Source organism: Mauremys reevesii, linkage group 1, assembly GCF_016161935.1.
Source record: "Mauremys reevesii isolate NIE-2019 linkage group 1, ASM1616193v1, whole genome shotgun sequence".
Taxonomy (NCBI): domain Eukaryota; kingdom Metazoa; phylum Chordata; order Testudines; family Geoemydidae; genus Mauremys; species Mauremys reevesii.
Genome location: NC_052623.1, coordinates 99,251,667 through 99,395,494, shown reverse-complemented (window position 1 = coordinate 99,395,494; position 143,828 = coordinate 99,251,667). Strand labels below are relative to the sequence as shown.

The 143,828-nt window shown below is 42.6% G+C and overlaps 2 protein-coding genes and 1 non-coding gene across 3 annotated transcripts; 2 read left to right on the top strand and 1 right to left on the bottom strand.

Moving 5' to 3' along the window:
• Positions 1–35,701: 35,701 nt before the first annotated feature.
• Positions 35,702–66,296, bottom strand: GPR180 (G protein-coupled receptor 180). The gene is made up of 9 exons (XM_039516514.1): positions 66,147–66,296; positions 61,209–61,367; positions 55,790–55,990; positions 48,696–48,876; positions 47,661–47,710; positions 41,401–41,558; positions 39,894–40,085; positions 39,461–39,538; positions 35,702–37,259 (listed from the first exon to the last, which is right to left on the bottom strand). Exons 1-9 carry the CDS (start codon positions 66,286–66,288, stop codon positions 37,101–37,103), a joined length of 1,320 nt encoding a protein of 439 aa, XP_039372448.1. The 5' UTR covers positions 66,289–66,296; the 3' UTR covers positions 35,702–37,100.
• Positions 66,297–66,748: 452 nt separating this feature from the next.
• On the top strand, positions 66,749–99,470 carry TGDS (TDP-glucose 4,6-dehydratase). The gene is made up of 12 exons (XM_039519976.1): positions 66,749–66,894; positions 71,188–71,254; positions 72,798–72,866; positions 77,668–77,758; positions 83,887–84,029; positions 86,998–87,096; positions 90,703–90,762; positions 92,669–92,712; positions 93,081–93,246; positions 94,293–94,351; positions 97,688–97,785; positions 98,269–99,470. The coding sequence occupies exons 1-12, from the start codon at positions 66,806–66,808 to the stop codon at positions 98,367–98,369; spliced, it is 1,086 nt and encodes a 361-aa protein (XP_039375910.1). The 5' UTR covers positions 66,749–66,805; the 3' UTR covers positions 98,370–99,470.
• A 12,707-nt stretch (positions 99,471–112,177) lies between these two features.
• Positions 112,178–112,250, top strand: TRNAF-GAA. Its single transcript has one exon. It is a non-coding gene; the product is annotated as a tRNA-Phe (tRNA).
• The last annotated feature ends 31,578 nt before the right edge of the window (positions 112,251–143,828 follow it).

The following is a 143,828-nucleotide window of genomic DNA, read 5'->3' as shown; positions in this document are numbered from 1 at the left end:
GAGCTGAGATTTCCTCCCAGCCTGGCCGGGGGCGCTGGGCAGTTCTGGCGTGTCCAGCCATGCACAGCCCGCGTTCACACTGCGGGGAACGACATCCCACCTGCTCTGGGAACGAAGCGGGGCTCGCGCTACTTAAACCACCCCCTTTCTTTTCCCAACTGATGGGGGAGGTTGCAATGTCGCACTGGAAATAGGAAGTTGGCTTAGTCTCTTGTCCGTTCTCCGCGCTGCTACTATAGCCCCCCTGCAAAGCTTTCAATTAGCTTTTCCAGGACGGTCGGATCATTTGAATATTGTAGGTAGGTGCGGGGCTTTGACTCACTCTGCCTCCTCCCTATTACAGCAGCACGCCCTGGTGCCATGTGAATACTTCCTTTCTGCCACAAGTTAGGCTTGGCTGCCTACCTCAGGACAGGGAAGGCAACCAGTGTGCTAGGTCAGCCCTCACCACTGCCAGAGGTATGAAAAGGCAGATTCGCCCTCCCTGCGTGCCGGCCCACAGACACTCGCCAGCTCTTGTTCAGGCTTGCAAAAACGTGCCTGGCCCAATCCGCAAACTGCGGGACTGCGGGGTGGGACTTGTTCTCCGTGTGAAAGCGGGGCGCACGCAGAGCAGCCTGTACTGTATTGCTAGGTAGTCCGCCCTGCTGTTGTGCGACACAACTCACCCCGGAGCGAAACGTGGCACGCGTGTGCTTGTGTGACACAACCCAGGTGGAGACAAAAATTATCCATCCCATTGTTTCTATGGACAGATAAACGTGTCTATGCGAAATGCCTCTGCGGACACGCCGAGATGGAGCTCCCGCTGCTGGGACCCTTTTGATTACAATCCTTACAGAATCGCTCCCGTTCCTGGAGGGGTTTCTTGTCGCTCTTGAGTCCTGTCTCCACCTCTAAACCAGGAGATGAAAGTCTGTTGCGGATCACAATATATCTTCTGTGCCTGACACGATACAAGAGCAATGCGTCTAAAGCTAACAAACGAGGCGATACCTGTAGTACACTCGAAGGAGTCAAGGCAGGGTTTTGTTTATACTTCAGAGTACTGAAAACGATCCTTTTTCAGTGTGCAGAGAAGGGGCTGCTTTGAGGAACATTTGACCCGACAAAGGGAAAGCACGGCTGGCCATCCTTTTCCTCCACCAGGAAAATCCTCCTCCACCTCCTCAAATCCTCTATTGTCCCATTCAAAAGCGGGGCTGCAGCCTCTTTTCAGAAGCTCCCTGTTTTCTTTTCCCCTCCCGTTCATCAAATTTATACAAGGGGCGGGGGAAGAGCGAGAGAGGGAACGAAACGCAGACCGTCATGTTATGCGATTGTTTCTATTTTCCTCGAGTGGAGGTTTCCACCTGCTCGCAGAAGCTTTGGGCGCCAGCGATAACAAGATAAAAGGGACGGAGCTGGTGTCTGGCTGCTGATTGGGTAACATGGCAGCAGACTGTTAAAGATGATCAAATAGCTTTGGATCAGTAAAACACCACCACCACCACCACAAACACTCATATCAATGTTATCCATGCACAGCAGAAGAAAAATAAATCAATGCAGAAAAGAATCCAGAGAAGAGAAGACTATGAGCCCAGATTGTTCAACTTTTCATACATTTCACGACTAATGCCAAAAACCGGTAGTGATTCCCGATCAAATTATTCCCCGGGAAATGCTTCGACACCTTCTTTTATTAAGATTTCTTTACCTGCCAGAAATGAAATATGAGCTATTTCAGATATAAAGTAGGGGAGGGCCAAGTCAAACTATTTCATCTTTTTTGGGGGTGGGGGGAGAGCTCAAGAAAAGGGAAGAGCAGGAGAAGGGGTGTGTGTGTGTGTGGGGTGGGGTGAGATGGAGCCAAGGCAATTACAAGTTATCTAACCAGGTTACTTACAATGTGAAATCATAACCCTGGCCTTAAATTATTGGCCTTTTCCTAAAAGATCCCTGTGACATTGGACTTTTAGCTACAAGCATTTGAATCCCGTCCTTTCCCTTAGAAGCTGAAGCTGACTCTGGTACATCTGTTAAGAGGCATTTTCTATTCAGCAGATTCAGAGGTCAAATTAGCAACTACTTCTTTGTTTAGGCGCAACTGTCCGTGTTTGTCCAGGGTGACACAATTATCCTAATAACTGGACTTTGAAATACGTGTGTGCTGTTTAGGACAATCCTCCTACAAACCTCAAAGTGTACATTCTTGACAAATGGTGGCCAGTAAAGGTGATCGCACGTATACTGGCAGCATAAAGGAGCCATTCCTTTCATTAGAAAATTGGACATTTGGCTATTTTTGGAATAGAGAAAAGCCTAAGTTTCCAGCAAGAAGCGTGTCAATGAACAGTGTATTAAAAGTGTTTAAATATCCCAAATTGCCACATACTCGGTAGTGATGCAACATTATGAACAAGTAAGGAGTAAGAAGCATCAAATGTATACACATTTTAAAGGAGGAGAATCGGCTTTAACAGAAATCGATTAACATTGCAGAGACATCCAGGCCATTCTATAGACAAGGGACAGAGCATTTTAAGCAGAGGCCTATCTAAACTTTAAGGCTAAAGTTATGTTTAATTCGTTAGTCAATAATCTAAGTAACACAAGTCAGCTCTTTTATAGCTGCTAATAAAATTGCTCTTGTTAGACAAAGATTTGACCAGCAGCTTGATAAGTTTATGCAGGGGATGATATGATCGGACTGCCTACAATGTTACCAAGCTGATCTGCCACAGCTAGAAGCAAATTTTTCCAATGGCCGGTGATGGGACACTAGATGGGGAGGGCTCTGATTTACTACAGATAATTCTTTCCCAGGTATCTGGCTCATGGGTCTTGACCATATGCTTAGGGTTCAACTGATCACCATATTTAGGGTTGGGAATGAATTTTCCCCTTAGTCAAATTGGCAGAGACTCTTGCCTTCCTCTGAAGCAAGGGACATGGGTGACCTGCAAGTCTAAACTAGTGTAAATGGTGGATTCTCTGTAACTTGAAGTCTTTAAATCATGATGTGAGGACTTCAGTAACTGAGCCAGAGGTTAGGGGTCTTTTACAGGAGTGGGTGGTCGGACTAGGTGATCATGATGGTCCCTTCTGACCTTAGTTTATGAGTAGCAAACAACATGTAGCAAATTCTGCTTAGAATTTCTTGTTTAGCCTTTTGTTCCTCATTGATGGGGTGTAGTACACTATCTAATAACACGAATAAGCCTGTATATTTACTTATTTAAACTGAAGAGCTTAAAAAATAGTCCACATACATTTTCCTGAATCTATTGACCCTTTATTGACTGTCTCAGGAGAATTCTCAGTGTTTCGTATTAACTGGGCTTGGTCTTGCCCCCACTGAAGTCAGTGAAAGCTCCCATTAACTTCAGAAACTTTTAAAGGCAGACTGTTCTTATGAGATTTCCAGCTCAGTTTTATGGACTCCAGATGTTTAGAGGTAGGGCCTATGGGTCTGATCCAAACCGCATTGATATGAGCAGGAATCCTTCTATTGACTTCAAGGGGTCCTAATTCTGCAATTCTTAGCCAGTGAAGTCAAAGGGAGTTTTGAGTGCTCAAGGAGTGCAGTACTGGGTCTGTCTGAAGTTTGAAACACACAAACTTTGTGGTGTTTATCCAAATCTTCCAACCTTTGGAGCCTTGTCCTTCACTCATCACAATATCTTCCAAAAAAACCCAACCAGTCCGGGATCAAATGTAATAAATATATATTACATAGCCTTTTCATTACCACACCATTTTAGTCACTGTGATTAGTATATTGTGAAGAATAAAGAATATGTGTGTGAAATTGCAGAGTACACACAGCTCATCTATCCCATGTATGACCCGAATATTCAACATGTGGCTAGATAATATTTGTTCTTGGTTCTCATAAGCCACATGTAGTTTAGCAATCCAAAATATATAGTCTGATAATATAGAATAGCTGACCAAAACATTCTGTATAAGCAATTTTCATTCTCGCTCGTCTTCTCAAATCAAGGACATCACTACTCTTTTATTCAAAATCTCACGTTAGTATATTCACTTTAATGTATTTTTTTTTAAATTGTAATGGTATTATCTTCTGAAACAGACTAAAACTTTAATGTTAAAGGAATTGCAACAAGATTATATGGGTCACAGATGAAAATATTGGGTGAAATCCTGGCCCCATTAAATCAATGACTAAACTCCTATTGACTTCAGTGGGACAAGGATTTCACCCACTGCCTATATGTAGCATTACAATAAATTAATTAGTTTATGGGCTCCAAATCTACAGGGAGTGTCATAAATCCTTTTGAAAACATGATATCTCTGAATGCTTGATATTGTGTCTGGATCTCTCTCAGTTATGTGAAAGAAATTTAAAAACAAATGTAACCATTCAGCTTCCTATTGTTTACAGAACTAAAAGGTTGAAAGAGCATTTGATGATGCAAAAAATAGTATTTATTTAGGCCTAATAAATTAGCTTTTCCAGATGAGAGAAAAATGACACTGAGTAGTCTACACACTTTGTGTCAACCAGTGCAACCTTCAGGGATAAGTCATCACAAAAGTAAAAAAAAGTGTAGTGTTCTCACACTGTCGAAGGGGAAGTACAAAAATACTTGTATTTACTTGTACAGCGCAAGCTTTTAAAAAGTGAGCCTGACTGCTAAATTTGGCTCTACTCTCTGCAATGATGGGACCATGGATTTGCTTATTGGAAACGTTAGTCTTAAAACACTCATGACCACAAAGATTAAAAACATATTTAAAGTTTTTCACCCTTTTCCTAATTTTTCTTTTTTTATTGATCTTAAATTTTAAAAATCATTTTTATGAAAAATGAATAAAGTATGCTCAATGACGCCCGAGTGAGCAGAAACAAGTATTTCACTTTCAGCATCAGCCCTTGTTTTACAAGTTTTTGGGGGCAGGGACCATCTTCTGATTATGTGTTTGCCCAGTGACTAGCACAGCGGTGTCTAGATCCCTGACACCTAAGCACTGCCTCAATGCAAATAATAAATTCGTGTCTGAGGATGAATTTGTCCTCAGCAGGAAAAAAAAAAGCCACTGTTTTTTAAAAATAGCTTTTAAAATTCCTGGTGGTAGCTGCCTTTCTGTAGACTTACAGTCTATTTTTTTAAAAAGTCATCTATTAAAAATGACTTACTTATGACCAACTACAAAGTGCTAAACACAGATTAGGTCACATCGTCCTGCCTTAGCAAAGGAATATACCTATACCACTCTACTGACAAATGTCATAGATACAGAGACTCTGACATATATATAGTCGCTGAAAATTTGTGAGAACTGATGGTAGCTGGCGGTTCCTATTAGAAGCAGAAATGATACAGATGTATGCTTTTGTCTCCTCCACAATAAAACCCCCACCCTATGTGACACTGCACCCCATATTATTCACAGTGATATTATTATATGAATATGGCATAATTATGATGTATTTTATGCACGATAAGTCATGTGAGGTGTCATTGGAAAAGTTATGATTTGCTAAATATGATTATCCTATTTGTATGCATATATCCTTTTTGTATGGGGAGTTATGAATATTGACTATATATCTGTATTTCAAATGTAGTTACAGCTGGGTAACGCCCACTAGACAAGATGTTTTCAGTCTAGGTAGTGGGTGGGGAAGGGCCAATTCAGGGCAATGGGCCATTAGGAAAAAACAATAGGCCTTAGGAGAAGCTTATGTCCACCTGGTGACGAGCCTTCCTGTAAACGCTACAGACAGCCTCCCAGTAATGGCTGCTATGACTCTACAAGGTCATGTGATGAGACCACATGTCTCTAGACCCCATCTTGGGATGTCAGTATTTTTCCACCGACCAGTCTGGGGACCAAGGGTATGTCTAACTTGCAGAGTTTTTGCGCTGTAAGTTTCACCGGTGATAGGGAACCAGTGACAGTAAAGCGCTGGTTTGTGTACTCACTTAATTCCTCAGGCGTCTGAGCGTGTTTACATTAGCAGCACTTCCATCGCAGCTGAGCGCAGTGCTCTAGGGCAGCTATCCCACAGTGCAGCTCTTTCCAGTTTGATGATAGATCTTGTGGGAACGTGGGGGTGTGTGTGATTGCGGGGCATCCTGGGTCCCTGCGCAGCCTCCTCTCCCCAGACACTGATAAGCTCCACTAGCTCAGCATTGCACCATGCAGAGGACTGTTTGCTCCCTGGAGGAGGCATTGTCTCCTGGCCAGATAAGTGAGCACTTGCCAAGAAAACAGGAAGAGGAGTTTTAAAGTGCCGGGGGCTTTATGGGGGGAGGGGTGGATGTCTGTTTACCTGGCAACAGAGCAGCAGAGCTGCTGGCTAGAGTGGTCACCGAGGCATTGTGGGATATCCTCTGGACTAAAAGCTGTGTAAACAGGACAAACGTGTCTTCACTTGCACATCACCACAAAAGCATCACTGGTAAGAGCTGTACGCCTCTCGTGGAGGTGGTTTTCTTTTTGCAAAAAGTCATTGGCAAGTGTAGACGCTCCCATGGTTTTTGCACAAAAAGGGGATTTTTTTCTGCTTTAAATGGCAAGTGTAGACATGGCCCAAGCTTTGAAACAAAAGGTTCCTGCCATATGAAAAAGCTATACAAGGCAGGGAGTGACATCATCTGGTGATTTCACTCCCCACACAAGAAGACTCCTGGGAACACCTGAGGAAAAAGACTGAACTAGGGGAAGTGCTGGACTGAGGCTAAAGGGATTTCTAGCCTGTGAATGAGATACCTGGGGATTCCAAGCTATAAAGCAAGTGCAGCTTGTCCCTTAAGAATCTTCAGCCTGCTTGTATCATCTCTTAGGGTGAGAATCTGCTAATTCATATCCAATCTATTTAGTAGATTAAGCTAAGTTTGAGTTTATTTGCTAGGTAATCTGCTTTGATGTTTGCTAGCCCTTATAATCACTTAAAATCTATCTTTTGTAGTTAATAAACTTGTTTTTGCTTTATCTAAACCAGTGAGTTGGAGTGATGTGTATGAGAACCATAACTCCCATAACTGCAAAGGCTGTTGCATAGTCCTCTCCATATTGAGTGAGGGGGCAAATTTGATGATCTTACGCTGTACAATTCCCCGTACAGCGCAAGCTGGTATAATTTTGGGTTTGTACTCTAGAGGGGGTGCGTGCCTGGGGAGCTGGGAGTTGCCTTAACTGTAACTTTCCTATGCAGGGACTGGTCAGAGACCTGCATGTAACTGCAGCTGGATGTGGCCCTACCTGTATGAAGGCTGGTGAAAGTACAGGCTGGATGGCTTTTCAGCGTGTCATAGCAATACAGTGTGAGAGGGAGCCCAGGCTGGTGGGTCAGGGGGCTCAGTGGGTTCTGGGAGGAACCTGTCAAAGTAGCTGGCGGTTCCTACTGGAAGCAGAAATGATACAGATGTATGCTTTACTCTCCCCCACAATAAACCCCCCACCCTTGACTGCAAAATCTGTTCCAACCAATCTCTCACTCCTGTTGATCTCTTCATTCATTACACACGCACACACACACTATCGCTGGTCTCTGGAGTTCTGTTCTTTCAGTCCATCCCAGACTCTGTTTCAATCTGGCTTCCACCCTCAACACTTCACTGAAACTATTCTCAGTAAATTTTCTAATGACATCTTCCTGGCCATATCTCAGGGTCTGGACTTCACCCCCATCCTCATAGCTGCCTTTGACACCATCAGCTATGCTTTTTGAAATCGTGTTCTCCCTTGGCTTTTGTGATCCTGTCCTTTTCAGGCTCTCTTCCATTTATCTTGCAGTTACTCATTCAGTGGGTCCTCCCCGTACCCTTGCTCCTTTTAATAAAGTCCAGAGACCTCCCCCTCCTTTCTCTTTTTACATCCTATCACCAGGTGATCATGTTCAAAAACATGGCTTCACCTATCATCTCTATGCTGAAACCCACAGACCCTATCTCTGTGCTTCAGACTCCTTTTCTCTGGACTAAAACCTTGGCCTGTCTTTCTGACATTGCCTTGTGCATGTCCAGAGCTCAATTTAAGATCAACATGGCCACAACTGAACTCTTAATCTTTTCGCAAAGCTTTTCCATGCTTTAACTATCGCTGGAGATAACACTATCTATCTCCCAGCCACTCACTCAAGCCTGTAATCTAAGTATCATCCCTTTCTCTACACCTACATTTCCAGCCTGTGTCTATAACTCATTGCTTCTTCCTACTCAGCATCTCTAAGATCTGGCCTTTCCTCTCTTGCCACCTGACCAAAACTGTATTCCAACCCCTTATCATATTGCTTTGATTACCGCAAAGTCCTTTCTGGCCTTGACAAATGTAATCTTTCCCTCCTCCAGTCCAGTCATACCAATGCTGCTAAATCACTTCCTTGAATCATCCCTTATTATGTCACCTTCTTCTTTGCATTCCACCACTGACTCCCTTTTCTCCACCACAACAAACACAAGATACATGGCTTTGCTTTTAAGACACTTCACATCTTAGCCCCATCCTATGTATCAACTGTAACGTGCTTTTGATCCATTAACTTCTGCCTTTGCTGTGCCAGTGACGACCGCCTTCAGTGCCCATCGATCAGTTTTCCCTCAAGCCCCTCATGCTTTCTCCTGTGCTGTCACTTATGTATGGCGGGAGCTCTCTGTAAAGCCAGTAGTTCATTTGTAATGCTAGTAATACATTGTTCTCCTTCAAAGCCCTCCTTAAAACTCACCTCTGCCATGATGCCTACAAAACACTCAACAGTGGCTAGGTGGATGCTTTTCTTGACTGCTCCTTATGATAATAAACGTGCTGATTTTACTCTTACCTCATCATATTTGTCTGCTGTATCCTCCTACTGTCTTGCATCATAGACTAGGACTGTAAACTCTCTGGGATGGCAAATGTTTTTTTATTCCATGTGTGTCCAGTTCCTAGTACAATGGGACATTGAACCCTGATTGGCACTACTGCATTATGAGAATGATGATGACGATGACATAATGGAGCATATGTGAAGGCTTCAGGAGGCCTGCTCCACTGCCAAGAAAAGCAGCTGCCTCAGAATTTGAGACCCTGAGCCTCCCTCCCCTCCCAGGAAAAGTAGGCATTTGAGACACCAATGCAAGAGTGCTTTCCCCATTTTGAAACATTAAGCCCCTCACAAAATCTTACTCATAGACTCATAGACTTTAAGGTCAGAAGGGATATCTTCTGTTTCCACTTTGTGGCTTGAAGGTCTCACCCACAAAGAATAACTGCCTTGCTTTGTGCCACCAGGGCTCCCATTGCAAAGGGGAGCTCTCCCGATACGCAGTGTTAAAGCTCCCAAGCTAACCCTCTCCCTGACTAGTAGACATTAAACCCTCCAATAAATGGCAGCTTCCCCAAATCTGAGAAAACAGGAGCCTTCTTATAAAAAAAATGAAGGCCTTGCATTTTTAGACCAAAGCCTCACCCACAAAGAGCAGCTCCCCCTTTTTTCAGAAACAAAGCCACCTCACCAAAGAGTGCCCCCTTGAAACTTCAAAGCACTCCCCCGAAGGAGCAGCATGCCCGTCTGAGCCACATGTGCTCCCCTAAGCTCATACTTCCTCCATCTGCCTTCCCCTGTGCTTTCCCTCTCATCTGGAAGGTCATCACAGAGCAGCTCTTGGGGTCCTCCACTGACGGACAGGCCTTTTCCCTCTCTCAGGATGCCAGGCCTCCTTTGGTATTGAAAACAAACATTTAAGAAAAAAAAAACTTATTGTACCTAAGCGCACAGTTTTAATTCTGTCTCTTAACTGCAAAACTGATGGTGTAAACAAGTTAAGAAAATGGCATGACTTTTATTCTGCTTAATTTTGAAAAAATGGCCTGCTTTCCTGGAATGGCTGGGAGAACACCAAGGGCTTGCCCACCTTAAGGGCACCTTATCACACCATTTGATACCATCAGTGTAGGGTCTTGTACCAGTGCTGCATAAGGCTGGCCCTGGGACAAGCCCTAAGATGCACCAGTGTAAGTGCTGCCGTGACCTGCAGCAGTGTGACTATAGTAAGGCTTGGCACCATTGCAAACAATATCAGTGTAGTTACATTGGTGTGAAGGTCTTGAATATAAACAGAGCTCAAGCTAGAAGGGAGTGCTTAGTTCCAGAATATACAAATAACAGTAGCTAAAATAATACCAATATCTCTGCTCCTGGTAGTGTAGAGCAGTGCCATCAACACCTACAAAAGGCTGAAGCATCTTCTAATAGTGAGTTAAATGAATGCGCTCCTATATCTTTGTCATTAAACGCCTATACCCAAAGTAAATCAACATCATTCTGACTGACAGCTTGTCACCATTCCAAGTTGTCAGTACCTTAGGCCATGTCTACATTACACTGTATGGCCTACACATACTCCATATGGCCCCACCTGCCTAACTCTAGAGAGGAATGAAAAGCAGATAGAAATACTCTCTCTTTGTTGTATCATGACCGCTTCTATTCAAATAAATTAATGAAAAGTTGACAGCTGTGTCCTTATAAGTTGGGGATGGGGGATCACTGTAATAGGAAATTTATTTACACATTTACCCAAGGTTCCTTCCCCTGCATCACACTCATCCATGCTTGACTGCAGGGACTGGCTGGACTCTGGTGGAGTCAAAAACAGGTCTTGTCTCACAGCACAGCTGGATCCCTGGTTTCCTGTTCCCCATACTCCACCTCCTCTTCCTCATCTACCTTCTTCTCCTCACTGTTCATGGCAGGGGCCTGTGTCTCAGGCTCTGTGGTGATATCCATGGTGTTATGCGGTTGTGGTGGGCAGGGGCGGCTCTAGGAATTTGGCCGCCGCAAGCAAGGCGGAATGCCGCAGGGGGCGCGCTGCCGGTCTCCGGTCCCGTGGCTCCGGGGGACCTCTTGCAGACGTGCCTGCGGAGGGTGCGCTGGTCCCGCGGCTCCGGTGGAGCATCCACAGGCACGCCTGCGGGAGGTCCACCCGAGCTGCGGGACCAGCAAACCCTCCACAGTCATGCCTGCGGGAGGTCCACCTGAGCTGCGGTACCAGCGGACCCTCCGCAGTCATGCCTGCGGCAGGTCCACCTGTCCCGCGGCTCCAGTGGACCTCCCGCAAGCTTGACTGTGGAAGGTCCGCTGGAGCCGCCTGCCGGCAAAATGTCGCCCCAAGCGCACGCTTGGTGTGCTGGGGTCTGGAGCCGGCCCTGGTGGTGGGGTCTCTGCCAAGTATGGCTCGCTGCGCTTCGTAAAAGCAGCAGGTCTACGGCTTGACACCAGATCAATTGTTGGCCACAATTCCTTGCCTTTCCCACAGCTGTGCTGCTAATTCCCGTCACACCTCTTCTACTGCAATCTGTCTGTAGATGTCAACGTTTCTGTGGCTGATCCATAGCTGTGCCTGCACAGCCTCTTCTCCCTACTGGCCCAGGAGATCCAATAGCTCCTGTCTACTCCAGGCAGGAGCATGTCTGGAGTGTGTAGCCAGCAGGGTCTGCTGGGCAGTTGCACGGAACAATGGAGAGCACATAAAGGTGTGCTCACCAAGCTGGAGAACCGGTCCAAGTCATTTCAAAAATTCATGGGGGCTTTAAAAGGTGGGGGAGAGGCTGCCGGTATGTGTGACCCCTGGGCAGTGGAGTTAACAATTGTGATCAGAGGGGTCAGTGTTGGGCATTGTAGGACAGCTGTTAGGGTCAACATTGGTAATGTAGTGTTTGCACTCGTGGTGCTGGAACACCATTGCACAGAGACCATGGTTCAACGCAGTTCAGTCAGATAGTGTTACTGTCTTGGCGTAATGAGGCACTTACATCAGTGGGAGACAGATTTAAGTGTAGACACGTGCACAGCAAAGTCGACACAAGGAGGCTTTCATCCACCTAATTTTGTAGTGTTGATCAGGCTTTAAACCTCAACATAAAATATGCATTTTTATTAAAAAAAAAAGGACTGAACAAGATAGAAAGTATGACATAGGCATGTATAAACCAAATATTGTATTGCATTGACCTTTTCATTTTACTTGCTTTCCATCATTGATCACAGTTTGCTCATATCTTGTTTATTCTGAGTGATATGCCCATTTTGTAATAGCAAATTTCTAACTAATAAATACTGAAAAAAAACCTTTAGACTTTGAAACATAAATGCTGGACACCAATCCTGAAGCAGTTACTCAGCTCTCACTCAGGCAATACCCACTGGAGTCAAGAAACACACATATACTATATATGTATGTATTTCACAGCTGTTATAATTAAGGCTACAATTATGTCACGGAGGTCATGGACGTCATAGAATCCATGACTTCCATTGACCTCCGTGACATTTTATGCCCTGGGGCTGGAGCTCCCAGCCAGCCCCACCCTTGCAGCTCCCAGCACCCAAGCTGGTGGGGACACCCCGCAGCTGCCCATCCGCAGCAGGGGGCTGATGGAACTGCAGCTGCCCAGCCGCGGCAGGGGGCTGATGGAACTGCAGCTGCCCAGCCGCGGCAGGTAGATGGGGGGACTCCCTGCATCTGCCCAGCCACAGCTGCAGCCGTGGCCAGCTGTCCGGGGCAAGGGGACCTTGCAGCAGCCCAGTCCCAGGGGCAGGGTGACCTTGAAGCTCCCATGCACCACATCAGTGGGGGACTCGGGAGCCCCAGCAGCAGTGGGTGCTGATCCCACCTACCCTTTGTCAGGGATATTTTTAGTGAAAGTCGAGGACAGGTCACGAGCTGACATGAATTTTTGTTCATTTCTCGTGACCTGTCCTTGACTTTTACTAAAAATATCCATGACAAAAAACTTAGTCTTAGTTATAATATATATTTATTATTTTGCTCTGTGTGTGTGTGTATACAGACCCTCCGTGTATACACACACACACACACACACACACACACACACACACACACACACACACACACACATATATATAGGCTGTCAATTAATTGCAGTTAACTTGCGATTAATATTTTTAATTATGATTAACTTAAAAAAAATTAACAGGAGTACTTGTGGCACCTTAGAGTCTAACCAGGGGCGGCTCCAGGCACCAGCACGCCAAGCGCGTGCTTGGGGCGGCAAGCCAATGGGGGTGCTCTGCTGGTCGCTGCGAGGGCGGCAGGCAGGCTGCCTTCAGCGGTTTGCCTGCGGAGGGTCTGCTAGCATGCCTGCGGGAGGTCCGCCAAAGCCATGGGACCAGCAGACCCTCCGCAGGCAAGCCGCTGAAGGCAGCTCACCTGCCATGCTTGGGGCGGCAAAATGCCTACAGCTGCCTCTGAGACTAACAAATTTATTTGAGCATAAGCTTTCGTGGGCTACAGCCCACTTCATCGGATGCATGCAGTGGAAAATACAGTAGGAAGATGTGTGTGTATATATATATATATATATATATATCACACACACACACACACACAGAACATGAAACAGTGGGTGTTACCATACACACTCCAACGAGAGTGATCAGTTAAGGTGAGCTATTACCAGCAGGAGAGAAAATTTTTTTTGTAGTGGTAATCAAAATGGCCCATTTCCAGCAGTTGACAAGAAGTTGTGAGGAACAGTATGTGTGTGTGTGTGTGATGGGGGATGAGGGGGGAATAAACATGGGGAAATAGTTTTACTTTGTGTAATGGCCCATCCACTCCCAGTCTTTATTTAAGCCTAATTTAATGCTGTCTATTTTGCAAATTAATTCCAATTCAGCAGTCTCTCGTTGGAGTCTGTTTTTGAAGGTTTTTTGTTGTAATATTGCGACTTTTAGGTCTGTAATCGAGTGGCCAGGGAAGTGTTCTCCGACTGGTTTTTGAATGTTATAGTTCTTGACATCTCATTTGTGTCTATTTATTCTTTTACGTAGAGACTGTCCAGTTTGCCCAATGTACATGGCAGAGGGGCATTGCTGGCTGTAGCCCATGAAAGCTTATGCTCAAATAAGTTAGCTAGTCTCTAAGGTGCCACAAGTACTCCTGTTCTTTTTGCGGATACAGAATAACATGACTGCTACTCTGAAACCTGTCAAAAAAATTAATCACACTTATAAATATAGAATACCAATTGAAATTTATTAAATATTTTTGGATGTTTTTCTACATTTTCAATTACAACACAGAATACAAAGTGCACAGTGCTCATTTTATATTATTTTTTATTGTACTTATTGTATTTTTATTATTTATATTGTATTTTTATTTATTTATGTATCGTAAAAATGATAAACAAAAGAAATAGTATTTTTCAAATCACCTTATACAAGTTCGTTTTAAGAACACTTTCACAGCAGATTTGACAAAACGCAATGAAGATACCGATGTGAGATTTCTAAAAATAGCTACAGCATTCGACCCAAGCTTTACGAATCAGAAGTGCGATCCAAAATCTGAGAGGGACGAGATGTAGAACATGCTTTTAGAAGTCTTAGAGCAACACTCCGATGCAGAAACTACAGAACCTGAACCACCAGAAAAGAAAACCAACCTTCTGCTGGTGGCATCTGACTCAGATGATGAAAATGAACATGCATCGGTCCACACTGCTTTGGATTGTTATCGAGCAGAGCCCTTCAGCAGCATGGATGCATGTCTCCTGGAATGGTGGTTGAAGCATGAAGAGACATATGAATCTTTAGCGCATCTGGCATGTAAATATCTTGTGATGCCAACTACAACAGTGCCATGCAAACGCCTGTTCTCACTTTCAAGACATTGTAAACAAGAAGCGGGCAGCATTATCTCCTGTAAATTGTTACTGAGTTTGTTTGTCTGAGTGACTGGCTGAAGTAGGACTGAGTGGACTTGTAGGGTCTAAAGTTTTACATTGAAAAATAAAACAATGCCGTTATTTTTTGTACATAATTCTACATTTGTAAGTTCAATTTTCTTGCACTACAGTACTTGTATGAGGTGAATTGTGCAAATATTTGTAATACAAATAAATATAAAGTGAGCACTATACACTTTGTGTTCTGTGTTGTAATTTAAATCAATATATTTGAAAATGTAAAAAATATTTAAATAAATGGTATTCCATTATTGTTTAACACCATTAATCACGATTAATTTTTTTATCCATGCAATTAATCATGATTTTTTAAAAAATAGCTTGACAGCCCATATTTTTATTTATATATATATATATAGGCTGTCAAGCGATTTTAAAAAAAGTCATGATTAATTATATATATATATAAATAATCAAAATATTGTATTATTAAGATTTGGTGAATCACCTTGATAATATTACTTGTTTATTGTACTTTTCTCCTACTGGTTTGTTTTTTACCCCACCCCTTCCACCTGAGGCCCTGCCCCCCACAGTCTAGAGCTCCCAAACCCACCCCACCATAACAGGAGGAGCCCTGAGTGACCCCTCCCCCTTCCCGAGACCAGAGGAGCCCCAGCTTGCCCAGTGGCTTAGGGGTATCTTCATTAGCCAGCCACACTTCCTCTTCTCTGGCTCTCTTTTCCTCTATCCAGCCTGACCAAAGTGAGCCCTTTTATAATATCAGAGGGGCCTTAATTAGAGTCAGGTGTTCACATTAGCTTAACGGCCTCACCTGACTCTTTGCAAGTTAATTAGAGTCAGGTGTTCACCTTAGCCTAATGGCCTCACCTGATTCTTTGCAGGCTAATTAGAGTCATGTGTCCACCCTAGCCTGGAGCAGCCCCCGTGCTGGTCAGTCAGGGAACAGAAAACTGCTTATCCAGTGGCCAGTATATCTGCCTTCAACTACTCTGTTAGGGAGAGGAGGTTGGCCGACGGGGTTTCCTGCGACTGTGGGGCCTATTTCCGCTCCTCCGTCCGTTCACGCATCCGGGCGGAGTTCCTCTGGGCGGCGTCCACTGGCTCCCTTGACGCCTTCGAGGAGCAGTGGGCGTTGTCCGGGGTTCTCTGCTCGGTGTCCCCATCAGGTTCCCTTCGTTTAGCCCTGTGACCTCACTCCCGATCCTGTTTTTTTTTCATTTGTTGTCCCACGTATTTAGTTAGTATCCCAGACCTGTGGATCCTCCCCTTAGGCTGGGGGGAGGTCCTTTAGCAGTGGGCGGGCTTCGCCTGCCCACTTCCTGGATACTAATAGGACTACTCTGTTAGGGAGAGGAGGTTGGCCGACGGGGTTTCCTGCGACTGTGGGACCTATTTCCACTCCTCCGTCCGTTCATACATCCAGGCAGAGTTCCTCTGGGTGGCGTTTGCTGGCTTCCCTGACTCCTTCGAGGAGCAGTGGGCACAGTCTGGGGTTCTCTGCTCGGTGTCCCCATCAGGTTCTCTTCGTTTAGCCCTTTGACCTCACTCTCATTCCTGTTATCTCATTAGTTGTCCCCCACAATGATTTAGTATCCCAGACCTGTGGATCCTCCCCTTAGGCTGGGGGGAGGTCCTTTAGCAGTGGGTGGGCAGAGCCTACCCACTTCCTGGATACCAACAGGACTACTCTGCTGTACCCAACTGGCCTGGACCTATCACAATACATATAGTGCATAATCAGCAATAACCCAAATTTAGGTGAATAAATGTAACAACACAGTTTAGATATTAGCATCCAAGTAAGAACACCCAATGTAAGAAAAGGTCAGTTTCACAGGCCCTGACTCCAAATTGCACTGTAGTTACTTGTGGCCCAGTCCAACTCCCACTAAAGTCCATGGAAAGCTTCTGATTGACTTAAAGAGGAATAGTGTCTAGCCCTTTTACCTCTGAGAAATGAGTGCTAATTGGATAAGAAGAGCTGTAAACGGTGTGAGTGGGGAATACTGCTTTGCATTTTAGACTCACTTCACACAGGTGTAAACATATGTACAATGTGCAGGGCAGTGGAGAATCAGGCCCTTTTTTCTATTGTTAATTTGATTTTGAGAGGCTCTGATTCCCTGCTGTGTGTAAAGCTGGAGAAACACAATGGTTGCGATTATTTCAGATTGGAAAACCTTTTGGGCGGAGAACATGTGTTATTCTCGGTTTATACTGTGTATGGCATAGAATAGAGTGATTTTTAATCATTGTTCCTCTTGCATCCCAGTCCTGATACATCACTGCATATTCTGTATTATCGCTTCCAGGTCTGACACTGTTTCTGACTCCAGACCTGTGCATTTTAAGATGAGAATTCAAATAGACAAGGAAGAGAATTAAGAGATTATCACACATCAGATGGTAGATAACTTGGAATTATGCTTAAACGCTATAGTATCTCCATTTAAACACAATATCAAAAGGTATATTTCAATGTGGTTTGAAATGTGATTTGAAAAAATGACCCTAATCTCATGAAAGACTGTCCTGACACATGTATTTCACTAGCTTGTCCTTTTTTCCCCTCTGAGGAATTAAAGTAGATATGCTAAAATACTGCCTAGCACAGACTCCCCTACAGAAAGTGTTAAACTGTAACTGGCGATGGGAAGGGCTGATAAGGCTGTACAATATATGCCACTGACTTAGTGTGTGGCTGCTATTTTGACATGTCTGATGCTGGAATAAGGAGGACTGCCTGTAACCAAACCTGCCAGTGAGGAAGTTACATGGTTAGAGAGGTTTGGAATGTAATGAACATCCTTATCATCATTGGTATCTTTACAACTGCTTAGATGACTTTTTAATTGTAGCTTAATGCATTTAATTATGACAACTCTTCTCCATTCTCAAGTATGATGTATTAATATTACAGATCATTAACATTGCTAAATTACTCTAATGACACTGAGTCCTCCATGTCCCAGTTAGACAGAGACTCGCTCTCTCGTTTGGCTCTTTTGTTATTTGCCTCATAGGAAATTCATGCACGATTCTTGAGTCTTTAAAGCATGTAGAAAGGCTGCTTCGGCTGCACCCTCCTTATTAAATTATTGATAGAGAAAATCCCCCATGTAAAGCTTCCCCATCTTGAGACTGCATGGCAGCTAATATTGTCTTTCTAATATCCACTTCATCAATATAAAAGTTAGAAAGCCACAGTCTTGAGCAGTTTTTTTTTAAATATATGATTAGAGCAGATTGTATTTAACATCTGCAAAATACTCATGCTTGCAAGGTATGAGAAATGTGAGATGTTCCATTCTGTTTGCAATGGTTAGACCGTTTTAATCTCTTAACTTCAATATATGTCCTCTAGCAGGCTATCCTTGGATTTCATTTTTAGATCCTTAAGGCTGCATATATCTGTCAAACAGACATAATGAATTTAAAGTGCTAATGCCTAGAAGACCAGAAAAAACATTGAAATATATCCTTGGTTGATTAAATTACCACCTCTAGCTACTTTACCTCCTTATGTCCAAACAGATTTCCTTTTTTACTTACCCAGTACCGGATCTGGAAGATGTGGAAGATGTAATTTCATGGTAAAAAACATGCACAAGTCTTTAGACAAGTACATATTCTTTAAACAGCTTTTCAAATATGTGCCTGTATGATAGGACTTGCAACTGACTGGAGACACTTTCAATTACACCCAACCTGCAGGTTAACCTTAGGGTGTAGCAAGTGACTTTTGTGTAGCATTCTCAAAATATAATTAGTGTTAAAATCTCTGGCATTAAATTAAAGTGTTTTTTTTTTAGGATAGCTCCACATTAAAATTTGTAGCTGCACAGCCTTTAAGAAGGGAACCTGGATGTAAGCAACATAGGTAACCTTGGTGCTTTGAGTATTCTGAGCTATTTGTTGATCTTTGGACATGCCTATGGACAAGGAGACAATCCAAGGTGTCCAGTCAGTGCTGTGCGCTTCAGGGAAATGGTGTCCTGTGGTCCTAGAGTGGCCCTTGTTGACCTGTCCCGCCTTGACCTTTGTCTTTTCCATATGCAAATGAGTGCTATAGGATAGAAAGCGGGATACAAAAGTGTATCAGAAATAGGGTCACGCTGAGTGTTTTGGGATCGGAAGGCAATGGCAGGACTTAGAAGACACACATGCCAATGTGCAAAGACAGAGGCACAGTCAATCAATCAAAGAGACAAAGAAGCAGCAGATGTTGCTGTCACACTGGAAGGATTGTCCCATGTCAAGTGGCTCCTTGAAAACTGGAGATCAAACTAAAATTTAATGTGGATGGTCCACCAGTGGAGCCCACTTAGTACCTTTCAATTACCAAAGGAAGTTCCCAGCCGTTCAAACCTAAGGCAAAGCTGGAGGACTGTTAGCTGGGTGTAAGTGCCAGGCCGCTTGGTTTTTGGGAGGCTAAAACTAAAGAATGCAATGAATTTGAAAAGAAAAGACAAGTATCAGAAGAAGCAGGAGCAGGGACCGAATGAAGGAGAGCAGATTTGTAGTGCTTTGAAATGAAACGTTATAATCCCCCCAACAATCCTGTTGACTGTGAGCTATAGCACTAGGAGTACAACACAGGGGGAAAAAAGATACATTGTTGGATAAACAGCTTCTTATAGGTAAAAACTGAATGGCCCAAATAGATGAATAAGTCAACACAATGGGGAGGGGGAGGAGGGTTGATTCAGTGGCAGTATAAGAAAAAGGTAAAAGTGAACAGAAGAGAGAAAAGGGGAGAAAAGAAAAAAAATTTAAATGAGTGAGACAAAAAAGCAAAGAGAAAAAGAAAAGAGAACAAGAGGGGGAAAGAAGTAATATTTTCCTTGATAAAAATGCACAAAAGGGAAGATGAACTTTGTTCTTTTTCTCTTTCTACTCTCCTCTCTCTTTCTGCTTTTCGCCTCGCAGCACGCCAGCCTAAGCTGAGAGCTGTAATGTCATTAAATTGCAAATGCTTTTTCATTTCCGACACACACTGTTTACTTATCTGGCAAAAACATATGTTGGAAGGAATCCGTTAAATTCTGCCCATTGCCTTGGGTAAAAGTGCAATGGAAACGGACCCACTGAGCTTCTTCTTTCTTCTTCTTTTAGCACTTCCCTTATCTACAAGACTGCTTCGCAGAAAACTGGCTAGTTCAATGAAAAATGAAGATACAGCAGGAGATTAGAGAAGAACACTGCGCAAAAAATTCCTGGAGAGAGGGTCACTCCATTGCAAATGATTTCACTCCTCTAGATCTGCATAAATTACTATTTTTAAGGCATCTCCAAAGTCTGTATATTTTTCTCACTCTGTCAAACATTTAATTTCACGCCCCGTGTTCTGAATATGCTAAAATGCATATCTCTGATGCACCTTTAAGCCAGAAAAACGAATGCAAAATTGAAGATAAAATGATGTGATTTGCACTACAAGCCTATTACTTGAGGTATTTACATATAGTTTACCTCTGCAGTTCTGAGAATGATTTATTAAAAAAAAATCTGGATTAAGCTCATATAAATATGTATAAATCTTTGTTTAGAAAATAGATTTTGCAGCTGTTGTGTCAAAAAGTTCTTTAAGATTCTGTGAAGAATTTTCCTTTTAGCATGCTTAAAAAATAAAAATAAAAAGGGGCAGTATTTGACATTCTGCTTTGGCAGGAAAAAAACCCACCACACACATTCTGTCATCTAGGATTTTTCTAGACTCGTTTTATTTTATACTTCTCTTCCTAAAACTAACCACTTATTCATTTCATTTGCTGTGATGCCAAATAAAGTGGGCACTGGATTTTCCTAAACTCCACTGAAATAGTGGTTCAGATTTTATTAAAACAAATTTGTGTCTATGGGGAGAAGGAGAATGCCAGTCGATATGGCAAACAGTGAATTTATCCTGGTTAAAGTCCCCACCAAAGTGTTCAGGCTGCATTGACACTAGTGCCCAATGTTTGGAGAAAGATGTAGGAAGTCAGACATTTGGATTGTTTTAGGAATTCTTTTACATCCTAGGAGCGGCTCATTCAAACAGCGCAGTAAGTAATATTATTTCTCTTAAAAAAAACCCCAAATACGCCTAAAACTGCATCTGTCAGAACAATAACATGTCACAGCTTTGGCCTCTTCCTGCAACTCCTCCCCACTATAATAATCCTTGCAAAGAAAATGCTCAGATCTCTCCCCTCCCCCAGTTTATTTTAAGGATGTGGTTGAAGATTTCAAAGTTGACTAAATAAGAGCGGAGAATGAACTCTGCCCATGTGCTGGAGTCTAAATGTTAAGATCAGGACAACGCTTCTAGGTTGCGCCTGTAGTGGTATTGTGAGAACAACTGTCTCTGAAAGCAGGTACGGGGGAACAGCTATTACTTCAAAGGCTACATTAATCCGTTTGCAATTAAAACACCTGTGTACAAGCATTGGATTGCTTTTGGGAGAGATAGGAGTTTGCTTACAAAGATTGAATTAGAGTTCCAGCATGATGCTTCTGCTTAGAGTTGTCTAATGACCATTTTAAATAATGAAACTTGGAGTAATTTTCAAGAGCTGTCATATATTTTTTTCCTTCCTCGTGCAAAATAGCTTAACAATCCCCCCTAGTGGTATTTCCACTGCTGTTCAAGAACACACATTTCTGGTTGCAAGTATAGTATTGCAAACAGAAACATATGTGGGGACTATGTAGTTACACACACACACACACACACACACACACACACACACACACACACAAATCTATATACACAAATGCATGTATATACTCCGAGGGGCTGACATCCATAGGACATTTTTCAGAGCCATGTAATAAATGAATTAATCATGCACTTTTTGATAGCCTCACCTGCACTCTGCCCATTCATTCATCTCCTTTTCCCCTACTTATTTGAACATTCCAGACCCCTGAGCCACTTCAGATAGACATCATCAGTCTCTTCTCAGAAATGTTTCCTCCTCATTCCCCCCTACCCCATTCCCCACAAATTACATCTGCTCAAAGCTGAGGGATAGCAAAATGCAGCTCAGTCCTGAGTCCACAGCTTTTCCTTACATAAAAATATCAGATTCCCAGAGCCCCACTGAGATGGACAGAGCACATAATCTAGCCATAGACACCTAACTTAATGGACTCTAAATGGTGACACGGGTACAAAAAAAATATATTTTAGGTAATTTGTGGTCGTTTTTATGGCTCCTTCTGAGCCCTCTACAACTATACTTGTAGCTAAGGTACCTATAAACTATTCTATATAAACCAAACCCCTTAAACATTGCTAAAATAGCATTTTTGTAATGTACGAGGCATGTACAAAATACATGGTGGAGAGGTGGGATACAAAAGTTTTATATGGACTTGGCTGGCCATGCCTTTGTCACTTGTGAATAAAATTACAGTATTAGATTACAAACCCAGGATTACATTGACAGATGCAATTCACAGATTATAAAGCCAAAAGGCACCATTGTGATCACCCAGTCTGCCCTCCTGTATAGCACAGGCCATAGAACTTCCCCAAAATAATTCCCAGAGAAGATCTTTTTTAAAAAAAACATTCAATCTTGATTTAACAATGGTCAGTGATGGAGAATCCATCATGACCTTTGGTAAATTGTTCCAAAGGTTAATTATGCTCATTGTCAAAAAGTTACACTTCATTTCCAGTTTGAATTTGTCTAGCTTCAACTTTCAGCCATTGGATCCTGTTATATCTTTCTCTGCTAGACTGAAGAGTCCATTATCAAATATTTGATCTCCATGTTAGTACTTAAACACCGTAATCAAGTCCTCTCAACTTTTTCTTTGTTAAACTAAAGAGATTGAGCTCCTTGAGTCTATTACTATAAGGCAGGTTTTCTAATCCTTTCATCATTCTCTGAACCCTCTCCAATTTTTTATCATTCTTGAATTGTGGACACCAGAACATGATACAGTAGTCCAGCAATGGGCACATCGGTGTCTCTAGAGGTCAAATAACTTCTCTACTTCTACTTAAGATCCTGCCTCTTTATGCATCCCAAGATGCATTAGCTCTTTTAGCCACAGCTTTACATTGGAACCTCACTTCCATATTATCCACCATGACTCCTAAATCTTTTTCAGAGTCACTGCTTCCCAGAATAGAGTCCTCCATTCTGTAACTGTGGCCTACATTCTTTGTTCCTAGATGGATATACTTACATTTAATATTAAAACACATACTGTTTGCTTTCATTCAGTTTACTAAGCAATCCAGATCACTCTCAATGAGTGACTTGTCCTCTTCATTAGTTACCACTCTCCTATTTTTGATGTCATTAGCAATCTTTAGCAGTGACAGTTTTACATTTTCTGCCAGGTCATTGATAAAAATGTTAAACAGCAGGATCCCACTGGAAACATACCCGCTCAATGAAAATTCTCCATTTATTGTTACATTTTGAGACTATCAGTTAGCCAGTTTTCTGATCCATGTAATGCATTGCAGGTTAATTTGATATCATTCTAGTTTTTTAATCCAAATGTCATGTGGTACCAAGTCAAATGCCTTACAGAAATCGAAGTATATTACATCAACACTGTTACCTTTATCTACAATCTTGTAATCTCATAAAAAACAAAAAAGAAAGAGACATCAACTTAGTTCCATAGGATCTGTTTTCCATAAAATCATGCTGATTTTCATTAATTGCAATTCCACCTTTAATTCTTTATTAATCAAGTACCATATCAGTTGCTCCACTACCTAGCCTGGGATTGATGTCTGGTTGACAGTCCTATAATTACCTGGATCATCCCATTTACCATTTTTAAAAACTGGCACAACATTAGCTTTCTTCCAGTTTTGAGGAACTTCCCCACTGCTCCAAGATTTATTGAAAATCAATATTAATGATCTAGTGAGCTTCTCAGCCAGCTCTTTTAAAACTTGTGGATGCAATTTATCTGATTTAAAAGTATCTGTCTATAGTAGCTTCTGTTTAACATTCTCCAGAGAAGTTAGTGGGTTGGAAAGAATTATCACCATATGATGAGACTATATCATCTGTTTTTGCTCCAAATACTGAACAGAATTATTTTTGAACATGTCTACATTTCTGCATTATTATTGATAATTCTACCATTTGCATCTAGTACTGGACCAATAGCATTGTCAGGATGCTTTTTGGTCCTAATGTATTTTAAAAACTCCTATTTATTGTCCTTAATTTAAAGACGCTAAGGCCAGAAGGGACCATCATGATCATCAGGTCTAGCCTCCTGCACATTTTCGGGCCACAGAACCTCACTCATCCATTCCTGTAGTAGGCCCATAACCTCTGGCTGAGGTACTGAAGTCCTCTGCTGGCCATAGATTTCTCCTTGTGTCCCTTTGTTCCCTTATCAATTTTATACAATTCCTAAATACTGATTTATATTTATTACTATCAAATTCCCCTTTCTTCCATTTGTTAAATATTATTTTTTTATTTTGCATAGGTGCCTTCACTTTCTCTCTAAACCAGGTCAGTTTTTAAATCATCAAGGCCTATTTCCTCAATTGTGGGATTGTGGCTTTTTAGGCATCTAGTAAAGTGGTGTTAAATGATTCTCAGATATAATTCACATTTTTTCTGATTAAATTCTTCTTCCCAGCTGATTTGGCTCATAATTGTTTCCAGCTTTGTGAAGTTGGCCCTATTAAGGCCCCAAGTACATATATTACTTCTCGACTTTGTTCTGCTTATCATTATTATAAATGTGATCAAGTCATGATCTCTTGTACCTCAGCTACCATTAATTTTTACTTCTATGATCAGTTCCTCTTTATCTGGTAGGACAAAGTCTAATAAATAATTCCCCCATAGTGACTGCAACACTTTGAGGAAGGAAACTGTTATCTATCATATTTAAAATTGCAATGATATTTTAGTACTGGCAGCATGAGACCTCTAGAATATGTCACTCAAATTGAAGTCCCCCCCGCCCCACGTCCATCTCAAAATCATATGGATAATACTTTTGTAGCACATTGTCCATCAAGCTGAGGAGGAATCTCCTTATCTTGAACCCAAGTTATGATTAGATATTGCAGTACTCTTCCAATAGTGAGTTCTTTTACATAGCAGGTACCCAAAAAGTGCACTGCATTGACTAGTTTTCCTTTGGTGCAAGTATAAGTCCATATACTGCTCTTGCTGTGCCAGCTCGACTTCTATTGACATGGATTTGATGCATGTAGGAAATGAGAATGGTGGCCTTCCTTGTTGTCTGTGTTTTTGTTTGTGGATTGTGCCTTAGCCAAAGAGGACCAGAATTACTCGTCCTTCATATGTTTTTCCTTAAGGATTTAGATCCAATTTTGGAATTTAAATTACCACTGATATTTCATGAAATAATTTAAGCATTGAAGCCTTCCCAGATCCATAGCCAATAGGAAAATATCTGCCTCTATGTTTTTAATCACTGGCATCAAGCAAAATTAGAGATCCAGATGCAAAATTTCGTACTCAGATGACATGTAGAATTGCAGCATTCCCTGGTGGATTTGGAGTCCATGGAACTGATGAATGGGTTCACCTTCACATCTGAAATTCATACTTTTCATTATTCCTAACTTTTTCACAATACAACATGTAAATTGAAAATAAATACAATAAATATTGTTTGGACTGATATTTTGAGCTCAGAACAGTGCTTGGCTATGAGAAATTGAAACAAATGTTCAATATATAAGACAAGCTTAGTGACAGAAAATCTCTTGCATCTCAAACAGGTTACCTCCTAACATGTTAATTACATTGAAAATTCCCTCATTTATGTAAAACTATAATCATATGTATTTAGTGTCTCCTCTGCTGTTGGATGAAAGAAACATTGTCTCATGCACATAGATTCCAGATAGATTGAGTGACCATGTCATTCATCTAGTAGCAACGTAACAAACTGCGACAGAGAGGATCAGGGATCAGGTCCCTGGCTCATCCCTTGATCCGCAGATGGGCAGGAACTGAGAACACAATGAAGTCAGGACACCTCGTCCCTGTGAGAGAAGAGCACCTTCTCCCACTCCCTGATGACTTTCTAGAGGAAGTCACGACAATGGGGAGACTTGGAGCCTGGGATTGTGCTTTTTGTTTCCAAGGGGGCAAAGGGCAAAGAAAAAGGGGATTAAGACAGGCACTTCTGAAGAGAATGATCTTTACGCATAATGTGGTTCATACTGGCCTTTATGTTTCCTTGTACCACATTTCTTTCACAGAAACATATATGTGCTGTCCATCCGATATGTGATAACATAGTTACCTGTAATAAATACCGAGAGTGAAATTCTCCCCTGTGCAGAGTTCTAGCACAAAGCTTATGCATCATCTAAGTCCTTCTTAAACTCTATTTTGAGGGCTTAAGTGGGATTTACATGATGCAAAAGGGTGAATTTAATTCCATCTGAGTAGCATTATCGGAAGCATAATCATTATTCCGCTGAAACTCCAGTCTCAAGTGTTAATCCTAAAGAACATTCTTCTACGGGGAAGTCTGGTCAAGAAGTTACCTGGTGTTTTACTAATTCCGAACATAGACATTTAGTCATTTCGAACATCTATCCAGCACACTCTTTTCTTCAGGAGGTTAGAAGCAGCAGTCAACAGGGAGGGACTGGAGCCATGCTGGCTGTGAAGAGGCGCAGGAAAGTAATGTGGATGGCCCTGGCTTATAGAGGAATGCTATCTTAGATATTTCTAAGCACCTATCATTTTGGTATATTGGGGAATACATGTGTTTGGGAGCCTAACTCCTTACTAATTCCTTGGTGGGACAAATCCACCTTTCCAAACAAAGACATTCCAGCCTAAACTCCATTAGTTCAGACTTGCAGTTTCCTATTGTCTCTATGGAAATACTCTATTTAGGGACAACTGTGCCCTGACTTTCAGCTGTGACTGAATTTCCTACATTTTATAAGTTAGACTCAGTCCCTCTGTATTACTTTAATGCAGTTTTATCTGACTGGGCCTTTGTTAGCTCCTGCAGTCTATCGCATAAATACATATTTGAGCTTCGTGCGTGACGTTAGTGTATGTGTCATATGTACTGTAGAAAGCCTTCCATGGGTGTTACTGAAAAGTGGTAATAGCACATGTGCATCAGCCATTTTTCAAAGTAGAATCTATCTGTTCATTTTTATTTTCAGAATACCAAAAGCAGTAAAATCAAGTAATTGACTAATCACTTGCCAAATTTTGTTTTTTAATCTAATCTATTTTGTGCTACACAAGAGCCAAAATGCAAATTAAATTGGTACACTTCCAAATGATTTTTTTCCTTTTAAAGACAATTTAAGGTACTCATATAACTTGGAAAAACATTTTAAAGCCGTTTGCTCTTGTATGCTCTAAACTTTGAATAGCAAGTTTCAGCTTGAAGGAAATTTTCATGGTTGATAGAGGTTTTATGTCCACCCTTAACTCTTTCATTTTAAATCCTTGGATTGAAATTAATACCGTAATTCCATAGTTTTAAAGAGGGTCACATGGTCAACAATTGTTTGAAAAACTATTTACTGCTATTGCCATGCACACATACATCCTTTCAGATCTAGTTACCACCTCAAACAAAACGGTGGATGCTTTCATGAGACTGTGTGTTTACACAGCTTTTCCAGTGAGCTGTTTTACTGCAGAATAAAATATTCATTAGCCAACCTAAACAAACTCTTCAGAGTGCTTTACCCAAAGTGAGAAAATACTATTCAAACTTGCAAGATGATGAAGCCATCCACCATTTTGTTTGATGTGGCTGATGTGTGTAAAAATGCCCTTAAGTGAGTTCACTGCTGGAAACTATTCCAACTCATGGGGCAATGGTTTAAAATCTCTCTCTCCCCCTCCCCCTTTGGCAGATTCTGCATATAGATGGGCTGTCTCTTTTCCCCTGCAATTGGCATGCATAAATAAATAAAAATTACATCTACTTTTTTCATTTAATGTTTTAAATTTGCAGAACAGACTTTTTTTTTAAAAAATTGAAAGTATATTAGGGCTCATTTGTCTTTCGTACATTGTACCATGCATGCTAAACACATAGTCGCCCATGTATAAAGCAAAGAGTTAAAGATCTACTGCATGTTGTCAGTTTTGAGCAGCCCAATCTATGTTATTTACTATAATGCCTAAATAATATCAATTAGCTGCATAACATAGTACAGTTAATAAACAGAGCCAAATCAAATAAAAATGATGTCTGACCTGTCTTAGCGTGCAGGACTAAGATCCAGACAACAAAAATAAAGAGGTGAATGGCCTTCCATTGGCACAGAAACCAGAAAGAGTGTTCATTAGAAGTGGCTCTAAAATTTTGAGTTTGTGTGGGTGGGAAGGAGAATGTAATAATGTCTATTAGATGAAATTTTGATTTTTTCTCCAGTCTATTAATATATAAAATTGTATGTAATTGTCAGCATAGCTCCCCATTGCTGAACACTTTTAAAAGTACAATAAACGTATTTTTGTATGGTACAGGAATGAATGGTTAGGGGTTCGGTAATGGCTACAGAACTGTTCCCCTCTAGACCAATGGTTCAAATCCAGCCCAAGTTGGTAGAAATGGAAAACTATTTCCATGTGAAGGCTGTTGGGGGCCTTTGTGAAGTGAGTTGATGACCTCAGTGTAATTCCTAATGAACAGAAACCTCCTCATAATTGGAACAGCTGGCAGATATGCCAGTGGAGAAGGCAAGAATTGGGCTTGGCTATGAAATGCCCTATCACACCTGGAAGTGGGTTCCTTCAGAATCCAGGGAACTTTAGTTTGCAGCCTTGTCAATATTTGGCACCTTTCATGAACATTGCAAATCACCTACAGTAATTTGGGAGAGTATATAATTGCATCCTGTAGATAACACAGAAGTCTATATTCAGTAAGTCAACGCATGAAAACTAACGAGTAAGATGGCATCATTCACCTCCAGCCTACTGTCGGCTGGCAGTGTCAATGCACATGGACCTTGCATACATTTCTTTTGGTTCCTTTACACGCCTGCAGTGGTGCAAAGAGACTACAGTCTGGCCACAGATACCCAGTTGAGAAAGGATTTTATCAGGTAAGAAATTTACCTTTTTAATATCAGTGTCTCCCACAGCTCTACTATGTATGGGCTAGCCCCCTCCTGTAGGCAGTTTTCAGAGGTGGTTCAAAGCTGTAGCACAGCCTGTGCTAACCACACCCCCTTCTCCCATCTGATGCCAGATGATTCATTCCAAAGCTGTGTAAAAACTCATAATATGATTAGTAACAACAATTTAAATTCCAACCAATCAACTATGTAGTAGGGCGATGGCCTACTAGCATAACTATCAAAATTAAACACTGTCCCTGGGCTAGGAAGCCAACCGAGGAAGACAGGGAGGACAGAATTGTGGGAGATGATGTTAGCAGAAAGGAAACTATCCGGTAAGAAATTTTCCATTCTGCAGCCCAGCATCTCCCACAATTCTGATACATCTGGGAAGTAGCAAACTGTGAACAGAAGTAGGGAGGGATAAGAAAAGCAAGATGAGATAGGGAAGACATCGCTCTCCTGAGTTAATTGCTTAAAACAGCAATGCTATTACTGGAGCCCTGCCTGCAGCACCTGCCAAAAGGAGGCCTCTGCAGAGAACTGAAAGTCCACTTTATAGTGCCTAATAAAAGGTGTTAACCAATTACCACTCTGCTGCCTTGCAGATCACTGAAGTGGAAGCACAAGCTCTATTCACCCACAAAGTCACCATAGATCTTGTGGAGTGTGCCTTGATGCTGTCTGGAATAGGAGCACCTGACACCTTCTATGCCTCTACTGTGCATAGCTTGATCCATCTAGCTAGTGATGGCCTGGATACCCTGAGTCCTTTGCACTTCAGATGAAAGGAGACAAACAAGAAGCCCAGTGTTCTTGTTGATTCAGTGCTCTTTGAACCTCTAATGTGAGCCAAAATTTTCTGTTGCTTGCTGTGGCTTTGGGGTGAATGAACGGAGAACACTCTCCTGTGAGGCATGGAAAGATGAATTTGCCTAGGCAAGAATGATGCTGGGATTCTTAGCACGATCTTGTCATCATGGAACACACAGTGGGGTCCTGCATAGATACAGCTGCCAAGTTCAGAAACTTGTCTAGAAGATGTGATGGCGACAAGAGAACAGTGTTGATGGATAGGCAGAATGGAGATATTGATGTCAGTGGTTCAAAAGGGTGTATGGTTATGGCTTTTAATCAGCAGTGGGTATCACTTAGGAAAGATTGGCTAAACCTGCAGTTAGACCAATCTGACTGCTCTGAGCAACCTGGATACCTGATGGTTCTCTGTCAAGGAACCAGAGGATCCTATAAATAGGACACTAGCTGACACCTGGCACACTATAGTGCTGCACTGAAGTCCCTTGTATACGCCTTCTTGAAGAAAGTCCAGGATAACTAGGAATCCTTGGGATTTTTGTTATGTGCTTTTGTTATGTTCTTAATAAATGATGTCAGATCTCACTGGTAGCGGCAATGGTGGTTCTGATTTCAGTTCTATCAGACTGGAGAACTCTGTTCTCCTTAGCCAGTGCTGAGCTAACACTATCACCTTTCCTTCTCCTTGCTCTATCTTCTGGATCACCTTTCCTAGAAGTGGAAAGAGTGGGAATGCATATAGCAGGCCTTGTGTCCGTCTGTGCAAAAGAGCATCCGGAAGGGATTTGGGGTCTGCTTTCCTGGTGAAGTACTTTGGCCACTTTGTGCTCTTAAGATTAGTGAACAGGTCGACTTACATGGGAATACCCTTGCAGATGTTCAGAGGAATTGTCCACCATCTGAGAGAGTTGAGAACCAGATTCAGAACAGTACCTGGTGTTGAATGCATTCCGATAAATGGTTTCATACTTTCAGGAGAAAGGACTCTTTGTCACAGAAGTGTCTGTTTCCATTCCCAGGTGAACTATTTTTGTGGAGGGAGTTAAGGCGCTCTTCTTGTGTTTATCACAAATACGTATGCTTGAAGCAGATCCAGCATCTGGACTTTGGCACTGTGTTTTGCTGCTTTAGTCGGATCGCTGATCAAGATGTCATCTAGGGATGAAAGGTTACTGGTGAGCACCCCAAAGAGCCTGAGGCTAGCTAATATCACCACAAATATCTTTGTAAAGACCCAGGGGCCAACAAGATGCTGAATGGAAGCATTCAGTGCAGGCAGTGGGCTATGCCATATGCAAATCTCAACAGTCTGTGGCAGTACAGTCATATAGGAGCATAGAGTTATGCATCTGTTAGGTCTGTGGAAGCAAGGAAGTCCACCTGAGGCAAGGATGCTCCTGGTGAAGCTAGGGCCATCATGTTTTCTTTATCATTTGCTGAGCTGCTTGAACTTCAGGACTGCTCTGACTCACCATATGCTTCTGGACAACAAAGAAAATGGAGTTCTAAGAAACGTTCTTCAGAGGGAACCTTTTCTATTGCTCCGATCTCCAGGAGATATGAGATTTTGTATAATACCAGCTCACATTTGATGGCGTCTCTTGAGATGGGGAATTGGATGAAGGTGAGGAGCTTCAGGGAGTGTCCATGATTCACTACCTCTCAACCACTTCTCTGTATTCAGTTGAGACCATTCGTCTGAGGAGAAAATTCTACCTTCTAGATTCAGGTCTGGACAGAGGTACATTTGTTTGTTGCCACAGAATGCTCTTAGAGGTGGTAGATTCCCCTCTGGATTTTCCACCAATCCTCAATTCTAGGATTTTCCCTGATATACCTGTTGTCTTTTGTCTGATAGCTTTGCGAGGAGGATGGATGAAAGGAACACTGTTGTCTGTTGCTAGGTTTATAGTCCCACCTTAAAAGCAGCAAAGGTATATATATATATATACACACACACATACACACCCACCCACCCACCCCTGGAAATTTCCACTACATGCATCCGATGAAGTGGGTATCCACCCACGAAAGCTCATGCTCCAATACGTCTGTTAGTCTATAAGGTGCCACAGGACTCTTTGCTGCTTTTACAGATCCAGAGTAGCACGGCTACCCCTCTGAGACTCAGTCCCAGCTTAGAGCGGTGAGTTGGGAGAGAAAGGGAAGAAGGGAAGGTTTAGGTTTGGCAGCACTTTCTGCCATTATTTTATCTAGTTTTTCCACCAGAGAGGAGAGAGCCTGTGAATTTACATGCACACAGAATTTGCTTGAGTGAGCCTCAATCTTCCAGAGGCAAAGCCAGATGTGGCTGAAAAGCTTCTTGCATCCATTGAGGATTTTGCCAAAGAGGCTGTTGCTAAGGAACTTTTCTTATGATCAGAACTTGGGATAGTCTGTCCTTCATGGCTTTAAGTTCATCCAGGCACAACATTGTGGCCCTTCTAAAGCCCTTGTAGATGCTCCAAAGGAGACTGACAAAGTCCCTCCTGAGGGGGATCCTGGGGAAAGACATCGCCTTCAGACAGAATTACTGTATCTCACTAGAGATGCTATTGCAGCATTGACCTTTGGTATATCTGTAATGGGTTGGGGTTGTTTTTTTTTGGCTCTTGCATCCCAGTAATATAAAAGTGCCTGCCTGTTTATGCATTTACCCTTATCAGGTGTTCCCCATTCCTCTCTGATCACATCCTCAAAGGATGGGAGCAGTGCGATTACTGTTTCAGGCAAGGATTTAGAAGATAGGTATTTGCCTTTAGGTTTGTCCTCTAGCATCTGCTCACATTGGATCTGGATTGTGGTTGTAACCTTTTTGCATATTTTGGGGGTGTGGGAGGCTTCTGTTGCTCAGAGCCTGAATTTGAGAGCTCCCCTTTCTCCTCAGAGGATAAAGGTGTCTGAATCAGAGGACAAATACCTCTCAGGTTTTTAAATACCTTTCTATTCCTTTTTGAAATTTTTAGCCATTTTGGCATGCTTTGCAGGTGTTCCCACCCGGCTGTGACCAAGGCACGGTCGTTTGTAGCAGCTTGCTTTATGCAACTCCTTGACTCCTCTGGATAAGTCTTCCTCAGACTATGTAGTCAATGTGCATCATCAGTACATAGGGTATGTGCAGCTACACATCACAGTGAAAAGAAGGCTGCATCCATGCTGTGGTATGTAACAACATGTGTCAGTGAAAGGCTTGGGCAGGAGCAGACAACAGGGAAAGATTCCAGCAGTGGGATGCTACCCTGCTAAAAATAGCAAGGTAGACAGGGGAAGCATTGCTTAGCCATGTAGAAAGCCAGATAGGGAACATACTCACAGGGTTCAGGTGTGTTTTTACTTGCCTAAGCAGCGCTTCACCAGCCAAACTATTTATACCTGTGCTAGGATGCGTGTAGTACATGTATCGTGGAATCATAAGGTGAGTGCAGTGTAGACTGTACCCTCGGTTTCCTCCCCTTCATGGTCCCCCCTGCCCAGGGGATGGGGTTTTGAGCTGGGAGAATGGCTGCTGAGTATGAGTCCTGCTTCAATCCTCAGAGAACTTAAGACCTGTTTTGGGACTTGGGCAGTGGTACCTGGAGCCCCTCAAGAGTTTTTGCTTTCCAGACCTGTTGTGCCCCAGGACTCACCGCTGGGGCTGGCAGAATGAAGTCCTCCTTGTGCCTGGAGTCTCTTCCTGCTCTGCATCTCCAGATCAGGGTTTTCTCTGTTGGAGCCATGGCTTCTCAGGGCAAACGTAGTGGGGAGGGAACACAACATGCCTGTCTGACTCAAAGCCCCATGCCCTAGTAGTGTAAAGGTGGGCTGTTTGAGAACAAGCAAGGCACAATTCACCTTATGATGAGCCTGGAAAGCTGCCTCACAAATAGAGCAGTGTTTGGCATCAGTTCACTGTTCCTGCTACAGCTCTGCCATGTCTGAGAGGCGGCTGAGAAGTCTGGTAGGAAGGCGCTGCAGTGCTGGCACTGGATGGCTGAAAACACCTCACTCAATGCCTGATCCAGGAGAGGAAGAAGAAAGGCTGCTTGCTACTGCCCCCCCCCAAAAACCCAGATAAAATGAAGGCCAGCAAAGAAAGTGGAACAAAGTGACCTGCCCTTGGACTGCTGCTGGATAAGGGGATGTGGTTAGCATGGGCTGTCTACGGCTTTTGAACTGTCTCCTTCAACGGCAGACATATCAGAGTTCTGGGAGATGCTGACTTTCAGAATTCCTTTCCTGACTGCTGTGCCAACCATTATACGGGGGTACTAGGTGTGTCAGGGGAATGCTGGGGAAGGAACAAGGTACAGCTGCTCTCTGCATAGTCTCAGCCTGCGTATGGTCCATTAGTGTAAATCAGGACAGCTTATGGGCTGCTGTAATTTATGACAGTGAGGGGGTCAGAGCAGCTGTAGCCTGAGAATCAGGGTGGAGAAACCTGCTCCCTGATGCCCCTTCCTGTTCCAAGTTGATCTTGGTGCAGGAGATAAACTGGCTCTAAGTTTTCAAGTCATAATGCATGAACAGAAGGGTGTGGAAGGATCATTTCCCAAAGCTATTAGCCTCTGCAGTTATGAAAATCTAGAAAATGGGCAGTTATATAAAAATACATTAATGAGTTGATACACAAGGTTGTCAGATGCCAGATGACAGGAGAAAAGCTTCCGGATGTGGCCCATTTTACTACCAGTAGAGTAACACTTAACTGCTATGGTTACACTAAAAGACAGATTAAATTGATGTTTTCAAATAATCTGGTATGATGCAAACTAGCAGGATGAGGTTATCTGATGACCAATGAATGTATTCACAAATATGAAGAGACTGAATGTCATACCACATATTTATATTCAGATGAACAATGAATTCTGAGTTAGGATTTTGTATTCACTGTGTTTGTAATGTGATGTCAAGGAATTGTTTACCTTTATATTAACAGGCAAGTACCACAGATTGATTTATATTAAACAACAAAACAGAGCACACTGGGTAAAGAAAACACTGAGTGCTCCTTAAGAGAGTTATAGCTTTTCTGCATAAATTAAAACCTTTATCATGTCAAATCGTAAAATATATTTCCTGTTTCTATTCCAAAATCAGTATATATTTTCAATGTGTGAAATAACATTTGTCTTGTACATGAGGAAACCCAGAACTATTCCTACTCCATTAGTTGAGACTTACACCAAAACAGAATGCTCTCTCCTTTGGAAGTGGAAAACACACATAACCAACACCATTTTGTTGTGGTTAGCGGAGGAATGTGATAATTAATCTTGTAATTATTCTGCAGATCGTGTGAAATTATAACAACCCACTTTTTCCAGCCTCAACCTGCCATTCTTGACCTGAATTACAGAGAAGAACTAGCAAGGACATAATTTAAATGAGTGACTTAGTCATGTTGCCATTTTGCCTTAGTGAAAGGCAAATATTTCATCTATCTTTAAACTAAGGGTATGTCTACACTACCCGCTGGATCGGCGGGTAGCGATTGATCAAGTGGGGATTGATTTATCGTGTCTAGTCTAGACACGATAAATCGACCCCTGAGCGCTCTCCCGTCGACTCCTGTACTCCAGCGCGGGCAGAGTTGACGGGGGTGGGGGAGAGGGTGGAGGGGAAGCGGCAGCAGTCGACACCGCAGACATCACGGCAAGTCAATCTAAGTACGTCGACTTCAGCTACGTTATTCACCTAGCTGAAGTTGTATAACTTAGATCAGGGGTCGGCAACCTCTGGCACGCGGCTTGCCAGAGCAAGCACCCCGGCGGGCTGGCCCAATTTGTTTACCTGCCGCATTGGCAGGTTCAGCGGACTGCGGCTCCCACTGGCCGCGATTCGCCGCCCGAGGCCAATGGGGGTGGTGAGAAGCGGCGTGGGCGAGGGATGTGCTGGCCGCAGCTTCCCGCTGCCCCCATTGGCCTGTGATGGCAAACCACAGCCAGTGGGAGCCGCGGTCCGCTGAACCTGCCAATGCGGCAGGTAAACAAACTGGCCCGGCCCGCCAGGGTGCTTACCTTGGTGACCTGCGTGTCAGACGTTGCCAGCCCCTGACTTAGATCGACACCCTCCTCCCCGCTGTGTACACCAGGGATAAAAGGGAAATACTGTTAGTTTCAAACAAGTGTACAACTGAAGCAAACATGAACAAAATCTATATATTTAAGCTATAACCTATTACAAATATGAATGTTCATTTCTTTTAAAAAATTCAATACGCTTACTATTAAATAAAATCAATGCTGTGAAGAAACAAAATGTGACAATAATAGGTCTAGACAATTTGACAAATACCAAATCAAGTACAAACAAGAAGATTTCAAACAATGACTTAATAGGAATGTCCACATGATACAGGAAAAAAAAATTGTCAAAATGATTTAAATCACGCTCAATAAATAGGCACTTCAATAAAGTACATATTTACACTGGCATTCTGAATGCCAGGGCATCACAAAGATGTATGGCTTTATTACAATGGATGGAAGATGGCAACTACTTAGAACCCAGTGCCAACATGGATTATAACAAATCCAGTGAGTATTTTGTTTTTCAATTATTCATAGAAAATTTAATCCTGATTAAGTATCCTTGGGCAGGAATACATGAGTAGTTGATGACTGAAACCAACATTTATTTGAAATGCTTCTGTTAATTTAATCTGTGTATATGGCTTAATTATGATTGAATCCTCAATGTAAGAGAAATGAATTATATCAGGATTAAAATTCTAGTACTGCATTACACATTCTTTCCTAAAAAAAAGGCAAGCCTGCTGTTTTTATTACTAGTGTTGCCACCTCTTCAAAGCCTCAAATAGAATTTTGCCAATCACACTTATGTTTTTAGTAACATTCCTCTCAAAAGTGTTATCAATAAAACCCCATTGCTGCTCAAGTTAAAATTTGAACTAATATCAACACTGGTGGGGAAAAAAAAAGTGCTTTTCCTTTTGCACGAATAATGAAAGAAAGCTTATTGCACAGCTAGCTGTAAATATTTTACAATGATTTCTAGAGCAATTTTGTTTTTCAGGTCCTTTAAATTTAAGCACTATATTTTCTTTTAAGCATTTTCTTTACAGAATAAAAAGAAAAGCAAACTTTTATTCTGTGTATTACACTGATTTCATAACTGGCTTATTTCAGACTTGTTTGAGCTCATAGCCACTTAAAGGACTGGATTCTTTTAGGCCTTCAAACTTAATATTGATAAAAAGTCATGGAGTTCTTAGAGTGAAAACACTGTGGCTATGAATGGGACAGGTTAGGTTTGTCCTGCTTTGTTGTCATACCTCACAGCACCGCATGCATCACAAACACAGTCTCTATTCAAACGTTCAGATTTTAAATATATTTTCATACCACCAGTTTTATTTTTAAAAATCAATGTACCTAATTTGAGGACCTGTTCAGATCCAGGATCAGTGATGTCCTCTGGTTTTATGATTCAGTTTTTCCAGGGAAACTGATGTAGCACACTGACCTGATGAAAATAGCTGTATTTGGGTCATTATTGCATTGTATTCTTTCCTAAATATATCTCAGAAGTAATGTCGACTTTTATGTCCAGATGCCACGGTCAGTGGCAATGTCACTGATGACAGAGAAGACACTTCCCAATATAGACTATGAGACAGAAAAAGTCTGTAGAGGATAACCATGGAGATGGACTGGCAGAGGATAACACCTATGGTAATAACCTAAAGACAAAAAAAAAGAGTGGGGGGAAAGAGAAAGTTAATGCTTTGAAAAAAGAATAAAATAAATCAGTTGACTTTATTTTTATAAGCACAATGAAGCTTACTGCAAATCTTTTGCTCCTGCAGCAGTTACAAAGGGTTTGAGCATGGGTCTGGGATCCAGGAACTCTTGACTAGTAATTCTGGATCTACACTAGCTCAGTGGGTAGCCCTGGACAAGTCACATAATCTCTCTGCCTGTCTGCGCTCTTGGAAAGCTCAGTCTTGTAGTTCACCACGACTAAGGGCTAGATTCACAAGAGAGACTTGGGTGCCTAAATCCAACATTTAGGCACCAGTGGCATTCACAAAACCACTGCTCAGTTGCTTCCTAATCCCATAGGCGCCTACATTTCCACCGATAAAGTCCATGAGGCACCTAAAATTCTGCCAGTGGTCATGCACAAAGCCACTTAAGTCCTGACACCGCTGAACTACTTGGAGCCTGCCTCACATAAAAACCTTGGTGGGATTCTCAAGAGGCAGGGGCAACACTCCAGCAGGGCCAAGTCTGGTCAACATGCTCTTAGCATGCCTAACATGCAACGATGGTTGGAGGAGATGCCACTATTGCTATGGCCACACCCCTTTATACTCCGTAGTCCAATGTTTAGAGCACTCACCCAAGATGTGGGAAGCCTGGATTCAAATCCCTCCTCTGCCCGATTCAGAGAAAGGACTTGAACCTAGCTCTGCCACCTCCCAAATGAATGCCTTAACCACTTGGTTATAGGAGGGTTTTCTGGGGTGCCTCTCTCAATCTCTTCATCTGAAGCTGTTCCACTTTGTGTGAAATACTTACAGTCATTGGGCTAGAGATGGAGTGTGTAAACAACTACAGATGAACACTGAGCATTGCCACACCTAAGTCCCCCTTGTGAATGCAGCCCTTAGATCACACAGCAGTAAAATGAGCCCTGGCTGCAAACAGCCTCCATCCGTGGAGCTGCAATGGTGGTGATTTATTGGTCTAATTTTCTAGTATAGGCAAGGCCTTTTAATCTCAGTTTCTCCATCTGTAAATGATGTGCATGTTAATAGTTACCCAGCTCACAAGGGTTGTGTGAAAGTTTACTTGTGTGTGTAGGCACTTTGAGGAAGTTCTATATAAATGTACAGGACATCTTTTTTAAATATTTGTTTTTCTCAACTAAATGTGACAATATTTTTCTCTATTTTGAATTAAAAGGTAAACAATGTTAAATCTTCATCGTTTCAGAACTGTAGTTGTCCAAGCACAGTGATCAAACTTCTCCAGTACCCAAGAGCAGAAATCCTCCTACAGTGTCCTACCAGGTCTCTACATATCACAAAGCACTGCACTGAATCCTATCTCAAGAGAGCTGAAACCCCTCGGCATCAAGGTTTTCAGCCAGCAAAAGAAAACTAATGTTCTGACTAATGCAGCTATAGGAATAAAAGCCCTAAAAGTAAATTATGGGCTACATTTCTTCTATATTTTTAGTAGCATATTTTCTACATATATAATGATCCAGTCTCAGAAAATATTTGCACACTCATATATTCACTGCATTAACCGCAAGGAATGAAAAAACTCTGCTCTGGAATGATGTACTCACCCACCTGAGAATGAGGGTGCACTTTATCTGAGTGTGGCAGGCTCCACACACTAGCTCCCATATTAAAGCAACAAGAAAGCCAAATAATAATGAAAAACAAAGATGGATTTAAGACTTTACAAACTGAATTACATATTTGGAGAACATCTTTTTATCCAAAGAATACAGTTCTTTGTGGTTTTCCTGATCTCCTTAGCCACTTAAAGATTTTTTTTTTTTTTAGAATTAGCCTAAAAGCCTCCCCAGAGATTTTTTTACAACAAAGTTGGCAAAAAGACAAAAGTTGGTTTTACCTAGAATAATTTTTTTGCTTTACCTTAGCAAGCATCTCCTGCTTCTTCCTACAAACTATTACCTTTACATTTTATAAGGCATGCAGAGTTTCAGCCACATGATTCCCATTTGTGTCAGTGAGAGTGGTATAGCTAAAACTCCATGGGTTACTTTGGGAATGTAAAGATTCGAGGCCTTGGAACATGCGTTTTCTAATAAAAGAAAACCCAACAGAAGGAACAGCTCCTCTGCAGCTTATGCAGAATTTCTAATTAAATCCCACATTCTTTTTATCTTATCCATACATACCTTCTCTCTTTGATAGTCTCTAAATAGCACAGAAATGGTTGCAAGACCCGGGTGGCACAAAAACCACAGGATGCAGCCCTGAAAGAGAATAATGGAATTTTATATAATTTATTTTGATGTGTCGGTACAGAAGATAGATATGACAATTAGGGGGATTACGTTTACATGTTTCCAAGTTTCCATCTTGAATATCCATTGTTCTGCAATCAATCAACAGAATGAAAACCACACTTTATGCTTTAGGTCACACTTTATGCTTATCACATCAAATTTAACTACTCAGTGTATACTGAAAGAATACAATTTATTTAAATCAATCAAATAAAATACGTAATCATTAACTCTCCCATGGACGTAAAGCATAGTCCAGTCAATAGCATACCGGAAGAATATTTACAAAGAAAGGGATTAATTTTCCAGATGTGACCCCTACTTTGGCAAAGGTGATATAGAACTCCCTTTTGAGTGTACTTCTCTCCACTTTGATGATCTGGTAGAGACCACAGGCCAATGACAGAGATAGGCAAACTCTTAGACCAATAAGAAGTCCACTTGCTAAACTGTGGTGTGAATGGTAGCTGTGGTGATTAGTATCTTCAAACTGCTCCCAAATTAGTAAAATACTCTGCAAAACAATAACAAAGTACATTTAGAGTAAATACGGTACCTACATGTTACATTCCTTCAGATAACTAACTTTGTTTATGATAGTACCATGATGCCAGCTATCAGCACAAGAGCCACGGTTTTGTCTTCTTGCCTGAAACTGCCATGCTACCAAAAGCAACAGAGCTGGAACTGTTCCTTTGGCACCACCAATAAACACATTAAGTACAACTGACGCGTCTGTTAGCAGGGAAGGAGTCTGATTCCTGACTTCCCTCATTTTTTGAAAAATTCACGCATTTAAAATGTCAAATAATGTAGTGACCTAGAGCAGCAAGACTGCAGCTAAATTCCATTTTCTCCTTTGAGAGGAACCTGATGGGAAAACCACAGTCCTGCTTCCACTAAAGTGGGAGTTTTGCCAATTGACTTTAATAGGAGCAGAATTAGGCCCATAGGCACTAGCTCTCAAAAACTGATACCCCTTCCTACCTGAATTAGTATGCTCTCTCCAGCACCTTCTTCTGTGACTTAGGGCCTGAGCCACAGTCCATTGAAACCAAAGGGAAGACTCCCAATTGATTTCTGTGGACTTTGGTTCAGGCTCATACTTAGCATAGCAGGGAACATCAACTACTATTAAAAGAGTTCCAAGGCCCCATTTAATTTCTGTTTGGGACTAGTACTAGTTACAAGGATGACCAAAAATCTTGTGCCAGTCCACTTCTGGCTCCCTTCCAATACCAGCAGCCATATGCTGGCAACATTACTTTCCTTCATTACTGTCTCTAGTTTTTCTCTGCTCCTCCACTTCTCTGTGCTTCTCAGATTCTTTCTTCTCTATTTTTAATTACTTTTTAGGCACCCCAATAAGATAAAATTTACTATAATGTTAATGATTTATTTGCTACTCTAAATTGACTTTATTTAATTACATTAATTCAACTCATCTCAGTATATGTCCTAGACCATTTTTATATTTGCAGGACCAATTCTGCATCCAAACAGCTCAAGAATTCTCCTAGATGGATCTGAAAGACCACTAGATATCTCAGGATCCTGAATTGAGGACGCTAAGCAGTAAACGATAGTGGATGTGTTATCACCTGTTACATACTCTTGCTTTTTTGTTATTTTATCTACTCAAGTGTTTAAAAAGGATTGAAGGTCTTGATGTTCGTTCACCAAAGTCATAAAATATTGAAATGGGATGTTCCCAGTTCTGTCATAGTTATCAATATACTTCTTCCAAAGTTAGTAGTAGCAGCTGCTCAGGTAACAGTACTACCTAGTTTGTGTACAGTACAGCAAGAAAAGTCAACACAAATACAAACCTGGGTTACAACAACTACTACAGCAATGCCAGTGGACGCTGGAGTGGAATCCCACTGAAGGGGTCTGCTTTGAGATTTCTTCATTCTGCCTATCATCCAACCCATACACAAACTCAGCAATAGGTACAGCATTTGTATCTGACAGACTATGTCACACACTAGTGGGAATCAAAGAAAGTTAATGTAGTCACAACAACATAATGGCAATTCCTTTCTCTAGCAGAAAAAACACAGTATAGTGGCAACTGTATGGTAAATCAGCTACTGTAAAATCGACATGTCTCAATATAATTTTCACTCTTAATTCAACACTATAGACATTGAGACTATCTGAATATATGTTTTTCATGCTGTGGATAATTCTCTATGTGAAATTTTATTTAATCAATTCTGAATTACATCATTATCAACACTCCCTTATTAAGGTCCCAATCCTGCAATTAGCTCCAAGCAGGCAGATGATTATATACACGCAGAATCCCACTGAAGACAAGAGACTAAGCCCAGGCTCAAGCATCCACCTTCATGAATCTGTTTGTAAGGTCAGGAAACTAAAACTGAAGTCTACATATCAATTACTAAGTGTGTCTTTACCCTGCAAATACAAAATGTATTAGAATGGGTTGCCTTATTTACCCAGCAGGACTTTTGTTTCCAAGATCAGATTCCTGCAGTGTAATTTCTTTAAGTTAAGCTGTATCTTTCTTAAGGAACAATACATCAACCTGAACAAAAAAAACCACATAGAGGACAAATTCTACTCTCTAAATACGGATTCCAATTCACTGGTGGAAGTGAGGACAAACTCTGACCATTCATATTTAAAATGCAGGTATGATTGGAAAATTACTATGTCCCATGGCACTGTGATGAAGTTTACAAACCCCATACTGGGCCAGGGCAGAAAGGGGTGAGTGGTTGGCCCTGGAGACAGGAAATGAAAAGAACCTATCCTTCAGCACCTACTGCCAAGGTCAAACCCGGTGGGGGCAGGGAGGGGGCTCCAGCTATAGTACGTAACCAAGCAGATAACAAAGGCGGAGCAGACATGTTCTCAGAAGGGGCTTCTCTATGGAAACAGCAGACAGTCTTTCCAGAGTCAGAGGAAACTGGACTTGCAAGGTCTGAGGTCTTCTATTTCAGGGTTTCTCAAACAGGGGTCGCCGCTTCTGTAGGAAAAGCCCCTGGAGGGCCGGGCCGGTGTGTTTACCTGCCCCATCCGCAGGTCCGGCCGATCACGGCTCCCACTGGCCGCAGATCGCTGCTTCGGGCCAATGGGAGTTGCTGGAAGCGGCGGCTAGTACGTCCCTTGGCCCGCGCCGCTTCCAGCGGCTCCCATTGGCCCGGAGCAGCGATCTGCGGCCAGTGGGAGCCGTGATCGGCCGGACCTGCGGACGGGGCAGGTAAACACACCGTCCCGGCCCGCCAGGGCTTTCCCTACAGAAGCGGCGACCCCTGTTTGAGAAACCCTGTTCTACTGGCTGGTGAAATGGCTCATTTTATAAGTGGCTTGACCAGCTGGTGAGTGGGAAAGTTGTGTCCAGGCCTCAGTGTGGAAAATGAAAACCTGAGGAAAAACTTGAGAAATTTTTGTTTCTGAGTTGTTTACAGAATAACCAAAGACTGACTGGGGTTTCCTAACTTGGCTTGTGACTAACCCTGACCAACACTTAATTTGGAGTGTTAGTCCTTGCTTAACTGGTTTAACTTTGGAATTTAAATAAACTTTCTTTTTACTACTTTCACTGTGGGAGGTTGTCCATATTTTTGCCCCTGCTTGGCCCCACCTGATGGCTATGTGTACAAGCACCTTCTTAATCAGCAACTCTGATCCTTGTGTGCTGTCATACCTGCTTACTACAGTGAAGGGAATTTTTTTCCTTTAACAACCTTTAACTCCTATTAGCCTTCCAGGGGTGCTACTGCTAGGGGAGAGGAAGATGGATTACTAACTATACTCCAGTCACACATTTATTACTACCAGCACTAAACGAACCACCCAGAAAGAACACTGCTTGACTTGCAGCTCTTGGATTGAGTTTCTGACAGTGCTGGTGTAGCTTTGCTAGATCAATTAACTCTCTAGTTTTAATAAACTGAGTAAACTTGTCATGGAAGACTCCGAGACAAACAAACTTTGAACTTTACAACGTTTTTAGGCATTATTTCTGTATCACAGACAAATTTAAGTACTTTTTGCACATTAAAAAAAGTCTTCAAAATGTTATGGGCTATATACCCAATCAAGGGATTATATTTATGTTAAATGGTGGTCAGAATATTTCCTTGATGTTTAGCAATATTAGCAAAACATGAATGTTAATTAAGACCCAAGATTCTGCCCCTGATATTTATATGGCATTAAAGGTAGTTTATTGACCCTTAACAATTCTGGTGTTTGGAGTGCTCGTTTGGTTTATTTAAAAATTATTTTCAGGCCATAATAAAGATGTACTAAGTTCTATCTTTAAAATCATAAAACCACATTTATTTGAGCAAAATACTATTAGCTTCCCAGACTTGTAGGTGAGGAGGCAGGATGAATGATTTTGGTTATTTGAAATCAAGGCTACCGTACTAGTCAACTGCTTCAGGAACAAGCTCTGACAGCTATTCTGTAGAGTGGCATTATCAACTTCATTATGCCATCAGTATTTGGCTGTAGATATGGGATTCATCTGTCATGGCAGACAAAAATAAAAAACAGGAAGATGACTGAAAACAAAACAGTCTGAAAAATCTAGAAGAATAAGAAAAGTGACTATTCTATCCTTCTTAAAGATAACCTCTTCCCTACTAACAAGCTATGGACAAACAGATTCTCTTTTAATCACAGCTCAGAGGTAGAAATTGTGAAATGTTCTGTGGCATTTGTGCGTGTGGAATACCAGACTCAAATCTGAATACGCTCTCCTGGTAGCTCAATGTGTCTTACTGAATTGTGGAAAAAAGGAAACAGATTAAGTGGATTCTTGGATAAAATCATTATTTTTGTCCCCTTTGATAACTTGTTGAGACCAATAAGGTTATCTTACTGTTTGACGAGATTTTTAAAACGTCTATCCCACAGTAGTACCAAAGTTCAGTACAGAGCCATGCACAGGCTCAGCTGGTATGAAATGTACCTGCTTTCTTCATCATCCATTTCTCTCATCAGGCTGCTCAAGATCCAGAAAAAAAAAATCACTGAGTCTCACATTCAGAAGCAGGGCCGCTGAGAGCGGGTTCGGGCCCTGGTGAACATTTTTTTTTCAGGCTCCCCAGCAAGGACGGACTGGCTAAACAGGGCCGATGAAGCCAGGCCCTGGGCCCCCTTCTGGACCACCGGGCCCCAGTAATTTGTACTGGCTTCCCCCACTCTCGTCGGCCCTGTTCAGAAGCTGCCTAAACTTAAAAGGATCTGCTGACTGCTCACAGTGCTTGAAGTCAATGGAACTATTCATGTGAGTGAAGTTGCATGCTTAAACTGTTGTAGAAGCAGGCCCTTAGGTTGCAAGAGACGTTGCAGAAAGATATTGGGATAGCGTCAGAACCAGAGATCTGGAGTGAAATCCTGGCCCTACTGAAGTCAACGTGAGTTTTGCCACTGATTTCAGTATAGCCAGGATATCACCCTTTACATAAAAAATAAAAATCTGCTTTGAGAGCAGTAACAGCTAGAAGAGATTGTTGCACTCCTGCAACCTACACTTGGTATTATCCATCCCTCAGAGCTGTGGTTGCATCAGTAAGAAATCTTCCATATTTCTATCCTGTCATTCGGCCCTACTGCTTCCTTTGGAAACTATTACCATACAAAGAAAGGAATAGGGAGGAAAAGTCTCAGAGCCAAAACACCTTTTAAATTAAACTATTCTTAAAGCAAGGAGAACAAGCTACCCCCTTGAATTAAGAGGATATGAAGATCTGATGGGGGCTGCACTGTAAATACTACCCCAAGGAAAGAATCTAAAACCACAGTACATAGCAACCCAACTTATACAGGAAAGTGCACAGCAGTGGCCTCAGCAAAGAAGTTTGGAGTAGGTTCATATACTCAATCTAACCCCACCTCTGGAGGCCAAAGAAAGGATTTAATCACATGGCTGATGCACAGTCAGTGCAGATTCACTAGTTCAACTGTCCAAAACGAAGAATTAATGTAAGTTACTGTGGGGCCAGCTGCCACCAAGAGGCTGTTAATTCCAACTGCAAGTATTATGGACTCCCTGGATACTGTTTCTGTTGGCTGATGAGAGACAGTGTACAAAATTATATGCCATGTCTTAGTTGCAGAGAAGAAAATATCTGTCACCCTTAAAGCTAAAAAACACACACTTTCATACACATTGATTTGTAAACAATCACACTTACCAAAGTAGTGCAATAATCAAAGACTCCTTTATTTTGCATAGAAATTGAATCTCCTGCTGTTTAATGAAATGGAACTTTATTTACAGAAATTTCCATAACTTAATGACAACCCGATCAACAGCTGGTCACTGAATGGGTCAGAAAGTGGGATCCAGTATAAAACCTTTACAAGTTCTAAACCTTCAGCCTGAACACATTTATATCCAGATAAAATAATCTGATTACAGACCCCTGGCGACAAAACTATGGGTTCTACTTTACCAGGCGTGTACTAGTAAGTGTTAATATTCTAAGAAGGTGACATGAGCCTAAAATTATATTTGCATCATTTCATCACACAACTTCAAATCTTTTATTCAGTTTTCAGCAAACATAATCACTTACTAATAAAGTATGTATGATTTCCTTCCTAAAGGCCAGATTATGATCCTTACTCCCACAGGTGATCAGTCAGTAATACAAGTAGTCTCACTTACTTAAAAATGTCCGACACTTACTAGCTGTTAGGTATCAGAGAGGTAGCCGTGTTAGTCTGGTTCTGTAAAAGCAGCAAAGAATCCTGTGGCACCTTATAGACTAACAGACGTTTTGCAGCATGAGCTTTCGTGGGTGAATGCCCACTTCGTCGGATGCAAGAGTGGAAATTTCCAGGGGCAGGTAAATATAAGCAAGCAAGAAGCAAGCTAGAGATAACGAGGTTAGATCAATCAGGGAGGATGAGGCCCTGTTCTAGCAGTTGAGGTGTGAAAACCAAGGGAGGAGGGAGCCCCTCAGTAAGGTCCAGAGCCTGCACCGTAGAATGAGGAAGGTGCTGGGATTTATATTAAACAAATGGGTGGTAGATGGGAGGTCAGAGCTTCTCATCTAGCTTTTGCCACTGAGCCTCACTGGTGGAGTTCCTCTCTTGTCTGTTGTATCTACCTATGGTTAGGTAGGTTTACTCCTCCAGCCAGTAGGTGTCATTGAGTAAAGTGAGCACCGGATCATGGGCTGCACTAGAGCTCCCAAAAGCATTCCAAAGGACATCCAATTCAGCTGCCAGAGGTCTGTGGAAGTCCAGAACAGCAAGACAGGATTTGTGACAACTTGTGAGGACCTACTTTGCTATTTAAGTTCTTACACTGCATGTTACACCTGAGTGCCAGTTTCTTGGAAAGTTTCAGTCAAGTAGAAAGGCAATGTATTATCTTGGGGAAAAAAAAACCCTCTATATTTCTAACCAGAACTTCAGAACAATCAAAGCAGCGGCAGCCTGTGAAGAAACCAGTCAAGATTATACATAACTAGTGCATGTTGGGACAGGACACTCTAGGGTGTTTTGGTTCCAGTTAGACATTCAGCAAAGCTGGATGAAATCAAGAAAACTGCTTTGTGCTAATACTGAGTCTTAGGGTAATTTTTGGCACAGCTCTAATGTTAAAATGCTTGTAACATAAAATACATCATTTTCCATTTAAAATCAATTCTATATATAGACGTGCAGCTTCCATAAAATGGATATAAATTTTTAAAATGCATTAGTACTCAAGAAAACACATACTAACAATTTGATTCAGTAAAATGCTTCAGCATGTGGATAACCTTATTCATATGATAGTCCCCTTGACTTAAATGGGAATATTTGTGTGACTAAAAGGTATATGTTTAAATGATAGTAAGGTTAGGTTTTAGGGCATTCTTAAAGTCACACCTTAATTACATAACTCTTAAAAATACCCAGAAAAAAGCCACTATTTTCAAAGAAATAGTTGCATTTCATATATTTAAAATGAAGTAGTGATATATATACCTGAGATCAGAATCTGGCTCTAAATGTTAGCATTGGTTAATATGCTTTAACAGATTATTTCTCTACATTACTCTGCATAAACATGTTGAACAAAGTAAGTTTTCTTATGCATACTCACATTCCGCCAGACTTCCCATAAAAGGTGCCCCTATTCCATCTTTAGCATAACTAATAAAAAACAGGAGATAAATGGTCTAAATTAGTCAGTATTAAATATCTCTTCCTTCTTAGAGATACAGCTAAGTAACTGCATAGTTGTAACAAGTCAACCCTACAAGTTTTGTTATGACCAATGTTCCCTCTAGTTTTTTCCATCCACGTGCAGATAAATTTTGTTATGTGTACCAAGGTATGTGCGGATGTGTGCCACCAGCTGAAATGAAAAACCTAGATATATATATTTTTTAAAAGGTTACCATAGGAATAATTACTCCAGCCAAGACAGGTTAGGCATTTTAGAACTCACTACTCAAAGAATTAAATTTAAGTGTAGGAGAAATAAAAATTATGAAATGCATAGACCAGTCAAAAAACTAAAATAACACTTTGAAAGAATAAAATTACAGAGAATATGTGTGCATTGCAGAAAGTACCAAGATGTAACAACAACAATAATGCAAGTATGTGTTGGGAGGTGACTGTGAAAGAGACAGTGTGTGTGTTGGCTGCTGGGGAAGTTTCTGAGAGATGCCATGCGCTGTCTCTTTAAGGCACTCACGCACTGCCTGGAAGGCAAATTCAGACCTCAGACTACAGCAGCTCTCTCCTGCTCAGAGTCCTGAGCCAGGCTGTCCCCTCTCCTTTGCTCTGTGGAGATGGCGTACAGGGGTGGGGTGAGAGGAACACCCTGACATCAGCACTCCCCTCCCCGCTCCCACTCTGCACAACCAGCAGGAGGGTCCCAGGAGCAGCTGAAGGAGCAATGTGGCAGCAAAGCAGCGGGGGGAAGGGGCACCTGAACACATGCTGCTGGATGTGCATGGCTCTGCTAGTCAAGTGTGTGGCACTTGAATCACTCCTGGACAACCACCCAACCACACAGCTAAGAGGGAACACAGGTCATGACCATCATTACTTTTAGCCATACTGATCTCTACAGCTGTCTCCTTCCTCATTTAAGGGAATTTGAAAATGGAAAGACAAGTAAAGTTACCTTGAGAAATGCAGGTAGTTGGCAAATGCTGAGCCAGCCTGAAACAATAATACTGTTGATAGCACCTTTAAGACAGTATGCATAGGTCCTCCTTTCTTAAGAGTTTGCCATAGTGATTGAGCATATATGCAAGCAGCTACAAAGTATGCTAGGACAAGTAGGAAAAAGAATTCATGTAATCCTGGGAAGAGAAGAAATGCAGTTTAATAAAGTGAATTATGGCACATAAAAAGTACTACCTAAGATAATATTGCTTGTCTTGTAGTAAGAGTAAGTTATGTTGTTGTTACTACATAGTAACACAAAAGTAATAGTAGAGATGGATTAGCATTCAACTACTTTCTTTTATCCTTCCCACACAGTAATAGAAGAAAAAAAATCTTCGTGTGTCAGTTTAGTTCTTTAAGGTGGCTGGTCGTTATTTGACCTGTAAGTCTTTGTCCAGCAAAAATACCTATCTTGAATATAAAGAGGCATTCTGTAAACAATTTACCTTTAAAAATATCCAAACATATATAAGAATTACTGGAAAAATCTTAAATAGTTTCCTAAAAATAGGCTTGGCAGAATTAGATTTTTTTTTTAAAATAACTTTAACAGATAACATTGATGTTAACTTTTAAGCCTTTTTTATGTTTACCAATTTAAATTTTCACAGTTGCACAAAATTATTGGGAGGGTCAGACAATTATTTAATGACAGTTAAGATTCAAAAAGTTAAATCTTTACAACCATTAAACACAAATTGTCAGCAGCACATGTCAAAACATACAAAGTAAATATCCTTAAATCAAATGCTAATACATTCTCAGCCAATTTTTTCTTACTTTGCCTATCTGTAAATTTCTATTATCATTGCTGGATTTTTTTTTGTCATGTGTGTCTATAGTGAAGTCGAGATTTACCAATATTTACCAATAAAAATCTAATCCCTCCTACCTATAAAGTAAACAATTGCCTAGCTCAATGGGTAGTCAGGAACATCTACAATAAATAGGTTAAAGTTTAAACTTTCAAAGAGAGGATCTGAGATGAGAGACATCCAATACACATTTGAGGTAAGCCTGTCTAACCACTGGGTGTCACTCTTACACCACATAAAAATGAAGTATGGTTAGCCCAGATAGCACCTGTGTCCAACAGAGAAGTTAAAGGCAGAGCTGTGTGAAGAAAGGTAATTCCATTCTGGGGAAGCTTTTGATATTCTGAAATCTGGTTTTGTTCCAATTTGGAATGAAACCCAAAAGTTTCACAATTCTCAGTGAAAAGGAAAGCCCTGGGGTCCCTGGCTAAGGGGCAGTTCGCCGGGATGGCTGCCCTGGAGCCACAGACCCTGGGAGCCCAAGCTGCTAAGGAGCCTCAAGCTTGGGAACCAGTCAGGGGGAAATCAGGCTCTTGGTTTCGACACAGCAAGACAGGCAGGCTGCCAATGAGCTGGATGGGTGAGCTGGCAGGAAACCGACATGAGTCCAGTGAAAATCTACCTGCTTTCTATCAGACTTCTGTTGAAACTGGACCATCTCCACAGAACATTTTGATTTCAACAATCTGTATTCTCTGATGGAAAATCGTTCTGTCACAGAATTTCCAACCAGCTAGTTAAATGGGATAGGAAATCTAGAACAAGCATAAGTGTTCCATGTCTATTAACTAAGGAAGGGAATCTGTGTTGGATGAAGTATGAACATTTGCTAGAGATTAAGATTGAAGGTGATCAATGATGGACACACACAGGGTGGATGGAACTATAGTCTCCTTAAACCTCAATTGTTAAGAAGCTAATAAGGAGATATTCATTATGAGCCTTATTTAAATAGACCCTTCTGTTTCTCCCATCTAGATTATCCATTTCTCTTCTTTCTTCATAGTTCTTTATTTTATAGGGAAAATATGTATATTGTACCAGATTCTACCACTTTTACTTGCACTGAGCTGCTCCTTACTGCATAAATAGCTCCACTGAAATTGAAAATTTCATACAAACTGATTCACAGGTTGGATTAATGCAACCAGGAACCCTAGAAACACCACGGCATGGGGGTTCCCCTTCTCTCAGAGGCAGGTGCACAGGGCCCCTTCCCCACTCCCAACACTCTCTCCCCCGGCTCTGGGAGTAGCAAGAGGACAACCAGTACTTAGCTCAGCTGCTGGGCTAAGTAGGAGGGCGTGGGAAGGCATGCCAGGCTCACTGCACTCTTCTTTTTCTGTAACATACTCTCCTGTTAGGGTTGTGTTGGTGGGGCCTCCCAAGGCAGTGGGCCCTGGAGTTAACCCTTCACTGAGATATCTAAGGCATCTGCTATGCTTGGGTCACTTTTTCAAGCTTTTCTTTGTAAACTTGAAGGCTGGAAATTTGCATTTTTTTAATGAAAGATGGGACTGCCATAATTGTATGGCTTTAGAAGCTGGGGCCCTAGCTATAGGGGGAATCTTTGCTTTATTCTGTCCTTGATGATTTAGACATACTTAACTGAAATTTCATTGACAGAAAGTTCATACAGTGCATTCTGGATTTCTACCATAAATCTTGTATATTTCTTAAAAAATTACTAGGACTGTCTCTTGCTCAAAGCTGAAGTCCAAAGGAGGCTATATGACATCAAAAACAAGACCTCTGAGATCCAGGGTTCCGTAGATCAGGATGACATGAGAAGCTTTCTTTCAAAGCAACAAAAGCTATATATGGGCCAACCTCCAAAGGCCCAACCCCCTTATGTTCCCAGGATGGCTCCACTCTCCTCAAGGACAATGCAACCATTAAACAATGCTGGAAGAAGCACTTTGAGAGCCTACTAAACTGCGAATCCACGGTCTCTGAAGACACTATCAAGTTTATTCCACAACGCTCAGCAATGCAACACCTTGCTGATCCTCCATCTTCTGAGGAAGTCCAGCGTGCCATCACCCAGACAAAAAAAAATTAAAAAAATCACAAGGCATCAGGTCCAGACAGCATCCCAGCTGAGATTTTTAAAGCTGGTGGAACAATGCTCCAGTACAAACTTTGCCAAATCCTCGACAAAACCTGGACCTGCGAAGAAATTCCATCTGATTTTAAGAACGTCAACATTGTTACAATATTCAAAAAAGGGGAAAAAATCTTTGTACGAGAATTACAGAGGTACTGCCCTCATCTGCATCGCAGGGAAGATCCTTGCCCAGATCCTACTAAACTGCCTCTTCCCCCTTGCCAAGGAACTCCTCCCCGAATCACAGTGTGGCTTCAGGCCATCCTGAGGCACAACTGACATGATCTTTGTGACATGACAGATTCAGGAAAAGTGCAAAGAGCAACACCAGGAATGTTCATGGCATTCATCCACCTAACCAAGGCCTTTGACTCTATTAATTGTGATGCCTATGGAAGGTGCTATGTAGATTTGGCTGTCCACAGAAATTCATTTCCATCATCAGACTACTCCATGACAGGATGACTGCCACCATTCTGTGCAACGGCTCAAAGATCAAACCATTCATCATTCACACTGGTGTCAAGCAGGGCTGTGTCATTGCTCCAACACTCTTTTCCATTTACCTTGCCATGATCTTGATTCTCATGTGTGACCCCCTTCCTGATGGAATCAGGATTGAGTATCATATAGATGGCCAACTCCTCTATCTCCAACATCTCCAAACAAAATTTAAGATCATGAGAACTAGCATCACTGACCTTCAGTATGCAGATGACTGTGTCACTCTTGCACACACTGAGGCCAACCTGCAAAACACCCTAAATCTTTTTGCAGATGCCAATCACAGCTTAGGTGTCTCTCTCAATATTAGGAAAACCAAGGCACTCTACCAGCCCTCACCTGCACAAACTTCTCTTCGTACTCCACAAATAGGCAGCAGAAAAGAAACTAAAGGAAGTATTTTTTCATACAACCCGTGGAACTCCTTGCCAGAGAATGTTGTTAAGGTCAAGACTAGATAAGTTCATGGAGGATACGTCCATCAAAGGCTATTAGCCAGGATGTGTAGGGATGGTGTCCTTAGCCTCTGTTTGCCAGAAGCTGGGAATGGGCAACAGGGGATGGATCACTTGATGATTTACCTGTTCTGTTCGTTCCCTCTGGGGAACCTGGCATTGGTCAGGGTCGGAAGACAGGATACTGGGCTAGATGGACCTTTGGTCTGACCCAGTATGGCCGTTCTTACATTCACCATTGGTGGAGAACCTCTGGAAAATGTGGACTATTTCCCATATCTAGGCAGCCACCTCTCCCAAACAGCCAGCATTGACACAGAAATTGAATAAAGGATCTGCTGTGCCAGCATATCCTTTGGAAGACTACTCAAATGAGTTTTCAATTATAGGGATCTACAAATAGGCACCAAGATCTTGGTTTACAAGGAAGTTGTCATCCCCACCCTTTTCTAAGGGTATGAGACCTGGGTAACCTACAGAGAACATCTCAAATGGCTGGAGTGGTTCCAGCAATGCTGCCTCAGATGGATTATCAGGATCAGCTGGGAAGACCCAATGCAGTAACATCAGCATTCTCTCTGTAGCCAACATCAGCAGTGGAGAAGCGAAGGTTATGAAACACCAATTCCGTACGTATGCCTGACACTCGCTTCCCAAAGCAAGTACTCTTCTCTCAGTGAAGTCAGGGAAGAAGGGCTTATGGAGGGCGGCAAAAGACATACTTAAAGTACACCTTAAAAGGGAGGCATCAACCCAACAAACTGGGAGGACTTGTCATGGAACAGAACACAGTGGCGCCACACCATATACCGACTCACAGCTCACTTTGAGAACAGACATGCTCCTGAGACAAAGGAGGACAGAAAGGACACAACAGTATAGCCAACAACTGTCTCCTCCAACATCACACCTGTCACTGCTCTGGGAAAATCTGCAGGGCACGAATTGGGCTCCTCAGCCACCTAAAAACCCACCAATGAACCCCCTTGGCAGACATCATCCTTGCATTGAGGGACAGCCGAAGAAGAGAAGGAGAAGACTAGGACTAAATAAATGACTAAGGGAATTAGTCTATACCTAGGCTATTTTATTGGCAAAGGTGTCAGATTTGATCAAACAGTTCTCTTAGGGCTGATTTCTTACTGGGTAGCAACAGCAAGTTGACTGCTGTACAAACAGATGAAGACATTGTTCCTCCTCCAGTGAGTTACAGTCTAAATTACTCAGACAATCCAATTCAAACATACACAATGAGGGCTGAAGTTTCAGCCTGTAGTGCAGGTATTTTGCATATGTATAGTTTCTATACACACTCATGTCTAATTCTTGGAAGGAGTCACAGTATTTCTAAAGAGGGATTTAGTGCAGATAGCATGGACTTGTCTAAATATAAGTTGCGCTGCTGTAACTATATTGGTCTAGTTCAGTGGTACAGCCCCCCCAGTGTGCACACTTAAGACACTAATTGCGCCTTAGCCAATATAGCTTCTTTGTACCAATATAACTGCATCCACTCAGGGGCGGGGGAGGGTTGTATTGATATGATTCTTTTGATTAAGGGTGTGATTTTTTTTTTTACCCAGATGTTATATCAATACAAAAACTGCATATAGATCAGGTGTACAATGCACAAGAAGGAGGGAGCAAATTCCAAATATAAAGGATGGAAGGCCTGGAATAAGGCATGAAGACAAAGTGGATGAAGGATACAAAAACAGGAGGCAGGAATGAGGCTTTACAAGCACACACAGAGTGCAAATGGTAATGGGAACACTTTAGGGGATATAAGTTGGCAGATGCAGAAGAAGCCCAAGGGAATTCCATGCTCAATTCCCACTTAGGCTCCTTCAACACTACAAGCCTTAATGTGAAAGGCAAGAATAAGCCTATAAATGGATATGAAGAGCCAAATGCCACAGAGAGATCTGTGAAGTACAGATTTAGCAGCAGCGCTTTGGACAGATTGAAGGTGACTAAAACAAGAAGCAGGGAGAAGAGGACTAAGGTTTGGACAAGTGCATTCTAGAGGTAGAGAGAGAGTATAGATTTTTGAAGTGAAGTGGTTTACAGGAAGAACTGACATGATCTGGTGACAGCCTGGATATGAGGAAGAAGTATCAGGGGGAAAAGAGGAGTCAAAGATGACAATGAGGTTTTGAGCCTGCGTGATGGGTGTGTGTATGGGGAGAAATGAGATCAAGTTTAAGTTGACAATAGGCCAACCATGATGATTTGTCACAAGGCAGCCAAACAAACAATCGACAAACAATACCACAAATTTAATACACTAAATTCCATACCATATTAGTATTATGAAAATATTAATAGGGTACAATGAAAGAAATCTATATAGAATGATTCTGAGTCCAAGCCCAAAGGTACCCATTATAGAACGTAATGCAACATTTTATTGATTTTAGTGCTAGCCTGATGTTTCACTTGTTCCTGCAATCTACATTGTTGGTGAGAAGTTCAAAACCAAACAAGCAATAAAGCTCCCCCAAATTTTCAAAAAGCTTTAATCTTTATTTTGAACCTCTTAATTCTAGGACAGTTCTATCCTTGACACTAAGAGATAAAACCCATAAATGCACCTAAAGAACTAACCTTGTCAAATGAATAAAGTATATGGTGAATTAGATTATCTGGACTGTTAAATATGCAACAAATAAGAATGTAACAAGTGAAGTACTCTCTTAAACCAAGGCCATCCCATTTTGGGGAGCTGAGAATTCATGGTATATAAAGCACTTTGAAGATAAACATTAAATAAATCTTTTTTTTTTTTTTACCACTTCTAAAAGACCCACATTGGATTACAATACAACTACTTTGTACTGCAGCAACATAAAACTTCAATATGTCGTAGCAGATCCCAGTTGTTTCAAGATAAACACTGGACAAGCTGACTGTTTGATGTTACCCCTTTAAATTAGTCTATTTCTCTGATTAGACCAGAGTTTGATAATTAGGTTAAAGATCTAGAAAGGCTAGTGTTAGACAAATTCATCCGGATTACCTACTCTCTGAGGAAGTATTTTCCTAAAAGTGAAAGGCTTAGCCATCCATTTCTCCAAATACACACTTTTAAAAACACAGAGAAGACCAATTTATTTGATGATCAGATCCTTATCTTATTGATCTAATTTCAAGAAAAAAATCTTACCCGATTCCCCTGCGCTAAAGTGATCTAATGGATTCCCTTCTGCATCTGGGTTTAGTAACACCATTTCAAATTGAATATCCTCGGATTCAGAATTTTCATAATTCTCCTCGCAGGTAAACTTGTCTACATAAAACACATACCACGTTTCTGGATATGGAATCTGGGTCACTGTCAGATTTTGCTCTGTGAGGTTCATAGGCACTTTAAAAAGAAACAAAGAATGAAGTAAGCATTTAATGTACTAACTCTTCTGCAAACTATTAAATCTTCTGAGATGTAATACACTGTGATGCTTCCCAGGGGAACCCAGGGTTGAGAGGCACCTCGCTACTACCTGCACTTAGCATGAGGAAGCTTTCTCTGTGTCTACCAAGGGTCAGCTCCCCAACTCCACTGACAGTGGGCAACACAGGCACCCCCCGCTTAAGGTTTTGCAGGCCCTGATGTGGTTAGCAATTTGCACATCCCAACCCTTGAACCGTCTAAGCAAGGGGTTCTAAAAGTGGGGGTCAGGACCCCTCAGGGGGTCACGAGGTTATTACATGGGAGGGTCACGAACTGTCAGCCTCCACCCCAAACCTCCAGCATTTAGAATAGTGTTAAATATATAAAAAAGTATTTTTAATTTATCGGGGGGGGGAGGTCGCACACAGAGGCTTGCTATGTGAAAGGGGTTGCCAGTACAAAAGTTTGAGAATCACTGGTCTAAGCATCTCCATGGAGTGTCCAGCCTCTAGTCCGCTGGACGCTCACAGCGTTCAGAGATTTACTATTTCCAAAGAAACAATACATCCCAGCTTGCCAGTTCCACCTCAGATCACTGCTTTGCTTAACACACAGCACTAAGTTATATTTATATGAAATTAAGTATAAACTTTTATTTAACAAACCCTGGAAATTCAAGTAGTAACAATAATTATTATTGGAGACAAATGGTTATATATAAAATAAAATCCAACATGCATTCTAGAGCCTAGATTTAATTAAGAAGATACTCTCATATCTTGCATTGTATTACTCAACAAAAAACCTTGCAGTGCTTTTCAGCCAGACTGGCTGTTACCCTTATTTCATGAGATGGACACAGTCAGTTTGCCTCCTACCTGAAGGATTGGGTGAGTCTCTTTGCATTCCCAGATATATCAGACCAATCCTTTGTCTTTACTCATGAAGAGGACACTTCCCTGCTGTTTGTTTCGTCCCCCATAGTTTCTTTTTATTTTCTCTCTCTCCCTCCTTCCCTCCTCAGATTTCACAATCTCTTAATTTGCACCTGGCTTAGTATGCAAATATACAAACAGCCAGACAGGGAGATAAGCATTTGTTATCTCCTGTCTGAAGAGAACATTTCCAAGAGGTGTCATCTTCTGGTGACCTGCCTTAACTCCAAGACCTTAAGGACATACATTTCAGTATACATAGCTCTTTAAATATTATCTGTTCATACATTTTGCAATTATGACGACAACCAGTGGGCAACTGGCTCTCAGTATACACCTTACATGCCAACCATCGGGGAACTATTACGCAGTGGATCCCTGTACAACCCTAAGCACTTGTGCCCTTCGCCATTTGGCACTAAGGAGTTCCCGGGTCATGTACCTATTTAATTCTAGATCATCAATTACATTTCTTTACACTATAACTAAACTCCAAAAATGAACGGTCTCTACTTTGAAGCATACTATAAAACTGTATGAAGAAAGACTCTGGGCTAAATCTTCATTTTTGCTGAGTTTAAACTTGATGCAATTTAGGAAGTGTTTGGAGCACACACTCTCATCCATCTTTTAGCGTCTCTAATCTTGGGCTGGCTGGGGGATGAAAAAAAGCCCTTGACAGCACTCTATCCACAGCCAGTGGCTGTAAATTCTGAAGACCTAGTGCAGTACTGTCTACTTCGGCACCTCCTTCCCTTTCTCCTACGCTAAGGGAGGAGTGGGTTTCACTCAGCAGGTGGAACTGCATCTGAGGAATGAGACCATTTTCTCTAAAAATGTAGCTGCTTTCCAATTGCACTACACTTAAAAAAAAGATACAAAAGAGATTAGGAAGCTCAGTTTGGCCCTGAACCATTACATCTGAAAAGAACAGTGGCAGGAGTGTCAATGATCACTAGAACTTTCTGAGTCACAAGTCTTTAGATTACTGTACTGTAATGCAAAGATGTTGATACCACTGAGCAACTTCTTGGCAGTTTTCTGGTATTAAGTTATTTAGAAGAACTCTACAATATGCCTCTTGTGAAAAAGTTATATATACCTGGTATTCATCTTTGTGGGTTTCCTGCAGATTCTGTTGAATGCAACTTGTAGATGGGCTGGAGTTTGGGGTGGGGAAGCAAGACTAAAAGGGAACAGAGAAAAATGGAAATAGGGGCAACTAGAGCATTACTGAGTTACCTGTTTTTTTTTCTCCTGCTGATGATAGCTCATCTCAATTGATTAGACTTTTCCTGTTGGTATGTATACTTCCACCTTTTCACGTTCTCTGTATGTATAAATATCTCCTGTCTGTGTGTTCCATTCTATGCATCCGAAGAAGTGAGCTGTAGCTCACGAAAGCTCATGCTGAAATAAATTTGTTAATCTCTAAGGTGCCACAAGTACTCCTGTTCTTTTTGAGTTACCTGTGTAAATCATGAATGAAAAGTCAGGTGCCTAAGCTGACTCTGTCCCCTAAAAGGGACTTACCTTATGTAGCTAACATTTCAGTTAATAATCATAGCCACACTGAAGCAATATTTTCATTAACTGCTCCTAAACAGCCTCTTTGTGTTGTACATGCAATTGTTTTTATTCCACCTATTTCTTTTCCTTGACAAGAATATTGTGACTGGGTACAAAGGGGGAGAAAAAAATCACTTGTGTTGAGAGTTTTACTGGTCTGACAGAAATACAGATTATTGTTGAAATACAAGGTTCTTGTTCTATACTTGAATTATTTTTGTGGGATCTCTTCTCAAGCGTTCAGTGCTACAAAGCAATTAGTATTTGTTCTCTGAAGATATTTTGGAGACAAACTAGCAATGAAAAGATGACTAAACAACTAGCAATGTGGGGTGAAATCCCTATTATGAATTAAAAAGACAATGACTAGATGGAAAAGGAGAAATGAAAGACGTGACAAATTTATAAACTAATTAAGAGTATAGAGGTACCTTGCTACCCTTTCACAAAATACAAAGAGAACAGTTTAAGTTGGAAGACAAGCAAACTTGCGAATTAAAAATAAATAAATCTTAAATTACACAAAAAAACCCTGTAGTACACACTGCCCCAGGATATTTGAGACAAACAACTTAGAGAGTCTAATTCCCTTTATGAAACCTACTATGAATAGCTATAATTAAATTACTGTACCTGGGACATAGTTTAAAGGCCTATTTTCCCTTATCCTTCAAGGCTTAAATTGATCAAAAGTTGGATTCAGGAAGAAACACATTCCAGGTTCCATTGAAGCAACCAGCACTGAGTTCCACGGGGGACCATATACTGAACTAACACCACCACATGTAATAAATGCAATTTGTGTCGCGTAGCTCTTTTAAGCATGTATTATTCTAGTGTTATCCTTGTCCCATCAACCAAGCATAGGTAATGGCAACAGCTGATACAAAGGCAACTGTTTTCAGAACATGGTAGCCTTAGAAGCAGCTCCACAGTCAGATTGTGTTAAGGTTCAATTCTGACAACATGCCAAGAGGTCACTTATTTACCCTATAAATTGTGGTCTCTTGGTTGCCTAAGGGAAACATATGAAAATAGAGCTGCATTCACGTAAGATACTGATGAATGAAGTCTCTAATATCTGCTTAATTTGAAAAGGAAACTTTATGCTTGCTTCAATTAGAATGTCTAATGTTACACTCAATAAATGGTACAAAATAATGCTTTTAGTATCTGTATCTTTCAATTAAATAATTAATCAGAGCTATTGAACGCTTTATTGTTTGGCTGTTCTACGATTTGCACTTTTTTTTTTTACTTAGATCAGTACACAAATTAAGCATTATCTTGATTAACACTTCTTTGAAACTGAATTTTATGAGGGTCTTCAATGTTTTGTATATCAAAGGCTGCCAGATTCATGCTTCCATAAAAGTGGCACTGGCCTTTTAATTTTGTTTTCCTGTCTTTGAACAATGCCATTTTCTACAGGAATGGGGAAAAGAACCTCTTAACAAAATTGCATTATTCTTCTAGAAACAAAATACAACACAGCATGCATATTCTATGCTGGTATAATTATCAACTTAAATATTAACAACACTTGAATTAGAGATTCAATGATGAATAGCAGAATTAAATGGTAAAAGGAAATTAATATTAAACAAACTTTGTGGAATGAGACAGCATACGGTGACCAGATGAGAGGGAGAAAATATTGGGACACCTAGGGGGCGGAGTGGCGGGAGGGGTGCCGAGTGCTGCTGGTGGAACGAAATATCAGGACAAATTGCGTCCCGACCAAAGATCGGTCGGGACACGGGACAAAGACCTAAATATCGGGACGGTCCTGATTTTATCGGGACGTCTGGTCACCCTAAGACAGCACAATTCAGCCTTGAATTAATTTTAGAGAGATGAAACTTACAAAAGGACATGAGAAATGGTAAAATTATTGTAGGAGGAGGTGTGAAAGAAAACATGGAGGGGGGAGGTTCAGATAAAATCCTACCCTTATGGATGACTTACTCTCTAACACCACATTATACTCACCTTACAAATAAGCACTTCTTACTATGACTGAAACCTCTTAACATTTCTTAAATGTATTTATAATTAGTGAAGTTTATTGCAATTATTTGTTCATAAAACCTGTTTTCTCCTGTTCCAACAAAGAGAATAACACCCCCTCACACACAACTGTGCATTTGAAGAACTGATTCCTGCCCTTACTCCCAGGTCCCCCAAAATTTATACATCATAGTGATTTTATTCTGCAAACTGGCTTGGAGACTGCACTTTGTTAAGGTCTTCTGTTAAGATTTTCTGCACACTCAATAACAATCTTACACTATCGTGAAATGGGAATAATCTCCAGGCTGAGCCTACATATGGAAAATTTCAGCCAAATACTAGTATTTTTCAAAATTCTAAGCAAATGAAAGCATTGGGTTAGAATGAGACTTGATATAAAATTACATATCTTAAAATGTTTCACTACTTGGTTTGTCAAGGAATATTAATATCCCAGCTGTTTAAGGAGACATCATTTGTAAAATAAAAAATCCTCCAAAAAAGACACAAGCAAACCAACTACATCTCTTTGTAATTAAACAAAAAAATACTGATGGGACCATGCTGGTTTCACGTAAGTTGATAAAAATCTTACTGATTTCAATGAGACCATGAATTTATCAAAAATACATAGTTAAAAGAACGCTGACTTCAAGGTTTAAAAAGAATAAACTCACTTGTCAGCTGAGCTTTGGACAGTTTCTCTCCACAGCTGTGATCCTGGGTGCTGTCCTGCAGCTTTAGCCATTCCTGTGCTTGAAAAAGGTGAAGTCTGGCCTCTTTTTCAACAGCTGCTGCTACATTGTTGATTCTGATATACAGAACAGCATGGTCACCTTGATATTTAAAAAAAAAAAATCAACTACATGACTTATGTGGATCTCACAAATAAAAATGTTAGAGTACTGTCATAAACAGATAGTTAAGGGTTAATATCTCTTTTACCTGTAAAGGGTTAAGAAGCTCAGTAAACCTGGCTGACACCTGACCAGAGGACCAATAAGGGGACAAGATACTTTCAAATCTTGGTGGAGGGAAGTCTTTGTTTTGTGTTCTTTGTTTGGGGGTTGTTCGTTCTCGGGACTGAGAGGGACCAGACGTCAATCCAGGCTCTCCAAATCTTTCGGAATCAGTCTCATGTTTCAAATGTGTAAGTACCTAGCCAGGAAGGCGTGTTAGTCTTATGTTTGTTTTCTCAACCTGTAAATGTTTCTTTTGCTGGAAGGATTTTTACCTCTGTTTGCTGTAACTTTGAACCTGAGGCTAGAGGGGGTTTCTCTGGCTATATAATTTAAGTACCCTGTAAAGCATTTTCCATCCTGATTTTACAGAGATAATTTTTACCTTTTCTTTTTCTTTAATTAAAAGCTTTCTTTTTAAGAACCTGATTGATTTTTTTCCTTGTTTTAAGACCCAAGGAGATTGGGTCTGAACTCACTAGGGATCGGTGGGGGGGATAAGGAGGGGGGATGGTTAATTCCTCTTTGTTTTAAGATCCAAGGAGTTTGGATCTGTGTGAAGCCTCTCAAGACAACCCAGGGAGGGGAAAGTCTGGGGGAAAAGGAGGGGGGATGGTTAATTTCTCCTTGTGTTAAGATCTAAGGGGTTTGGATCTGTGTTCCCCAGGGAAGGTTTTGGGGGGACAGGGAGTGTGCCAGACACTGACTTCTGGCTGGTGGCAGTGTTACCAGAACTAAGCTAGTAAATTAAGCTTAGAAGTGTCCATGCAGGTCCCCACATTTGTACTCTAAAGTTGAGTGGGGGAGGAAACCTTGAGAAGTACCTAGACAGCTATAGCAGTACCTTTTTAATGCATGTCACAGATCCAGATGGACCACTCTTGGTCACTCTCCAGACTACTGTAAGGGGGCTCACTTCATTAGGCCATGTGTGCTTTAGTTCACCAGAGCATAAGCATGGTCCAGTCACTGCCCCTGGTCTGGAATCCCCAGTCATACTCTTGAGGGGCAGTTCCTATATCACACCCTCTCCAGAGAGCTGAGACATCACAGTCGAATTACCCAGGCCCAAGGACCAGTACTGACCCCTCAGTCTCCCTTGTAGCTTCTCTCCCAGAACTCCAGCACTTCTGGGGTCCACAGATTAATTCTTCAAGTACATTTCTTCAAGTACAATTCTTCAAGTTCCCTGCCTTGGTTTTCTGACCACCTCAGATCATTCTTTGGGCTGGGATCTGAGTCCTCTGGTGCTGTCCAGGGTTCCTCTGCTGCAAGACACAGCTTGCCGCCTTGCCTTCCCAATTACCAAGCCTCCTTCTTGGTCATCTTGCTCTGACCTTGGTTGGTCCTGCAACTAACTCAACCACCCCCTGCTATGAATATATATACACATCTCTTCCTTTCTCGCCTACTCAAAGTTCCTGAGTGGCTCTGATAATCTCTCAAGTTTGTCTGTCCTAACACAACACCTGGGTGCTTTGTTCTGCTGTTGGTAATTTTCCATTTGTCAAGCTCCTTCAAATTTCAGCCCCCTACAGACAAGCTGAAGGAAGTGATTTCCTCTAGCTCCAGCCAACCTTTTTAGCATACCTACTGACTAGTCATACAGTCATTGAGGTTAACTAGGAAGTCGCACACTTTGTACCATCCGTAGATCAAGCTTACTGTACACACCAGGAGTGGAATGCATGCTTCCTTATTCCACCCCTCCACATGCTCCCTGTGGGCTATCCTCCCATTCCCCTTTGTTTCAGGGGCACCCTGCAACTCCCTCACATCTCCCTCCTGACCGGGTCTCAGTGTACCCTCCAATCTCACCTCCTCCCATACCAGGATGGATCCCCATTCTCCTATCCCATACCCTACACTCAGGAGCTCTGAGTGCACCCCAATTTCCACTTCCCCATGCCCTCCATACCCCTCACAGGAAGAGACTCTCTGTAACCCTCATTCCCCCTCCCACACCAGGGGCTGTGTGCATGTCTCCCTGGCCCCTCCCCGCAACTCTTCTTTCTGTCTCAGTGCTAAGTTACCCAGGGTGTCAACATGTTGCACTCTCCTGGGAGGGCAGGCAGAGACAAGATGGGGTACTGTTATGCTGGAAGGTGTTAAAGGGTGCCATCAACCTGTTTGTTCTACTGCCAACTGCAGAGGTGTTTGAGGTGGTGGCTGTGCTAAAGAGCTGGCAGGGAAACTGCAGGGAGTAATGGCCATTGATGCCTAGAACATTCCCTGAAATTTTGGAACTGATTGCATGTGGTGTTTAAAAGTTATTACATTAGACAGACAGGCTACCAAATTGAAGACAAAAAGTTTGCAAGCCCAGCCAACAAGTCTCCATTGAACACCATTCTCATGATCTCAACTTGCACAAAATCCTAACTCTGGCCTCATTAACATAAACATACATTTATGTTATAACTGTACTTTAAACAACTAAAAAAAAAAGCCTTCCAGATAGTTGTCTCCCCCTTTCCTCCCAATTTACATCTGTCCAAGGTCCAGGAATTGTTCTATTCAGTTTTGTACTAGTGACTGGTTAAAGATCCTTTGGGCTAGAAAGAACAGATTCCAATCTTCCCTATGGAATGTAGCACTTGATTCTAAAACTGGAAGGGCTTGACATACTAACCTTTAAAATCACAATTATTTTATCAGCTGCTGTAGAGTAGAACTGATGAGAACTAAGATACTTAAATATAAGATGGAGGAATACAAGACAGCACCAATTTTTTTTTTTAAGAAGAACTTCTAGAAGATAGTCAGTAACATGAGGTGTGTGTAGATATACACGGCAAAAATATGGCCTGGTGAAAAAGTTTTATTTGTTTGAGGATAACTTGCATCACTCAATAATTCATCACTTGTGACTAAATCAGATATCCCCAACTCATGCCAATAAATCCATTTATTCCACACCATCATGTGGTCTTTACATTAAATATAATACACCCCATTCTTAAAAGAAAAAATTCTTAGAATCAAGAATTCTAGTCAGAGTAAGTCAATACAATATAAATAGCAAAGATATAAATGTCTTCAAACTTATGTCGGCATTGTTTTGCTTTTAAACTCTAAAGACTCTCACCTCTTCTCCACCTCTTGTGTATTATCTCTTACACTCGTATCTAATTCAGGCACTAATCCAGCAACTGGCTCTGAGCAAGTTGACTCCCATTGAATTCAATGGGGCTCTACACAGGAGCAGGGGTTCACCACATAGAGTCGGTTGCAGGATAGAGGTCTCAGATGGTACGAACTTGGTGACAGGGATAGGTCTTAGACATCTGTAAAGCACTATGCATGTCTATGGTACAGGCTAATAATTATTTGTCTGCATAATTAGACCTTTCATAAACGTGTGTCTGAATAAAAAGACATTAATAATAATGTTATAAAACAATTTGTATAACTGATAACCTATATAGAGGTGTTTGCAGAAGAGGCATTTTCTGGGAAATATCCTGACATGTTAAGGGCACGTACATATAGTAAGTGGAGAAAGCTACAAGGTTCCTTGAAACTTTCTGATTGAGGAACGTAGAGTATTAAGTATAATTCTAGCTACTATTTAGTGATTTAACATATAATCTGAGTTATTATTAAAATTAAGCAAACATAATGCAAAAAACCTTCAAGATAATAATTAAAAAAAAAAAGTATTACATGGCAACTCTTTTGTAGCCAAAGCTCATAAAGCTCTTGGCTCTGCCACTGGCTTGCTATGTGGCTTTGGACAAGTTGCTACCCCTCCCTGCGTCCCCCTTTCCCCATCTGTAAAATGGATAGTGATAGTGACCTCCTATGCAAAGTCATTGAGACAGACTGATAACAGTATCTAGTTCTTAATGTGCTTTCATCACTATATAATCTATTAGGATATTTGGGCACTGGTAGAGGCAAACTAGATGGCTTGAGATTGCTGAAAGGCCTCTTCAGGAATTGGTGCACTGACATCAAAAACCCTTGCCATCTCACCCAGGCTTACAGGACTCTGACTAAGGGGCTGTTTAATTGTGGTGTTTAATTTGGGCTCAGGCTCTAGGACCTGCAAGGTGGGAGGATCCCAGAGTTCGGGCTGCAACCCAAGACCAAACATCTATACTGCAATTAAACAGTTCCTTAGCCCAAGTCCAGCAAGCCCGAGTCAGCAGGTTTTAATTACAGTGTAGACAGGTCTGGTCTATACCTAAAACTTAGGTTGATCTAGCTACAATGCTCAGGGCTATTAAAAATGTCATGCCCTGTGCAACATAGTGACCGCGACTTAACCCACACTGTCAACACAGTCTGGTCAATGGAAGAATATTTCCTTTGATCCAGCTGCTGCCTCTCAAAGCGGGGAGGGGGGGCAGGGTTAGCTACACCGATGAAACCCCCCTTCCCCGGCCCTGGGGAGCGCCCACGCCTCGGGCTGCAGCCACTGGAGCGCGGACATGCCCAAGTCTCCCTTCCAAACCCGGCGCAGGGCCCCTCCGGCTCTCGGCAGGCTCCGGGCACGCGTGTGCGCCCGGCTCCGCCCGCGGGCAGCCCTGGGCTCGGCGCGCCAGGCAGGTCTGTGGTGACGGGCCCCGCGGCCCCCACACCCGGGCTGCGGAGCCGCCGGCTCCCGCCCGCGCCCGGAGCGACGTGGGGCCGCCCGCGGCGGGCACCTACCGTGGAACTGGAACCGCGCCGCCGGCTGCGCCCCGCCCCCCGCGCTGGGGAAGCGGCCCCGCAGCGTCTTCCCCTGGGCGCCCCGCAGCCACCAGCGGCCGCTGCCCACGGCCACGCAGAGCAGCCACAGCAGCCGCCCCATCCCCGGCAGCGGCACGGCCCCCCCCCCACCGCCGCCACGGTATCACGTGACAGCCCCCCCCACCCCGCACAGCTGGAGCCGGCGGAGGGCGAACCAATAAGAACAGAGAACGAGCCACGGGGCGGAGCCAGCGCCTGCCTCGCCTCCTCCATTGTTATTCCCCCTCCCTCCTGCAGCCAGAGCCCGAGGCGCGGCCCGTCGCCAGGCCGCTACGTGTCCGTTGCTTAGCTTGGCCATACGGCGGCCAAGTGTCGTGAAACGGTATTTTACGGCTGCCGTGGAGGGGACGGGTATCCCCCACAGCGTCCGCCCGCCCTGTGCTGCCCCAGCCCCAGCCATGGACCCGCGCCGCCGCCGCTAGCGCACCCCCGCGCTCCCGGCGCGAACGCGGACGAGGGCAGTAGTGGAAGGAGGCACCGCTTCACCCATGCGCAGTGGCGGACAACGGGGGGCGGTGAGAGACAACGCCGGGACGTGACGGCAGGGGGCCGAGCAGCGGTAGTACCGTAAAGCGCGGATGATGTCGGGCGCTGGGGGTCCGGGGGCTGCCGTGGGGCCTTCGGGCTTTGCCAAGCGGCTCCTGGTGACGGGCGGCGCCGGGTTCATGTGAGTAGCGGCGCTTGGGGGAAGGGGCCCGAGATCCAGGCGCTTGTCCCGCGTCCCGACCCACGTGTGGGCGGCGCAGTGTGTCCCGACGTTTCGCGGGTCTCCGTGTGGTTTTGGTTTTTGCTCCGTCAGCGGAACCCCCCCCCCCCATGTGTCCTGATATTTTCTTCTTCTCCTGCGGTCACCCTGCTTGGGAGCGGGGCGGGGTGAGTCTCTCCCCCCTCCCGCTGTCCCGCCGCTGCCGTCCGCGCTCCTTATCAGTAAGGCTGAGGTTTTGTCACTGTGTAGTAAAAATCAGGGACAGGTCACAGGTAATAAACAAAAATTCACAGAGGCCTGTGACCTGTCCCTGACTTTTACTAAAAATAACTATGACACAGTGGGGCTGACGATGCTTCCCTAAACCCTGCGGTGGGGGCGGGGAGGGTTGTCTAGCACTTGCTGCCCATGGTGACTCATAGCTCTGGGATTGCCCCTTGCTGCCGCTTGGAGTTTCGGGGTTCTCGCTCCCGGGGCTGAAGTGGAAAATGTCACGGAGGTCTCTAGAAGTCATGGAATCCGTGACTTCTGTGATCCTGCCTGACATAATCTTAGCTTTAATTTTCAGCAGTAAGTAAACAATTTCAGACAGAAGTAGTTATCTGTTCAGTTCAGTGGCCCTTTATGGCAAAAGCTGCATTTTGCTTTTTTTACCTAGTTGAAGGGACAACAGTTTATACCAGGAGTCAGCAACCTCTGGCATGCGGCTCCCTGGTGGGCCAGACCAGTTTGTTTACCTGCTGCGTCGGCAGGTTTGGTGGACCGCAGCTCCCACTGGCCGCGGTTCGCTGTCCCAGGCCAATGCGGGAGGCGGAAAGCCGCGGACAGCACATCCCTTGGCCCGCAGCGCTTCCCGCAGCCCCCATTGGCCTGGGACAGTGAACCGCAGCCGGTGGGAGCTGTGGTCCACTGAACCTGCTGACGCAGCAGGTAAACAAACTGGCCTGGCCCGCCAGGGTGCTTACCCTGGTGAGCCGTGTGCCAGAGGTTGCCGACCCCTGGTTTATACTAATTACCTTATAAATTAAATATTACTCATTCACATGCAAGTTAGCGTATAATGGACATCGGAGAGGATGATACATCAAGTTAGCTGTCTGTGGAAGACCGATACGTGGTCTACACTTAAAAGTTTTGCTGGCATAGCTATGCCAGTCTCAGCTGAGTGGAGGGGTATCACATCTCAAAACTACATAACAATTCAAAGGCCCTAATGTAGATGCAGTTATACTAGCTAAAATGTTGTTGGGGAAGGTGGAGTGTCCACTAGAAGGGTTTTCTGGTAGAGCTGTACTGGCAAAGCCTAGTATAGACAAGGTAAATATCTAGGATTTTTTCTTTATTCCTTTTTTTAAAAACAAAGAAACAAACAAAACACCCCTTGTCTTAAATACAGTATTTGCATCAGGAAAACTTAAATAGGTTTGAAAATTGATTGGTTAAAGCAGGGCAAAAGGCTAGTTTATACTGATTGAGCTTAAACCTCTTCCTGACCGACTTCAGCTAAATCAATGTAAGAACAGGTTTTTATTAATTTGAGAATGTGCATACTTACAGTGTTTTGCATCTGTAAAGCTAAGCTGATTGGCCGAGCAAAGCGAGGTACATTCCATGACATTTCTCTGTTTCTTTGTGTATAGGAATGGCCATACTACGTCAAATCAATAGTCCATCTAGCCCAGTATACTGTCTTTTGATAGAGGCTAATATTAGGTGTTTCAGAGGGAATGAACAGAACAGGGCAATTACCAAATGATCCATTAGCTGTCATTCACTCCCAGCTTCTAGCATTCAGAGGCTTAGGGACATCTCGGGCAGGGGTTGCATCCCTGACCATCTTGACTAATAGCCATTGATGGACCTATCCTCCCTGAATTTATCTAATTCTGTTTTGAGCCCAGTTATAGTTTTGGCCATCACAACATCCCCTGGCAACGAGTTCCACAGGTTGACTGTGCGTTATGTGAAGAAGTTCATTTTGTTTGTTTTAAACGTACTCCTTATGTGAAGGAGGAACTAACACTTCCTTATTCACTTTCTTGGCACCATTCATGATTTTGTAGTCCTCTGTTGTATCCCCTGCTTAATTGTGTCTTCCAAACTTAAAAGTCCCAGTCTTTTTAATCTTGCCTCATAAAAGAGAGGAAGTGGAGTTTATTCCTCATCATTTCCCTGCACACGGGAGTAAGGACTGCGTGTCAGGGACCCTGTGTCTTGAACCTTGGTACACAGGGCTCTTAGGAGGTAGTAAGTTCCAGCCTGTCACATATGTGATACTTTAAAATGCTGTTGTCAATCAATTCCAAAATTTCAAGGAATTTTTAAGTATCAATGGGAGAATCCTTTGCTTTTTGGTGAAAATCAGAAAATTGGCAGGGAGAAATGGAGGGTAAGCCGTCTTTGTGTCTGGATAGCAAAATTATCAATTTCAGTACAGTGCTTACAGTTCAGAGTTACAGACTGACCGGCCAACCACACGCCTCATTTGGAACCAGAAGTATACAATCAGGAAGCAGCAGAGACAGAAAAAAAAGGGAAAAACAGTACAGTACTGTGTTAAACATAAATTATTTAAAAAAAGGAAAGTTTTAAAAAAATTGGACAAGGTAAGGAAACTGTATCAGTACTTGTTTCATTTAAATTAAGATGGTTAAAAGCAGCATTTTTCTTTTGCATAGTAAAGTTTCAAATTTGTATTAAGTCATTAAGGTTCAGTTGTAAACTTTTGAAATAACACCATGATGTGTGTTCAGTTATGAACATTTGAGTTATGAACACTCCATTCCTGAAGTGTTAGTTACAATAGAACCTCAGAGATATGATCTGTAGATCAAAGAACTGGTTAATCAAAGCCATGAACACCTTCCAGCATAATATGCCTCATCTCAGCTCTGCTCGTCCTCCTAATAGTTTAAAAGTGTTGACAACCTCAATGACTTATCTCTAGGACAGAAACAAAAGAAATGAGAATGGTGGGGAGCCATGAGGAAGGAAAGGCATGGCAAAGAGAATGAGGGACCTTGCAGGGAAGGAATGGGAGGCACATGGACCTCCCGGCATAGGGGACCTGGTAAAGGGGATTGGGTGGAGAATGGAGTACTGTAGTATGAGCACAGAGGGCAAGGAGGGGCACACAGGGCCCCTGGCTTGGAGGGAGAATGGAGGACAATAGTATGGTGGAGGGGGATATGGGAGTAGCATACAGAGCCCCTTGATGAGGGGTGGGTGAGCAGAGTTGGCAAGAGTCCCTGAAATAGAGGGGGGGGGGGTGAGGATGGTCCACAGGGAGCTTGGGGGGAGAAATGGTATGCAAGGTGCCCATTTCTCCCTTCTTCCCATGTTGGGGCTCTTTGTGGCCCCCTCCCCCCATTTTCCTCTCTTCTCAGAAGAGTCTGAAGTGCCTAGATTTGCTAACCAGATGCATGGGCTCCATGTGTTATACATTTCTCTCTCTACCTTAATTGGTCAAGGTGCAGAGAGAAATTCACAAAAATAAATTCTGAAATGTGGTTAGGTGTAGAAACGAATGTAACAGATGAACAGAACCACGGTAATGTATGAACAGAACCCACGGCTCAGTATTGAAGCATAGATCATTGAGACTGTTGGTATGGATCAGCTCTTAAAAAAATGTTTAAGGTTACACAAATGCTAATCTTGCAAACAGTCATGTGCTTAACTCTATGCCATGGAACCACACACCTATAAATTTTAAAGCCATGTATAAGTATATGAAGAATTGAGGCCAAAGATATGCTGATATGTAGGTTATGCAGTTTATTAGAAAATTATGACATTTGAACAAATGAGATCTTACTGATTTTTTTGGGGGGAGTGGTTAGAACAGCAAAATTTTAATTATACAATAAAATTATTTCTCTAGCTTTTAATTCACTAATATTGGGGGGAAGGGATAGCTCAGTGGTTTTGAGCATTGGCCTGCTAAACCCAAGGTTGTGAGTTTAGCCCTTGAGGGGGCTACTTAAGGATCCAGGGCAAAAATCAGTACTTGGTCCTGCTAGTGAAGGCTGGACTCAATGACCTTTCAAGGTCCCTTCCAGTTCTAGGAGATAGGTACATCTCCAATTATAAAAAATATATATTAAAAGGATAACAAAAAGCAACATTAGCAAATTTAAAAAAAATCAGTATATTTTTGTGTTAATTAGGGTTTTGTCTCTAGGGATCTGGTATCCTAAAGTTATCTATATAATCATAATTTAAAACAGGATTATTCTTTTTTTAAACCTGCAGTGCATCACATGTGGTTGTGTCTCTTGTAGAAAACTATCCAGACTATCTGATTATCAATCTAGATAAGGTAAGTTTTTGTGTTTTTTCTCTCTAAAGAAATGTGAAATACACCTCTACCTCGATATAACACTGTCCTCAGGAGCCAAAAAAATCTTACCATGTTATAGGTAAAACCACATTATATCGAACTTGATTTGATCTGCCGGAGCGCGCAGCGCTGCCCTCCCGGAGCACTGCTTTACTGCGTTATATCCGAATTTGTGTTATATCGGGTGGCGTTATAACAGAGTAGAGGTGTAATGTGAATCAGTTAATATACAATATGTTGAAAGTTTGCTTAATGTGGAAAGTTTTACATTAGACCTTGAATTTCTTAAAATTCAGAGTTGGCATGTTTTATGTGCTAATTTAGGGCCTGATCTAAAGCCCAGTTCTCAAAGCCCACCTCAATTCTGCTAACGTGTTCTTTGTTTCACATACTGTACCTTAACTCTAATCAAACGAAGTATTTTTATTTGGAGTAGCCATGAGTTTCAAATCTGCTTCTCAGCCACGTTATGCTTTCAACAGTGGGTTTGAAACTTCTACCCCAGACAACTTATTTGGGTAGACAGTGGTACTCAATCAGGCATTATGTAGAAATTGATTTATTTTATAATTTTATGTAACAATGAGAAAGTAAGCAATTTTTCAGTAATAGTATTCTGTGACACTTGTATTTTTATGTCTGATTTTGTAAGCAAGTTGTTTTTAAGTGAGGTGTAAATTGGGGGTACGTAAGACAAATCGGACTGCTGAAAGGGATACAGTATTCTGGAAAGTTGCAAGCCATTGGATTAGAGTAAAGATTGCTCAACTGCAGATCCCATTAAACACATTACCTCCAGGTAAGGTAATCTTCAGAGCAAAATTTTCAAAGACTCTTCACCTTCACAATAAACTCTTCTGCACTTCCATAATATAACCAACCACAATAGCATGTGTCATAGCAAAGTCTGGCCCAATCCTGAAAATACTGCTACAGAAGCTTAACTTTACTCATTTGAGTAATATCACTGAAGCAAATGCTTAATCATATGTGTATTTTTAGAATCAGGGTCTACAGTGTTAACAAGTCTGGGAATTTTAAAAAGAGGATCACTTTCAAATGTTTCCTCTGCCAAAATTTAATATTTTACTTTCATACATTCCTTCAGCTCTCTTAATTAGAGAGCATTCATATGAAAATGGCTCTGTTTTGGAAGACTTCAACTGTTTCTCATTTTTATTTGCCCATCTCACAATCATCTGTTTTGGCTGCCAAATGATATCAGAGAATTATGTTGTCAACAAAGTGTGGGCAGATGGATCAATTCTGGGGGACTAGGATTCTAAGCTTCTATTTAATTGATTATTGCTAGATTTTTTTCAATCACCATGTAATGGCACATAATACACCTTTTAAACAGAGAAGTTGACCTCTCTGCAGATCTATTTTAAACAATAGTTTTAGCACCTTCTCCTCAAGCTTGTTAATTAGACACTTGCTCAGTTAGTAAATAAGCAGGATCTAATATAGAATCGTTGAAAACTCATCGTCGTAGTAATAGTCTGTGTTTTTTTTCCTTAAGCTGGACTATTGTGCAAGCTTGAAGAATCTTGAAACCATTTCTGAGAAGCAAAACTATAAGTTTATCCAGGTATGGCAGATTTTTTTATTATCAAACTAGCAAGTTATGGTTGTAAAATCTGAGGTTGGACAGGCTTTTATATCTGGGCTTCTGCAGAACTGAGACCTGATTTGGGAATCTCCATCTTTTTCTTCTCATGGAACTATAGCTTCTGCTTTTGGTTACGTTGTATAACTTCCACTTTTGACCATGTGTGTATGGGTGTCGACATGGCTTATTACTGCATACTTCTGATACGGTGTCTATAACAGGGTCGGCAACCTCTGGCATGCAGCTCACCAAGGTAAGCACCCTGGCGGGCCGGACCAGTTTTTTACCTGCCTTGTCGGTAGGATCGGCTGACCGCGGCTCCCACTGGCCGCGGTTCGCCGTCCCAGGCCAATGGGGGCTGTGGGAAGCAGTGTGGACCGAGGGATGTGCTGACCGCGGCTTTCCGCCAGGGTGCTTACCCTGGCGAGCCACGTGCCAGAGGTTGCCGACCCCTGGTCTATAATCTAAAAGTATATGCCACCAACGCATGGGGTAACCCCTCAAAAACTGAAATACATAATTATAGACTAAAGGTTAGAATTTAATCAAGCCTCTGCATCATAATGGAGTGATCTTTGTTTTACTCTCCTAACTTCTGGGCTAACTTTATGAATAACTGTACTTTGGAGTATCAAATACAGACCACTGCCCGAGCAGAATACTGAATTATATGGGCCACTAGTATGTTCTGTTATGTAAATTCCTGTGCTCTTGTTGATCTGCTGGTAATGTTACCTGTTCCATGACTCAAAATCTCAAATGTGCTTGGAAGATTGTTTAAACATAACCTGCCCATTTAGAAGCTTTAAAGGCCTGCAAATCCTGTGGCTTCCTCTTTCCCACCGTTCAGATACTCAGTTTGTTTACATCAGTGTAAACACGTGAAATGCTGTGAGTTGAGTGGTGTGACAGCTAAGGAGGCATGTGGTGAAGAAATGGTATTTACAGCTTTATAAAGGTTTCCAGTTTAAACACAATTTGATACCACTGCCCTAGTCAGACTGATAGGATGGCATGATACAGCTTCCTGGGAATGAGTGCGAGTATAGACAGCAGAATGACCTTGTATGTGCATTAGTTATGAGTATTGGAGCAGAAATTCAAGGTGAGAACACAGACATGAATCCTGAGCTTCTGTGACTAGGGGCTTTTCTAAATGGGGGAGTTTCTTTGGTATGGTGTTAAGTTTGGTGTTAGCAGATCAGGTGTTTGGGCTGTTGTCAAGGAGGTCTATACTGCTGTTGAGCAGGTACTGCTGGCTGATCATAGAACTTGGAAATGCATAGATGCTTATTGATGGTGGATTTGCACAGTGGCATTTCTGAATTTTATTGGGGCCATTGATGGGACCCAGGTGCCCAGTCTTTGTCCCCAAAACCAGACCTCAGAGTTCATTGGGAGAAAAGTGTATTTCAACAGGATGCCGCAAGACCTGATTGATCACTATGGAAGGGCAACCAAGGTTATATGGGATAGTGTGGGAATCTATGATGCCAGGAACTTTAGAAACTCAGCGTTGTTTTATGCAAGGAAAAATGGGACACTTGCTCTCAAGACCACTATGAACATGAATGCTGGTGTGATTTCCCCTGTCATTCTGCGAGACTTATCTTACCTGCTTATGAAGGCTTTCTGGGCACTTGGATAGGAGAAAGGAGCTACTTCATTAACACTGTGAACAGGAGGAGAGGGTGCCACTGCAAAATGTTCCAACTGTTCAGGGAGCCAAAGTCAAGGATGTGAATGTGGCATGGCTACTGATGTAATAGATATGTAACTTCATGTATATGAGCTTGCCATTAGCTGGAATCACAAAGGGGCATACCTAGGAACATGCTAGTATTTAAACAGGATGGTGACATCCAGTCAAGGTGTTCCCGGAGCAGTAGAGGGCATGCAGGTAAACAGGCTGACCTAGATGTGAAACAGTGCAATGTGGGATGGCAGTGGAAGGACTTCCAGAAGTGGTACGGTTAATCTAAAATATGGAAGATTCCATACAAACCATTTTCCAGTATAACTTACTCCAAAATAGTTGTGTATTTTCCAAAGAGGATTAATTAAAGTGGGATAAGATGCCAGATAAGGTTTAAAAAAAAAAAAACAGTGTGTGTGGACACAAGGCAATTTATACATAACTTTCCTCTGTGTGTGTATACACACACACACACACGAAAGTTATGTATAAATTGTGTGTGTGTGTGTGTGTGTATGTATATATATATATATATATATATATATATATATATATAAGCCCTACCATTAGGGTTATGCTGCTGTTTCTCTAGATAAAATTAGATTGGATGGTGTCCTCTCCTCTTTTAAAAACAATATACTGGTGTGGTAAAGAGTTTCATTTCCCTGACAGATGAGGTGGATTGTTCTATTTAAATCTTACGTGCCTCAGCTTCCTCATTTGTAAAATGGGGATAATACTTCATTACACACCTCACAAGGGTGTTGCATGGTTTAATTAGTTGATGTTGTAAAGTGCTTCTGAAACTGGGAAGCCTAGTATAAGTGCAGAATGTTAATGTAAAAGATAATTGGGCTGGTTATATATTTTAAGATTATGAGAGCATACTACAAAGTATATAGCTATACCAAGTACTATGTGCTATGCATTGCAAGGGCCAAAACCAAAAGCCTGCAGGTTCTAATATTTGTGTATAATTTTAAGAGTATTAGCATTGTTCAGCATTCCCCACTGAAAATTACTGGAATTTTGATGACTCTCTGAAGGGTGTATTTCTCTAGAGGTACAGTAAGAAACATATTATTTTAAATCCTTCAATGACTTTTTGCAAACACACTGGTTTCTGTAGCAAAGGCTGAGTAATGCTGATGCTGTTTAAAGAACATTTACTAGTGTGTTTTATCTTTGAGGTGGAGAAATGGGAAAATGTCAACCTAATGTTTCCCTAGTGTGTTTTTTGGTGTGTAGCCTTTTGAGCAAAGGTAAACTAACTTTTTTGCCTGTGTAGTTATACCAAATAGTTATATATTTGGAACTATTGCCAGCCAGTTGGTTGCCTTGCTTCTGAAAACTATGAACTAGATCCTAGAATGATCTTCAGTTCATCTTCCATTATTTAAAGCCACTAGGTGTCGCTGTTCATGCACAAATTATTCATAACATCTTTATGCTTTATGTATAGCAGGGATCCGCAACCTTTGGCCAACGGCCCGCCAGGGTAAGCATCCTGGCAGGCCGGGCCGGTTTGTTTACCTGCTGCGTCCGCAGGTTCGGCCGATTGCGGCTCCCACTGGCTGCGGGTTGCCGCTCTAGGCCAATAGGGGTTGCGGGGAAGCTGCGTGGACCGAAGGATGTGTTCGCCGCTGCTCCCTGCAGCCTCCATTGGCCTGGAGCGGTGAACTGTGGCCAGTGGGAGCTGCAATTGGCCAAACCTGCCGATGCGACAGGTAAACAAACTGGCCCGGCCTGCCAGGGTGCTTACCCTAGTGAGCCGCGTGCCAGAGGTTGCCAATCCCCGATGTATAGTATAGCTAAAACTCGTAAGTAGCTTGAATACTAGTATTGGAGATGTTTCTTAAATTTCTAGTGGTGGGAATTTAGCTCCATATTTAATGGGTAATGTACATAAATAATATGAGTCTGAATACATTGGAGAGCCTTGCTTGAAAAGCATGAAGTGCATTTCTATTTCCTCATTTTTAGAGTTAGCTGTAGTTTGTTCTCTATTAATTCATAAACTACAGGAAAGCAGTTTTTGAATCACTTTAAAAAATTGGATATGTGATTCTTTTCTTTGTTTTTAGCAGTGCTTTTGCTTGCTCTTTGAACACTTTACTTGCATTTTCCTATGGGCAGTCTTAATTTTCTATTAACTGATTTTCTTATTCTTTCAAACAACAGAACTTTTGACCCTGTGGCTTAGCCTACACATTCTGGCTTCATGAAGATTGTTTTAGGACAGAGTTTTTTTCACTTGCTCTTTCTGTGATAGTTCTCATTCCAATTCATGAAAATGTATATTAACTTCAGAGTGTAAGTGCTAAAGTAAACTAATTAGATAATTTCAAAGATGTAATTTTTTCTAATAAACTTACAGTGGCTCTTGCCATTGCTAATTCATTTAATATTTATTCTGTGTAATTTTAAAAACTATTTTAATATTGACAGCAGCTAGTTCTAGAACTTAAAAATATCCTTCCTTTATCATCACTAACAGGTTCTGACAGGGAGGTTGTTGGTTTGAACCCCCCCTCCACGAGATTGTGACTTTTTAATATGAACTTTATTCAGTTAATGAGTATTTATATAAATAGGTTAAATTAACTGGTCCTTTTATGTTTAAAGTAACATTTCTGCTATTTTAAGCGTTTGACTGCAAGTATGAGGGTTACACAGAATTTTATTTCTTTACCTGTAAAATGTGTTGAGGGAACTGAATGACTTTGGACATGATTTGGGAATTTATTTTATGTAATAGTTTATTGTAAGTATCAACAGCGTACTTCCCCCGCATTTACTCATTGAGGTAGTCCCACTTGTATGTAAGTGCTTAGCCCATTTTGATTCTTGTGTACTATGTTTTTTAAAATAAGCTATTCAATACATTTGGACTGACATGATAGTATACAAGTAATCAATAGGAATGCAGTCCTGCATAAAGTCATGGATAAAATGAACAAAACAGACTACTTGCTGTTTATACACTATTGATAAAACTTGGTACGGTTAAGAGTCGACACTACATTTTAAAAAACTGACTTGGATTGCTATCTTTGTTTTTAATCTAATTGTTTTTCTCTTTAGGGTGACATCTGTGAACCCCATTTTATAAAACTACTTTTTGAAACAGAGAAAATTGATATAGTACTACATTTTGCAGCACAAACCCACGTAGGTGAGCATTGTTGCATGTTGTTGTAATAAATCTACTAGGTGTTTTGTTTGAAACAACTAACCTATTCATGTTGTTGCTGTTTTCATTCCTGTCGCCTTCATATTAAACTAAAGGACCATAATTGTCTATTTATTATAACGACACTAAGTAGCACTGTTAAGACTCAGGGTCTGTCAGCAAGGCTGGATTAAGGCATAAATTAACTAAGCTACAGTTTAGGGCCTTGCAATATGAGGGGCCTCTAAAAAAGAAAAAACTGACTCCATTTTAAATTTTATCAAAATTGGTTGATAAATAAAGGAGTTATGGGGAAAAAAGAAGATTCTCTCTAAATATAGACACTTTCGTTCAAATATGACAAAAATATACACATCTGGCTACACAAATACCCTTATCCTATTACCCTTCACTAATTGTTCATTATTGACAGGTGGGAGGCCAGGCTGAGAAAAAAAAATAATTGCATTGTAAAATTAGTCTTTCTACAAGTAAGTCTGCTATCCGTCTCCTAAGGCAGCGTTTTATTGGACAGCTGCTTCTAGTTTAGTGTCCCCCTTGGCTGGTAATAGCTGGAAGGCCGCCATCTTTTGTTTATGTCCAGCATGCTCAGTCATGTAGTGCCTTCATTCCTGTTTTTCTACGTTTTCTTAAGAGTTAGTGTGTAGTGTGTTCTTTTTTCTTTTGATCTGTACATACGTACTGTTGCGTATGGTAGTGCGCACACGGCTTTCTGCTTTATGCACTATCCATGCTTCACATGATTGAATTTGCAACTGATCATCTTATGCACTTGGGTCGGGTGGATCTTGAGGATAAATTTGTGTTGGCTTCCCTCTGTCAGTTTCAGGAACCTTCACAGAGTGCTGACAAAAGGATAAATAGAGGATTTGGGGAGAAGTGAAGGAAGATATACATATATATCAAAATATTCTGAGTACTTGGTGAGCAAGTTATTTCAAACTATGTGCATATATGATTTATAGGCTTTAATAGCCTATGATATTCATTATATTTGCTTGAATATAGGCTAATTTTTCTCACTTTCTCAATGCCTGTCTAGAGATTACCATTCTCTTTCACGCATATAGCTTGTTGTCACTGTGTGTCTGAGGTGTTTACTCAAGATTAATTAATGGTCCTGGGGGAGACAGAGGATAGAGAAGTGAACATGAAGATAGCTTTTCTTGCAGCATTTTCTAGGCAGACATCTATCTGCTCAAGCATTCTGTACGTCGAAAGTGACAAACTCTGTAGCTTATCATTTGAGGACATCATCAGTGACTTTGCTCTCCAAAAATCACAAAGGAAAACATTTTAAATTTCAGTGTTAAAATTAATGTGATGTGCAAACAGACATACAGCAGGTTGTACTGCTTCCATTAAGTAAGCTGGTCTGTGTAACTGCTTTTGTGTTGCTGTAGATACAAAGTTTTCATATCTACTAATTAAGAAATCATAAATGAAAATGTTAATTTGAAACTATTTCATAATGCAAACAGGCATATTGCAAGACATATGTTTTAGTTAATTATTATTCTGTTTTTACAACTTTGCCTTTGTATATATGCATATATAAAGCTTTTGTGTTTATATATAAAGTGTCCTGTGAAAATTATATGGCAGGTGGCCTCTTACACTTGACATAGCTTAGGGCCTCAAAATGTCATTATCCAGCCCTGTCTGTCAGCATTTTCATTATAAACCTATTTTCAGGTGTTTTACAGCTTTGCAACCCCCAAAAAAAGCTCCAGGCAGAAACTAGATGTTGCAAAGTCTCAAAAACCAAGTTTGATCCTTAAGCTAAAGGAGTGCAAAATATAGATGACTAACATCTGGTGACAATCATTGATTTTGCATCCCTCCGAACCTTAATGAGTAGTGTATGTGACCAAGTTCCTCCTCTACCTTGGTGGGTCCTGCGCTTATTGGCAGATTTGCTCACCTCAGTGATCTTCCCCACATTCTGGATCAACTCCTCCTGTGTCTGATCAGGAGTTGGGAGGTTTGGAGGGAACCCGGGCCCGCCCTCTACTCCGGGTTCCAGCCCAGGGCCCTGTGGATTGCAGCTGTCTATAGTGCCTCTTGTAACAGCTGCATGACAGCTACAACTCCCTGGGCTACTTCCCCGTGGCCTCCTCCAAACACCTTCTTTATCCTCACCACAGGACCTTCCTCCTGGTGTCTGATAATGCTTGTACTCCTCAGTCCTCCAGCAGTACACCCTCTCACTCTCAGCTCCTTGTGCCTCTTGCTCCCAGTTCCTCACATGCACTTCCTCTCCTCTGGCTCCTCCCTGCCTGACTGGAGTGAGCTCCTTTTTAAACCCAGGTGCCCTGATTAGCCTGCCTTGATTGGCTGCAGGTGATCTAATCAGCCTGTCTGCCTTAATTGGTTCTAGCAGGTTCCTGATTACTCTAGTGCAGCCCCTGCTCTGGTCACTCAGGGAACAGAAAACTACTTATCCAGTGACCAGTATATTTGCCATCTACCAGACTCCTGTACCCCGCTGGTCTGGGTCTGTCACATATGCCATTACACTTCTTTTCTTTTTAGGTTCAAATTGTTCTCTCAGAGACATGTGTGCAATTGCCATTGAAATCAATGAGTCACGTAAACATCCAGGAGAGTGCAGGACTCCAAAGGATTAAAAAAAACCCTAAGCTTAAGTGCCCAAATATGAACTAACATTATTCAACAGAAGGTATCAATATAATACATTCCATTATTTCATATGCCTTTTGACCGCCATTACCTGCACGCCGCACAGTAATTCATCTCCAACGGTACTACTAATGTACTAAGCTAATGTACTCAATGCTTTTTTTGCCTCTGTCTTCACGAACAAGGTCAGCTCCCAGACTACTGCACTGGGCAGCACAGTATGGGGAGGAGGTGACCAGCCCTCTGTGGAGAAAAAAGTGGTTCAGGACTATTTAGAAAAGCTGGACGAGCACAAGCCCATGGGGCCGGATGCACTGCATCCAAAGGTGCTAAAGGAGTTGGCGGATGTGATTGCAGAGCCATTGGCCATTATCTTTGAAAACTCGTGATGGGGGAAGTTCCGGATGACTGGAAAAAGGCTAATGTTGTGCCCATCTTTTAAAAAGGGAAGGAGGAGGATCCGGGGAACTACAGGCCAGTCAGGCTCACCTCAGTCCCTGGAAAAATCATGGAGCAAGTCCTCAAGGAATCAATTTTGAAGCACTTAGAGAAGAGGAAAGTGATCAGGAAAAGTCAGCCTGGATTCATCAAGGGCAAGTCATGCCTGACTAGCCTAATTGCCTTCTATGATGAGATAACTGGCTCTGTGGATGAGGGGAAAGCAGTGGACATGTTATTCCTTGACTTTAGCAGAGCTTTTGATACAGTCTCCCACAGTATTCTTGCAAGCAAGTTGAAGAAATATGGGCTGGATGAATGGACTGTAAGGTGGATAGAAAGCTGTCTAGATCATCAAGCTCAGTGGGTAGTGATCAATGGCCCCATGTCTAGTTGGCAGCTGGTATCAAGCGGAGTGCCCCAAGGCTTGGTCCTGGGGCCAGTTTTGTTCAATATCTTCATTAATGATCTGGAGGATGGCATGGACTGCACTCTCAGCAAGTTTGCATTTGACACTAAACTGGGAGGAGTGGTAGATACGCTGGAGGGTAGGACTAGGATACAGAGGGATCTAGATAAATTAGAGGATTGGGCCAAAAGAAATATGATGAGGTTCAACAAGGACAAGTGCGGAGTCCTGCACTTAGGACGGAAGCATCCCATGCACTGCTACAGACTAAGGACCAAGTGGCTAGGCAGGAGTTCTGCAGAAAAGGACCTAGGGGTTACAGTAGACGAGAAGCTGGATATGAGTCAACAGTGTGCCCTTGTTGCCAAGAAGGCTAACGGTATTTTGGGCTGTATAAGTAGGAGCATTGCCTGCAGATCGAGGGACACGATCATTCACCTCTATTTGGTGTTGGTGAGGCCTCATCTGGAGTACTGTGTCCAGTTTTGGACCCCACACTACAAGAAGGATGTGGAAAAATTGGAAAGAGTCCAGCAGAGGGCAACAAAAATGATTGGGGAGTTGGAGCACATGATTTATGAGGAGAGGCTGAGGGAACTGGGATTATTTAGTCTGCAGAAGAGAAGAATGGGGGGGGAGGGATTTAATAGCTTTTTTCAACTACCTGAAAGGGGGTTCCAAAGAGGATGGATCTAAACTATTCTCAGTGGTACCAGATGACAGTAATGGTCTCAAGTTGCAGTGGGGGATGTTTAGGTTGGATATTAGGAAAGGGTGGTGAAGCACTGGAATGGGTGACCTAGGGAGGTGGTGGAATCTCCTTTCTTAGATGTTTTTAAGGCCAGGCTTGACAAAGCCCTGGCTGGGAGGATTTAGTTGGGGGTTGGTCCTGCTTTGAGCAGGGAGTTGGACTAGATGATCTCCCGAGGTCCCTTCCAACCCTGATATTCTATGATTCTATGATACTACTAACATTCCAGACTGTGAGCAGTTTCAGACAGCTCCTATTTTCTTTAAAGCTACCAGCTAGAGAAAATATTCCTTGACTCTTTTTTCTCTTACCCCTCCCCCCCCCCATTCTCCCTCTCCCACCAGAAATTATACTGGTATTAGGTGCAGGGCACGGTTCATTTCTGGTCCAGGGATAGGTTTAAGGTTGAGTATCACAGGACCATCCTGACTAGAATGGGACCATTAGACAGGAAATTTCCTTCAGATTTGTTTCTTGCGCTGTCAATTCATGAGACTGGGCCTTAAAAGGTTACTTCCGTGCCCCCTCTCCCTTGCCCCATCACCCATGCACAATACCTTGAACATCTGTAGTACTTGTATTAGTAAAGCCTGGCTTTCTGGATTCTGAACTCCTTTTCACAAACCAAGACATTTGGATTGTATTTCACGATCTACAAATAGCAGGTTTAGTGTAAATCATTTGTGAGACTTTGGACTGGGTGATACCCTTTTTGCTCTCAGGTCAGATGTGAAAAGTGTTGGTTCAGGACTCCTACATGAAATCCCAACTTTTGATAGTTTCTTTCTTGATGAAGCAACTTGAAGAATATTCCTTTCTCATTTCCTCCTCTACTGTAGGGAACCACCATTCTGGGACCCTGCACCCCAAAATGGGACCATTTATCTATTATACATTATTGTATAAAAGTGGAAATGATGGAGCATTGCAGTTATAAAAAATTCTAATGTTATAATGTCAGTTTTGAAGTAGTCTTTAACACTGTAGATCGTGTGTGTGTGTGTGTGTGTGTGTAGAGAGCGAGAGAGCGCACACACACGTAGGGCTTTTAAGAGATTTCCAACTTATATTTACCAGACTACCAAATATGAATACAACATAAGGCAAATTGAAAAGAGGATGCAGTTAAGGTTCAGCATTCAACCTCACTCTTTTTGTTTATTTGTTTTGTTTTTTGTTTCTTCCTTAAATTCTGAATTTTTCTATCTTAATGCGGGGGGTTTTTTTAGGGGTGTGTACACATTGCATTAATAACAAATTTTCCTGAAGAACTCTCCAGAAAATACAGTTACATACTTTGCAATGTTGGGAAGTAAAACTCGCATACATTAAGGCTTTAACTCCTTTCAGTTAGTTTCAGTGTCTTATCTAATGAGAATTGTTAAAACTAATGTTTTAGTAATAACAAAGTAATGATTGGATATTGTATTGCAACCTATACTTAAACCACACTTGAGTTAGGCCTTTTGTTACATAGAGGGGTTTGGTTATCTTGTAAACTCATGTGAATTTACTGCCATTTAACTTAGTTAACTATCACTACTGTAAAGGCAAATATAGGTACTCTACAAACATTTTATTCCTGGTTGTAGTTCACCCTGGCATTGGTCATGGTTTGTTACCAGGTACAAATGTTCGTCTTGGAGCAAATATTGGGAATGTCTATATACGTCTTTATAATCATGTTAATTGGCAATCAAGTAACTCAAGTTAAAACACCACCGAACTCTCATCTCTACAGTGCCTCATGATATGGTTCCCTGTTAATCTTTTCATGCCAAGTCATCTTTTTAAAGTCTGAAATGAAAACTCTTTTTCGTTCTCTACTCTAGTGAAATTAAATTTTAAGAGAAACTCATTCTGTTATAGATCTTTCATTTTGGCGTACCTTGGAATTCACCTATGCGAATGTTTATGGCACTCATGTTCTGGTCACTGCTGCATATGAAGCCAGTGTGGAGAAGTTCATTTATGTCAGCACAGATGAAGTATATGGAGGTAGCATTGATGAGGTGAGCTTGAAAACACATCTGTATATATTTTTTTTTTTTTGGACCTCTGCTTGTTTTATGCATATTTTTAAAGATTTTAAACAGAACAAAATAAGATTTTAATAACTTCCCATGACTTCTGTGAATGAACTATCATATACTGTATGTGCTGTTCCTGAAGATGATGAAACTTTTATAAACAAATACTGATTATTACTAAAACATAGTTTAGTAACAGTCTCTTATTCATCATCTTTTATCATTTGTGTATTACATTTAATACAGAATGCCTAGAACAATGGGTAGACAGTAAAAAAAAAATGCAGTTGAAGAAATAAAATTTATGCGGTATGGAAAGAATGTCCTGTCACAAATTCTGCCCAGTGTGCTTTTGAGCCTATCTTTATTTAAAGAACATTTTGTTCTTTCTGCCCTTCTTTGTGTTTTGTCTACTTAGATTGTAAGCTTTATGTGACAGGGAACTTGTTTTGCTATATATTTAAGGGCTTGTTTACATGGTAAGTTACTGTATTGCAAGCCCTGGTGTGAACCTGCATAGTTTGGTGAGCTACACTTTCAAGTCGTAGTATGTCAAGCTGCACTCCTGGACGTTCGCTGAGCTGTAGCAGTGACGACAGAGGATGTTACTGTGCAGCAAACGCACTGTACATTCGCACCCTGGGTTGCAGCACAATAACTTGCCATGTAGAAAAGCCCTAAAATACCTAACACACTTTTGGGCGTTTTGTAAATAAGGAAAGACATAGCTTTGTTTGACAGTTTGTGGCAGTGATTCCTTCATCAGTGCAAAAAGTAATGGCGATAACTATTTCTCAGTATTGAGGGGAAAACCTTACTGATTACTACCCATTCACAACTTCTTTTTTAATCAGCAGGGAGGATTGTACAACTTAAGCCCACTTTGATTAAAAGAAAGAGAAAAGGAATACTGTTTCTCATAGATGAATCCCAAAATTGTCAGACACATAGATGGACATAATTCGTTAGGGGAGGGTCAACATGGTTTTTGTAAGGGGAAATTATGCCTCACCAATCTACTAGAACTCTTTGAGGGGGTCAACAAGCATGTGGACAAGGGGGATCCAGTGGATATAGTGTACTTAGATTTTCAAAAAGCCTTTAACAAGGTTCCTTATCAAAGGCTCTTAAGCAAAGTAAACTGTCATGGGATAAGAGGGAAGGTCCTCTCATAAACGATCTGGAAAAAGGGATGAACAGTGAGGTGGCAAAATTTGCAAAAACTATGCAAGATAGTTAAGTCCCAGGCAGACTGCGAAGAGCTACAAAAGGATCTCACAACACTGGGTCACGGGACAACAAAATGGCAGATGAAATTCAGTGTTGATAAACGCAAAGTAATGCACATTGGAAAACATAATCCCAACTATACATATAAAATGAGGGGGTCTAAATGAGCTGTTACCACTCAAGAAAGAGATCTTGGGAGTCATTGTGGACAGTTCTCTGAAAGTGTCCACACAATGTGCAGTGGCAGTCAAAAAGGAGAGCAGAATATTGGGAATCATGAAGAAAGGGATCGATAATAAGACAAAAAATATCATATTCCCTCTATATAAATCCGTGGTACGCCCAAATCTTGAATACTGCGTGCAGATGTGGTTGCCTCATCTCAAAAAAGATATATTGGAATTGGAAAAGTTACAGAAGAGGACAACAAAAATGATTAGGGGTATGAAAAGAGATGACTAAGTGGGGATATGATTGAGGTACATACAATCATGAGTGGTATGGAGAAAGTAAATAAGGAAGTGTTATTTACTCCTTCTCATAACACAAGAACTAGGGGTCACCAAATGAAATTAATAGGCAGCAGGTTTACAACAAAAGGAAGTATTTTTTTTCGACATAACACACAGTCAATCTGTGGAACTCTTTGCCAGAGGATGTTGTGAAGGCCAAGACTATAACAGGGTTCAAAAAAGAACTAGATAAGTTCATGAAGGATAGGTCCATCAATGGCTATTAGCCAAGATGGGCAGGGGTGGTGTCCCTAGCCTCTGTTTGCTGGAAGCTGGGAATGGGTGACAGAGGATGGATCACTTGATGATACCTGTTCTGCTCATTCTCTCTGGGGCACCTGGCATTGGTCAGGGTCGGAAGACAGGATACTGGGCTAGATGGACCTTTGGTCTGACCCAGTATGGTCACTCTTATGTTCTTCCACTAAGGAATTTTTATATGGCCTACTTTGCATCTATATCCATTTAACTAAGAAGTTCTCATCTCAGATCTACCACTTTGTTAGGTTACACATCATAGCAAATTAGTGATAAGAAAGTCTTTATCTGTACCAGTTGCTGAAATTGTGGCAGACACCACTGGGATGGCAGGGGTATGTTGCTCTAAAGAACTCATCCAGTCCAGGGTATAGCTATGTGTGGGTCTGGAGATTACCTTCAAGAAAGTAGAGACTGGGTAGGAGGTTTTGTGCCATTGATCATGTGGATTTTAAAGTTTCCCGAAGATAAGTGGTGTGAACTTCATCACCATGTCAGACAGAACCTCAGTCAGTTCCAGGCTATGTTTACACTGCACACTTTACAGGTGCACAGCTGTGCCACTACAGCAGTTCCACTGTAAGTTACGCAGTGTAGCCCCTCTTTGTAGTACCACCTCCAGCTAGGGGCAGTAGCTTTGTACGCTGGAGAGAGTCTTCTGCCAGAAAAGTGTTATCCAGGCCAACACTTTTAGTCAGTAAAGCTTTTGTCCATCTGGGGTGTATTTTTGTTTTCATATAGGCATTTATACTCTGCCTTAAATTTCTCCTTTGTTTTCAGCTGAATGATGTATTCTTCACTTCCAGTACTATCAAACAATTGCTGTATTTTACCCCAGTTGTAGTAGAAATGTTCTGACAATAGCTTCAGGATGAAGCTTTAAAAACATTAGAGGATTCTTTAGGATGAAAGCTGTTATATAATGCAAGTTATCACTCTTTTTATTTCAGGAATTTGATGAAGCTTCACCCAAACGACCAACGAATCCTTATGCCTCATCTAAAGCAGCTGCAGAATGCTTTGTTCAGTCTTACTGGGAAAGGTATCAGGTAAGCTTATTCAGGTTTCAGAAACTATAAGGTTTATTGCAATAGCATCCCTTCCATATGTGTCAAAGTAAAATCTACCACAATATAAGCCCACATTAGATCTGAACAGGAGTACTTGTGGCACCTTAAAGACTAACAAATTTATTTTAGCATGAGCTTTCGTGAGCTAAAGCTCACTTCTTCGGATGCATAGAATGGAACCATTCCCAGATCTTGGGAGACAGGCCAGTCCATACAACATAAACACTAACCCAGGAACCTATCAAGCCCGATGCCAGCTCTGTCCACATATCCATTCAAGTGACTCCATCACAGGACCTAATCACATCAGACACACCATCAAACGTGATATATGCCATCATGTGCCAGCAATGATAAATGGACACAAATCTGACATCAGGAATCATAACATTCAAAAACCAGTGGGAGAACACTTCCCTTTCTAACAACTCAGTGGCAGACTTAAACAGACTCCAAAGAGAGAGTGCTGAACTTGAATTAATATGCAAACTAGATACTATTAACTGTGGTCTAAACAAAGACTGGGAATGGTTGGGTCATTACACCAATTGAATCTATTTCATCTTAATTATCACTTCAAATAAATTTGTTAGTCCATTAGATCTGAGTGAATTATAGTTTTAAATTGAGTTTGGATTTTGACATAAGTAATAGGTATGAAGCACGTGAGCAAAAATGAAATGTTTTTTGACAAATAGATTCCTTATTAGGCATATTAATACAGAACTCTGAGTAATCATTTAAACTACAATACAGAACCGTATTTCCTGCATCCCTCAGAAGCAGTGCAAAGGCAGGGAGAGTCAGGGGTAACGGAGGAGCTGAGGGAGATGGAAGGAAATTGCTGGGAAGGAGCCTGGGTGTGAACTTGGAGGGTTGTTGGGTATGGGTAGGAAAAATATGGAACAGGGTTTTTTTGTGGGGTGGAAAGGGATTCATAGAACATTAGGGTTGGACGAGACCTCAGGAGGTCATTTAGTCCAAAGCAGGACCAACACCAACTAAATCATCCCAGCCAGGGCTTTGTTAAGCCGGGCCTTAAAAACCTTTAAGGATGGAGATTCCACACCTCCCAAGGTAACCCATTCCAGTGCTTCACAACCCTCCAAATGAAATAGTGTTTCCTAATATCCAACCTAGACCTCCCACACTGCAACTTGAGACCGTTGCTTCTTGTTTTGTCATCTGCCACCACTGAGAACAGGCTAGTTCCATCCTCTTTGAAACCTCCGTTCAGGTAGTTGAAGGCTGCTGTCAAATCCCCTGTCACTCTTTTCTTCTGCAAACTAAATAACCCCAGTTCCCTCAGCCTCTCCTCGTAAGTCATGTGCCCCAGCCCCCTAATCATTTTTGTTGCCCTCCGCTGGATTCTTTCCAATTTGTCCACATCCCTTCTGTAGTGGGGGGACCAAAACTGGACACAACACTCCAGGTGTGGCCTTACCAGCGCCGAATAGAGGGGAATAATCACTTCCCTTGATCTGCTGGCTATTCTCCTACTAATACAGCCCAATATGCTGTTAGCCTTCTTTGGAACAAAGGCACACTGACTCATATCCAGCTTCTCATCCACTGTAATCCTGAGGTCCTTTTCTGCAGAACTGCTGCTTAGCCAGTCAGTCCCCAGCCTGTAGCAGGGCATGGGATTCTTTCTTCCTAAATGCAGGACTCTGCACTTGTCCTTGTTGAAGCTCATCCGATTTCTTTTGGCCCAATCCTCCAATTTGTCTAGGTCACTCTGGATGCTATCCCTACCTCCAGTGTATCTACCTCTCCCCCAGCTTAGTGTCATCTGTGAATTTGCTGAGGGTGTAATTCATCCCATTGTCCAGATCATTAATAAAGATGTTGAACAAAGCCGGCCCCAGGACCGACCCCTGGGGCACTCCACTTGATACCAGCTGCCAACTAGACATCAAGCCATTGATCACTACCCGCTGAGCCTGACAATCTAGCCAGCTTTCAACCTACCTTATAGATAGGGTCTGCATGGGGGAAGCTCCCTAACAATCCTATCTGACCCCAGCCTCTCCCATTCAGTCAGACACATCTGCCCCTGTCCCCCATGTGTCCCTGCACCTCCATGTGTCCTTGCATCCCCTGTGCATGTGTCCCTCCACTCTGACTCAGACACCCACTCTCCCCATCACCATGTGGTCCTGCACTCCCTTCCCCTGTCCGTATGTGGCTCTGTACCCCCATCCCCAGGTGTTTCTGTGCCCCCATTCAGCCATTCCCCTGTCCCTATAGGTCTGTGCCTCACCCAGCCACTCCCATGTCCCTGTACCCGCTCCCCATGTGTCTCTGTGCCCCCACTCAGCCATTGCCCCTGTCCCTATGTGTCCCTGTTCAGCTCCTGCCCAATCTGTCCTGCCCACTAGCTCATAAGGCTCCTGTCTGACCTCCCCACCCCCTGCCAGCACTCCACGCTGTCTGTCTCTCCATAGCTCCTCTCTCCTGACCTGGCCTGACATGCACTGAGAAGAAGGCAGGCTCTTTCTCTTCCTTAGCTGGCTGGGAGCTGCTGCTGTTCTTGCATCACAGCACCCTCTGGTGGGAAAAAGGCAGAACTGCAGCAACATTTAGGCAGAAGCTTTTTTCTGCTCAAAAATTAAAAATACACATGGCTCATTAATTATGCATGTGTATAGTAGCGCAGAATCCCCCCAGGAGTAATATTTTGAATGTAATCAACAGCAAGTGGCCTTTGGACTAATAAAAGAATGCTTATGTGGAAACTGAGTCATGGTAAACCTTAATAAACTGTTTAGGGAAATTATTTCTGACACAGTACCATCTGATTCACGGTTCTGTTTAAATTGGATGAAAAGGACACTTGCCTATCCTATTATTAAAGGCATTCAAAACAAACAGATATTTTTTCATCGTAATTGTAAACTTCTGAATTTTCATCTTTCTTCTACCAGTCTATCAAAACTAACTAAATTCCCTAGTTTCTAAATTACAGCTAAATGTAAAAGAAATCATATATTCCAAAGTAGGGGTGTGCAAAGTTAAGGTAACCAAATTGCATTGTCTGCTCCCATGGGGAAAGCAGCCTTCCATCTTTCCTTATTTATTTTTATTTGAAGCTTTAAATTGCTATGCAGATCCTTATTTATTTAAACATTTTCAATTGTAAACTGCCTTGCTTCATTCTTCATCTTATTTTTTTCTGGCCTTTTAAGGCTCTTCATAAGTGTGCTGTCTTTGGGATGGGGAAAACTCAGGGATAGATGTCTGTTAGTGACAGTGAAACATTTCTTTTGAAGAAGAAATGTCACATAAAGGCTCTTTATATTGTCTACCGAATACATGTTTGTAGTGTCCTCTAGACAGGAATGCAAATGAGAATAGGGATCAGGAACTTCTGTTGCTGACTGCATGTCTCCATCTCTAAACTGGAGATATTTGTCTACTGGCAGGTGTGTCTTGTGGCGTCATTTATTCATGAAGTGCTTCCAGATATTTGGATAGGCACTACAAAATTGTGAATTGCTACTATTAATTGTTCAGTGAAGAAGCGAAGGCAGTTTGGGCCTACAGTCCTTGACAGATAATACTCACATGTTTAATATTTTAAAGTTTCCAGTTGTTATCACACGAAGCAGCAATGTTTATGGACCACATCAGTATCCAGAAAAAGTAAGTATGATGTTTGTTTCTATCTTAACTCTCTAATCCATTGTAAAAAGGTGGCTTATATGTTTTACTGCTGGGTTTTGTGTGTGTGTGTGTGTCAGAATATACTTACAATATTTTTCCAAAGAAAATAATTTGTATCACAGGCAAAGTAGGTCAAGCTGAATTAGCACCATCTGTCTTAGTCTGATATTAATAACCTACCAAACTAACCACCTAAATGACTCATGTTGGTGGATGCAGGGAAAAGCAGGAACTACATTTCTCCAATAAAGCATTTGTTAGAGTGTCTCAAATATCTGTTTGAGCATTGTCAGAATTTTTTACAGTGCTTCTAGATTTTCAGAGGATATCAGGGTGCCACAGGGATTGGTGTTAATTCCGGTCTTAATTAATAATTCCATCAATGATATGAAAGTGAGGTAAACAGTAAGGTTTTACAAAATCCCTCAGATATGAAAGAAGGTGGAGTTGCATCAGTAAAGATAAAAAGAAACCTAAAAAAGTGAGAAATCTGGTCAGAAATAAAATGAAATTGAAGTGGATTGCATTTGTCTAGGCTTATCTTGTGGAGAGGAATAATACAAAATAGATATTAAGTAGGAGGGAGTTTTGTATTGCTACTATCCAAATATGGGGTGATAGTGGATAAATGACAATGAAAGTTACTGCACATGTTGATAAAGAAATGCCGCATTTTGCAAAGGCATAATTTGTGCTATTTTTTTGAGGTTGTTCCTCTCTGCACTGGTTTTAGTTCTGACCATCTTGGAAAAATTTAGACGAATTGGTGGTAACTCATAGAAGAATAAAGAAAAAATATTTAGGGACTTAATGGACTGACTAATGAAGAGTCAAACTGAACTAAAATGTATAGCCTTTTATAGTTAGACAAAAATAACTGTAGGAAGCAATATGTTTTTGATGAATCCTTGGCCACAGCTGGATATCACGATTGCCAATGTAAGTACTCGCGGGTAGCCTGGGACTCTTGCTCAAAAATTAGTACCTCAAGATCTTTCTATCTTTGTGTCACATTTGTGCTCTTTAGCTGGCAACTGTAGTAACTGTTGTAGCTATGGATTTGTTACAGGTAGGTACCAGACCACTGGATTTTAACTCCTGCTCACAGATGTTTGAGTAATTTTTTGCCTACATGGGGGTGTTTGGGTGTGACTTGTCTTTGCAAGGTAAGATCATGTTTGTTCAAGTGTTTAGCCCCATTTGCCTTGATCCTGCAAATGCTTTTACGTGTGCTTAACTTTATGCACTTGAGCAGCCCCATTGATGTCTGTGGGACTCCTCATATGCATAAAGTTAAGCATATGTTGTGTTTGTAGGGTCAGGGCCTCCCTGGCTCCCTAAAGAAGGTAAGATGTAAAACTACTAATCCTGTGATCTCCAGTGATTTTTAGAGCAGAAGATCATGGATTCTATTTATCATTCTGCTTTTCTACTATACACTGGTTTGTTTCACAGAATCATAGTGATGATATTTCCTATCTTGAGTAAAATCCTTTGAGCGGACTTCTGAGATGTATATAAATGTTTACTTTGAACAACAAAATAAATATGCATGTAACTTCCACGCCCAAGGAGCTTTTAGCTTGGTTGTTAGGATGAATGTTGGAAGGCGTGCATTCCCACAAATGCTCCTTTAAAAAAAAAATCCTAAACTTTTTTCTATTTAACAGCTTTTAAAATTCAAATGAATATATGATGGCAGTTCTTCCATCTAACTTTCAATTGTGTTTTGCTTTGTTTTTAAGTAGATATTTTTTATGGGTGAAATCCTGGGCCCATTTACTTCAGTGAGGTCACGATTTCACCTTTTAAGTCCTTGTAGAGCTTCAGCTTTTCTAAAATGAACTGACTTTATTTATTTATTTATTTATTTATTGCTGTTTAGGTTATTCCAAAGTTTATATCTTTGTTGCATCAGAACAGGAAATGGTATGTAACTTGAGTTTTCTACAGTGTTTTTTTTGGTTTGTGGCAGGGAGTATGTGGTGAAAAAGCCTTGGTTATAATTGTAATCAATGCAGTATTCTTAATAAATTTAATGTTTTTTAAATTAGTCCCATTAGTAATCTGAGTATGTCCATAACTTACTTGCATTTTAGTTACATTGCAATCAGGAACGAAAAAAGGCTATTTTAAAATTAACTCAAACAGAATCTTCTTTCAACCAAAAAGCATTTTTTTTCCTGATTTTTAATAGTTGTATCCATTTAAAAATACACATCTAAATGTTGATAGAATAACTGGATACTTCTGTTTTTAAAGTTACACAACACTGTATCTTTCTTTTTCCTGTTTAGCTGCATTCATGGTTCTGGGCTTCAAAGAAGGAATTTTCTTTACGCCACTGATGTAGTAGAAGCATTCCTTACTGTTCTAAAGAAGGGGAAGCCGGGTGAAATTTATAACATTGGAACCAGTTTTGAAATGTCCATTGTACAGCTTGCTAAAGAATTAATCCATCTAGTAAGTAAACAATGTAGACAGTTCAGAGTATTTGTGGTTTCTTTTCTTCTTAATAATGGTACATCTGCAATTAAACTTCAGAGGATTTGAATTACTTTTGGCTTATGTGAGTTTAATGTTCAAAGGGTGGGAAAGATGAGATTTGACAATCCCCTAGGGAGACAGAAGTGCCATAGATACACAGAACCGGTAGCACAGGTATAATGCACAAAACAGCCATGCAAGCTACCTCACGCTACAGTATTTTTTCAGTCCTCCTGGGATCCTGACCTGGAAGAAATGATCTATAACTCTGACCGTAGCTCAGTCTCCATACTAATGCAATCAGACCTGGGTTCAATTCCCTGCTCTTCCATAAACTTCCTGGGTGACCTTGGGCCTGTAATTTAGCCTGTAAGTGCTTCAGTTCCTCATCTGTAAAATGAGATGGTGTGAGGATAAATACATTGAAAGACTTGGAAGTATTTTGAGATCCACTGATGAAAAGTGCTATTTAAGAAATAGGTGGTGGTATTATTATTATTGTTGTTTCTCACTGATGCAAGTGCTTTTTTAAAAAAGGGGGCAGCATTGAGAACTCTCCACCTACTTTTCACGCAGGCTAATGACCAGTCATCAATTGACAACTGCTTCTTGATATTCTGTGTTTCATTTTGGTCAGGGAATGTGGAATTGACAAAAGTAAAAACTTGTTATGATTTAGAATTATACAAAAATCCAGTTATTAATCATAGAATCATAGACTGTCAGGGTTGGAAGGGACCTCAGGAGGTCATCTAGTCCAACTCCCTGCTCAAAGCAGGACCAATCTCCAAGTATTGGAAGGTATCTGGAGAAGAGTGTCCATTGGAATCATTATACATGGTTAAAACTAATTACCTTGCCATAATTTTACCAGCCACAGCTCATAAAATTTAAACCAAAAAACATACAGAAATGGTGGTTCTTAGTCCAGTGTTAAATTCAAACCTTAATATTGATTTAATTCTATGCATTGTAACCTGGTTTGTAATACAGAAAATAATTTATTCTTTTCTGGTTGACAGATAAAAAAGACCAATTCAGAATCTGAAATGGAACATTGGGTGGATTATGTAAAAGACAGGTAAGGAATTGGTTAACAGTCTTCTTAAAGATGTGTTCTATTTTTTGTTTTGTTTTGTTTTGTACTTTCTTTGTACCACTGCGCAAAAAAAAAAAAAAAAGTTCTCATTATGCCCTTTTGTGACAATAGTCTGTTCCTGCATAGATCAGTGATGTCAGGCTCACCTGAAGGGCATATCCCATTTTTAGTCATAGGCCAGGCTGTGTGTACAGTGGTATTTCCTCCCCTTAATCCACAGAGGAATGCCTATTGTCAGGAGATTTGCAAAAAGATAAAGTGTAGAAATATGGCATTTATGTAGTAACTAAACTGTCTTAATTTGTTTGTTCAGTACTTGTTACATTCACCATCATGCAGGATGGAAGAAACTCTGACCTTTACAACCACTCTTACTTCTGTCATTTGTTTAACTTTCTGTTTTTGTGTGTCGTCTCTGTTCTCCATTTGCATTTCCTTCCCTGAAGCAACTTCCAATTTCCCACCTTCAGTAAGCTTCACCTGCACCCCCATTCTCTATTCTGAAATGATCAGTAATGGAATAGTTAATATCACCATTAACATGGCATCAACAGGCTTTAGAATTGACACTCCAGTGAGATTAGTACGGAGCAGGAGGGGTCACGCCTCTGAGCCATTGTTTCAGGTGATCTGCAGGCGTCAAAAGACTATCAGGTTAAGATTCTGTCATGGGCTTCTGTGAATTTTTGTTTATTGCTCATGTCCTTTCCCTGACTTTTACTTAAAATACCTTGGGAGGCAGGGAGGACGACACATTGTCAGAGTGCTGTTGGGGCTTGCAGCTGCTCCAGCCCTGGTGACCACTGCTGCTCCAGAGGGCCAGCAGCTGCTTTGACAGGCCAGGGGCCGGCCCCTGGTTTGGTCCTGCCCCAGAAGTCAGAGAGGTCCCGAAAAGTCGTGGAATCTGTGACCTCCATGATAGAATCTTACCCTTAACCTTCCAAATATGAACAGAATAACTGATAGTTGTCTTGGCAGCCAGGAGCACTTTAAATTTATTAACTTAAAAAGATTAAAGCTTAGATTCTGGACAATTTGAATGTAATTACATGGGCTGCATAAATACGTCAGATGGGCCAAATGCAGCCCTTTGGCTGTACTTTAGACTGATTGATTTGTCCAAGGCCAGAGGGGACCATTATGATCATCTAGTGTGACCTGTATAACACAAGCCATAGAACTTCACCAGAATAATTCCTAGAGCGTAAAATACACAAGCTCTTACTGTACTCTTGATAAGATCGAGAGAGTTATGAACTTTAGAGATGGGAACAGATGAGCCCTGAAGTGTTGAAGAAAAATAGGACATTGTCCTATGAAAACTAAGTTTTCTATAAAATATGAACCCTGCCTCACTTGCTGTGAACAAACATAAAGAAGGGAAATTGGAAAGACTAACTGCAGGCTGCATCTTGGCAAAGAATTAACATCTTAAAGTATAACATCTTAAAATGTAGCGCAAGACACTTTATATTTTATTTTATTTAAATAACAGTTGTACAATATCTGGAAGGTATTTGGTTGAGGAGACTGACAGACACAAGTCTTGTCTGTGCGACATTAATCACTACAGTTACTCGGACAATGTTGAAAATAGTTTATCCATATTTCCACTGGCACCCAAACAGTTCAGCAGCATCTACATCTTTTCTCAGCTCCTGGAATGTTGATATGGCTTACTGCCTAGGTGCCTGAGCTCCCAGATGTAGTGATGCAGCAGCTTTTCTCCTCAAGTAAGCAGCACTTTAGATAAAAGGTGAAATACATAAGTAGGATTCTCCTCACTCACTTTCCATCAGTGGATATTGGTACATTTAGATTCCATGTATTGAGCAGCACTGAGCTCTCACTAACGGTGACTTTGCTGTTGTAGATTTCTAGAGTATTGCCATATCTTCAGAGCATCAAACAAGGTGAATATTTGAAGCTTCCTAACAGTGTATTATTAGTATTTATTACTAATAATGTTTAGTATGGTTGTGCCAAAGAGCCAACTCAGAATGGACCCCCATGGTGCTACGCATTGTACAAAGAGTAGTATATGGTCCCAGTCCCAGAGAGCTCAAAATCTAAATAGATAAAACAGACACAGGGTTCTAGAAGGATATAACACTTAAGCAGAATGAACTGTGTGATGACAGCAGACAATGACGAAATTCACCCTAGTGTACTTAAGGAACTAGTTGAAGCAATCTGTGAATCATTAACTGTTGTCTTCAAGAATTCATGGAGGATGAATGACATCCCAGATGATTATAAAAAGGTAAAGGTAGTACCTCTCTTCAAAAAGAAGAAAAAACAGGACCTGGGGAATTATAGACCACTCAGCCTGATACCTGTAGAGATACTGAAACAAATTATTAAATAATCAATTTGCTCAAACCTACAGAAAAATAAGGTGATAATTAATAACTAATATGGATTTCTCAAGAACAAATTGTGTCAAATCTAATTGCTTTCTTTGACAAGGTAACTGGTCTAGTGGTTGGAGGGGAAGCAATAGACATGATATATCTGGACTTTTTACATAATCCTACATGATATTCTCGTAAGCAAACTGAGGAAATGTAGTTTAGATGAAATTACTCTAAGGTGGGTGCATAACTTGTTGAAAAACTACTCAAGAATATTTATCAGTGGTTTGCTGTCAAACTCGGAAGACATATCAAGTAGGGTCTTGCAGGAAACAGGGTGAAGGGAGAAAGAAAAGGTAGGGGAGAAAAGGGTAAGAGGGACAGATGTGGAGTGAAACTGAGGTGAAAAGACTTTGGGGGAGGAGGGGGTGGGGAGGAGAGGATCAAATAGCAAACCAGCACAGGACAAAGTAAGTCCAATTAAAACTGTATAAGGTTCTCTGAATGTCCAAAGGACCAAAGGTCTCAGCTTTGGCTGCTTCTGCCACTATCAACTGGAGTCTCTGGTAGCTTCTCTCTGCAATTTTCTCCAAAGGCCACATAGATTGGTGGGAAGCACCATCTGGGTTCTAAAGCCCTTCAGAGTGGGTGGATGGGTGGAGTGGAGTAATATAAACACACTAGCACAGTGGGGTTTAAGTTACCGTGAGGGCCGAACTCATTTTTCTCCCTGAGCATCTGCACACGAGTTTTGTGCAGATCACGTGCATGGTAGAAATGTTTTGAAAATGTGACAAAGCAGATCTGTTTGAGTGGGAAAATCATTTTTAATTAAAAAACGCCTAATATGAGTGCTTGAGGGCACTGTAGAGCAAAGTGCTGTACACTGAATTGTTTTCAAAAACATTGTACATGCTTGAACTGTATTTTTCTTTAAACTTGTATTTTTGTATTTGTTTTTAAGACCTACCAATGACCTAAGATATCCAATGAATTCAGAAAAAATGCACAATTTAGGATGGAGACCTAAAGTTCCTTGGAAGGAAGGAATAAAGAAAACAAGTATGCTACATTTAATATCTGTAACTCACTTGGGGGTGGTGATTTGGGAGTAAAGAAGTAGAGAATATTTTGGTTTTGAAATTTAGTGTTACCTTACGAGTAGCTAAAATTAGAATGCTGCTGAGCTTACTCTTTCAAACTAGCCAGTAGAACTGATTCCTCTTTAAGTAGCTTATGTGCCTATTAGTATTTTTTTAAAAGAAACCCATTAAGTCACCTTACCATTATTAATATAATTTAAAAGCAGGGGCAAAAATAAAGTAGACATTTTGATATGATACAATAGTATCTTGGTTAAGGACTTCACTGAAGATTCCAAATATTATTAGCTATATATGTCACAGAATGCAATTTATGTACAACTATACTACTGCTGTGTTAGCTTCCTTGTGGTATCTGGAAAAGGGTACAAATATTCCTAACTATCAGTTTCTCTGTTTAATTTGAACTATGTCTTAAATTCAACCTTCTCGTTTATGCTAGTTGAATGGTACAGAGACAATTTTCGCAACTGGAAGAATGCGGAGAAAGCTTTGGAACCCTTTCCTGTGACAGAACTATTTGCACAGCTTGATGTACCGTAGGGAGGAAGAGAGAACATAAAGGAAATTCATCCTCTCTCCTCGTGACCGTGTCTTCTTTATAGAAACTTGCAGTCAAGTGACCAAAACGAAGTCTTCTCATATTTCAAGATGCATGGACAATTATGAATTCACAGTTGTAAATAAGGAACAAAATGGGAAAGATTTTCAGAGCTTTTTAATACTTGATTTTGTAGATGTAAATCAGTTTTCAGTGCAATATCCTTAAATTTTTATAGAAATTTATTTTAAATAACTATATGAAGGATTTTTATAACACTATACATTGATACACTTGATTTTAAACCTGTTTTGTTCACTTTGACTAAGAAACATTTTGAATACAACTCTTGGTATTTTTGATGAAAATATGTTATTGATGTGTTTAAGTTCAGAAATGCATCAGATGTACAAGACAGGTTATCACTTCTTATACTTGTTCCATCACGTTAGCTACAAAATTATATTTTCTGTTCAGGCGTTTAATCATTAAGGAGCCAAATGTTCTATGCTCTACCAAAGGTGTACAGAATCACCAAAGGTAGAGATGAGATCTAAATGGTTACAGTCTATTTCCCTGCCGTTGCAGTATTGTTCTCCATAGATAACTATTCTAGAACATTGTCTGGTCTAATTTTAAATGTCTTAAATAGCATGTATCACCTGTCTTGGGAAATTATCATCAACCTAATAGATCTTTCATGAAGCTTGTATTTAAATTCATTCCATTATCTGTCTACATTATTTTCAAAGGATTTTATCACTGTGGTCATTATCCAGTTATTACCTCTTGTATTACCCCAAATAATTTCTTTCTCCTTAATGTTTACAATTGGAATGTTTGGAAAAACTTGAATGCTAAGTTTGTTACAGTATTTAAAATGTTATAATGTTCCATGATATGAAGAATATTTTTGGCCATAGGGATAAAAGCTAAATAGTTTTGTTTCACTGAGTTGTGGGATGGTTTGTATTATCAGAGTTTAGATCATCTTATCAATGAAACATTGCTTGTAAGTAAAACTTCCTTGTAAATTACCCCTTTTTTTAATAGAAGGGAGAAATATCCTGTATTTTCACATAAAATTCAGTAGAAAACTATAATTATGGAAAAGCTGCTAATATGGATTTTTCAATGTTAATATTTGAATATAAAGTGCTTGTCTAACTTGATTATTTTCTGTTATTCATGAGGTGATTCAATTTGTGCCTCTCTTGGTAAAAAGTTAAATGATGGCATTCTATATTAACTGAATCTTCCAGGAACCTTGAAGAGTAGCCCTAAGTCAAGAACAAGACATTACCCACTCTTGGAGATGACAAGGACGTGAATAAGTAGAGAGAGCATTACGTGGTCAACAGGGAAATTGTTTCATAAACTATTTTAATACAAGCTCTTGCTTGCAACACTAAACACATAAGGAATGGAAAAAGCCAAGTTTTTTGTAGAGAACAAGATAGTGAGATAATATATTTTATTGGACCAACTGCTGTTGGTGGAAGAGACAAGCTTTTGAGCTTCACAGAGCTATTCCTCTGGTCTATAGAAGGTAACCACAGTGTCAGATCTAAATGCAAGAAGGGACATATTGTTAAGCATAAGGGTTTGCACATGTTGTAGGAGATGACTTAAAATTAAGTAGGCAATGAATAGCTCTGCAGTCGTAGGACGATGGAATGTTAAGCAGCTGAGTGTGTTACAAATTATTGTAATGAGCACTATAACCAGTGTCTTTGTTAAGTTCATGGTTTGTAGTGTCTTGCAGAGTTATGAATTTAAGGTCTCAGGCTCATCTTTTGAGGTTTCCTTTGAGGATGAGGACTCAGAGGCTGGATATGGAGTGATTGCATTGTGAAGTGTTCACCCATGGGTGATACAATATTTTTGTCTTGTCTTATTGTGCTGCTTGAGTTCATTAGAGAGCACAGTGATTGTCTGATTTCCTCCACATAGTTATTGGAGCATTTGATATATTGGGTGAGGTATACCCCATTTTGTGACAGGTGTATGTAGGACCTATGGATTTTAAAAGGTATGTGTGGGTTTTTTTTGGGGGGGGGGGGAGGGTTTATTGGTTCTCATAGTAGTGGAGCTATGACTGCAGGTTTTGCATCTGTTCTGGCAGGTCTTGTGCTGCTTTGAGTTGATGTGTCCTGGTCAGTGAGGACCTTGCTTCTGGTGATGAGGTTGGGTTGTTTGAAGGCCAGAAGAGGGGATTTGGGAAAGATTTCTTTTAGGATGTGGTCCCCATCAAATATGGGTTGTACTTGTTTGCTGCCCCAAATAGGTTCTGTTGTGAGGTTGGGGGGTGACAACTAGGGATGTGCAGGAAGTGTTTTTTTCCCCTCTGTATTGAAGCAGGCTTTCCTGGGGTATTTGGGTGGCCCATTCCATGATGCAATCTACTTCTTGGGTGGAGTGTCTGTGTTTGGCGAAGGCAAAGACTGCAGAGGTATTAATTGTCCACTTCATTTTAAATGGTCACTACAACATGTGTGAACCCCTTATGCTTAATAGTCTGTCCTAGTTGGACACCCTGGTTACCTTCCCCAGACCTGAAGAAATGCTCTGTGAAGCTCAAAAAGTTGTCCCTTCCACCAGCAGCATCTTGTCCAATAAAAGATATTATCTCACCTACCTTGTCTCTCTCATATCAAGGGACCAACACTGCAAACTAGTTTTTCATAGTAACGTCAGTTCATTATCCCTGATCTTGGAAACTGCAGCTCCCTAATCTGTAGTCTCCATAAATTCTGGATCCCTCACCTCTGTCACGTGCTGCTATTCTGCACTTACTTGTCTGCACCAAGACTTACGATCACATCAACTTGTCCTCAAACAGCTTCACTGCCTCTTTAATCACTTCAAGATGCAATTCAAAATGGTTTGCCTTGGCAAATAGGCTACCAGTTTGTGCTGTGGTTCTGTGATGTCTCACAAGCTCAGCAGCATCTACCTGGGTCAGATTTTGGACTAGAGGCCTCCAGGGAAAGCCCTAATGTTGATTAAGTAGGTGATATTCGTCCTTCTGCTGGGGCACTGGTTAGGTATTGACGTCATAATGCTGCAGGACTGGGTACTGCAATGCAGAGGAGATGTTATTGAGTACATGGCCACTTTTTGTGTGAAAGAACTATCACTTTTGCAAGAGTAGAGATCTTGTAGCTTGATTGAATTCTGCTTGGTATTTATAATTCTCATTATATTCCCCTGTAGTTTCAGCTGGATGTTGATCTGCTTCTCCAGTCACACAGTTGGGCTTGTGTGAACAAATAGAGATTCACCCCGCAGATAAGTTTGTATCGTTGGAGGCTTCTCCCTTTTACTAAACGAGGTTTCCTAGTGGTTCTACCTTGGTTTTGAGGTGGAGGTGGTATCTTGTTTTTCATAGTTATTGCAGGCATCCCACCTATCTGAAGGGCAGAACATCAAGGAGAAGGGGCTTGTCTCGTCTCCTTCCCCTTGATATTGCTGTCACTGTTTTTTCTGTGGTACACTTCCTTGGCAGTTAAATTGCCTGGTACAGGTTGAACCTTACAAGCTTGATGTAGCTGGTTTCTGGTCTTCCTCTCTGGGATTGTGGCAGGTAACTCCCATGTTTTTCCTGTAGGGAGTTTCTAAAACGATTTGTCCCTAGAAAGCAGTTCAGTCTTGGGAACAGGAGTGGATTAAATCTCCTTTCTCTTAAGGCAGAGGTGGCTGACATCATTTTTTTTAAGGCTAGAAGTGACCACTGTGATCATCTAATTCAGGGTTTCTCTACCTTTGGATCAGAACTCAAAACTGGGTCACCAGAATGTGTTAAAGGGTTGCAGGACAAGCGGGGCTCAGCCCTCCACTCCGGGACTTGCCACCTGCTGCACAAGGTTACAGTCACTCAAGGTTGGCCCAGTCACCCCTCCCTCATGATGACAAGGGGCTGACTGGGCCAAATTCGAGTTACTGGCACGACAACCCCACGTACCAGATTGCAACACCACTCTCACAAATTGAGCTTGGCCAGCCTCCTGTGAAGGAGGCCAGGCCAAACCTGAGCGGCAATGTAACCTAGCTTGCTGCAATGTCCAGAGTGGGGAACCAAGCCCAGCCACCCCTCTGGGACAGGAGCCAGGAGGAAGCAGTTGCTATCCTATTCTCCAGTCCTGGCCCCCTGTTGTACCACCTTGCAGCCGGGTGACACCTTGTGTTCCGAACCCCTATCTGTCCTCCCAGCCTGGGCCCCTCAAAAGTACCCCTCCTCTGCAGCTGGGCAACTCTCCCTCTATCACGCTACCCATCCTGGACCCCAGCCTCCCAGATCTTCCCTCCCTTTTATCCCCATGGGTCATGTGGGGGCTGTTTTCTGGGGTGCTATTTGGTCACCAGCCTCCATATCCTTAATCGGAATCCCCAGCTCCTTCCTTAGTGCACCCTGAGACCCCCCACTCTCTTCACTTTACCACCAGGCTTCCAACCCTCCCTTTCCCTTTGCCCTTCATGGGATGTGTATATTTGAGGGAGGGGTAGTCTTGGCTCTTTGCCCCTCCACCAGTTGCATCTGGAATCTTAACTTTGAACCCTATCACCCCCTGCTAGACCCTTGCAGGTGAGGGGGGCATTGGATTTTTGGAGGCCTCCGAGTCACAACAGGCCACAAGATTTACAAATGGGTTCTGACCCCAAAAATCTGCTGATCTAGTCTGACCTGTATAACATGGGCCAAAGGACTTCCTTCAGTTAATTCCTCTTTGAACTAGAGCATATCTTTTAGAAAAACATCCAATCTTGATTGAAAAAATGCTAGTGATGGAAAATGCACCACCTCCCTTAGTAAATTGTTTGTGGTTAATTACCCTCTCTGTTAAAAATTATGCCTTATTTTTTTATCTGAATTTATCTAGCTTCAAATTTTTGTTCCTCACAGTTACTTATAAACTGTAATCAAGTCACCCTCTAAGCATCCCTTTCATAAGCTAAATAGATGGATTCAAGGAGCTCAATCACCATAAGGTGGGTTTTCCAGTCCTTTAATCATTGTCATGGCTCTTAGCTGAGCTCTCTTCAATTCATCAACATCCTTCTTGAGTTGTGAACACCAGTACTGGATGTGGTGTTCCAGTAGCGGTCGCATCAGTGCCAAATACAGATGTAATACAGCCTCCCAACTCCTACTCAAGGTTCCCCTGTTTATACATCCAAGGATCACATTGGTCCTTTTGACCACAGTGTGACACTGACAACTCATGTGTGGTTGATTTTTTCCACCATGACTTCCAAGTCTTTTTCAGCATTACTGCGTCTTAGGATAGAGTCCCCCATCTGTAAGTATGACAGACCTTCTTTGTTCCTAGTTATATAGCTTTATACTTCACATATTAAAACACACACAGTTTGCTTGCACTAGACTTAGCATGTAATCTAGATTTCTCAGTATCAATAACCTGTCCTCTTATTATTTACCACTCCTCCAGTCTTTGTCATGTGCAAACTTCATTAGTTATTTTTGTTTCCAGGTCATTGATAAAAATGTAAAATGAGAAAAATGAAAAAATAGCATAAGGCCAAGAATTGGTCCCTGGGGGACCCTACTAGAGCTCCTTAGTCGATGACCACTTATAATTACCCAGGTCTTAATCTGTTTAGGATCCAGTTTTGCTTGATTTTTGGGGATGAGGAACCTTCTAAGGTTAAGGTAATCCGGGAATGGGAGTTCAGGAGGAGACTTAGGGGAGATATTTGGGGAGGCTGCAGGCCTGTCAGCCTGTGTTGTGCTTGACATAACACTTGTAGATTGTATCTTTGAACCTAGGCAAGAAAGAGTACCACAATCCCACCCCTCTATTAGAACCTCCTAAGGCATGGGCAGTGCTTATATGGGGAGGGAGACAGACACCGGTGACAGACACGAAAGGGAGCCGAGTCTGCTCTTCTGAGAAAAGGGGTTTTCCTTTTCTATATTTCCCCCTACCATTTTTCTAGTATTTTCTTTCTGAAGCGTTACCTTCAGGGGCGGCTCTATGTTTTTTGCCACCCCAAGCACGGCAGTCAGGCCGCCTTCAGCGGCATGCGCGGATTTGGCAGCATTTCTGCGGGTGATCTGCCAGTCCCGTGCCTTTGTCATACCCGCTGCCAAAGCCGCGGGACCGGAGGACCTCCCGCAGGCATGCTGCCGAAGCCTGCCTGACTGCCGCCCTCACGGCAACCGGCATGCTTCCCCCCACGGCTTGTCGCCCCAGGCACGCGCTTGCTGCGCTGGTGCCTGGAGCCATCCCGGTTACCTTACTCCCCTTGGGGTAATACCAGTTAATCTGAGTAAGCTAACATATTTGTGCATGCTATTCAGGTCACTTGACAAACATTTGTTCCAGGATACATGATTGTGACTCAGCCTAGGATGAAGCACAAGTGTTTGTGAAGTGTCCAGGCTAGCATGTTAGCTAACTTGAAATAATTGGCAATCAAATATACACAACTCCTCCTCTCCCCCCCCCCCCCCCCAAAAAAAAAGACTCCATAGGGTAGGAATCCAAGGAAGCAGATTTAAAGTTGCATGGCTGTGCTGTGTGGGAAGTATCACCTTAACTCTGCATTTCATGACTTTTCCTTGTTTGTGTTTTGGGAATTAAGCTCATATTCTGGAAGGACACATGAGGCACAGGATTCAGTGCCAGTAACCTAACACCTCATTAACAAAGTTCTTGCAGGTGTATGGGGCTAAATACATTAGACTAAAAATAGCACTAAACAATCATTTTAAATCTCATCCTTTAAAAGGGTTTTTTTTAAAATGTTCAGTCTAGCAAATAGGTTTATTTCAAGTAAACTTGCATATGTATTCAAGTAGTTTGAATACATGCTTAATCACAAGCTGGCCCTAGATACAGTTTGTTTAACAAGCAGAAGAATTACTTCATCTTTTCCTTCTTCAGGAGCCATATATTTTAGGCAGTTTAGATATTTCAAATGGCTGCTTTTGTAAACTGCCCTGCAAAATTTTATTTCTTCATTTGTTCTCACTGCAGCAGCTCCATAAGTTGAGATTGGAAACGTTTATAGTTACTGCACCTCGGTGGAGCAGAAGGATCAGGTCAGGCTTGGGAGACAGGAACCATAACGTGTTTAAAAATTTACTTTGGAAGAAAAGTGACTCCTGAAGCAGCCACCAAATCAAAAATGGATAGAGGTGGGAGGATGTGTTGGAAAAATCCCACTCATCTCTATCACTGTTGAAAGGTGTCCTAAACAAAGATATCTGAACTTGAACTGTTAGAGCTTAGCCCAGTGGTACATGTACCCCAGGGGGTACTCAGAGGTCTTCCAGGGAGTACTCCACTCATCTAGATAGTGTTTCTTAACCTGGGGATTGCAGCCCCAGGGAGGTCGAGAGATGGGTTTGGGGAGGGTAGCAAGTGCAGGGCTGGCATTAGGAAATGAAAAGCAGGGTAAATGCCTGGGGTTCCATGCTATAGGGTGCCCCATGAAGCTAAGTTACATGTTTCAGCCCTGCTGCCTGGGTTCAGGCTTCAGACAAGGCTCACAAATGGAAAAACAGGCTCAAGTATCTCACAAATACATGTACAATATTTATATTCCAATCAATTTATTTGATAATTATTTGGTAAAAATGAGAAAGTAAGCAATTCAGTAATAGTGTGCTGTGAGACTTTTGTGGTTTTTTTAGGTCTGATTTTGTAAGCAAGTGAAACTTTTTTAAGCAAGGTGAAACTTGGGGTATGCAAGACAAATCAGATGCCTGAAAGAGTTACAGTAATCTAGAAAGGTTGAGAACCACCGACTTAGCCAAGTGGTATAACTGTCATGTGAGTAATATTACTGAAATGAGGTTGGATAGGATTTTCAAAAGTGCCTAAGTGACTTAGGAGCAAAAGTTCTATTGAAGGTCAGTGAGTCTAAGTCACTTAGGCACTTCTGAAAATCCTAGCCCAAGTTGTGCTTTTGAAAATCCCACCTTTCAACCACTTCCTGCTCTCCTTGACCCAGTGTTCTCAAGCAGCAGTTTCCCCATTTCTCTTCCACTATCACCTGCTTGTTAGATTCAGCAGGTCAGATTGCCATGTCAGGGAAATGTCCTCAGAGGAATATTTTGTTTTACCTTTAGCACACTTGCTTCTACTTGGGAAGGAGGAGAAAAAATGGTCCTCTAGTGGCCTGCTGGTGTAGAAAAGTGTAACATGTTACATGACAAGTTGAAATCATAGCAATGAATATTGAACGCAGCAAGGGAATTATGCACAGCAGTTCAGAATTATGCTCCTTGCAGCAAAAGGCTGGTCTTGTGATTAAAGAAATGGAGTATGATTTGAGGGAGTTGGTTCCATTGCCAGGTCTCTCTCTGCCTCTGTTTCCCATCTGTAAAATGGGGATAACTCTTCCTTTCTCCCATGCTGTGTTTGTCTTGTTTATTTAGATTGTATGCACTTTGGGAATAGGGATTCTCTCTCTGTTTGTACAATACCTAGTATGAGGGGCCCCCATTCTTGGCTGGGGTCTCTGCATGCTATCACAATGCAAATAACAGTAGCAGGAATGGCTTTGCCCACCTTAATTACCCTGCACTATAAACTGTAAAATATATTATTGTAAGCCAAGAAAATTGTAATGCCAACTGGCATTGATTTAATGCCAACCAGTTGGAATTTTAATGCCAACTGATTCTGGTGTGTACATTCTGGTTCCCCTAAGAATGTCTCTGAGGTCTTAAATGAAAGCCAAGGTCATGCTAAGTCGTTAATATTGTTGTGAAATGTATGTACAGATACTATGTAAGGAGTTATGTCTACTTATACTGAAAATATGTTTTTAAAGTCTGTATCGAGGTATCAGTCACAAGCAAAGGTGAAAGACAGGTTTTCCATCAGACAAGAGATAAGAAACGTATACCTCTCTGTCGGGCTGTAACACTTAACACACTAGATGCCCATTTACATGTGAAGTCAATAGGGAAGCAGCACGCAGGAAAAACAAGCCATGGGTGGTTATCCTGTCTCTGAGTACAGACAATGAACATTGGGTGTATATTTAGGAAAGAAAGAAGAGACCCCCCTCATCCTGCACCTAAACAAAAAATGGGCAGTGCAATTACATTCATGAACATGGGATTTCAGCCAAGCTTGGTTGAAAACACTGCAAAGGACGTGGGATTAGATAACCTCCAGTCTAAAGACGCTTAACCTGTTAGTGTAGTCTAGAAAGAAAGTTACAATTCTATGTTTTATATGTAACCATTTGTTTCCAATAGTCTTCATCATTATCGTCTGAATCTCTAGTTTTTAATGATATATTTGTAGTGAAAACAAGAATAAGTTTATCTCAGTGCTGTATTGTTAAACAAATTGCTGGTCCTGAGCTGAATCTTACAAGTGTGGTGTGTGCACGACAGACCTGGTATTCTGTGAGTGTTCAGTGGATAAGGGATGAGACACTACAGGGGATGGCTTCAGAGGGACTCAGGTGCACTAATTGTTAATCTGCAAGGGGAAGTAAGGGCTGGTATAGCCCAGAGGAGAGTGCTTGGGTAGCTATAACAGGCTGCTGGTGGTAGGGAGCTTATACCCAGTTTAGCACAAGTAAGACTCCCTCTCACTGAGGCTGGGGTTAAGAAGGTACTCAGAGTCCTGGGTACCCATCACAATTATACTATAAACTGAGCTTACCTTTCCAAGTGAGTTTTGCATATGGGCTACCTAAAGTCAGCAGCCCCTTTCTTCGGCTATCCCTTGATACGAGGATGATGTCTGCCAAGGGGGTTCATTGCTGAGCTTTTAGGTGGCTAAGGAGCCCAATTTGTGCCCTGCAGATTTTCCCACAGAATTGACAGCTGTAATCTTGGAGGAGACATAGTTGTTGGCTGGACTGTTGTGCACTTTCCTCCTTTGTCACTTCTCTGTCTCATGAGCACGTCTGTTCTCCTCAAAGTGAGCTGTGGGTCAGTGTATAGTGTGGCAGCACTGTGTTCTGTTCCACGCCAAGTCCTCCCAGTTTGTTGGGTTGATGCCTCCCTTTTAAGGTGTACTTTCAGTATGTCTTTGAAGTGCTTTCGCTGCCCTCCGCAAGCCCTTCTTCCCTGACTTCACTGAGAGAAGAGTACTTGCTTCTGGAAGCGAGTGTCAGGCATATATATGGAGTTGTTGTTTCATGACCTGCGCTTCTACACTGCTGATGTTGGCTGCAGAGAGAATGCTGATATACCTGCCATCAACTGTAACAAATACAAACATTTTAGAAAGGTCAGAGCCAGTCTATAGGCCTTTTTGCTCTGGGTGTAATGGATATGAAAACTCTCTTGTAAATAGTGTTTCGAATTTTATGAATATGGTCACATATGCTTTAGAGTTTAAAAAGATTCTAAAGATTACAAGATTATGCCAGCTAGTTTTGAACAAGCCAGTCATATCCAGGGCAATGGAAAATTATGAAAAGAATATGAGATGCCAAGATTTGCATTTTGTCATAAGCAATTGCTGATTTAGAGCACCTTTCTACTAAGTAAAATGAGGGGTTTTTTTCCTTCTCCACAATTGAAATCTTCCACCTGTTTTTCTTTTGTTTGTTTTGTTCTTGAGATGTTTTCATGAGCAACCACCGATCACATCCTCAGCATTTCTAGTTCTGAAAGTGTATATCACGTCTAGCACTGCTATATGCAGAATGCTAGGGAAAGCAGTGAATAGCAAAAGAGCTCTCAAGGGGTAGTGGGATAGCTTGAGAAAGCTGATGCTTGGTCTAAAGCTTAAAAAAAAGATATACATGAGGTGACATATGCCACCATGTTCTTCTCAAGGGGCTGCCTGGGTGGAGGGTGTGGTGCATTGCTTCCTCTATCCTGCAGCTGACAGCAGGATGAGGATGGTAAGGCTTTTGAGGACGTGCTCTCAGAAAGAGAGAAATCTCTCAGGCACCTTCACCAAGTTTTACTCAAACCTCAATAAACAACTACTTACCAATGGGCGCAATTTCTGAGGTACAATTATACTCTGTGCAAGAGCCATCCCTAAATGCACACACTCCTACCCCCTTGGTAAGACAAATATCAATTCTTTTTTATTTCATTGATGCTTCAACAATGTGCTTGGCCCATTCCAGTAATACTAATACTAATACCTTGTGCTTCATACTGCTTTTCAGCAGTAGGTCCCAAAGCACTTTACAGAGGAGGTCAGTATCATTATCTTTTTTACAGAGAGGGAAACTGAGGCACAGAAGTGACATGACTTGCCCAAAGTCACCCAGCAGACTAATGGAAAAAACAAGACTAGAACTTAAGTCAGGGGTCCCCAACGTGGTGCCGGTGGGTGCCATGGCACCCCCTGGGGCATCTAAAAGTGCGCCTGGGTACTGGCCGGCGGACGAGCATCTGCCGAAATGCCCCTGAAATTCGGCAGTATTTTAGCAGCGATGCCTCTGGATGACGCCGCTTGTCGGTGGCATTTTGGCAGATGCTTGTCCCCCGCCACGGTCCTCCGTGGCTTGTCGTCTGGCACCCGCCAGACAAAAAAGGTTGGGGACCGCTGACTTAAGTCATCTGTAACCAAGCCTAGCATGCTGTCTTCTAGTACAAATCAAAGCCATGTGCCCATCCCCTAAGGAGGTTACAGGCTAACTGCAGATGCAATGAGGGGAGTAACAGGGCAATGCGGAGGAAGAGAACAGGGCAACCCTCAATAAAATTATTTGGGTGCTTAGAGCTGCCTAGTTCTCAGAAAGATGGAACAACCCTGTGTCCCTGAAGTATCCCATCTTCAATGCAGGTTCTTCTTGCTTTGTACTTACATTCGTCCATTATGTGGGTTTCCCTGTGATAGCATCCACCTTTATCACCGTGCATGTTGCCCGCATTGAACAATCTCCATCAGAGCTGGCATGTCTGGGAGTGGTCTCTTTCTCTCCACCCACCCATGGAAAAAAGAAAGTGATGGGCTCATCAACAGGGCCAGCTCCAGCTTTTCTGTCACCCCAAGTGAAAAAAAAAAAGAGCGGCACTTTGGCGGCACTTCAGCGGTGGGTCCTCCCTCCCTTCCTCAGCAGTGGGAATTCGGTGGCAGCTCAAAGAGAAAGAGAGGAAATGAGGGACTGAATTACTGCCAAGGACCCAGATGTGCCGCCCAGATACCGGATGGAGTGCTGGCCCTGCTAATCAACAACCTTAGCAGCCAAACAGAAGGTAGAGTAGAGTGAGGGGATAATCTTTCCCCTCTACCCAACGGAAATATGAACAGTGCAACCTCTCCCAGTCTGATCCTTCTGGAATGCTGTGAGTTGCAAATGTGGAAGTAGAGCAAGAACTGACAGAGATTTGAAGGGGATTTCAATGCAAACAGTCCCTTCTGTGAGCAAGAGTCAGGCTAGCTGTAACCCTAATAACGTGAGACTTGTAGAAGTGAGGATTGTGTGAGGCGAGTGGGGAAAAAAACTGTGAGAAGTTGTTGCGACCTTGTGTTAGATAAAGTATGGAATGAAGACTATAGTCTAAATAGAAGTGAGAAAAATAAGATATCAGGTTGACCTATGTATAAACAAAATGCAGGTGTTGCTCGCTATTGTATGTAACAAAAAGTATAAATGCTCGCTCTAATTGTTTACCTGTAGAGAGACCTGCCCACGTGGGGGAAACCCTGTGTCCTGGTGCACTCTCTCCCTCCATGCAATTCCTAGAGAATAAAGTATCTGACTTACTGCACCCAACCAGAGAGTGAGAACTCTGTTTTTCTCTGACACAAATGAAAGCACAGAGATGTGAGATCCAAATATGAGTTGCTCCAGCTCTACCTACTCCCACATGCATGTGCATAAAGCCCTGTAACTTTATATTATTGGAATGATCGTATATATTGAAATAAATGTATACACTGAGAATAAGCTGTGTTTTTGCAAATATGTGGAGTTAGACTTGTAAATAAACCTAGGAACTTGTGCAGAGCTATACTTCCAGAACATAGATGTAGCTGGAGCATTAGGTGATAAATCAAACCCTTGGAGATGTTGAAGGAAAAACTACTCTACTTGTTCCTAAGACCAGAGGGTCGGGGGCTGGACACTGTCAAGCTGGCCAACTCTCTCCCACTTCTCATGCACCTGCTACTGTTTGAGTTATCAGGGAGCAAAATAAAGGCATTAAAAGTGTTGTGCTGTGAAAAAACCTCACACTTCATTCATGTTTTGATAACTCCCAAAATGGCCATACAGACCTGATCAGCCTTTAAACAACACCAAAAATCAAAGCAAGTATTTTGGGACTCAGGAGCAATACAAAAATTTTTATTGCTAAAGATCTTTTTTTTCCTCCAGCAAATTATATGCACCTGGAAATAGAGGGGTATAATGAAAGGATTTTTATATTGCTATTAATCATAATTATCTGTATATAGTAAGTCAAAATGTATTTGCAGGGATGGCTTGGTGAATATTGTCTTTGCTATATTCTATGTGATAGGTAATAGATGTGTTTAGCAGCAAGCTTTTTTATTTCAAGCACTGATCTGTTTTATTTACATAAAGTGTGTCTATCTCAAAAACACTCAGAATGTGCAAAAAAAAGTCTTTCCGTGGGGTTTTTCTTGCGTGTGTGTCACGCTGATGGTGGAGAGGGGGGTGCCTACACAAACACTTCATTATGTAATTTAATACATGGGAAACACTAACTAGTTTAGGAGCTGCTGAAGGGCAGAGAAGGCATAGTTCCCTGTATTTTCCCCACACTGAGTATTTAATACTCAGCAAAGAACAATTTATAACAAATATAAAGCAGCTAGAAGGCGATGCTGACCACAGTGAAATGACTTTTCACAGAGTCCCTGAAGCCAACTGAACATGAGCCGAAATAGCTCAGTTGGGAGAGCGTTAGACTGAAGATCTAAAGGTCCCTGGTTCGATCCCGGGTTTCGGCAGATGAGTTTTGCTTTTGTGCTACGTGACTCTCCGCGGTTCTCTCCCCCGCCCCCGCAGGCAGCCACAACCGGGGGTGGGGAACAGCCCCGGCTACAGGCGCAGGGAGGCCGGGGCGCGGTTCTCCCCGTGGCCGGGGAAAGGGCATTTCTGGGTGCGGGGGTGGGAGCAGGGGCAGGCGCCGCAGTGCCCGGGGCAGCAGGCAGCGGCCGCGCTGAGCTCCGCGTGTCCCGGGGCCCAGAGGCGGGAAGCTGCCGGAACCGGGGCGGCCGCGGGGCGGGTGTGTCCCGCCGGCTGGGCCGTGCTAGCGCCCCGCCCCAGGCCTGTGGGGTTAAAGGCCCAGCGCGGCCCAGCGCCGCCTGATCCTCTAGGGTATTTCGGCTCCTACCGCCCATTGCGATCAATGGACCCAAGCTGGCAACCCCCGGCGGTCGAGGCCGGGGAGCGGCTCTAGGAGGCTCCAGCCCGTGAAGTATTTGACGCTCCGCGTCGCGCACAGCCAAGCCCCCAGCTCCACCCTGGCCGGCGGGGTTTAGGGCCGCAGAGCTGCGTGTGTGTCCGCGTCCAGCGGGGCGAGGGGAGAACCGTGCAGCCTTGCACACACCGGCCTTCCCGTTGCCGCTGCCTTTGCGGCTGTAATTCGCTCTGACTGGACTTTCTTGCCTTACCAAACAAATTCTTCCCTTATTGTTCTGTGCACGGTGACATTTACCCTGGTTTGTGCAGGTTGTTGGCACTGTGCTATGTAATTTACATTTTTAAGAGCAAGCAAGCACTGAAAATATTAATTGATGATAGCAGCTCAGAGGTCCCCAAACTTTGGGGTGCACCCCCCAAGGGGGCACAGAGGACCATTTAGGGGGCCATGCCTAGGCCAGCCCTCATGCGGGCAGGGAGAGAGTGTCACCCTGCTCAGCTCCTGGCCCTGGCCCTGGCCCTGTCCCCAGCTGTGGTTCCAGCCTTAGCCCTCTTACCCCTGGCCTCAGCCCCCTTCCTAGAGCCATGGACCTGATCCTGGCCCTGGCTCAAGGGGAAGCAAGGTAAAAAGTCTGGGGAGCACTGTAGTAGCTTAAGCAATCACATCTTTGTGTTGTAGTACAGCATTTGGTTGTCATAGTAAGTTTGTAATTTACTAATTTATTTCTAAAGTTTTAACCCCCCCCATACCACAAGTTTACTCTTTCTTCAGTTGCCTTTGATCCTCCAATGAGATCAAGTGAGGATTTCCTTTCTCAGCTGTTATTTTGCCTCAAGCCTGAGCCTTAACGTTTACACTGCAATTTTTAGCCCTGCAACCCAAGACTCACAAGTCCAAGTGAGGTGACTTGGGTTCATTTTGCCCATTTGGGAATTTTGTTCCAGTGTAGACATACCCTAACAGGCTGTGGGAAAATCACCCACAGTGTTCTGCTTATTACCTTTGTGTCATACCACGTTCAAACTCATGCTAATTACCATTTTCCAGGTTTCTCTTTCCCAACAACCACCTCTATTCCCATTATTTTTCTCCAAATTAATTGGTTTGCTTTTTCTTTTTTCAAGATGGATCGTCTACTAAGAAGTAAATTCAGAACATCTTCTCTAGCTGAAGTTTCTACTTTTAGAATCATTAAGGTTTTTTTCTCTGTACCTGAGGAACTCCTTTGATGATGAACATAAGAAAGCCCATCCTGGGTCAGACTAGTAATCCATCTAGCCCAGTACCTTGTTTTCCGACTGTGGTTAGTGCCTGGTGCTTCAGAGGGAATGAGCAGAACAGGCAATCATTGAGTGAGCCATTTCCTGTCATCCACTCTTAGCTTCTGGCAGTCAGGCTCAAGTTGCCAGGGACAACCAGAGCATGGGGTGCACCCCTGACCAGCTTGGTCTATGTGAATGTGGTTGTATTTTTTTCTGACCGATACCTGGGTAGAGAGGTTATTTTACCTCGATTCAGTACTGGAATACTGTGTCTAGTTCTGGTGCCCACAGTTCAAGAAAGATGTTGATAAATTGAAGAGGGTTCAGAGAAGAGCCACAAAAATGATTAAAAGATTAGAAATATGCTGTATAATGAGAGACTTAAAGCATTCACTCGATTTATCTTAACAAAGACAAGTTTAAGGGGTGATTTGATTACAGCCTATAAGTAGCTGCTTGGGGAACAATATTTAATAATGGGCTTCAATCTAGCAGGGAAAGATATAACAGGATCCAGTGACTGGAAGCTGAAGCTAGACAAATTCAGACTGGAAATAAGGTGTAAAATTTTTAATGGTGAGAGTAATTAACCATTGGAATAACGTACCAAGAATTATGATGGATTCTCCATCACAGACCATTTTTAAATCAAGACTGGATGTTTTTCTAAGATATGCTCTAGGGAAGTCCTATCGCCTGTGTTAGACTAGGAGGTCAGACTAGATGATCTCATACTGGTCCCTCCTGGCTTTGGAATCTATAACTCTTTGTGAACAGTGGGTATCACTAGAGCTTGCAACACTGGAGATGCTGGAGGGGGAATAGCACACAGGCACGCCTAAAAAACTGAGAGTATATTTTCAAACAGTTCAAATAATGACTGGATTTTTTGTTTGAAAATGTAGTTTTCAATGTACCCTAGTTTTGTGTGTTAAGTGTGATTTGGAACAGCCCATTTATGAAACTTTAGACTTCACTCTCCATTTGTTTATCAATGTTATCTTTATTAATCAATGATTCTGAGAGGAAACAGCATGGGTTTGTTTTTCTGGGCATGCTTGTTAATTTCCATATACCCATTCATATGCTGCTTTCTTACACTAAATGAACCATTCATCATTTTGGCCTAAGGTGCTTTTTGTTATTCATCCCACTTGTCAATCCTTATTTCCCCTTCTATTTGCTCGTGAACATAATTGGGCTGAGCTTAACTGTAAAAAAGTATGTAAATGTTTATAAGATGTTACAGTAACCGATAATAAATGCTGATGGAAAATAAGTCAAGATGCTTTTAATAATGGATGAGAACCAGACAAAGAGCTTAAATTAGCCCAAACAAACAAAAAAAGGCCATGTTGAAATAATTCAAGGACTATGCTGAAATAGTGCTTGGTTAAAAATAGAAGATGTGGAACCAGAAATTAATGAACCACAATTAGTGTGTTAGCTATTAGGCCAACTTGGTGGACAAAATAATGAGGGATGGACTGTTCTGCCCACCACTCCCTTTTTGTGTCCTTAAAAGAAAAGATGCTGTGGGAGAGGGGGAAGTATATAGAAGAACAGACGGAGGCTACTGGAGCGAGCTTCACCATCATGGCTGGCACTCCTGCCATCTCTTGGGACCCCAAACCTTCTTTGTCCCAATCCTGTGGGATGTGCTGACTAGATCGGACCAGAGAGAGAGAGATCCAGTTGACATCACCAACCCTACCAGCTCCAGCTGAATCCCAAACACCATTTGAGATGAAACGGGATCAGACTTTAACAGTAGCGACAACAGCAGCGCCATTGGCTCCCAAGGACTGCGTTATATTGGGGTAGAGGTGTATATTGCACAGACAGGAGAACAAATACCTATTGATGTGCAACATGATAATACAATAGAAACAATACCAGCTGGCTGTCAAACAAGGGGTCTTTTTCCTTCTAAAAACTTTCTCCAGCTAAAGAACAATGGAGATTGTTAAAACGAGAGGTTTACTTAATACTTTACATTTCAAAGGCTATCACTGTTTTGCCTTCTTTTCTGTGTCTTTAATAAAAGGTTCAAAGGATTTTTAATGGTGTGTTTGCAATGGGTCTCAGCAGGCCGAGGCCTTTCTATAACCAAGCCTGGACTTGTTTAACACTCTTTAATGTTGGACAGTGACTGGGTCAGTGTTTCTCAAATGTGGCCACCAGGGGCTTTTCTTGTGGCCACAACCTCCTGGGCTGTGATTGCGGGGGAGAGGGGGAGAGAAGAGACTGCAGGGGAAAGCAGTGGCTACTCCCCCTCCCTAGTGCTCCTGGATACACCACTTTGGTGTTGGTTTCTCGGTCCGCCAGCAGGGATTGGGCCCTGCCCCCTCTGGAGACACCTGGGGCACAACATTAGAGGAGCAGCTGGTGAGTTCCCTGCCTTCCCAGGGGCAGTGGGACTCAGGCTTTGGGCTTCAGTCCTGGGGTGGCGGGGCACCAGGGTGCCAGGCTTTGGCTGTGGGGCAGCAGGCTCTGACTGTGGGACTTCAGGCTCCAGCCCTGGGCTCTGGCTGCAGGCCCCAGGTTCTGGCTGTGTGGCTTCAGGCTCTAGCTCCCCATTGCCTCCCTGGCTCCTACTACCTCCCCTGACCCTCCATCCAGGGCTTAATTTTTCCCCAAACTTGCCAGGGCTGAGTAAGTCTGCTGTGAAAAGTGATATTAACAAACATACAAGTATCACTTTTCACAGCAGATTTACTAGCTACCAATAAACAAATTACAATGCTTTGGACATGTGTAGGTGCATATTTATTTTTTTCCCCCAAAGTTAATTAAGTATTTTACAAAAAAATTGTCAGAGTGGCCACCAGAAAGAGTTGGTAGCCACACTCTGAGGCCACCAAATAATTGGTTCTGAGAACCCCTGGGCTGGCTTATGTTGACACCATCCATCTAAATGAATATAAGAGACACAGCTTTTCACAGGTTAGCACTTATTGTAGTAGCATGAATAAATAATGTCTCCTGGCATTGTCTCTAGAAGTGCTAGCATTAGGCCAGAGTTAATTTTTGTACTAAAGGTTTCTGACAGCATTTAAAAAATTGTGTTTGGTGGTACAGAGATGCCTTTAAATGAGTATTTGACATGGTATGGCATGAAGAGGCTGTTTGGAAGCCATTATGATTTCTCATGTAAATCCATATATAGAAGCTGTTCTGAAATTAAGATGCATATTAAACAAATAAGAGTATTATACAGCATATGTACAAGCAGATAATTTTCCTACATTAATATCCTGGACCGTATGATTTTAAAACCTACTAAATATTAATCATTATGGATTAATATCTTGTAAATTTCTGTTTAGTTTTAGAAGCATGGAAGAACATTCAAAAGTTAGGCAAAGCCTTAAAATAGCATTTATTTTGAAAAATTAGAGCTGCTTTGAGCAGAATTCTTCATCTTAACCTGAAATTTTGTGGGTGAGTAGTATGGCACTGAACCCAGAATTTTGCAGTTGGATCCAATCTCTATAATGAGACAAACCAAAATTCTAGATCTAAACATTTCCAAACTTTGTTATGTTAAAAATTCAGATGCGGTATATGCTCATCTTTGTTAGAAATGGATATTTGATTTTTATAAAAATCTAATGTGCTATATCTGATCCAAAAACAGTATGGTATTGTTTTGCTGGGGTTGGGTGAGACTATGTTGAAGATGGTGAGTGTGCTAGCTGCCCTTTTTTATGAAATAAGATAGCTGAGACAATAGAAGCCACCACCCAAAACACAGCCCACATGCAAAGTCAATCAGTAGCTGAGCTTTGTGGACAAAGTGCTTTCACTGGGGTCTGAGTATACGCAGGGGACTGGGTATTGTTTTGGCAGAGTGGAGTGTGTGTGTTTGTTTGGACACAGTGAGAAGCACCACAGACAGAAAGCCCAGGACAGCCAGAGATGCACTTGCAATTTCACCCTGAGAGAAGGCTAAATGAGAGAGCTTTTTTGGACAGAATGCTGGCTGTAGAAAGAGGCTTGGAGGATTGGCTAACTAAACTGTCTCCTGTTGTTTGAGCCCTACTGTGTTCAGGGAAACAGGACTTTGTGTACTTCTTCGTAAACAAATTTGCTCCAAAGTAGTACTGACTCCATCATTCATTTCTCTTCCTAAGAGAAACAACCAGCAAGACCCTAAATAACCCCTTAAATCAAAAGGGGAAACATTATGTTTATATCTACTGTAAATTTGTTTGTGCACAAAATCCACCCCCGTTTCTCTTTCAGGGACTCGCCTACTTATAAACTGTGCCAATTCCAGTGAGGGTGGGCCTCTAAGGGTCTATCTTTGCTACAGAGTTAACCTGGGTTATCAGCACCTAGGTCTGAGCAGCTACACTACAAAACTCCCCAAGTTACTGGGTCTCCACTGATGCTGCACCCATCTGTGTGTCGCTAGAACTTCTGGAGTCACATGCCATGGGTCTCTGTGCTGAGCTCCCCCCTGGTTCTTCCCTGGTGAAATGTGGGAGAATTTGTCTGCTCTTCTGGGCATATGGGGGAATTGTGGAACGAGATTAGCACTTTAGTGACTGAGCCTGTGTCCCTGTTGCAAAGTGGGTGTGGTATACCAACCCCAGTGAAAGCAGAACCTGGGTTCTAACCCCTGCCCCCCAGGCCAGCTAGACCAGGCTGAAAGCACCTTAACTCAGGTGTCAGTTTGTGTGTGGATAGGAGACGGATTAGTGGCAACACCCAAATAAGAGCCTGTGTTAACTCTCCAGCCAACACATACCCTAAATCTGAGTTCCCCTTCTTTGTCAGACTGCCAGCACAATAGTTAATTCCCTTTTCTCTATTACCTTCTTGTAGAATTACAAGCAAGGAAGTTCTCACTCTTCAAGAGGGTAACAATCAGTATTTTCTCAAACAGAACAGACACATTCAGTCCAGCTGTGATAAAAGGAAAGCTGTTGTATTTATTTCAAAGTATAGCAGTATAACATATGGGGAACTTTAAACATTAAGCACTTTACTCACAGTCATCTAGAAGTTTGGTAAAGCTCTACAAAGCAACATACTTTGCCTTTTCCAGCACTAAGTCTGTCTGACATCCTCTGTAGAAAATGTTTCTTGAGTTTATTTGGCACTTCCTTGTAGCTGCAAGTTCCCCCACCCTGCCTTCTTTGCCGGTCACTGCTATAATCAATAATACTTAACACAAAGTGCTTAGTATGTAATGTGAGTAGTCTTCATAATACCCCTGTGAGGTAGGCAAATGCCCATGTCTTGAATGCAGGAACCCAATGCCACAGATGTTAGTTTCAGGGAAGCTGCTAAATGAAGACATTTACTAATATCTGCCCTGGAAAGGCCTCTTCTACTGAGTATTTAGGAGCACCTGGAAGTTATCTGCGTTAGGCAATATGTACAGTATGCAGACAGCCCCCCACGTATTAGTTTGGGTAAGGTGATTAAGGCCACACTGATTCAGTAATTATGTATAACTCTTAATTCCGAGGAAATTCAGGATCTTTCCCTCCTGATAGCTGTGGCCAGGTCTGATTATACCAGCTGAGTGCAGGAACTAAGGATGGTGCAGCACTGGGTCCTCCCTGAGCTCAGAATGTCCACATTCCACTTAAAAAAAAATGTTTTCATTGAGATTTAGGCTTTGTGGAGCCTACATAACTGTTGAAAATGTGACCTAATCCGCCTAAGTCGCTTGGGCACTTAGAAAATTTTACCTTCCATGTAGTACTGGAGAATATAGAGTTGTCAGGGCCACCCGAGGGGGGGGGGGGCAACTGGGGCAATTTGCCCCAGGCCCCGGGCTCCGCAGGGGCCCCCACGGGAATGGCTGATGCTTCCTCCCCGGCCCCACCTGCCCCCGCCCCTCTCAGCCCATCCAGCAGCGTCCCTGGATACTGCTGCAGCGTGGCTCCGATGGGGCCCCTGAGCTCCACCCCGCTCAGAGCCGCGTGGTCAGGGGGCGGGACTGCGAGCTCCAGGCTGAGCTCAGCTCCCTCCGCTCGACGTGGAGTTCGCAGCCCTGCCCCCCGACCACGCGGCTCTGAGCAGGGCGGAGCTCGTGGGCCTCGCTGGTGCGACGCTGCCGCTGTGGAGCGCTGCTGCTGGTTGTGATGAGGATCCGGGTGTTCGGGGTGTATAGGGCCAGGGCGAGGGCCGGGGCCGGGGGGGTTGGCTAAGGGGCAGGAAGTCCCAGGGACAGGAAAGGGGAAGAGCTTGTGGGGGGGCGGACAGGGAACGGGGGGGGGGGGGGTTGGATCATGGGCATTCCAGGGGTCTGTCAGGACTCAGCGGGGGGGTGGATAGGGGTCGGGGCAGTCAGGGGACAGGGAGCAGGGGTGGGGTCCCGGGGTGGTGGTGGGGTGGGTCTCTGGGGGACGGTGAGGGGACAAGGAGCAGGATGGGTCAGGGATTTTGAGGGGGGTGGGCAGTCAGGGGGCAGGAAGTGGGTGGGGGTCGGATAGGGGGCAGGGCCAGGCTGTTTGGGAGGCACAGCCTTCCATGCCCTAAAGCTCATTCAGCAGTTTGAGGCTTGCAGAAGAGCCAAGCTGTTAGCTTTTCCATTAGGGCTACCATCCCTTTCACTTCTCAAATGCCAAATTATAGTCTATATTTAATTTCAGTGCCATAGGGAGATTCATGTCAGGGGAGAGTAGCTTCATTTAAAATTAGCCACTGGGGGAGGGATCACATGAGAAGAGCAATATCCTTCCCAACCCTACCAAGGCCCCCCCCCACCTCCCCTGCATTCCCTGAGGCTTCAGAGGGGTTAATTCAGTGGTTCTCAAACTTTTGTCCTGGTGACCCCTTTCACATAGCAAACCTCTGAGTGCAACCCCCCCCATATTAATTAAAAACACTTAACATATTTAACACTATTATAAATGCTGGAGGCAAAGCAGGGTTTGAGGTGGAGGCTGACAGCTTGTGACCCCCAGTAATAACCTCGTGACCACCTGAGGGGTCCTGACCCCCAATTTGAGAACCCCTGGGTTAACTTAATTTTAGCACCCTGTGTCCATTCACATGCATGTGCTATTTTGAGCATTTCAGTTTTCACAACATAGGCTCATCCCAGATTCTGGAACAAGCTCAAATGCTCAGTTCATGGAGTATATACATAAGCTATACTAAAGACAAACCCACAGTAACTGTCTCCAGTTTGTGAGGGACCCCATGGAGCCAGTGTCTAGGAAACAGATAAATGCATGGAGGTTAAGTCAATTAATGGCTATTAGCCAGGATGGGTAAGGAGTGGTGTCCCTAGCCTCTGTTTGTCAGAGGGTGGAGATGGATGGCAGGAGAGAGAGCATTTGATCATTACCTGTTAGGTTTACTCCCTCTGGGGCACTTGGCATTGTCCATTGTCAGTAGACAGGATACTGGGCAGGATGGCCTTTGGTTTGACCCAGTATGGCTCTTCTTATGTTCTAACCTAAATGAACCCAAAGTTATGGAGACAGATATGAGTCAAGGAAGCCAGCAGAGTTTCAGAAACCTGGAAACATCTCTGACTGGATAGGCTCAGGCGTTTGGTCACAAGCTGAGGTGGTTCAAAAGTTTTGGATTTTTTTTAAGCAGAATTTTTTTATTGTTTCTTTAAACAATCAAACACAGCAAGCAGCAAATATTTGGCCACACACTTCTGAAACCCCAAACTATATTCAGGTTTTGGCAGACTAATTTCAGCTTTTCTATTAAAAAAACCACAACAAATTTTGAAGGAAAGCAGACATTGTCCGCAATTTTTTTCTGCTTTTTAAAAACCCCTAGTTTTCGATCCAGAAAAAGTTTTGATGGAAAATATTTGTCCAACCCCTTTAATGAGCTTTAGTGCCTTTTAGCACTAGCTGATGCTGAGAACCAGTGATAGCTTGTAAAGAATTTTTCTCAAAACTGGGTTTGTGCCGAGATGCAGAAGGTTTATTTTTCCCAGGCCGTCCGTGGGTGCGGAGCAAGTGGGGCAATTCACGCCGGGCCCCACAGGGGTCCCCATGAGAATATAGCATTGTATGTATTGCAATTTTTTTTATGGAAGGGGCCCCTGAAATTACTTTGCCCCAGGCCCCCTGAATCCTCTGGGCGGCCCTGAGAGTTGTTACCTCACAGTGAAATAAACAGAAGGTCCCAACAGTTTCAGGGGGGAATAAATAAGATTTATTTGGGTTCTTCTCTATTATCATATGACAGTCTGCTGAGGAAGCCATAACTTAAGCTAATGAACCTAGTACACTAACAGTCATGTTTATACAGAAATCTGTCTCAGAAATAAAAGATTATAAATGCTATCATTGTTTCACATATAGAAGTGTGACCATGAAAAGAATCTTTTTTGGTAGTAGTAAAACTTTGCCTGCTAGCAATGCTACTTTAAAGGACATAGTTTATAAGAAAGCTGACCCACATATAATTTTGCATTTAATAACCATATGCCACGTGTACTTGAGTAGTTTATAACAGAAAAGCACTTGTGGACATATTCTATTCTATATAGTTTCTTATACCACACTCATCACCATAGTATCTGAGCACCTTCCAGTAGCACATTAAGTAATATCACTATATAGCTGTTGTGACGGGATCCCCAGGTCCTAAAACCTGGGACTGGGGACCCACTGTGCCCCTTTTCTCAGTATCCTGGGTTGTCTCTCACACTGCCTTACTGGTGGGAAGCAGTAAACCCCTCCAGGTGCTGTTTCCACTCAGTTCAACTGCATGTGAAGCCCCACACGCAGCTAGATTGCTGGAATGCTTCCAGAGCGACTCATGAATCACACAGAGAAAGGCACCAGCCAAATCCCCCCGGTTCCCAGTCTTGTACTCTAGGAATATACTATCTTGCATTGTTCAAGACCCTTTCTTGAGCAATGTAAGTTTATTAATTGCTTCACCATTTCATCAATGGAAAGTGGATATACATCAGCCTTTATAACCGAAGCAGATTTACCAATCACTTCAGTCATACTCACTGGTAAAGATAAACATTAAAATAAGTTCATTGATTACAAAAATATAGATTTTAAGTGACTGACTTTTTGCCTGTGTTAGTTATCAAAAGAATATAAAACATAAGCACACAGGCTAAACACTCAGCCCTATTAGACTGGGCAACATCTAGATTAAGCAGTTGCTCACCTCAGTGGATATTGCAGTTCATAATACATAGCTTTCACTATTGAAATGTAGGTGAGTCTCCTCTGTTGGAGTTTTCAGTTTTCTGAGCATTCTTGCAGTGGGGGAGGGGGAAGGAAAAAATCAGGACGGAAGGTAGCTTTACAGGGTAATAAAAAGATTTAAAACACAGAGGATTCCCTCCCTGGGCTCAGCTTCATAGTACAAAAACAAGAATAAAACTACCTCTGTAGCATAGAAAAATTCACAAGCCAAAACAAAAGATAACCTAATGCATTTCCTTGCCCTACTTACATTTTCTGTGGCTTTAGATGAATCATTCCAGGTATATTTTCAGGAGATGTTGTACCTGCTTTGTTTCTCCCTCTGTCCGGAGAGGGAACAACAAAGAGAGAGTACAAATAAAATCTTCCCCCCTCTTCCCCAAGATTTGAAAGTATCTTCTTTCTTCATTGGTCCTTCTGGTCAGGTGCCAACTAGGTTATTTGAACTACTAAACACCTTACAGGTAAGGCAATTTAGTACATTTAGTACAGCTGCCAAGGAGGGATTTTATGCTACCCTCCTCTATATTTATGACACCCCAAAACTATAATTAGACTGGAATGCCCCAGGGGGACTGAAATCTATCTTGCCACCCAGTGATAGATGGTTGCTATACAACAAAGATCACTAGATATTCAGGATACTTCCAGCCCCAAAGGACCAGTCATTTACCCCAGGTCAACTTGTACCTTAGATATCACACCAAAGACAATGCTTGTAGTCAATTCTATAGTAAACTATGTAAGGATTTATTAACTAAGAAAATAAATTAGAGCATTATTACAAGGTTAAAGCAGGCAAGCATATATACACAAATGAGTTACAGCCTATGATTTTAAAAGGTGACAGAACTGTAATAATCTGTCAGTTCTGAATGTCTTTTAGGGCTAATCCAGGCGGACCCTGGGGATCTTGTCTTCTGTTTTGCATGAGCCCAAACAGCAAAAGAAATGAAAAAATTTCTTGTTGGCTATTTTTTATTTCCTACTTTCAGAATGCAAGCTGATGGGCTGATCCCTTTTGCGCTAGGCTCTTCATGGCTGCAAGGGGGCAATTAAAAAAATATTGTATTGTGATGTCCCACAATGGCCCAATTAGTTTTGGTAGGCCTTCTTGATGGGCAGATCCCTTCTGACAGGGTACACAGTTTCAGAGCAAACAATTTTTTCCAGTTACAAAGCAAAAACTTAAATATTACCTTATAGCAGCTGATAAAGAAATTCTAAGTGAGATTAATGAATGCAGCAATTTCATAAAAGTCTAAACACTACACACATTGTTGTAAGTCCAGTACCCCTCTTAACCATACTAACAGGCAGGTGAAACATTCATTTCCAGCAATGAATTTGTCAGTGGTCAGCTGAGGCCTAACGCCTTGCCAAGAGCTGGCACCTGGTCTGCCAGTGTCAGACATACCAATAGGGTTATGTTAACTATAAATAATGCTGTTTGTGATGGGACATACAGGGCTCATACTGGCAGGGAGGGGGTTAATGCCACACCTGTAGCAGATGTCAGGTGAGGAGATGGGAGTTAAAAGGAGGAGGCCCAGTTCAGTTTGGGGCTGACCAGGCGGCAGATCAGAGCTCTAGTTCTTCCTTGGTGAAGGAAGCCTGTTGTCAGCCAATGGTGTGAGACAGCTTGCTGCCTAGATGAGCTTCCTGGACCCTGGAGGACTGACTAAAAGTAATGGCTACATGAAGACAAGTCCTAAGTAGGTGCATGGGGTCCCACTGAAGACTTCTCTTAGATGACCCTAGTTTTGAGTTCATAGTAATCCTTATTTTTGAACTTTAATACCTGGAAAGGGTGTAACTCCTGTGTACCTTAGCCAGGGGTCAATGAACATACCTGTAAGCATAAGCCCCATCAAAGATAAAAGGAGTGTGAATATGCCCCAAAGGTGAGTATTTGGGGTGGCGTGGGAGACAGAACACAAAGAAATTAAGAACAGACAAGAAAGACTGGGTGAGAGACACCCAAAAGGAGCAGATGAAAGCACAGTGACTGACCCCGAAAGAAACCTGGAGAGGTTTATGGATCGGGGTGCAGGCTTGAAAGGGTGTTCTTGATGCTGTGAACTAAAGAAGCTGTTTCCTGCTATTTGAGTACTTCTGCATTCAGAGATATAGGACTGCGCATTCTTTGTAAATAAACAAAACTGCATCAAAGAAATACCTGGCTGACACCAATTTCTACTGCCAGCTGGAACATTCATTGGGCCTCAAACCTTGGGGCGTAAGAGGCAACTTGATCATGGTCTACAAGCACAGGGAGAAGATACTAAATGGCTCTTTAATCTAGCAGGCAAATACAGAATAAGATTTAATGACTGAAAATTCAAACTGGAAATAAAATACACTTTTAAAACAATTATAGTAATTTAACAGTTTACCAAGCAATCTGAGATATTTCTCATCACTTGGAATCTTTCACTGAAGATTGGATGTCTTCCTGAAAGACATGTTCTAGTTCAGCTACAAGTTATTAAACTCATTGCAGGATGAAAGTAGAAACAGAGGAACAGCCATACTGGCTCAGAGCCATCTAGTCCAGTTTTCTGTCTCCAAATGACTCACACTAGCTGCATAAGAGGAAGGTGCAAGACACCCCACAGTAAACAGATATGGAGTAATCTGAGCCCCATAAAAGTCTCAACCTAATCCCTAGAGCAGGGGTAGGCAAACTACGGCCTGTGGGCCAGATCTGGCCTATCAGGGCTCTGGATCTGGCCCCCAGGATTGCCACCCCTGTGGCGCTGAGGGCCCTGCGCCACTCTCAGAAGTGGCTGGCACCACATCCCTGCAGCCCCTGGAGAGGGAAGGGGGGGCAGAGGGCTCCATGCACGGCCCCCGCTTGCAGGCACTGCCCCCCGCAGCTCTCATTGGCCGCAGTTCCCAGTTCCTGGCCAATGGGAGTTTTGGGTGAGGTATCCACAGGCGAGGGCAGCACATGGAGCCCTCTGCCCCTCATCCCCAGGGGCCACCAGGACATGGTGCTGGCCGCTTCTGGGAGTGGTGCAGGGCCAGGACAGGCAGGCAGGGAGCCTGCCCTGGCCCTGCTACATGCCACTGCCACCCTGGAGTTGCTCCAGGTAAGCGGTGCCAGGCTGGAGGCCACACCCCAACCTGCTTCTGTGCCCCTTCCCCTGAGCCCCCTGCCACACCCCAACCTCCTGCCCTGAGCCCCCTGCTGCACCCCACAACCCTCCTGAACCCCAATTCCCTGCCCTGAGCTCCATCCCACACCCCTCAGACACCCCAACCCCCTTCCTTGAGCCCCCTTGTACACCCTGCACCCCTCCTCTGCCCCAATCCCTTGCCCAGAGCCCCTTCCTGCACACTGCATCCCCTCCCACACCCTGCCCCCTTGTACACCCTGCCTCAGCTCTACATTCACAGCCCTGCATGCAATTTCCCCACCCAGATGTGGCCCTCAGGCAAAAGGTTTGCCCACCCCTGAGTTAGGATCAACCACTGCTCTTCTCTCCTTCCCCCACAAAGTTTAGATGCTAATTGTGATCACATTTTAAAAAGGAAAATTATTGCATGGAGAAGGAGTGTGTTTGGAATGTCTTTATCAGTGGGGCATAGGGTAAGAACCCTCCTCCCTCCTGCAACACTACCAGCTATGTTCTCTCTTCTTCTCTCCTCCCCTGCCATTCCCTCCTAAACTTCAAAATGAAAAATCAGAACACTTCACAATAGAAGGGTGTGTTGGTTCATAGGAACAGTAATTTCCATTCAGTGGCCCTCTACTGTGTTCTCCTAACCCAGGGGTGGCAAACTTTTTGGGCCAAGGGCCACATCTGGGTTAGGAAATTGTATGCAAGGCCAGGGCAGGGGGTTGGGGTGTGGGAGGGGGTGTGGTGTGCAGGAAGGGGCTCAGGAAAAGGGATTGGGGCAGAGGAAGGGTGCATGAGGTGGCTCAGGGAAGGGGGTTGGGGTGCAGGAGAGGTGCAGAGTGCAGGAGGGGACTCAGGGAAGGGGTGAGACTACGGGAGGGGGCCCAGGGCAGGGCGTTGGGGTGCAAGCAGGGCCGGTGCAAGGATGTTTCGCGCCCTAGGCAAAAACTTCCACCTTGCGCCCTTCCCCCCCCGCGCCCCCATCCTGAGGTGCCATACCCCCCCCAGCAGCTCCCCCTCTCCGCCCTGAGGTGCCCCCCTTGCAGCAGCTACCCACCCCCCACCCTGAGGCACCCCAGCTCACCCCTGCCCCGCCTCCTCCCTGAGCACGCCATGGCTGCTTCACTTCTCCTGCCTCCCAGGCTTGTGGCGCCAATTAGCTTAGGCGCCACAAGCCTGAGAGGCAGTAGAAGTGAAGCAGCCATGGCGTGCTCGGGGAGGAGGCGGGGCAGGGGTGAGCTGGGGCAAGGAGTTCCCCTGCATGCTGCCCCCCCCTTTACTTGCTGCAGGCGGCCCTTCCCGAGCTCCCCTGCCCCAGCTCCCTCCACCTAAACGCTGGTGGCGACCAGGGCGGCTGAAGATCCGGTCGCTGCCGAAGAAAATGGCACCCCCCTAAATCCTAGCACCCTAGGCAACCGCCTAGGTCGCCTAAATGGTTGCACCGGCCCTGGGTGCAGGGTATACAAGGGGGCTCAGGGCAGGGAGTTGGGGTGCAGGAGGGGTGTGAGGTGCAGGCAGGGGGCTTAGGGAAGAGAATTGGGGGGTGGGGTGCAGGAGGGGTTCAGGCTCCAGCCTGGTGCTGCTTATCTAAAGTGGTTCTGGGATGGCAGCAGTGCGCACCAGGGCCAGGGCAGGCTCCCTGCATGCCTGTCCTGTCCCCAGCCCCATGCCACTCCAGGAAGCACTGTGGCCCATCAGGGAGTGGGGGGCGGAGGGCTCCATGTGTGCTGCCCTTGCCACACCGCCGTCCGAAGCTTCCATTGGCCACAGTTCCCCGTTCCCGGCCAATGGGAGCTGCGGGGGGCAGTGCCTGGAGGCAAGAGCAAAGCCTGGAGCCCTCTGTCCTCCTGCCCTGGGGCCACAGGGATGTGGTACCAGCTGTTTCTGAGAGTGGCATGGGGCCCCGCAGTGCCATGGGGGGCAATCCTGTGGGCTGGATCCAAAGCCCTGAGGGGCCAAATCTGGCCCCTAGGCCATAGTTTGCCCACCCCTGTCCTAACTGGACCTTGTAAGCATTGCTCATCATAACTTTGTGATTTATTTTGCAGAATTATGAGTTGTCTCATTAAATTAAAATATAATCTATTTAGTGCCAAAACCAGAGAAAATAAAACTTGATCTCATCTTCAAAGCACCTTTAGGGCATGACACTATGAATACAGCATAAACAAACCACTCTGGTCTTATGTACTATTGTATTACAATGATGCATGATGGGAGGAAAGCAGGCTGATTTGCCCTAGTAAGTTATTTGATGTTTAACCAAATAATAAGGCTTAATTTATGGTTATGACATGCCTGTCATGAAAACAAAAGACCTATACAAAACAAATCTTTGCTTTCATGAAACTTAGGACTGTTCTCCTCCCTAGCCTCATAGTTTCTCAACTTCATTGCCATGGGAATGGATTAATTTTGTCATTACTCTGTCTCACTTTCCTTCTTTGATCAGAAAAGGGTAAATTATGTGCCAGTTCTCAAGACAGCCAGGCATCAGCATTTTAATTCTTGATATATTGTGAACTGGAAGTAGTTAATTAAGACCTACATATTAGAGAAGGGTTTGTGTTTTTTGGTCAAGAGGTTATTCTGGGATGTTAAACTGTGAGGAGGGGAAAAAAGTCGTCTTTTTTTTTAACTGCTTAAAGAAAAAAAGTTTCCTGAATTAAAGTCTTGAACATATTTATATTTCTAGGATGTGATCCATATGGTATATTTGAAATGTTGCTGTATGCATCCTGACAGCATCACAAGCTCTTGAGGACAATTTAAGTTGCTGTCATGGGTGGGTGTTAATAAACTCCAGGCCACAAAGGCTGAGACTTCCTTACTGCTATAACATGTTATTATTTATATTGCAGTACAGCCTAACACAACTTAGTCATGGACCAAGGCCTCATTGTGCTAAGCACTGTACAAAAATAGAACATAAAGATGGTCCCTGCCCGAGGAGCTTACAATCAACAACAAGTGGATGCAGATAGGCAGAAAGGGAACACTCAGAAAAGGTACTTTTGAAAGTCATTCAGGAGCCATTTTCATGCTTTGGGTGGGTGTTCATACTGTCTCTCTAAATGTAATGAGTCTAAATCTACCTTGCAACCCCAGTGACTTCACTTTCATGGGTGTAGCTGAAGGGAGAATTTGCCCTTCAGAATTCAAGTAACCTAAAGTATGCTAATTACAGCAGAATCTGGCCGCCTCAGACAAAACAAACACCATATATCAAAACCCCAAATGATCTAAGTGCTGAAATGTCTGAGGTGCAGGCAGCTTACATATCAGTTTGACCCTGTTGGCATTAGACCGATATCCATGGATGCCTAGCTCCATCCCTAAGTATGTCATTTTTTGTTGGAGCATCTGAGCCTTGGCAGGGTTAATGATGAACCCAGCCTCCTGCACCTTCTTTAATACATCAGTCAGGACTTTCAAGTCCTCTCTGGTTACTGTGAGTAGTAAAATATCATCCACATAACTTATGATCATTTCTGTTGTTGAAGTGCTCCCACATTCTAGACATGCACTTGTGGCAGAACAGTGGCATGTTGTGGTACCCCTGGGGTACCCAACTGAACATGAGCTGACGGTTGTAGGTGAACGTGAATTTGTACCAGGCACTAGAGTGTAGAGGAATTGAAAGGAAAGCATTCAACAGCTCAAGAATGGTAAACCATTGTGCACCTGCAGCAATGGCCACCATGATCTCCTGGAACTTTGCCCCTACTGGAGTTAACCTTGGTGTAACATGGTTCAGTTCTTGGTAGTCAGCATTTAGTCTCCAGGTGGTCTTACCTGCCTTCAATACAGGCCAGATAGGCAAGTTACAGGTACTTGCTGTTTCAACCAGCACTTCTTGTTCCAGGAGGGAGTTGATGGTATCCCGGATCCCCTCCTCGGCTTCTGAGAGTACTGATTCTGTTTCTGTGGCTTGGGGTTCCATCACCTCTGCTTTAATTTTCCTGCATTGGAGCTTGTTATTGGCAAAAGCTCTTGTGTACTGGCTGGTTATCTGTACAACTGCTTCCTCCCATTTAGGTGTTTCCATTCTCTCCAGGGCCTTCAGGGCTGCAACTCTCAGCAATGCAGGTACAGCGAAGCCACCTTCTTTGCCTTCCGATTTGGTCAGCATTCAGTTAGGTAAGGGGACCACTAAGTCCAATTTCTTTAATATGTCCATTCCGATGATGCCATGTCCGTCTAATGCTTGCATCCTGAATGTGGCTTCTGTAATCAGTGTGCCTATTATGCAAGAGATAGGCTTCAGAAAGGGGACTGCACTCTCCTTTCCATTCTGCCCCTCCAGTATCCTAACCTCTTGCACAGGAAGTCTTAATCTCTGGAGCTGCTTTACTACATGACATAGTGGCACCTGTGTCCAGTAACATCACTTGTTTAATTTCTCCAAACTCTCCCCTTAGGATGGTTTCAGTTGCTGGCCTCCCCCGTACGTCATTCTCATTGGGTGCCACAAAGGAGGGAGATGGGAGAGCTTGGCGTCCTCAGAGCAGGCTCTCTCATTCCTCTTGCAGCTCTGGCGGTCTCGATGAAGCTGCAGCTGAAGAACTGCCATGTCCACCTTCGTACCTAGCCAGCATTCTAAACAGTTCCTCTGTAGGAAGATGATCGATCTGATCCCTTTTCTTGTATTTGAGCAGTCTTTTCCATAATACTGATCGAAATTCCCTCATTTCAGCTGCAGTACCATTGTACTCCCAATTCCTTGCTGGCGGGGAAGGCTCCTTTCAGCTGCTGCTGCTTGATTTTTTGCTTTCAAAGCAGCTTCCTTTTCCCTTCAGCTCACTGGCTTTACACTGTTTGCATACTTCGCAGTAGCAATTTTCTTCTTGTTCCAGCAGCTTGGGAAAACCTCACACTGCAGCTTGAATGCATCTCGGATCCTGTCCTCCAGCTCTCGAAGTGAGACAGTTTTAGGTTTGACTGGCCCCAAGGTGATTTTCAAAGTGGGTGATAGTCCTTGCACAAAAGCTTCTTTAAATTCCTGCGTCTTGCAGGTTGCCATCCCATGGATGGTAGGGGACATACCAGACAGACAGTATAATAGTCTCTTTCTAGCTAAGAACCTGTCAGGCCTTTCTCCTGACCTCTGTCTTTTGGAATAGAATTTTCCTCAAACATTTTCATGTGGGAAGTAAATCTTAAATACTGCACCATATATTTTTGTCATCTCTCTCATACTGGCTACTTGTACTTCACCCAGCAGACTCCCAAAGTCTTCGCATTCATACACTCTTAGGAGAGCCAGCGTCTCCCTTACTAATCGCAGCCATGCTGCTCATCTTGGCTAGCCAATCCAAGGCAGTCTCTTTATTGAGGGGGGGCAGATTTTTCCTTATTGCCCTGGCCTGGTCATGCCCATATGGCCTGGTCTCGTACTGTCTCTCTGTCGGCCTATTAGGGCCGAAGTTCAACACGGTTGTGGTGATTGGTGCCACTGGGATGTGTTGCTGTATCCCCTCCTCCCTTACGTCAGTCCCCGCTAACTCTTGAGGAACAGAATGTTGAGTCTGTAGCATTGTTTCTTCCCATAGATTCAAACTATCATCTAATTCTTCTCCTTCAGAATCAGAACCTTTAGACTCATATATCCTTAAGGGGGTCTATGTTCAGGGCACTAACCATCCCTTGGACTTTTCTTAGTTTTCTTGTAAAACATTGATTTTATAATTAACAGAAGAGTGATTCCCAGAATCTTCGTTTGTATTTTTAACCTCTTTGACCAGTTCCCTAACAGCAATCTGGGAATCTTCCATTTTCTTTACTAAAATAAATTTTTATTTATCTCTCTTTGTTAAATCCATATTAAAGAATTCAAAGAAAAGTTTGCTGCTCTAATTGATTTATCTGTAGGGACTGGTTTAATACATGGGCTGATAATTTCTCAATTTCAGCCTCTCTGCTACCCACCCACTCTTTTACTTAGGAAATGGTTTTCTGTTTTGATTTTACATTTTCACTGAGTTCCCTAGAAACCATTACTTGGCCATAGATGAGAGCTTGCTTTCTCCTCTTTTATTCGGGGTAGGCTTAGCTGTCAAAGTTTTTCCAACCACTGCTCAGTTTTTCCAAAGCATTTTGTCCCCAAAACAAATAATCAGCCCCATAATGGGGCACACTCACATCTTGTGAGCACCCCCTTGGCCAAGTGTGTGTGCCTGTAGTCTCTCAGTTTATTCCTGCTCCGGGATAGAGCAGTGCCCCAGGACTCCCCCCTGGAGACAATGTCTTTGCCCTCTTGGGCTTTCTGGCTTCAGCTCTCCAGCTGGGCCACTATAGTTCAGTTTCCCCTCTGGGGTGCCTCAGCATCCAGGCCACTTCCCCCCAGTGGCTAATGGGGGGCTGGGAGTGACCCAGACCCACCCATTACTCCTGGTCCCAGCCCAGGGACCCCATAGATTGCAGCCACCTGCTGTGTCACTTTAACTATGTCACACAGCTTCTCTGTGCCACTTCCCCACGCTGACTTCACCCTTACCTGAAGGCCTTGTCCTAATGGAGTCCCAGCAAACAGCTCAGGGCTCCTTCTTGCTCTCCCTGGCTTCTGGCATTGCTGCCCTGTCCAGGGTTCTGTAGCTCCATCAGCCAGCCACACACCAACCACCCTCCTACAGCTCCAGCAAGGAACTGAACTCCCTCTGGCCCTGCAGCTCTTCTTATACTAGGCTGCTGGGCCCTGATTGGCTGTGTCCCACACAGCCACTTTAGGCAGCTTGGAGGACCCTCTCCACTGTCCTTTTTGGAGGCGGGGTGTGGCAGGGCCAGGAGGCCTCTAGAAGGAGGCCTCAGAGGGCCTGGTATACTCCATCATAGGCCCATGGATTTTTGCCTTTACCAAATAAATTCATGCTGTGTTCCAGTGAATTTTTATTGATCTGCTCATCCCATCCATTGATTCCAAATGTTCTAAACAGCCATCTTTTCCTTAAGTTGTAGGTGCCTGGCCCACACAGACACACAACTGTTTTGCAGCACTTGCAGCAGTGCCCACCAGACCTTTTTTTTAAAAGTCGGGACTGACAGTACTCAACAAGTTGTGCCGGCCTGCCACAGTGCTACTTAAAGTTCCCTTAATCTCAAGCAGCACCCCAATGCCTTTAAAGCCGGAGCCTACTCGCACTCACCAGACAGTCACAGCTGGAGTGCTAATACAGCAGTGCTCAGTGTTAGTGCTGGCCCTTTGTGCCCACTGGGCTTTCCTTAAGACTGGAGTTGACAACACTTATTGGGCCTGCAGGCCCAGAGTTTGCTGATTCTCACTGGGTCTGCTAAGCCAGTGTTTTCTGTGCCCACTGCGCCTTTCAGCCGGAGCCAGAGCCGGAACACAGAGACACTTCTCTACAGCTCAAGTAGCACACCTCTTTGGTGTCTGCCACTGATCTAGCTTGGGTCCCAGTAGAGAAATCCATTGAACACTGTAGTAAGATGAGGCCCTGAAACATAAACCCTTGGTATCAGAGGCCTGGTATGAGGCCTGAGGCCTGAACTAAAGTAATGGTCAAGACTTTGCTAACATAAAGCAAAGTTAAGCTGTGAGCCAGAGACAGGCCCTGCTCACAAATATTGACAAGAAGGAGGCTGCTAATTGGATGTATACACATATCTAAAGGGTATCATGCTGTCATAAACAGATAGTTAAGGGTTAATGTCTCTTTTACCTGTAAAGGGTTAAGAAGCTCAGTAAACCTGGCTGACAGCTGACCAGAGGACCAATAAGGGGACAAGATACTTTCAAATCTTGGTGGAGGGAAGTCTTTGTTTTGTGTTCTTTGTTTTGGGGGTTGTTCGTTCTCGGGACTGAGAGGGACCAGACATCAATCCAGGCTCTCCAAATCTTTCGGAATCAGTCTCATGTTTCAAATTTGTAAGTACCTAGCCAGGAAGGCGGGTTAGTCTTATGTTTGTTTTCTAAACCTGTAAATGTTTCTTTTGCTGGAAGGATTTTTACCTCTGTTTGCTGTAACTTTGAACCTGAGGCTAGAGGGGATTTCTCTGGCTATATAAATTTAAGTACCCTGTAAAGCATTTTCCATCCTGATTTTACAGAGATAATTTTTACCTTTTCTTTTTCTTTAATTAAAAGCTTTCTTTTTAAGAACCTGATTGATTTTTCTTTGTTTTAAGATCCAGGGAATTGGGTCTGAACTCACCAGGGACTGATGGGGGGAAAAAGGAGGGGGATGATTAATTCCTCTTTGTTTTAAGATCCAAGGAGTTTTGGATCTGTGTGAAGACTCTCAAGGCAACCCAGGGAGGGGAAGGTCTGGGGGAAAAGGAGGGGGGATGGTTAATTTCTCCTTGTGTTAAGATCTAAGGGATTTGGATCTGTGTTTGGATCTGTGTTCAGGGAAGGTTTTGGTGGGACAGGGAGTGTGCCAGACACTAACTTCTGGCTGGTAGCAGTGTTACCAGGTCTAAGCTGGGAATTAAGCTTAGAAGGGTCCATGCAGGTCCCGACATCTGTACCCTAAAGTGCAGAGTGGGGGAGGAAACCTTGACACAAGCACTAATATGATAAACATGGACCAGGATGGCACCAGAATAGTCTGGTATGAACACAGTCCACAGAGACAATGAGGAACAGGCTGACCCATCCTAAAAGTCAGGGTCAGAAGGATAATATGATGGATGGACTAGTTTGTTCAAACCAACATGTATCAGGAGAGAGGCAACACCCCAACGCACAGAGGGGTTGTACTTTGCTACATAGAGGTGTTGCATCTCAATACGTCAAGAGTGATGTGTAATTTGTTTGTACCTGTTTATAAGAATGCACACCTGAGGAGCTGTCTTCATCCAGCCTAGGGGGCAGTGGAGTGTCCCGCCACTGACTGAGCTGTGTCTGTTGTCAGGGAGCACATATGTACTGGCAGAACTGTAGACATCTGATCCGGGGAGCTAGGGACTGTGTTCCATTTGGCAATAAACGTGGCCGGGTGCCTTCGTATCTTATTGGAGTCTGTGGTCATTGGGGGTTCTCTCGGGGTCTACTGTGTCGGCGATCTGCAGAGCTGGGGCAGCACACAGAGGGAACACACGCACGCAGCCGACTGTTATCAACATTGGATAGAGCAGAGCACCACACCAGTGGCGTCTGACAACAAACACTATCAGTGCTTCCCACCCACAAGGTCAGTGGACCTTTCAACAAACCTTAAACTGAGCAGATAATAATAAAATCAAAGCAGGAGAGAATACTGCAACCACCCCGAGTCCTGCTGCGGTCGCCACAACTGGTACCAGAAGAAACTAAAGAGAGATGTTTAAAGACCCCTATTTCCAAATCAAGCTAGATTTCCCTAAATTAGGGTCTATCACCTATTAGTCACAGTAAAGGAAAACTTAAGCACCTTTAAAGGGTACACCAGAAAAGGGTATTAAGGTAAACAGATATAAAACAGCTTGGTAGTTTTACCAAACACAATGAGCAGGAAGCCCAGACCCAACTAGAATAAATGGACTAACAAACAAATGGTCTTAACATTACAGTTGGATGGACTCAGCTCACTTCTGTCTCTCTCCCAGGCAAAGGGAACCAGGACCAGGGAATTCCAAGGACCATGACACCAGGGATCAGGAACCACAGATGTCTGGAGCAGGTAACCATCACCATATGGATTGCAGGTAGGTGGCTGATGTTCTTTCAAAGAACCACTTGATCTGAACGCAAGAACACAGGCTGCCTCCTGGGCAGACAGCAACTTATCAGGCTATGTCAGTCCCTTATATCAGTAGTTCTCAAACTATTGTACTGGTGACCCCTTTCACATAGCAAGCCTCTGAGTGCGACCCCCCATATTAAAAACACTTGTTTATATATTTAACACCATTATAAATGCTGGAGGCAAAGCAGGGTTTGGGGTGGAGGCTGACAGCTCACAACCCCCCAGGTAATAAGCTCCTGATCCCCTGAGGGGTCCCGACCCCCAGTTTGAGAACCCCTGCTTTATATCATGTCCTGTTACCAGGCAGATTACTTAGGATCATGTGATCCTTTCCCTCTCTTTTGTTTGAGTTTCCTGCCTTTGCTCAGTTGCTGAGCAGGATTACATAAGCATTAATCAATCAAAAATTAGACACCACAAAAAGGGCGCCAAACCAAACATAAAGACAGTGCACCAAAATGGAGGGGAAAAGACAGTGACAAAACAAAATGGCTAAATCCCCACCAATGTTACACTCTGTTGAACCCCACTGACTTCACGCTTGTCTGAATACACAATATATGACTCATTTTGTTCTGAACATCTCTCAAGAGCAGGCTTTTTCAGGAGAATTCCAGTAGTTCTTGCTTTCAGAGGGGTTGGAAATATGGAAAAAGCTATGCTCAGAGTCTTTCCACTCTCTGACCTAGATGAAACCAGGAAACTCAGAAGTGCATGAAAATATAGTTTACCAGTGGTTTTGAACCTCAGTAAAAGTTTGGGTTCTGTGTGAATTGTGGATGAAAGTTTGCACTGGTTCTCTTTCATTTGACTCATTCTGCGTAATTCTAATTTCTTGTTATGTATATGGAAGGGGTACAGAATAATATTTTAGAATACATGAAAAATGCACCAAATTAGAATAAATTTGAGTTTGTTATTAATGGATAAGATCCTGTCTGGCCAGCCTTAAAGTATTACTACACATGGCCAGATTCTCCATTCTCTCCGACCCTGATGTAATGACACTCAAGCCACTGGATACCTGGAGTTGAAAACAGTTGTAACAGAATGGAGAAGCAGGCTCAATTTTCATTTTAAACAATGGCCCAAATTTCCAAAAGGATCCATCATTTCTGTGTGCCCAACTTGAGACGCCTCTGCCCTGATTGTAGTGAGCGAGTTTATTTCCCATAATATTAACCCCTCTTGCCCTGTTTTCTCTTGGTGTTTTCAAAACCTTTATCTTTTGTCTCTAGTGCACACAGTTGTCTCTGTTCTCCCTGCTTGTCTGTTTTCCTTGAACTTTAACCTCTATTCTCCCTGCACTCCCCTCTTCTTTTGCATGTGGGAGCATCTTTCTTTTTTTATTTTCATCCATAATTATTGCTTTCAATTCTGCCCCATCACCTGGTCTTGTCTTCTATTTATATATTGATTTCCACTTAAATGTATGCATGGAATATCCTGTCTGTATATTCCACTTGTCCAAAAACCTAAATACATCCCATATGAACCACTTTTCCAGCTTAGTGTTTATCTGTCCTTGAGTATAGTAGCGGGAATATATAAAACGATATTGCCTTTGAAAAACTCCTCTTGAGCTTGCTGTCTTCTTGCTTCTCAACATACCTTCAGGAGGATTTCAGATGCAGGAATTCTATGGTTCCCCCGGTGAATCCTGATCACTGATACTTTGCCTGCCCCTGCCAAGAATTCTGTACCCTCCCCCACCTTGCTAAAATGGTATTTAATCCAGTGTGTTTAATTTATTCTATTTTTTATACTGGTGTTTTCCTGACTATGAGGATGAAAGACCCCCTCCATCCATCCCTAGCAAATACAGGGCTGGTACAAGGATATTTTGCTCCCTAGGCAAAACTTCCACCTTGCGCCCCCCCTTCCCCTTTCCCTCCCCTCAGAGCATCGCTTATTATAAACTTTCAAAAATGAATACAGTGGAGTCACATCTTAGGCAGGGGTTAGGTTCTAAGGTCAGTGCGTAAGAGTAAAATTGAATATAGTGAAAGTTATCATATAGTACAGTACACACAGTACACACTACAACAGGGGTCCTTAACCTACGGCATGCGTGCCAAAGGTGGCATGCAAGGTGATTTTTTTTTTTAAATGGCAGGCTGTGGGTCCCGGCTGCTGCTGCCGGCCTGGGGTTCTGTTCACTCAGCTGGCAGCGGGCTGAGCTGGGCCGGCAGTGAACTGAGTGGGGCCGCCGGCCTGCTGCCAGCCGGGGTCCCAGCCGCTGGCTCCGCTCAGCCTCCTGCCGGCTGAGTGAACGGAACCCTAGGCCGGCAGCGGGATCAGCGGCAGCCAGGACCCACAGCCTGCCATAAAAAAAAAAAAAATCAGCTTGTGTGCCACCTTTGGGTGAGGACCCCTGTTCTAGTGTATACTGTGTGTACTGTACTTCATGATAATTTTCACTATATGCAATTTTACTCTTACGCGGTGACCTTAGAATCTAACCCCCACCTAAGATGTGACTCCACTGTAGTGTAAAAAAAAATTTGGGGCACCACTTTTTGGCACTCCCAAATCTTGGTGCCCTAGGTGGCAGCCTAGTTTGCCTAGTAGTTACACCGGCCCGGCACAATATCAGCACTGTTCTTTTTGGTTTTTTTCTGCTAAAAATGTCATCACAAGTATTTGTTTTATTGCTAAAGGTCCTATGACAGACTGTGTGTCCAGGCCTTTCAGTTTGAAACGGATGTGGTACTGGCAGAACTGGAAATAGACAATTAATCAATGAGACAACTTCACAAACACTGTAGTCGCCACATTTAGAGAGATAGCCTTTCAGTTAGTTCTGGGTCTGTGATGTGGCAGCAGATATAAAACCGAGCTACATGGTGTAGTGATTAAAAAAAACCAATCACCTTTCATCTCTGTGACCTAGATTCAGTATTAGCAGGCATGTTGTGACACTGCTATGAAAGGAGTTTGCCTCAACTGATACCCTCATAAGTTCATTTAATCCTTATGGGAGATTCTGTCCCCAAACCCTGACTGTCACTGTCCAACCAGTTTGCAAAAATGGACCAAAACATACCAGAAATGCACAGGAACTCAAATGCCACAGCTGATGAATGTGATACATGCCAGTTAGTTTCCATGCATGGGTGGGCATCCACACTTCTGATGTGTTTATTTGCTGACAGTTGAGGAAGGGGCAAGGTGACAAGCTTGATATAGTGGGTTAATTTGGGGTATGGGCAGAGGGTATATGCCAGTTGGGTTACTGTTTTTAATATTAGAATATTTATATTGAATATGACCTTGAAATATACAAAGCACCCTGGGTATGAGATTGGCAATATGAAGTCAAAATAAATGAACAAATTCATTGAATAAAATGCCAGATAGAATCATCTGCCTCCAGTAACTAGTAGCCGTTTACCCAGGTGGTGGTGTAGCCCACTGGTGAATATATGTTATAGAATCCCTTCCGTGCCCAGTCCACAGAGGATATGAGTTGTTAGCTTATGCTTTTAGCTCTGGATGTCCCTGGTTCAATTGTCTGCCAGAGGGGTGACCGTCACATGGGTACCAATAATTTGTTCGAACGCTGGGGTGGTTGGATCTCAGTGGTTTCTCATATCCTGGAATCTGTCACTTGAAAAGTGCTTTGATCCAGAATGGAAAACTACTACCAATAAGACAAACACCCAACTATACATGGTAAAAAAAAAAATAAAAAAAAAATCAGTGTTTTGAGAGGGACAGAAAAAAAATAATACAAATCTTGCTTTCTGAGAGTCTGAAAAGTCATCAGGTTTCAGTGGTAGCCGTATTAGTCTGTAACAGCAAAAAAATAATAATAATGAGGAGTCCTTGTGGCACCTTAGAGACTAAAAAATTTATTTGGGCATAAGCTTTCGTAGGCTAGAACCCACTTCATCAGATATTGAGCAGCAACACTAATTGTCCGTTTATATGATTCTAATGGCCAGGGGTTGCATGAGGATGCCATTGCACTGCTAGCAAGGGCTGACATTTAGTCCACTTCCCTCTGCAGTTGTTCAGATTCTCACACAAGTTGTTGTTATGTTAAGCCTAAAGAGATCCAGAAAGAAAAAGCAGGGCAAGGGTGGGAGAAAATGTGTGCAAGCTGGAAAGAGAAATGCAGAGATAGAGGAGAGACACTGAAACAATGAAATAGAATTCACTTCCAGAATCATTTGCGGTGGCTGCTCTGGTACTTCTTCTGAAGAATGGCTAAAGCCAGTGCAAAGGCTGCTGGGAACAGCCGAAGGAGTGGTGGGGTGGGAGGCATCACATTTCATCTTTAGTTAGCGGGGCAATGCACTTTGGGCCAGCCCTGGTTGGCAGAGTGGTGTCTAAGGAATGATGGAGTAAAACAAAGGTTGGAGAAGCAAGAAGGGATTAAAGTCCTGATTTAACCAGGAACATAAGCACTGCCTAACTTCAAGGATTTCTAGTAGGCCTACTCTTGTGCCTAAAGCTCAGTACATGCTTAACCCATGTGGGGAAGAAGAGTGGAAAGCAATGAAGGAAGGTGAGGAAAAGACCAAAAAAGGCAGGGAAACTAAAAAGAGAGGGAAACGGATTGAGGGGGGGGGAAAAGAGAGGAAAATGTAGGTGCCTGTTGTGCAGTGCATGAGGATGGAGGAATGGATAGTCTTCATGGAAGCAAGGTCAGAAAGTGGAGAGAGGGGAGAAAGAGTAGGAGATAAGTCAATGAATTGTGGGGAAGGTGGAGAAGGGAAACCGCAAAGAGAAGGGCAGTGGGACACAGATAAGTCATTTTAAATTAAACTGCACATTTAAAACTACTGTAACATTAGAGAGATGAAATACCTACAGAATTAATCTCTACCAAATAGAAATGACATTTAATACATTACACATAACAAAAGATCACTGTTTAGTATTATATATGTATGTTAAACAGTCACAGCTAAATGCTATCCAAGTATTACTACAGTTTTTTAAAGCAATATTTGTGGAGGAGCGTTTCATACGTGTTTCAGACCCTATCTAATCAACGTAAGTGGACCTGAGTTGGTAGATGCAGGGAGTGGGGCTGCGGAAAAGAGAGCCAGCACTTTCCCCTCACACTTCAACTCCTGGTACAACAACTGCTTCAAACCTTTTCACAACTGCTTTCAGGGTAATTTGTTCCAATATTCCAAATGCAACAGCTAGTTTTCAGTGAAAGAACCAGGGAGAGGCTTTTGCATAAATATCTTGGTACTAGATAATGAAGAGAAATGAACTACAGAAAGTATGTAACAATTGAATGACTATTCAGTTATGTATATGTAACATCTGGCAGTGTGGGACAATCCTTGATTTTTGTGAGCCTAGGTAGTTTCAGGAGGACGTCACTAATCACTGCTCTTTGCCTGTCTCACTACTGTGTATTCCTCTGATGTCAGTGGAGATCAAAAACAGGGTAGTAAAGTTGGATTGTGAGCATTGGGTGGCTAAACAACTGATCTGTTCATTTCTATAGGGAAAGGCTAGAGAGAGAAAAGAGAAAAGGCAAACTTTTACTCAACTGTACTTACACGGTGCATAATACAGATTGAGGGATATACTTTTCCTGTTTCTTTGTGGATAGAGAGAAGAACATGCCCTCAGAGTACCGTATTTTCTGGCGTATAAGGCGACTGGGCGTATAAGATGACCCCCTAATTTTACAGTTAAAACATAGGTTTTGGCCTATACTCGTCGTATAAGTCGACCCCCCCTTCCGAGAGGGGGAGCTCAGAGCCTTTTAAATCCCAGCCGCGGCTGGGAATCAGAGGGCTCTGGACTGCCCGCTGCGGCTGGGAGCACAGAGCCTTTTAAATCCCAGCCGCGGCCGGGAATCAGAGGGCTCTGGGCTGCCCGCTGCGGCTGGGAGCACAGAGCCTTTTAAATCCCAGCCGTGGCCGGGAATCAGAGGGCTCTGGGCTGCCCGCTGTTTATACCCGGCGTATAAGACGACCCCCGATTTTTGGGGGTTGTTTTTTAGTATAGAAAGTCATCTTATACGCCGGAAAATACGGTATCTGTGACGCTCTTTTAAAAGTACTGTGGCGGGGTGAGGACTCACCGGTGTGGCACCTCCTGCTGGTCATCCTGGTCGGACCTGCTGCCTTTGCCTATCTCTGGGCTACCCCTCTGCAGCCCCAGTACCTTTTCATAGGCCCTTTTCAAGGTCTGTAGCCTGGGGTTTTATCAGGCTGGAGCTCCCCAGCTCCCTCTGCCTTTCCCCAGCACTACTCCACCTCAGGTACCCTTCTGAGCTCCCAGGCAGCCCAGTCCTTCTCTCTCAAAAAGCTAGAGAGAGAATGTCCTCTCTTCAGGCCCACTGCCCTCTTATAAGGGCCAGCTGGGTCCTGATTAAGCTAGCCACAGCTGTGGCTGCTTTCTCCATCAGCCTATCTTTTCCCAGGTGTGGCTCTCTCCAGGGCTGCTTTAACCCCTTCAGGGCCGGAGCGGGGTGACCACCCCACTACAAGCACCTAATATTTAACAGATACCTAAATATCTCAAGTTTATTGTTGATGTACATGTAACTTTGCTAAGTTATAAAAAATGTGTAAATATAATATGCAGATAGCTAGGTACGTACTGCATATATGTTCAACAGAGGAAAAATTGGGCATAGATCAAGGGCTTGTATAATCATCTTAAAAGTGATGGCATTTCAGGACACATTGTTCTAGAAATGGGCAAAATTGTACAGAGAAAATTAGAGCTGGCAGAAAGGTAGGTCTTGATCTTGCAAAGTCTTACTCATCTGGAAGTACTTCGGTGAGTTTGAATTTGCATGAAGATAAGATGCATCCATGTTCAGAATGTCTCCTCCCATCTAGGTAACAAATGTTCAGATGTGATTCTTCCATCTTGATCCCTCCTGAGATTTTAGCAATCAGGTCACCCAATGACAGTTTATAGCATAAGAGCAAATCCTGGGGTGGAAAGGAGTTGGTAGGAGACAATACTATATCCCTTCTTAAAAGTACAAAGTAGTTCAATATTTCTGTGAAGAGGATAGAAGAAACAGGGAGGCCTTATCCATTCCCCACTTAAATACAGTAGAACCTCAGAGTTACGAACACCAGAGTTATGAACTGACTGGTCAACCACACTCGTCATTTGGAATTGGGAGTGTGCAATCAGGCAGCAGAGACAAAAAAAAAAGAAGCAAATAATGTTCAGTACAGTACTGCGTTAAATGAAAACTACTAAAAAGTAAAGAAGTTAAATAAAAAGATTTGACAAGGCAAGGAAACTGTTTCTGTGCTTGTTTCATTTAAATTAAGAGGTTAAAAGCAGCATTTTATTTCTGCATAGTAAAGTTTCAAAGCTGTATTAAGTCAATGTTCAGTTGTAAACTTTTGAAAGAATGGCCACAACATTTTGTTCAGAGTTACGAACATTTCAAAGTTACGAATAACCTCCTTTTCTGAGGTGTTTGTAATTCTGATGTTCTACTGTATTTACAATTCAAGCCCTCGATACTCCACAGTCATTATCAACAGGATACAGACCTTTGCTCTAGCTGTTATGAGTGGTATTGTTATTTTTTGTTAATTTTGCAACTGTATGGTAAGTGTCTGTGTCTGCTTCATTTTTCTTTGCCTTTAAGTGTCCAAACTGATGCTTCAATGAAGATGCCACAACCTGCCAGTGAATAAACATTTAAAAATCCAGAAGGTTGTTTCACTTCTAATATGTTTAAAAGGCTTTGATTTAAAAAGCAACGGACAAACAAAAAAGCCCTGTATCCCCAACCACCCCAGTCACAATCTGAGGTCAGCAGTTTGGCAAAGCACGTGAGACAGACAAGACATAGAGAAGTAAATCCAAGAATGTGCCTCCTTCACAGAGTTCCAAAGCCCCTAAGGACTTCCCCCCCCCCCAGCCTCTTTTCACCCTTAAAGTCATGTGCTAAACACGAGGATTTAGGCAGT

Coding starts and splice junctions, on each gene's coding strand:
- GPR180 (XM_039516514.1), bottom strand. CDS start 66,288: ATGGGGCGGCTGCTGTGGCTGCTCTGCGTGGCCGTGGGCAGCGGCCGC. Junction 55,991..61,208: donor GTCCAAAGCTCAGCTGACAA/GTGAGTTTATTC, acceptor TTCTTTTTAAAG/TGCCTATGAACCTCACAGAG. Junction 40,086..41,400: donor TAGTAGTTGTTGTAACCCAG/GTTTGTATTTGT, acceptor ATTGTTTTGCAG/AGTATTTTACTAATTTGGGA.
- TGDS (XM_039519976.1), top strand. CDS start 66,806: ATGATGTCGGGCGCTGGGGGTCCGGGGGCTGCCGTGGGGCCTTCGGGC. Junction 72,867..77,667: donor AAAACTATAAGTTTATCCAG/GTATGGCAGATT, acceptor TTTTCTCTTTAG/GGTGACATCTGTGAACCCCA. Junction 93,247..94,292: donor CTAAAGAATTAATCCATCTA/GTAAGTAAACAA, acceptor TCTGGTTGACAG/ATAAAAAAGACCAATTCAGA.